The following is a 136,156-nucleotide window of genomic DNA, read 5'->3' on the forward strand; positions in this document are numbered from 1 at the left end:
GATTTTTAAAAAGGAATAAATGTTGGGTTCTTTTCATTTGCTGCCTGGAGTTTGAGCTTTTGTGATGTCACTTTCTCCTCTGCAAACATGGCGACTAATGATGTCCTTAAAAAACAAAGAGAATTGAGCATCTCCTGTAAGCACATGACTTCAGGAGCTGGGCCTTTAATACATACACCATATAGCACCCCTTCCCAATAAAGTGTTAGCAGCCGGCAATGCTGTGTTTCATGCTATGACTAAGGCTACGATTTAGTCACGGGTATTTTTGGTAAAAGTCATGGACAGGTCATGAGCAATACACAAAAATTCAGGGTCTGTTACCTGTCCATGACTTATACTATAAATACCCCTAACTAAATCTTGGGAGGGGCATTGCTGCAGGGGACAGCCCAGAGGCCACTGCTGCAGAGGGGGGAGAGGCGCCACTGGGAGAAGGGCACTGCTGAGGTAGATATGCTCCAGGGGGCTCGGCCCTGCAGCAGCTGCTCTGGCTGACCTGGGGACTGCTGCCAGGGGCTGCCAGAGGAATGGCTGGGTGCAGAGCTACTCCAGGAGCACCCGGTGTGGCTGTCCACAGAGCCAGCTGCTTGAGCAGCCCTGGGGTTAACCACGCTGGCTGCTGCAGAAGTCACGGAGGTCGCAGCAAGTAACGGATCCATGACTCTGTGACGGTCCCCTAGCTGTGACCCAATAATACACTATCCGATTTTAATCTAATTATAATGCAATGGGAGCAGTCCAACTATACTCTAAACAAGAGACCACCATTAATTGCAATTCACTCGCAGAACAGCCCCTTTATTTTGGGTGCTGGCCCTTTAACCAGGTGGGCTGCGGGAGGGCAGCAGCAGTACTTCCGTGTGGCCACACGATGTCGCCCTTATACAACCGCTCCCTCATCCCCGTTCCAGATCTTTCTCGAACTCATGTCGGTCGGAGCCGCCTCAGCCCGAGTCTGTCCGGAAAGTGCCGAAGGTCCACCGGGGTCTCGCGCAGTCCCCGCCAGAAGGCGCAGCGCGCTTGCGCAGAGCAGAGTAACTGCCGGTTGGTGGCTGGTGCTCCGCAGTGGGGAGCGCGACGGGTAGGGACTGAAAGCCGGTGCCGGTAGCCGAGACCGCTGCAGCGACAGGCCCGCGGGGAGCGGAAGGCACCGGGCGCAGTCATGTCTGTGGTCGGCATCGACTTGGGCTTCCTCAACTGCTACGTCGCGGTGGCGCGGAGCGGCGGTATCGAGACCATCGCCAATGAGTACAGCGACCGCTGCACCCCGTGAGTACCGGCCCCGTCCCCCGCCCGCTGCACGCCGTGCGTGCCGGGCCTCTCTGGCGGGTACCGGTGCGGCCCCCGTCCCCCACTCAGTGCACACACCCCCCGCCCCGAGGACCGAGCGCGTCAGCGTGTGGCTCCGGAGGGGGCCCCGACAGTCGTTTTGAGAAGCCGCGGCGCGCAGATCCCCGTTCGCTTCCCCTGCCGGACAGAGCCCCCCTCTTGCCCCGGGGCCTGGAACAGGTCCTTCTCAGCCCCCGGGGGAGCGGAGCCGAGGAGCGCGGGGAGGCGGGTAGTGGCAGCGGGTGCGTGTGTCCGTGCCTGGGATCTGCCGGAGCAGCGGGATATCAGTGGCAGGATTAGGTCCTGCTCATTCATCCTCTTCCCTTCATACTCCCAGTCGCCGCCTTCTCTGCGCTCTTTTCCCTGCCTCCCACCTTTGTGACAGGCTAGCTGATGATGATTTGTGGGGTGGGGGTTCTGTTCAAGTGATATTTCTTGGTTATCTTCTCCGGTGCCCGGGAGGTGATAGGAAACCATTTTATAACCTCCTTTATGCCGAAGGAGGCCTTTTCTGAGGCCCAGTGGAATTTCTCTGCCCTCTGATACTTCGGGATTTGGTCAGTGACAGTGAAGATCTCATTCAAACAGATGGGTTTATGCACAATTCACATTGCAGTGGTTTGCGGTGTTCAGAAGCTATTCCACTAAGAGCAGATGATGGGGTGAGTATGAGGGACTGGAGAAGATGGAAGAGGACGTTGTCTGAAGGAGGATAAAAGAGGATGGCATGAAGAGTCTTTCCCCCCATACCCTCCCAAAAAATCTTGTTCCTACTTGTTCTGCTGCTTCCTCTGCTGGCTGTGAAATATTGAGGTTTCTGGCAAGGGGGGATGGACTATGTGATGGGACATGCGAGAGGAGATGGAGATTTGCCTCCTCTGTTTCTATGGGATACAACCAGGACTTTAAGTGAGCTTCAGCTGTGGGTAATCTACTAGAAACCAGGAATTCATGTAAAAGGCTCGTAAACTGTACTTCTTGAATAGTGCATGCTCATTTGTAAAAAGATTCCAGACCCATAAATAGCAACTAAAGTAAACTTTGCTCCTCCCAGAGAAATCTGTACTGAGTATAGTATTTTACTATTTTATCTCTCGGGAATAAATGTGTTTTACTTTGCCCAATATTTATTTGTATATAAAAAGGATTTAGTCTATAAAAAAATAAAATACCAAATACTGAAACACACTGGTTAATGTGTCTAAGACGTTAACAATGAAGACACGTTGCTTTAAATGCCACAATGTATTGTCTGATATTTCCACTCTATTCTTTGTTTCCAAAATTTTCAGTAAGGAACTCGGTGGTGGTGTTTTTTTGTGAGCACCAAAATTTTGATACCTATTTTGAAACTTGTGCCAGAGACCATTCTTCATAGGCAGTCCTGTCTTGAGACTACTCCAAAAAATCCCCAAATATTAAGTATATTCTGATCCATCTATTTTAGACTACCACTTTTGCTTTACAGCTGTTTTCGGAGTACATTCTTTGCATATGCACTTCAGACATTTCAATGTATTTAGTTAGCCTTTTAGTATATCAGATGAAATAATATACAAAATTTAGCTGTTTTCAAACTGACCAAAGCAAGAGGAAACATAGCTTGTGCTTTGATACTTGCATGCAGCATGATGCTTTATAAAAATCATTAAACAGCTCCTCTTTTTGTCTAGGTATTGAAGGACTTGTGGTATTTATCTTGACTTTTCACATTTGAGACTAAGCCCTAATACAATCTAATGAGGCTTTAGGAAGAGAATTAATTTTGTCTTTTTTTTGAAGTAGCATGAGTTATTGTTCTGGACATAAATGTCAAACAAGCAATTTTTACTTTGCATAGGAGCACTAAGTCTTATCAAGCCAATATGGCCTTGTTTAGACTGGTATTTAGAAAGGTGTACCTAGATTAGTAAAGCCCGGGTAAGCTCCAAGAAACTCTGTAAATGTCTAGGTTTTGCCTAGATCAGGATTTAAAGACATGGAGTTAACAAGTTAGATAACACATGCAAACTAAATATGTTCTTTAGCTATGTCTGCACATTGCCAATTAACTTGAGGTAGTTAACAGCTTCATAAACTAGCTTGGACCTCCCCAAATATTTGTTCCAAGACACAGGTGTTTGTGGTCTACCCTAGGGATTAGCATGTGCTGACCCATGGTAAAGTCTTGTGCAAACAAGGCAGTGCAGACTTTAAAATGCATTTAGTTAGCACATGCTAGCTAGCAATGCATTTTTGAATCCTGGTGCAGGAAAAGCCACATTCTTCAACATGCTTAGGTCTAAGCTCTTCAGGCTGTGGTCATGGGAAAGATCCTTTTTTGCTTTAATTAGTAGCTTTTCTCAAATTTTTACTCCGTAATTTTGAGGAATCTTGATTGTTAGCATTCCTGCAGGGATCTTAATAAAGCTACTGCTCAATCCTTAAAGTTTCAATATGTGCACAACAGACAGTGTTTGAAAAATGCGCTTGCCAGTAGTGAGATGGTTGTCATGATTAAGGCTACGATTTAATCATGAGTATTTTTAGTAAAAGTCATGGACAGGTCATGGGGCCATGATTTTTTGGGTTTTTTGCCTGTGAGCTGTCCATGACTTTTACTAAAAATACTCATGATTGAATCTTGGGGGGCAGGGGACCCCTGCTTCATGGGAGGAACCCCTGGGGGCCTGCTGCCACTCTGGCCCCTGCCAAAAGGGGAGTCCCGGGGCAGAGGCGGGGGGGGGAGGGAACTCTGAGGAGCCCGCTGCTGCTCTGTTCATTCCTGGGGGGGGGGGGGTGGGAGAGGGTAGCCCTAGGGGGCCGCTTGAGCAGTCGGCCAGTGTGGCTGTCCCCCAGGCTGCCTGAGTAGCTGGCTCCGGGCCCAGCTGCTTGGGTGGCCCTGGGGTTAGCCACACTGGCTGCTGCAGAAGCGTGCCAGGAAGTGCTGCTGGGAACCGTCCAGCTCCCACCCACTCCCTCTGGCAGTGTCTTCTATTTGCAGGTTAGGCTCTGCCAGGTCGAGTGCCCCTGGTGGTGGCCAGCAGCTCTGCAGCCCATTTCTGCACAAATTTTGCATTGCCCTGCAGTACAGAATTCCCACAGGAGTACAGTAACTCCTCACTGAACTTTATAGTAATGTTCTTGAAAAATACAACTTTAAGCAAAATGATGTTAAGCGAATCCAATTTCCCCATAAGAATTAATGTAAGTAGGGGGGTTAGGTGCCAGGGAAATCGTTTTCGCCAGACAAAAAACTGTGTGTGTGTATGTGTATATATATATACACACACACTGTAAGTTTTAAACAATTTAATACTGTACACAGCAATGATGTTTGTGAACCTTGGTTGAGGTGGTGAAGCAAGAGGGTGGGATATTTCCCAGGGAATGCCTTACTGCTAAATGTTCTAGCATTTGGCTTAGCCATCAAGGGTTAACACGTTGTTAATGTATTCTCACACTCTACAAGGCAGCACAGGAGCCAGCTCTGTGGGTACTCCGGGGCTGGAGCACCATGGGGAAAAATTGGTGGGTGCTCTGCACCCATTGGCAGCTCCTCGCCCCGCCCCCTGCCCCAGCTCACCTTCGTTCTGCCTCTGCCCCTGGGCGTGCCGCTGCGTCCTGCTTTTCCCCCCTCCCTCTCAGTGCTTGCGCCATGAAACAGCTGTTTCATGTGGCAAGCCTGGAAGGAGGGGGGACACGGCGGGCTTGGGGCAGGGGGTGGGAATTCGGGGAGGGGTCCAATAGGGGCGGAGTTAGGGCGGGGACTTTGGGGCAGGGGTGGAGTAGGGGCAGGGGTCGGGTGACCGCGAGCACCCACTGGCACAGAAAAAAGTTGGGGCGTGTGCAAGGCAGCGCGAATGGAGGGAGGGGAGTCAGCATGGCAGACAGAGCACACCTGTGTGTGGGAGAGAGAGAGATGCACATTGCCCCTTTAAGTATGCTGTCCCCACTCTAAGTACACTGCCTTTTTAAATACAGTAATTCCTCACTTAACTTTGTTGTTACGATCCTGAAAAATGCAACTTTAAGTGAAACGATGTTAAACTAATCCAATTTTCCCATAAGATTTAATGTAAATGCGGGGGGTTAGGTTCCAAGGAAATTCTTTTTGGGGTAGACAAACGGCATTATATACAGTACAATACTGTGGTGGGGAGGTGCCCCAGGCTTACTCCACACAGGCACAGCCCGCTGCAGACAATGAGGCAGGCAAGTATGCTAGGAAGCACCTTGCGCAGCAGCAGCTTCCCCCCAGAAGAACAGGTGCTGACTTTGCCGGGGGATGCTCCAGGCCCGCTTCTTCCTGTCCCCGCTCCACTCCAGGCCCGCCTTTTCCCACCCCCACTCCACCTCCTCCCTGGAAGATGCCGCATCCCCATTCCTCCCCCTTTGTCCCAGCAACTCTCTGCTTCCAAACAGCTGTTTGGCAGCACTTAGGACTTTCTGGGAGGGAGGGGAAGGAGCGGAGATGCAGTGCTTCCCTGCTCCTCCCTCTCCAGTGGCAGATTTAGAGTGAGTGGGGCCGTGTGCATTCTCTTATCTCCTTCCTCTCCCCATCCCGTTTTTCATTCTTTTTTTTTCTCCATTCTCCTCCTGGGGCTCAGGGCTGGGGGTGCAGGGTCTGGGAAGGAGTTAGGGGGCTGGGAGGGTGTTCAGGGTGGGGGGGGGGCAGGGGCCAGGAGGGAGTTAGGGTGCGGGAGGAGGCTCAGGGCTGGGGGAGGCAGGAGGTGCAGAGCACTTACCTGGGGCAGTTCCTGTTTGGTGCAGGGGATGTAGAGGTGGCTCCGTGCAGCGCAGCACCGCCCCCATGGCTGTGATTCTGGGAGTCATGATTCTGAGAGCTACTCTCCCTTCCCCCCTCACCCCATCCCCTGACCAGGCAGGGCCACCCAGAACACAGGGGCTTTAGGGGCTGCAGCTCTAAAGCCCCTTTCGGAATGCAGCGCTGTGAGCATGGGCCGGAGGACTCAGGAGGAGCAGGGGAAGCTGCGCAGCCAGCCGGCCGGAGAGAAGCAGCGCTTTCCCCTTCAAAGCTTCTCTTATCTCTGACCAGCTGGCTGCGCAGCTGCCCCTGCTCCTCCTGAGTCTCCGGCCCATGCTCTTGGGGCCACGTTCCAAAAGGGGCTTTAGAGCTGCAGCCCCTAAAGTCCCTGCGTTCTGGGTGGCCCTGCCTGGCCGGGGGTGGGAGGGGCAGCTTCCCCGCTCCCTCCCTCCCAGAAAGTCCTAAACACTTGGAGGGAGGGGGAGGAGGCAGAGAAGAGGAACTTGTGTAATGCTCCCTTGTAAAGTCGCTGTTCTTCCCCAGAATCCTACAAGCAGTGGACAGAGCAGGCAGCCAAACGACGTTATAAGGAAGCGTTGCACAACTTTAAATGAGCATGTTCCATAATGGAGTAGCGGTGTAACTTGGAAACAATGTTAAGTGGGAGGACATTAAGTGAGGAGTTACTGTATATCAGGAAGTTGAGACGGCAGCTGCGGCTAGCAAGCTCTCTCCGTCCCTCTCATGTTCCCACCCTCCTCTATATGGAGAAGGGGTAAATGGGGGGCAGGAGCACAGTGGAGGGGGACACTCCGACATTAGCCCCCTTCTTCTCTCCTCCCCCTGCACAGCAAGCAGGAAGCTCCAGGGAGCAGCTCCAAGCGGAGGGCAGGAGCAGCACATGGCAGTGTGGGGAGGGACAGCTGAACTGCCAACAATTGGTAGCCTGCTGGGCGGCTGCCACACAAGGAATTTGGGGGAGCGGGGAGCTGATAAGAAGGCTGCCGGTCCACTCTAGTTCCAAGCCTCCACCAGCTAGTTGCAATGGGCTGCTCTTCCTGCAAGCAGTGGACAAAGCTGGCAGCTGCCAAACAACATTATAAGGGAAAATTGCTCAACTTTAAATGAGCATGTTCACTAATTGATCAGCAACATAATAATGAAACAGCATTAACCTGGACAGCTTCAAGTGAGGTGTTACTGTACCATTGTCATAGAATCACAGAATATCAGGGTTGGAAGGGACCTCAGGAGGTCATCTAGTCCAACCCCCTGCTCAAAGCAGGACCAATCACCAATTAAATTATCCCAGCTAGGGCTTTGTCAAGCCTGACCTTAAAAACTTCTAAGGAAGGAGATTCTACCACCTCCCTAGATAACACATTCCAGTGTTTCACCACCCTCCTAGTGAAAAAGTTTTTCCTAATATCCAACCTAAACCTCCCCCACTGCAACTTGAGACCATTACTCCTTGTCCTGTCCTCTTCTACCACTGAGAATAGTCTAGAACCATCCTCTCTGGAACCACCTCTCAGGTAGTTGAAAGCAGCTGTCAAATCCCCCCTCATTCTTCTCTTCTGCAGACTAAACTATCCCAGTTCCCTCAGCCTCTCCTCATAAGTCATGTGTTCCAGACCCCTAATCATTTTTGTTGCCCTTCACTGGATTCTCTCCAATTTATCCACATCCTTCTTGTAGTGCGGGGCCCAAAACTGAACACAGTACTCCAGATGAGGCCTCACCAATGTTGAATAGAGGGATATGATCACGTCCCTCGATCTGCTCGCTATGTCGCTACTTATACGTCCCAAAATGCCATTGGCCTTCTTGGCAACAAGGGCACACTGCTGACTCATATCCAGCTACTCGTCCACTGTCACCCCAGGTCCTTTTCCACAGAACTGCTGCCGAGCCATTCAGTCCCTAGTCTGTAGCGGTGCATTGGGTTCTTCCGTCCTAAGTGCAGGGTCCTGCACTTATCCTTATTGAACCTCATCAGATTTATTTTGGCCCAATCCTCCAATTTGTCTAGGTCCCTCTGTATCCTATCCCTGCCCTCCAGCGTATCTACCACTCCTTCTAGTTTAGTATCATCCGCAAATTTGCTGAGAGTGCAATCCACACCATCCTCCAGATCATTTATGAAGATATTGAACAAAACCGGCCCCAGGACCGACCCCTGGGGCACTCTACTTGACACCGGCTGCCAATTAGACATGGAGCCATTGATCACTACCCGTTGAGCCCGACAATCTAGCCAACTTTCTACCCACCTTATAGTGCATTCATCCAGCCCATACTTCTTTAACTTGCTGACAAGAATACTGTGGGAGACCGTGTCAAAAGCTTTGCTGAAGTCAAGATACAATACATCCACTGCTTTCCCTTCATCCACAGAGCCAGTAATCTCATCATAGAAGGCGATTAGATTAGTCAGGCATGACCTTCCCTTGGTGAATCCATGCTGACTGTTCCTGATCACTTTCCTCTCATGTAAGTGCTTCAGGATTGATTCTTTGAGGACCTGCTCCATGATTTTTCCGGGGACTGAGGTGAGGCTGACTGGCCTGTAGTTCCCAGGATCCTCCTTCTTCCCTTTTTTAAAGACTGGCACTACGTTAGCCTTTTTCCAGTCATCTGGGAGTTCCCCCGTTCGCCACGAGTTTTCAAAGATAATGGCCAATGGCTCTCCAATCACAGCCGCCAATTCCTTTAGCACTCTCGGATGCAACTCGTCCGGCCCCATGGACTTGTGCACGTCCAACTTTTCTAAATAGTCCCTAACCACCTCTTTGTCCACAGAGGGCTGGCCATCTGCTACCCATGCTGTAATGCCCAGCGCAGCAGTCTGGGAGCTGACCTTGTTAGTGAAGACAGAGGCAAAAAAAGCATTGAGTACATTAGCTTTTTCCACATCCTCTGTCACTAGGTTGCCTCCCTCATTCATTAAGGGGCCCACGCTTTCCTTGGCTTTCTTCTTGTTGCCAACATACCTGAAGAAACCCTTCTTGTTACTCTTGACATCTCTTGCTAGCTGCAGCTCCAGGTGCGATTTGGCCCTCCTGATTTCATTCCTACATGCCCGAGCAATATTTTTATACTCTTCCCTGGTCATATGTCCAACCTTCCACTTCTTGTAAGCTTCTTTTTTATGTTTAAGGTCCGCTAGGATTTCACCGTTAATCCAAGCTGGTCGCCTGCCATATTTACTATTCTTTTGACACATCGGGATGGTTTGTTCCTGTAACCACAACAGGGATTCCTTGAAATACAGCCAGCTCTCCTGGACTCCTTTCCCCTTCATGTTAGTCCCCCAGGGGATCCTACCCATCCATTCCCTGAAGGAGTCGAAGTCTGCTTTCCTGAAGTCCAGGGTCCGTATCCTGCTGCTTACCTTTCTTCCCTGTGTCAGGATCCTGAACTCAACCAACTCATGGTCACTGCCTCCCAAATTCCCATCCACTTTTGCTTCCCCCACTAATTCTTCCCTTTTTGTGAGCAGCAGGTCAAGAAAAGCTCCCCCCCCCCCCGCCCCAGTTGGCTCCCCTACACTTGCACCAGGAAATTGTCCCCTACGTTTCCAAAAACTTCCTGGATTGTCTATGCACCGCTGTATTGCTCTCCCAGCAGATATCAGGAAAATTAGTCACCCATGTCATGTCGTTGTCCCTCCCCCTTAATCTCCTCTTTTCCAAGCATTGCATTGCTGGCTCATATTGAGGTTGTGACCCACCACAACTCCTAGATTCTTCTCAGCAGTGCTGCTGTCAAGCCAGTTTTCCCCCATTCTGTATTTGTGCATTTGCGGTTTTCTTCCCTAAGTATAGCACCTTACATTTGTCTTTGTTGAATTTCATTTTGTTGTTTATAACCCAGTTCTCCAATTTATCAAAATCCCTCTGAATTTTAGCTGTATCCTCCAAAAGTATTGGCAATCCCCCTCTCCTCAGCTTTGTGTCATTTCCAAATTTGATCAGTATGTCCTCTGTACAGCGGGTTCCTGGTATACGTCAGGGTTGTGTTCTTGAAAAGGGTGACGGATACTGAAACGATGGATACCGGGGACCCGCTCGTAAAGCAGTGGCGTAGGCAGGAGGCGATATTTGGGTGGGCCCCAGGTGGATGGGCAATGATGGGGGAAGAAGGGGTAGGAGACATCTGGCTGCTTGTCCTCCCGTGTCGTCCCCCGTCATCCACCCCCCTGCCGGCCTTGGCCAGGGGCTTCCAGAAAAATGGGGGGCCCGGAAAAAATGTGCACACGCCAGTCGCTCTGCCCCCCCTCACTTGGGGCCTGCCCCACTCTGCCTGCCCGGTGCTCCTGCTGGGGTGCAGGGGCTTGGCCTGCTCCACCCGGCAGGGGAGCGGGACTGGGGCACAGGGGCTTGCTCCACTCCAGCCAGGTAACAGGGGTTGATGGCTTGGAAGCCCCTGCACCCTGACCTTGCTCCCCGGCAGGAGGGCTCGGCGAGCGGAGGGGGGCAAGCCCCTGACCCCGCTCTGTGGCTGGAGCACCAGTGCTGGGAAATCCTCCGTGCACCGGGCGGGCAGTGTGGGGCAAGCGCTGGGGTGGGAGCAGAGCCAGGACTGGGGGGGCCCTGGATGTTAAGTCGGTGGGCAACAGCCCACCTGTGGCTACGCATACCTATCGCATATCCCTTCATTTGCAACTTATCCGTTGTTTGCAGTACTGTACTATAGGCGGATCGGGACCGACATGAATCGGAACACGTTTCCCTTTTGATGAGCAGTGAATATGCGAAACAGATAAGGGGGAGATGTATACCAGAGACCCCGTGTATCTACATCCCAGTTATTAATAAAGATGTTAAACAACACTGGACCCAGAACAGATCCTCGTGGAACCCCACTTGCGACCTCCCTCCAATCCAACTTTGATTTTATTAAGTCTGTAGCTCTCTTAGTTGCAAAGATGTCCTAATAAATAATAACTAATGTGCTTACATTTTCCCAAGTTGATAGGGAGCTCCATTGTGTGCTGCTGGTCATGGCTTTCCTAACAAGCAAAGTGTGAAATTGATCAAATTAATAGCGCTAATTCTATTATTGCTGTTCAGAAGACATGGGATAGTGATGAAATTGACAACCATTTCACTTGGCTGTTTTGGGGAGGAAACTTTGAGCAGTATCTACTCCTGGGGGGATTATGTGCCAAAAAAATTAAAATTCTGCAAATTTTATTTGTCAAAATAATGCAGTATAATCACACCAGTTTCCATTGTTTTGGTAAGTTATTTAAACTACAATACAGAAAAAAGTCACAATAACCATTCATCATTTCCTAAACACATGAAAGTTAAGTTACAAATACTTGGTAACTAATATCCTACATTCCAATTATAATCCTGGATTTTAATTTAATTACATTACAGAACACCAAACGAGGGGAGGGGAACAGTAGAATGTCATTTTAAATTTCTCAGACTTTCATACATGACAGTCATACAATTTCGCTAATCATTGTCCTGGACCTAGCTGGGTACTTTGCAAAATGCTTTGTTCCGATTGTCCTGACATTTTATTGATTGCTTGGTAAATGTTTTATTTGCCCTCAAAAGTGTGTGTGTTTGTTTTTTTCAATGGCTAAGTAAAAATCTAACCCCATTGTGTCACTTTGGCACAGGAAAAAAGTGAGCACATAGATCTTCCCAGCTGATTCCTTTACTGTCATTTCTAAGGCTTTACATCACTCTGGCAATGTAGGGGGCCTTACATGAACAGCAATTGTTCAACATTAACAAAATGGTTTTTTTGGTTTTTTTTACAAAAACTATTTTCTTTAACTTAAAAACAAACAATTTTCAGTAACAGGATACTAATATTTAATTGTCTGTTCAGTTTTCAAGAAATTACATTTTATTAGGCAGGCAGGCTGCTACATTTCTGTCAGGGGGACAGAGCCTTCCTCCTGCATAACAAAAAGACCTACTCTTCTTCACGCCCCTTGAGCTGAATTATCAAGAGAGAGACAGAGTCTCTTTTCCTTGTTGGCCAGCCTCGCCCCCTCACGGTCTCCCCCGCGCCCGGCATGCACACCGAGCCACCCTCCCCGCACAATGATTTGCGTCTCTGAAGCTGCTCCAGGCACACTGAAACAGATGCGTTGCCAGGGAAGATTTCTTTTGGTTTTCTGCTCAGGGGGCATAAATATGCAGGCCATGTGAATTCTGCCCCCCCCCCCCACATAGGTGCAGAATTCTGTCAGGAATTTTCAGAAAGGAGTGCTGGGGTGGTTTATGGGGGAAGGGAACTGAAAGGACTGGTGGGGTTAGAATCATGGAGGCAACAATCGTTGGAAAGGCTGCAGAGACGTATGGAGCTCTAGTCCCCTCCCATGAGCCAGTGGCTGTTGGAACTTCAAATTTACCAGACACACATTAGCCAGGTATTGATACACAATACATAGTCCCTGGGTAGGCTTTGTGAACAGCACTCACCTAAGAAAACACGCAGGAGGTTGGTGGTACTTGGCCTTTTTGCCACTTCCATTCTCTGTTCCTCACTCTCAACCCACAGGGTCTGGATCCGTCAGATCCGCCTGTGGCTACTAAGTGTCTGAAGGTAAAAGTTCCCTCTTGTGCGGAGAACCAGTAGCCTTAATATTAAAAGCACTATTATAAACTCTTTAAAATAAGGATTTGCTATGAAAGTTCTCATATGATCTTCTAAAGCTGTAGTTCTGATGTGGTATCCTCGACCAAATGCTTATATCGCAAGGCTTGAAATCTGTGCTCAACAGCTAACCATTTGCAAATGAAAAATTCTGGTGAAGTACAGTTAAGATTCCCAGATCAATGCTTCTGCTATTGCTGTGGGAATTGCTGCTGTTGGAACTCCCTTTCTTGCTTTAAAATCCTGTTAATGAACAGCATGGAGGAGGAAGCATTTCCTCTTCAGCAGCCCCTCTTCATGGCAGGTCTGCTTCTTCTTCTCCTCTGGACAGCCTCTAATACACAGCCAAAGGGAACATGTTTTTTTTTTTTTTACTTTCTGACACCTTCCTCTCCCCATGGGGAGACCTGGCTTGCACATTGCCAGAGTAGCTTCTGACTTGACACTTCAAGTCCTATATAGCAGCCTGTTAATTAATGCTGCCTCTGTGGATAAAGGGAATTTTCTAAAATTTATGGCATGTCAGTACCATTAACCAGTCATAACTAACCTATGAAATGAAGTGCCTTGTAACTAGTCTACATGCATCTTAAGTCATCCTTGTATTAGATGGTCCTTTGTTGTATTTAATACATATTTTAGACTTAGTTCTTTATTATCATTAGGGTATATTGAACAGCATAAAATCAGCTTGCATGGAGGATGTATTGGGTGCTTTTTCAAAAGGATCAACTACTTCTGGTTTATAAACAATGAAAAGTAGTGCTGTACACAGAATGTACTTGTAGGATTTTGTCTGGGCTTAAATATTGCATACTGTGATACAGTCTCATATCAGAGAGTGCTGGGTATAGTCTCCAAGTGACAGTTCTCCACTTTGGGAGAGTCTAGAGGGGCCTGGAGGGAAACTATAGTATTGACACTCATGCACATTAAAGGATCAGATTGGGACTCTGAAACGTGGGTGTTCATAGATTTCAAAGGCTTCAAAGGACCATGTGATCATCTAGTCTGACCTCCTGTATAACACAGGCCATAGAACTTCCCCAAAAGAACTCTTAGAGCAGCAAGCATATCTTTTAGAAAAACATCCAATCTTGATTTAAAAATTGTCAGTGATAAAGGATCTATCACAACTCTTGGTAAATTGTTCCAATGGTTAATTACCCTCACTGTCAAAATGTACACCTTAATTCCAGGTTGAATTTTTGTAGCTTCAGCTTCTAGCCATTGGATCGTTCTCTGTTAGTGTCTCTGATGAGCCTGTTAATAAATATTTGTTCCCGATGTAGATACTTATAGACGGGGTTGGGCAAACTTTTTGGCCTGAGGCCCACATCTGGTTATGGAAATGGTATGGCAGGCCATGAATGCTCACGAAATTGGGGGTTGGGGTGCAGGAGGGGATGAGGGCTCCTGCTGGGGGTGCAGGCTTTGGGGTGGAGCCAGGAATGAGGGGTTTGGGGTGCAGGAGGGGGCTGGAGCAGAGGGGTTTGGATTATGGGAGGGGGCTCTGGGCTGAGGCAGGGAGTCTGGGAGGGGGTACAGGCTCTGGGCTGGGGGTGCAGGTTCCAGGGTGGGTCCAGAAATGAGGGGTTCAGGGTGCGGGAGGGGGCTCTGGGCTGGGGCAGGGGGTTGGAATGCAGGAGGGGACTCCAGGCTGGGGCAGGGGTTGGGGGGCTGAGGGCTTTGGGATGGGGGTGCAGGTTCTGGGTGGGGCCAGAAATTAGGGGTTTAGGGTGCGGGAGGGGGCTCTGGGCTGGAACCGAGGGGTTTGGAAGACAGAAGAGGGATCAGGGCTGGGGCAGGGGATTGGGGCGCAGGGGGAGGTCAGGGATGCAGGCTCCTGGCAGTGCTTACCTCAAGCAGCTCCTGGAAGCAGTGGCATATTCCTCCTCCACCCCCCACCCCACCCCACCCTACCCCCCGCTCCTATGTGGAAGCATGCCCAGGCGGCTCTGTGCACTGCCCTGTCTGCAGACTCCGCCCCTGCAGCTCCCATTGGCCGTGGTTCCCAGCCAGTGGGAGCTGCGGGGGGGGGGGGGGCGGCACTTAGGGCAGGGGAAACGTGTGGAGCCCCCTTACTGCCCCTATGTGTAGGAGCCAGAGGGGGGACATGCTGCTGCTTCCGGGAGCCTCGTGGAGCCATGGCACATGCAGAATGGAATAAGCCGCTGACCCGCTCCCTGGCGGGAGCTCGAAGACTAGATTAAAAGGTCTGATGGGCTGGACGTGGCCCGCAGGCTGTAGTTTGCCCCACTCCTGTTATAGATTGTAATCAAGTCATCCCTTAACCTTCTTTGTATTAAGATAAATAGATTGAGTTCCTTTAATCTGTCACTATCAGGCATGTTTTCTAATCCTTTAATCATTCTGGTGGCTCTTCTCTGAACCCTCTCCAATTATTCTGAATTGTGGGTACCAGAACTGGACTCAGCATTTCAGCAGCAGTTGCATCAGAGCCAAATACAGAGGGAAAATAACCTCTCTACTCCTACTTGAGATTCCCCTATTTATTCATCTCAGGATCACATTTGATTTCTTTGTGTGTTTGTATGTCTGTCTATATATCTGCCTTAGCTTCCCTTCTAAAGTAGGTTATTTATTTAACTACCATGGCCTTCTTCCTTAATGGGGATTGTGACTTTTTTTGAGCTTCTAGAAAGGATTATTGAATGATTTCCAATTATCATTCACATTTTTTTGATTAAATTCTGCCCCAGCTGATTTCTCATAATTCTTTTTGACTTTATGAAGTTGGCCCTATTAACACACCATATATATATTATTGGTATGGACTTCATTCTGCTTGCACAGTATGTATGTGATCAAGTCATGATCATTTGTACCTAAGCAACCATTAAAGTTAGTTCTCTGATCAGTTCCTCTTTGTCTGTTAGAACAAGGTCCAATAAAGAATTCCCTTGGGTTGGCTGCAACACTTTTTGAGTTAGAAAATTGTCATCTCTAGTGTCTCGAAATTCCAGTGATATTTTAGTACTGTTGCTGGCCTGCTGGGTTACCTGGAGCAAACTCCGTGCCTCAGTTTCCCTGCCTGCAAAATGGGGATGCTAATATTTACCTGCTTTGCAAAACACTTTGAGATCCTCTGATGAAAAGCACTATAAGAACTAGGTATTCTAATAAAATGCCACATAACATTTTCTATTACCCAAAATTATTTCCCTTCCTTCAGTTGTAAGTGTGCTGGTAGTTGATGCCCAACACCTAAAGGCTTCATGCTCCAGTAATAAAATATATTGTCTGTTTCAGCACATACTTTAAAGTGACTTTTAAAGAATTCCACAAAGTAATTTTAAGGAGCAGTTGATGGTCTTTTAAAAGTAGTTTTAGGGTTTTACTCTGGGGGGGGCGGAATTACACTTTTTTTCCTGACATTGTTTTCTGTCAAAGCTGAATATTTTTCTTTCTGTTATTATTTAGAGCTTGTATATCTCTAGGATCCAAAACCCGGGCCATAGGGAATGCAGCAAAAAGCCAGGTAAATGGATCTAAACATATTACTTTACAGGAATTTAGGCGATCTTTAAATTACTCATCTCCTGTTGAACTGTGAGGGAACTGGAAGTGTGAAGAAATCTGATATATTGTTTCATGTTTTAACTCAAAATATATGCTTAAAATGTCCTTTCTTTTGTTACCAATTATTACTAAATCAGAGGCTGTACTCCCTTCTGTTAAAACTAATTGAAATATTGCCTCTGGTTAATTCTTGATTATTTTTTTTTTCTTTTTAGAGGAAAGACAGGGAGAAATGTAGGACTTTGTCTACTCACCAATGAAGAATAAGAAACATCCCTTAGTTGGGGGAGGAGAATGGGTATAGGCTCAAGTCTTCAATTATCGAAGAATGTTAGCATTCATTAAGAAAAGTTTCTGTCCCTTATAGTTTGAAAATGAAAACAGAAGCAGTGCTGTCTTTCTGAATTTACGGACACAACACAAGTGTTTGTGCCGCTGCTAGTAGGTTTCCCAGACAATATAGTGAAATTCAGACGCGTCAATTTCACTACCTCTGTTCAGAACTCTGGACAGCAGTAAAACTTGTGATCTTTGTAACTTCACTTTCTGCTGCTTGGGAAAACTAAGAACAGGAGCAAAGGCTGGGACTGGAGATCATCACTAGGAGGAATACCTAAAAAATGAGGACTGAATAGCAAAGATCCCTTGCAGCAGACTCGAGGGAGTGGAAATAATAACAGAGGATATCCCTTACCCTTTATATGCACATGCACCCTAGTCAGGAAGTTGTGGAGTAATAGGGAGAGAACTCTTTCTGTCTCTTCCCAGAAGGTGGGTAGTTAAATTTCAGATACTCTTACGTGATTAGCCAAAGGAATGGAGCCTTCAGGCATGTTCCAGGGGCAGGTAGACCCTCATTTTCAGCAGCCATGCACAGCTCACCAGTGCACAGCTCACCAGTACACAGCTAATGGACATTGCTGGAGATGGGGGCCCTTGTGTTTCACATTGGCTTCCAATTGTTAAGCTTAATTCTCAGGCTAGTAAATACAAGGTACACTTTCAAAGCCTGGAGTACAGTTGTAATTGAGTTAAAAATTCTGTATTTATTATAAAATGAGCAAGTTCTTTTGATGTGTGATGGATCAAAAAAGTCAGGCTTTAAAATCTGTGTTTTAAATCACTAGCCCAAAATATTGAGACAGTAGCTAAGGGGAAGGCTCATATAGAATTGGGATCTGAATTAAGCATTTTTTGGGTACTTTAAGCCCTGAAAATTACTAGACATTTAATTACCATATTTTAATAATATTGTTAAGATGGTTGTATGTAGTTCAGTCATTGTACTGGTACGTAATTAATTCACTGTCCAAATTGGGTATAACAGGAAGTTTCTTTTAAGATTGGGAAGGGGAAAACTAGTGAAATGAATACTGACTTAGACATGGAAAGTGGGTTTGAGTGTATTAATTGATCTCATAAATAAAGTGACATGCTTAATAACAGTTGTATTCAGTGGGAAGTGAGGAAAAGGATACATTGCTCAAATGCTGGAAGTTTGTGTTCATAGCAGGCCTCTAGTTTCTATTTTAAACTTTAAGCGACACTGAGATAGATAAAGCCATAATTTCTGTGTTTTCTGATATGCCTCTCATAGCAACGCATTTATCTTCCACAGATTGTCACAAATGTAAAGAATACGTTACATGGCTTCAAAAAAATGCATGGAAGAGCATTTGATGATCCTTACATACAAGGTGAAAGGGTCAGACTTCCCTTTGAGCTTCAAAAGATGTCAAATGGGAGTGTAGGACTGAAGGTGAGTTTTGCAGTTTCCATGCATACCTGCAGCTGCCATAATCTGTGTCGTTATTTTGACAAGCAAACAAAGATTCTTCTTCGAGTGATTGCTCATCTGTATTCCACAGTAGGTATGTGCGCTCGCCATGTGCACCGCTGCCAGAAGTTTTTCCCCTAAGAGTACCCATAGGGGAAGCACCGCTGCGTCCCCTGGAGTGGCGCCTCCATGGTGTGGTATAAGGGGAGCTGCACCCTTCCCCCAACCTCAGTTCCTTCTTGACGCCAGTGAAGGTGCATCGGAACTACTCTGCTCCAGCTTAGCTGTAGCTCGTCCCCAGAACTCTTCCGTTCACTTAGTGCTAGTACCTGTTGTTAGTTCTTTCAGCTAGAGTACCCAGGCTGAGGCATGCCCCGGGCTTCAAGTCATGCGACCCTTGTAGACGTTCTATGCCAAGAAGTGACCGCACGTGGATTGCCTGCGCTGTTTGGGTGAGACTCACATCGGTGACAGCTGTAAGATTTGTAGATCTTTTAAACCCCGAACAAAAGACAGACTCTGGGCCACTCTCATGGAGTCAGCGCTGACCCCGGCTCGGGCGTGCTGCGCCGATTCGGCTCCAGGCACCACAACTTCGGTGCGCAGCGACCCTTTGGTGCCTTCCACTAGCCGGCACTGCTCCCCATCTACGGGACACAAGAAGCCAAGGAAAGGCCTGTCGTCAGAGTGGCAGAAAAAGTAAGGGCAGAGGCTAGACCCATGTCGAGCAGCCCTCATTCCCATGGCCTCCGATGCATGTTGAGTGGAGTAGCCCGGCTGCGTCAGGTCAGGCCTCTCCGGATGCCTTCGACGCCAGAGGCCTTGCAGGCGGCTCGAGACATCATGACTGTACTGGTACTGGGGGTGCCGCTGGTGTCGGGCCCCTGCTCCAGAGGCAAACCGCCGCTGGGCTCCCTGCCATCGCCCCCAGCTCAGCTCAGATCTTGGTCAGGAGACTGCTCCCGACCACGCTTTCCGCCCAGTGATCGTTCGGGACGCAGTCCTTGTGAATTGCTGTCGACGTCCACTAGACTGTCTGGTTGGGTGCCATCCGAACGGGGTCGGACCCCGAGTCGTCGGGGTTACCGCAGTCGGTCATGGCACAGGCACCGTCACCACTCCCAGTCAAATTCCTGCTCTCGCTCCCCACCGAGACACCGCCCCCGCAACTCGAGGTGTAGATCGCCGGCACTGCGCTGTTGAAGTCCGCGCGTCGGAGCAGATTGCGGAGCAGCGGCTATGAGTGGTACTGCTCCTCTGCGTCGGGGTTGCAGTCTCGTGGACGCCATAGCTCCAGGCACCGCCGTTCCTCCCACGATAGTCAGGTCACTTGTCAGCCTGACCTCTGCTCGCAGCCACCCCTCCTTGGGTTAGCCAAGTCAAACCGACCTGCCGGTGCTGCAGCAAGGGCAGTGGCACAGGGCCCCGTGGCAAGGACAGTGGTACCAGTGGGCATGGTGGCCTCCGACGCAAAGCCAGGTGGGGGCTCGCTTGGTAACCAGAGCTTCAGAGGCACTGTCGGCCTCGCTCTCTAGGCCCCCGGGAGCTAAATCTGTGGGACATGCGTCCTCGGCGCCGCACCCGGAGTCCGACCAAGGGGTGGACTCTCTGGTGCCGGCAGAGACTCAGAGCTCTGTGACGGTCACCTCCTTCCCCGCTCTGGATGACACAGTTGCGGCTCCTCCACCCCGCAGGAGGATTTCAGGGCACACCAGGAGTTCCTGAAAAGGGTAGCATCGAGCCTTAACCTCCAAGCAGAGGAGATGGAGGGGCCCTGGGACTCTTTTTAATGTCCTATCCTCCCTGGTGCCGGGCCGGGTGGCAAACATTTTGAACACCTTGTGGCAAACGCCGGCTTCCCTGGCCCCCGTTTCAAAGAAGACAGAGCGCAAATATTTTGTACTCACCAAAGGGCATGAATACCTTTTATACCCACCCGGCACCTAACTCCCTGGTGGTCAAATCTGTGAATCAGAGAGAGAGACAGGGCCAACCAGCTCCCACGCCCAAAAATAAAGATTCAAGGAGTCTGAATACAGCTTCCTACCGAAAGAGTCCATCTGCAAGCTTCCAGCTGCAGGTGGCTAACCACCAAGCTCTCCTGAGCAGTTACGAATTTAACTTGTGGGGATCACTGCCAAAATTTGAGGGCTCCCTCCTGGAGTGAGACAAGAAAGAGATCAAGGCACTGCTGGAGGAGGGTGTGGCGGACACGGCTTACAGGTGGTGTCGGATGCGGCGGACACGGCTGCTCGATCCATGGCCTCGACGGTATCCATGCGGAAGACGACATGGCTCCTGCTGTCCGGGCTATCCACAGAGTCCTAGTCAATTATGCATCCCGTTTGATGGCAAGGCCCTGTTCGTAGAACGAACGGATGCCAGGCTGCATGGCATGAAGGATTCCCGCGCTACCGTGCAGACCCTGGGCCTTTATGTACCACTGGCTAAAGCCAAATTCAAGCCGCAGCAGGCCTCTGCCCAGGCTTCTCAGCTTAGATATGAGTTCACCTATAAGAGGTCTAAGGACCGGAAGGGGTGCTCTCAACAGTGGTCGCGTCCTGCCCTGCAACTTGGGCCCTCTAAGGGCAAGCAGGTGGGGAAAAAGGCGTTTTTGATGGGGCAATGGGGGGTACCCGGGCAACTGCCGAGGGGACTCCCCCTTCAATAAAGCTTCCCTTCCGCAATCGCTTGTGTGATTTCCTCGGAATGGTCACAACTAACCTCGGACCAATGGGTCCTCAACACCATCTCTTGGGGCTACATGCTGCAGTTTGTCTTGCCCCACCCAACCACCCCCTTCTCTGGTCTGGGGGACCCATCACATGTGGACCTGTTAGAGCAGGAGGTGGGCCAGCTCCTCAGTCTAGGAGCTGTGGAAATGGTGCCTGGGGGAGTTCAAGGGCAAGAGGTTTTACTCCTGTTATTTCCTTATCCCCAAGGCGAAAGGGGGGTCTCAGGCCTGTCCTGGATCTGCGGGACCTGAACCAGTTCATGGTCAAGCTCAAGTTCCGCATGGTCTCCCTGGACCCCAGGGATTGGTACACGGCCCTGGACCTGTAGGACGCGTATTTCCATATTCATATATTCTAGGGGCACAGGCGTTTCCTCCAGTTCTTAGTGGGGCAAAACCACTATCAGTTCACGGTCCTCCCATTTGGCCTATCCATTGCCCCCAGGGTGTTCACGAAGTGTATGTCGGTGGTAGCAGTCTGCCTCAGGTGCCGGCAAGGTCTAGATCTTCCCCTACCTGGACGACTGGCTGGTCAAGGGCAGCTCCTGGTCACAGGTGCCTGGACCACATGACGCTCCTTTTGTCCACTTGTGCCAACCTGGGTCTGTTGGTAAACGAGGCCAAGTCAACATTAGTTCCAGTCCAGCGCATAGAATTCAGCAGGGCGCTCCTGGACGCCTCGACGGCCACGGCCTCCCTCCCACCGGGCAGGTTCAAGACCCTGAAAGGGCTAATCGCCTCGGTCTTGAAATTCCCTGTGACACCTCCAGGGCGTGCCTACAGCTCCAGGGCGTGCCACGCCAGACTCCAGATGAGGCCCCTCCAACTTTGGTTGGCCTCACAGTTCTCCCAGGCCCGAGACAGTATGGACAAAGTCCTCACCATGCCCGACCCGGTGATCGCCTCCCTACGGTGGTGGTCCTCCCCGAGCAACGTGCTCCAAGGGTTCCCCTTCAGGGACTCGGCCCTGTCACTGGAGCTAATGTCTGACGCGTCTGACCTGGGTTGGGGGGCCCATCTGAGGATAGTTCAGACTCAAGGGCTGTGGTCGACCACAGAGTTGTCCCTCCACACAAATGTCAGGGAGTTCAGGGCGGTAGGCCTGGCGTGTGTGGCCTTTCCGCTCACGCTTACAGGGCAAGATAATCCGGGTCCTCACGAACAACACGGCCTCGATGTTTTACATCAACAGGCAAGGTGGGACCCGGTCTTCAGTTCTCTGCCAAGAAGCCCTCAGGCGCTGGGATTGCTCCAGGCGGGGTTTGGGACGGGGTGCTATCTCGGATGCCTTCCTCCTGCCGTGGTCAAGCCAGCTTCTCTATGCCTTCCCTCCGTTCCCCCTCATCAGCAAGGTCCTAGAGAATGTGAAGTTAGACAAGGCATGGGTCATTTTAATTGCCCCGGCTTGGTCCTGGCAGCATTGGTACGGGACTCTCATGAGCCTAGTGGTCGCCCTGCCGTGGCCATTGCCTCTCTGCCCAGACTTGCTTTCCCAGAACCAAGGCCGTCTTCTTCACCCCAACTTAGAGGCTCTCCACCTCACTGTATGGCTGCTCAATGGCTAGGCAGGAAGGAGCGGGCATGTTTGGAAGGGGTCCAACACGTCCTCCTGGAAAGTCAGCAGCCATCCACACGCTGAGCCTACTTGGCAAAGTGGTCCAGTTTGTCCAGGTGGGCTGTCGAGCAGGGTGTTTCCCCAATGGCTGCCCCGATTCATCTTATCCTGGATTACCTCCTCCACCTTAGGAACCAGGGCCTGGCCCCCTTCTCGGCCAGGGTGCACCTGGCGGCCATATCGGCCTTCCATCTGCCGGTGCAGGGTCGTAAAGTGTTCTCCCATACTTTGACCGGACGGTTCCTCAAGGGATTGGACTCTCTTTTCCCATATGCTAGGCCCTCTGTCCCAGAGTGGAATCTGAACTTCGTGGTGTCCTGTCTCACAGGACCCCCCTTCGAACCCGTGGCCATGTGCTCCTGGTCTCATCTTTCATGGAAGGTGGCCTTCCTCGTTGTCATGTCGGCCAGGCGGGTATCGGAGCTCAGGGATCTGACCTCTGGACCCCCGTACACATTTTTTCACAAGGATAAGGTCCAGTTCTGCCTATACCCCACGTTCCTCCCTTAGGTGGTCTCCACCTTTCACATGGGCCAGGACATCTTCCTGCCTGTCCTCTGCCCCAAGCCTCACAAGTCCAATGAGGAACGCCTCCTTCACGTGCTCGATGTGCCTAGGACACTGGCTTTCTACCTGGAACGGACTAAGCCATTCAGGAAGTCTTCGCAACTGTTTGTTGCTTCGGCTGAGCGCATGAAGGGGCGGTCGTTCTCCACTCAGCGCCTCTCTCGCTGGATCACCTCATGCATCCGCACCTGTTACAATCTGGTAGGAGTTCCGCCGCCGCCGATGGTAAAGGCGCACTCGACATGGGCACAGGCCTCGTCAGCTGCCTTCGTGGCCCACGTCCCAATTCAAGACATCTGTAGGGCTGCTGCCTGGTCCTCTGTTCACACGTCCACCTCACACTATGCGATCGTCTCCCAAACCAGGGACGACGACGGGTTCGGTAGAGCTGTACTCCATCCCAGGAATCTGTGAACTCCTACCCACCTCCAAAAGATATAGCTTGGAATCACCTACTGTGGAATACACGTGAGCAATCACTTGAAGAAAAAAAGACAGTTACCTTTTTCCGTAACTGGTGTTCTTCAAGATGTGTTGTTCATGTCCATTCCACATCCCACTCTCCTTCCCCTCTGTCGGAGTTGTCCGGCAAGAAGGAACCGAGGTTTGGGGGAGTGCGCAACTCCCCTTATATCGCACCATGGAGGCGTCACTCCAGGGGGTGCAGCGGTGCTCCCCCTATGGGTACTGCTAGGGGGAAAACTTCTGGCACTGGTGCACATGGTGAGCATGTACACCTACTGTGAAATAGACATGAGCAACACATCTCAAAGAACACCAGTTACGGAAAAGGGTAACTGTCTTTTCTGCTTGACTGTACTTCACTTCTCAAATGAAATTACTTCACTGAGCTTTCTATTTTAATTTTCTTAAATTCTATAAAGAAGGCTCTGGTTATATGCATATCTATCCAACCTGCGGGAGGGAAGGAAAGGAAGAGTTTTGCTTCGAGTGCTTGTAAATGTCGATTTCAATCAGGGGTGTGTGTGTGCGTGCACGCGCTTTCACAGCAGCCATAAGATTTTTCCCTTAGCAGCATCTGTCGGGTTGACGTGGGCACCCCCTGGAGTTGCACTCAATATAGAGCCTTGCTGACCCCCATCCCTTCAGTTCCTTCTTACCACCTGTGACCGTTAGCTGAAAAGTCCCATATCTCTTGCCTTGGCAAGTGCCGTTAGCAGTGTCCATTGTACAAAGTTGTTTATCTCTTAGTATAGTTAGTATTAGTGTTAAGGTTTCTTCTTTGGGGGTCCCCCCCATTGGTTCCCCAGCACCGTGGCATGCTGCGGTCCCCCGGGTTTAATACTTGCGAGGTCTGCGGTAAACGCATTCCCAAAAGCAACCCGCACACTTTATGCTTGCGGTGTCTCGGAGAGAGTCACCAGAAAGACCAGTGCAGGATGTGTTGCGGGTTTCCCCCTAGAACTTTGAAAGACAGGGATTAGTGTCTCAAAGTTCTGCTGATGGAGGCCACACTCCGGCCCCAGTCAGACCCTGGATCGGGGCACCCCATGCCTAGCACGTCCTCCTTGGTGCGGAGCACCCTGACGCCATCGTCGCAGGGTCTGGAGGAGGAAGGACTCCTCACGAGACTCTGGGCACCATCACGGCTCCTCCTGCATGCAGCTGGCGGGCAGGCACGGGTCACAATCACCAGCCAAAACCAAGGAGCTGGCCATTGTGGGACCCCGGTTGGCCCACAGGACTTCAGCCACTTTGCCCACGAGGGTCGCATCGACTCCTGCCCCGGTGCAGTTCAGTCCGGACCCGCCGTGCTCGCCAGGCCCTCGGAATAAGCAGCTGCAGTTCCTGTTGATCCCAGAGGCATTTAAGGTGGCACAGGACTTGTTGCGCCTCCTGGCACGGTTTTCCCCTCCCAGGAGGGATGAACCGCTGACATCAGCCTGCCCCGGAGTCCAGTCAAGGGGGAAGACAACCGTGCTGCTGTGGCGCTCACCATCTCTACAGCACCCCTGCGGCGCCAAAAGCTCAGGAGCGGGAGCCTAATCGGTCCCCTAGCTCCTGACGGTTGGTGCCTTGCAGCACAGCTCCTCCATGGTCTTCATTTTTGGAGACCTCTGATAGGAGTAGGAGCAAGAGGTCGAGGTCGCGAAGGGATCGGCATGCCTACGCAGCACTATGGCCTCTGCAGTGGCCCTTCTGGATGCCATGGACCTTCCACCAAAGCCAGGGACGAAGCCAGAGATCACATTCAGCAGCAGAGTTGGTAGCATCAGTTACCTTTATACTGCCTTCTGCCTCTCTGGAAGCTCCAACTCCGGCGCTGTCCAAGGTACCGTAGCTGGCCACCACGGTACCGCCGTAGCTCACGTCAACACAGTCAGCTTCGGCACCTTCGCCAGTACCATCAGCACCAACTGCTCCGGCACTGGTTTATGCCGTCCTGGCACCATGGGGCACAGCACTGTTCATTTTGGCACCAGCTCGGGAGCCCCCAGGCATCACAGGACCCCATGGGTATGGAAGGAAGGGAAGGGAACAGTCTCCCCTTATGAGGGTCTCTTCCTCCCCGGACGAGGCATTGGCAGGCACTTCTGTTGCCCCATCCCTGGAGGACAACAGGGTTCTGCAGCAGTTGCTGTGGCGGGTTGGTGGGTTGCCCAGGGCCTGGGCATTCAGGCAGAGGAAGTAGTGAAGGACACGGATCCCATGGTGGATATTCTTGCCCCCGTGGACCTGAATTTATCGCTCTGCCTCCAGTAAAGACTGTTACAACAAAGACTTTGTGGCAGACCCCAGCCTCATTGCCCCGACACCTAAGCGCAATGAAAGATGCTACTTTGTGCCGTCTGGGGGCTATGAGCACCTTTATACACACTCCACCAGATTCCCTGGTCGTGGACACTGCCAACCAGCATGAGCCTCCCCAAAGAACAGGGAGGTGAAAAGACTCGACCTTTTTTGGGAGTAAGGTCTAGTCCATTGGCAGTTTGCAGCTCCATATTTCTAATCAGTAGGCCATTGTCAGCAGTTACTGCTACAATTACATGCGGGGCAATGGAAAAGTTCACAGAGCTCCTGCCACAGGACTCCCATGGCGAGTTCTCAGCTGTGGTTGAGGAGGACAAGCTCATTTCCTGAACTTCGCTGCAGGCTGCTGTGGACGGGGCTGATGTGGCTACTTGGGTGATGGCTACCAGGGTTGCCATGAGAAGGGGCTCCTGGCTCTAGGTCTATCATATGAGGTCCAGCAGACCATTCAGAATCTAACCTTTGGGGGTTTGACTCTTTTCCAAAAAGGCAGATAAAAGGCTACATAGCCTGAAAGACTCGAGAGCCACCCTCAAATTGCTGGGCCTCCACACCGCCACCACGCAGGCATTTTAGGCTGCAACCTCCTCTGCGGTTCTACCAACCGCTGAACCAGCAGGGCGGTTCACGGAGGAGAAACAGGAGCGGCAGGAAGAAGCCACACCCGTCCTCAGGCCAGGGCTCTGGTCCACCCAAACCTTCATCTGGCCAGAAGCAGACCTTTTGAAGGTGCAAACGAGGACGGCGCACCAGTCCTTGGACTGGATGCAACCCGCCTTACCTTCTTGTCCTGACTGTCCCCTTTCTACCATATGTGGGCCTGTGTCACATCCAACATCTGGGCGCTCCGAATGGTAGAGAGGGGCTACTCCCTCCAATTCTCTGCCCTTCCACCCCCTTTCTCCGTCCCTCTTTAGGGACCCTTCTCACAAGCAGCTCCTCTACAGGAGGTGCACTTTTTCCTATCGCTGGGAGCAGTGGAAGAGGTTCCTCAGCAGCTGAAGGGCAAGGGCTTATATTCCTGGTATTTTCTAATACTAAAAGCCAAAGGTGAGCTCAGGTCCATCCTAGACCTGCGAGAGCTCAACAAGTTCATGAAGAAACTCAAGGTCTTCATGGTCTCTTTGGCCTCTGTCATCCCTTTCTTGGATCCAGGGGACTGGTATGCAGCCCTCGACTTGAAGGACGCATACTTTAATATAGTGATTACACCGTCCCACAGAAGGTACCTCAGGTCTGTGGAGAGCAATAAATACTGCCAGTTCACAGTCCTCCCGCTCGGCCTGTCAAAGAGAAAGATGCCTCATGTATTTACCAAGTGCAGGCGGCAGGTACAGGTGTTCCCATACCCCGACGACTGGCTGGTCAAGGCTGCTCCAGGGTCAAGTGGAGGCACAAGTTGACTTCATAAGAACAACATTCGTCAAACTGGGCCTTCTGAATGTGGTGAAATCGACTCTGTCCCCTTTTCAGCCGATAGAGTTCATAGGAGTGGTCCTGGACTTGACTCAGGCCAGGGAATACCTCCTGGAAGCGAGGTTTTAGGCCCTGACGACAACAGTCGAGGTCTCAGGCAGTTCCCACCACCACAGCAAGGAATTGCCTGGTCATATGGCCATACTTCTAGGTCATATGGCCGTTTGTACCTATGTGGTGCAACATGCCAGGCTCAGACTCTGGCCTCTCACACTGAGGCTAGCCACAGTTGATCAGCCAGCTCGGGACAGGGTTGTGACTGCCTCGCCCGCCTTGACTCTCTGACTCTCCTTCACCAGTCCTCAGCTGTCCCTCTTGCTAGTGACAAATGCCTCAGCCTTGGTCTGGAAGACCTCAGGACACAAGGCATCTGGTTCCAGACAGAACTCGCTTTCAGTGTCAGAGAGCTGAGAGCGGGGCACCTGGCATGCCAGACTTTCCGAGCCCACTTGACAGGGAGATGTGTATCAGTTATGACAGACAACACCACGGCGATGTTCTATATCAACAAAAGGGGTGCACGTTCCTCTCCCCTGTGCCAGGAAGCCCTCATGCTATGAGACTTTTGTGTAGCTCATTCGATACACCTCCAAGAGTCGTACCTCCTGCAAGTACAGAATGAGTTGGTGGACCGTCTCAGCAGGTCATTTCATGGCCACAGGTGGTCCCTATGCCCAGACTTCGTGAACTCCATCTCCCAACTGTGGGGCTTTCCCCAGATGGACCTGTTTGCCACGCGATGCAATGGGAAGTGCCAGCAGTTTTGCTCCTTCCTAAATCACAGCCCAGGCTTCATCACAGATGCGTTCTTCCTCCCATGGGGAGGTAGTCTTCTATATGTGTTCCTGTCGTCTCATTCACAAGGTTCTTCTTCGAGTGATTGCTCATGTGTATTCCACAATAAGTGTGCGTGCTCGCCACGTGCACTGGTGCCAGCAGTTTTTCCCCTAGCAGTACCCATAGGGGGGAGCGCCCCCACGACCCCCGGAGCGGCACCTGCCTGGTGCGGTATAAGGGGGGCTGTGCTCCCCCCACCCTCAGTTCCTTCTTGCCACCAGTGAAGATGCATCAGAACTGCTCAGCTCCAGCTTTGCTGCAGCTCGTCCCCAGAACTCTTCGTTTGTTCAGTAGTACCTGTAGTCAGCTAATGCAGTTAGTTTTAATTAGTCATTGAGCCCAGGCTGTGGCATGCCTTGCGCCCCAGTCTTTAATCGTGCGGCTCTTGTAGGCTCTTTATGCCAAGGATTGTCTGCACTGCTTGGGAGAAACCCATTATCAGCGAAAGATGCAAGATCTGCAAGTCTTTCAAGCCCCGGACTAAAAAAGAAAGGGACATTAGGCTCAGCGCCATCCTGATAGAGTCGGCGCTGGCCCTGACCCAGCACACGGCTCCAAACCGGCACCGCAGCGTCGGTACGCGGAGACCTTCCAGTACCATCATCCAGTCGGCACTGCTCCCCATCTACGGGACATGCCAAGAGGACCAGAAAGACTCCCTCTTCGCAACGGCACCGAGGGAAGTCTGGGACAGAGGCTAGGCCCATGTTGAGTAGTCCTCGATCCCCATTGGGCCCCGGGCCTCCGACTCATGTTGAGCGGAGTAGCCCGACCCCTTTGGAGCAGGCCTGTCCAGATGCCATCTACACCCAAAGCCCTGTAGGCAGCCAGGGACGTCGTGTCCATGCTGGTGCCCGGAGCTCCGCTGATGTCGGCCCCACGCTCCAGAGGCAATCCGCCGCTGGGATCACCGCAGTCGCCATTGGCTCAGTACCGGTCTCGGTCAAAGGAACGTTCCCGACGCTGCTCACAACCCAGCGACCGTTCAGGGCTCAGTCCATGTGGATTGCCCTCGACGCCAGCCAGACTGTCCGGATGGGTGCGGTCCGGGAATATCGACAGGACTATGGCGGACGTCGCCAACGGTCCTCGACTCGCAGGAGATACCGCAGTCGGTCGCGTTATGATCGTTGACGCCGTTCCTGCTCGAACTCCTGTTCCAAAGCACAGTAGCCCCGGCCGTCTATCGCCAGCGTCTCACTGACACAGGTCCACCCGTCAAGGCTGTTCGCGGAGCAGCTACTACCGTTGGTACTGCTCCTCCATGTCAAGATCACGGTCCTGTGGCCAACATAGATCCCAGCACCGCCAATACTCCAGGTTCAGAGGCAGCAGCAGGTCATACACCAGCCTGGCCTTCCCTCACAGCCGCCCATCTGCAGGCCAAGCTAGCCAGCCCGAACAGCCAGCCCCGCCGGTGCCTCAGCAGGCGTTATGGCTGGCCCAGTGGTACTAGTGGGTACCTTGGCCTCCGGTGCAGCCCCCCGTGCGGGCTCTCTCGGTGGCCAGGGCCTCGGAAGCACTGTTGGTATCCATCTTTAGACCGCCAGAAAGAAGGTCGGTGGGACCTGTGTCCTTGGTACTGTGCCTGGAGTCCGACCAGGTGGTGGATCCTCTGGTGCCAGGCGACACCCAAAGCACCGCACCGGCCTCACCCGTCCAGAGGAGCTGATTGTGGCTCCGTCCCCCTTCTGTCCCGCAGGAGGACTACCTCGCCCACCAAGACCTCCTAAAAAGGGTGGCAGTGAGCCTCCATCTCCAGGCTGAGGAGATGGAAGAGCCCTCAGAATCCCTGTTCAATGTGCTGTCCCCTTCAGCACCGGGCAGGGTGGCTTTGCTGCTCCATGAAGGGGTGGCAAGAATTTCAAATGCCCTGTGGCAAACACCAGCCTCATTGGCTCCCATCTCTAAAAAGGCGGAGCACAAGTACTTTTTACCCATGAAGGGACACGAGTATCTGTATACTCACCCAGCACCCAACTCTTTGGTGGTCGAGTCGGTCAACCACAGGGAGCGGCAGGGGAAACCAGCCCTGACCCCCAAGAACAAAGACTCTCGGAGGCTGGATACTTTCGGGAGAAGAGTTTATTCGTCGTCAAGCTTTCAGCTACCAGTAGCAAACCATCAGGCTCTCCTGGGTCGCTACAAGTTTAATCTTTGGGAATCCCTCCCCAAGTTTGAGGACTCCCTCCGGGAACGCGATAAGGAGTTTAAGGTGCTTGTGGAGGAAGGGGTGGTGGCCGTAGGGGCATCCCTGCAGGCCTCTTCAGATGCAGCAGACACGGCTGCACGGTCCATGGCCTCAGCGGCGTCCATGAGACGGGCATCGTGGCTTCTGCTCTCCCTTTTGATGGGAAAGCTCTGTTTGCTGAGGAAACAGACACAAGGCTGCATGGCATGAAAGATTCCCGCACGACCCTCCAGACCTTGGGCCTCTATGTCTCTACTCCAGCAAAACACAATTTCAAGCCGCAGCAGGCTCCCGCCCAGGCCGCCCTCCCGAAGTATGAGGCTACTCACAAAAAGTAGCAGGACTATAGAAAGCGTCCACAATAGCAATCCCGGCCTGCCCCCCAGCTTGTGTCTTCTAGGATCAAGCAAGTGGGCAAAAGGCATTTTTGACAGGACGCTCGGGGGTACCCCGCCAGTCTCAGCGGGAATCTACCCCCAATAAAGCTCTCTTTCTCCAATCGGTTGTGTTCTTTCTTCCCGGAATGGTTGCGGCTCACCTCGGACCGATGGGTCCTCAACACCATCTCCCGAGGTTACACCCTTCAGTTTACCTCCTCCCCACCCAACTGTCCTCCACCCCTGTCCCTCCTGGGGGGCCCCTGTCACAAGGCTCTGCTCAAGCAGGAGGTGGGGTGGCTCCTGGACCTAGGATCTATAGAGGTGGTGCCTGAGGAGTTCCAGGGCAAGGGGTATTACTGCCGGTATTTCCTTATCCTGAAGGCCAAAGGGGGCGGGGGCTCAGGCCCATCATGGACCTGCGAGGCCTGAACCACAACATAGTGAAACTCCAATTCCGCATGGTTTCCCTGGCCTCCATCATCCCCTCCCTGGATCCCGGGGACTGGTACTCTGCCCTCGATCTACAGGATGCATACTTCCACATCCACATATTTGAGGGGCACAGACGCTTTCTCCGTTTCGTGGTGGGATAGAGTCACTACCAATTCACAGTCCTACCATTTGGTCTGTCCACTACCCCCAGGGTCTTTACAATGTGTATGGCGGTGGTAGCGGCCTACCTCAGACGCCAGGGGGTCCAAATATTGCCATATCTGGACGACTGGCTAGTCAAAGGCACCTCCTGGTCGCAGGTGAGGGATCATGTGGCGCTCCTCCTGTCCATATGTACTGCCCTGGGCCTGTTGATAAACAACGCCAAGTCCACGTTAGTCCCGATCCAACACAGAGTTTATCCAGGCGCTACTGGACGCAACGTCAGCCAGGGCCTCTCTCCCACCAGACAGGTTCGAGACCCTGAAAGGGCTCATCAGCTTGGTCACAAGGTTCCTGGTGACAACAGCCAGGGCTTGCCTGCAACTGCTGGGTCATATGTCTGTGTGCACATATGTGGTCCGTCATGCCAGACTCCAAATGAGGCCCCTTCAGCTCTGGCTGGCCTCGCAGGTCTCTCAGGCCACAGACAGAATGGAGAAAGTCTTCACCATGCAGAACTTGGTGATCACCTCCCTGCAGTGGTGGTCTGCCCCAAACAACATGCTCCAAGGGGTCCCGTTCAGGGACAAGGCCCCGTTGTTGGAGCTGGTGTCCGACGCGTCGGACCTGCGTTGGGGCCCCATGTGGGGATCTTTAAGACCCAAGGTCTGTGGTCTCTACAAGATCTACCCCTTCATATAAAGGTCAAGGAACTCAGAATCATGGCTGTCTCCAGCACCCGAACCTTGAGTCATTGCACCTCATGGCGTGGAAGCTCCATGGCTGAACCCTATGGAACTCTCCTGCTTGGACCCAGTTAGACAAGTCCTTCTTGGCAGTAGGAAACCCGCCACCAAGGCTACCTACCTTGCCAAGTGGAAGAGATTTTCAGTCATCCCTGATGCTCACCTCTCTATCTCTTATACTGGACTGCCTTGTCCATCTCAAGCAGCAGGGGCTGTCCATGTTGTCAGTAAAGGTTCACTTGTCCACCATCTCTGCCTTCTGTTGAAGCGGATCTTCTAATGGCCCACGGTTGGGCAGGTGTTTGACAACACCAATGAGAATTTGGAAACGAGTATGCTTAATGCACGGTCATTTGTTTGAAAGAGAATTATACAAGCAGTTAAGGTCACTTGGTATACATTCTTTTACCTAAGCCTCAGTTCCTCACGCATAAATTCTCAGTAATTAATACAGGTTCCTTGAGGATTTCTGCACACACATGTACCAGGCCAACTCAAATCCTTTGAGTGGAATAAGCAATGTGTAGCTATAGTATCAGTTGCTGGTGTTTTGAGTGCTTTCTGGGCTCATGGTATGGTGAAAACTTAGAAAAAGATATGTCACTGCCCAGAAAGGCTTGAAATCTAAACTAGACAAACTCTAAAAGAGAAATCCAAACATGATTTTATCATCTCTGGGAGGACATTGGTTTGTCTTCTGGTTTGACATATGACATGTTTGATTCCATCTTATTTATAATACGTGGGGTTTTTCTGATTCTGTTGGAAAGTTTTGAGAAAAGATTTAGAAAACTCTTGTCTAAAATAATTAGATGCACACCTACTGCCCACCTACAAAGTGGTTGCACTTATGACATAAAGATCAAAGAAGTATTGGAATGAAACAGCCCATAAAACAAAACATTTCTTTGTGAAAATATTGATGTCTGCTTTGTTATTGTTTAATCTTGTGTTTCAGGTGCGATACCTAGATGAAGAGAGACCATTTGCAATTGAACAGGTTACAGGAATGCTATTGGCCAAGCTTAAAGAGACTTCAGAAAGCGCACTAAAAAAACCAGTGGCAGACTGTGTGATTTCTGTAAGTTGTAATATATTTATCAGAGTTCTGCTTATGGGTAATTGTATATAAACAGTACATTATAATGGTGTGATGGTGTGTTAACTGGAAAAGAGCCATGTGAGGTGCTGCCAGAAACCACCCAGAAGAAAATAAAACTATAAATATATGCTGAAAAGCACAAAATATATTTTTAATATCTGATACCATTCACCAAAAAAACAGGCAAATCTTGTGTAGAGGTTTTATACTCAGTGGAGATAAGAGACAAAATTTGCGTGATGACTTTGTGGTGTTCCTCAGACAAGCTCTAGTACAGCAGCAGGCTTCCTAACACATGCTATAGCTACATTTTTGACCTACTGTACAAGAAGTGTAGACCAGAAGTGCCAAAACTTTGTTATTCTGAGGGCTCCACCTTCAGTTTTCCTTAAATATGAGAGCTATACCTAACTTGTGTATTTCTACAAAATCTCTCAGTTCTTTTTGCTTGTGGAACCACAATGTAAAAAAAGAGTTTTCATAGCACATTTTGGATGCCAATGTAATATGTGCCATACAAATAAGACTCGGAACCTACCACAAAGAGCTTCTAATTTTAAAAAAATAAAACAACTTTGGTTGGGCCTTTTTTTTGGGGAGGGGTCCTCTTATTTTTATCTTAGCTTCATTCTTCCTGCCTCCCTTCTGTTCTTCATTCTGATACTCTTCAACCACCCTGGAGTTAAGCTTGAGCTGTAGCTTCCTGTAATAAGGAGCCTCAGTCTTTGGAATTATTTTGTATTTTTGTTTCTTATATCCAGATGGCATAATGCTTTTGGGGTCAGACATGTCCTCGATTTGTTTAGAAAATGAGCCGAAATTTTACTGTGCTATATAAATGTTTAAATATTTTCTCTGTTAGTAAATAGTTAAACTAACTTTTTGTTAAAATCTAAACCTTGTTTCTTGAAATCTTATGCTATCTGGGATTTTTTTAGTGTTAAATATATTAAATGTAGTTTGTGTTTAGAAACACTTGTGCATCGTGCATCTGGACTGTCACTGATTCTGTAAATCTTGACAATGCAGGATATGTATTTGTCTTAATACCAGTTTGGATAATTGGAACTTGTAATGAAGTAACTTTTTAAAAGATTTAGCAATTTTAATCAGTCTGTATTAACTAAATATGATTGGTGTCTTAAATTTCCATGTTAGTCAAATTTATGGAATTGTTTTGTTTTATGGATATATTAACTTTTAAAGTGAGCGTATGATTTTGTGTGTAATGAGATTTGTATAATGGAGTACAAACTTTGTTTGAAAACAGGTCCCTAGTTTCTTCACTGATGCTGAGAGAAGGTCTGTAATTGCAGCTGCGCAGGTTGCAGGTTTAAACTGTCTGAGGCTGATGAATGAAACTACAGCAGGTAAATATACTTGCTAGAAGCAGACCAGGAATAAGTGTGTAACACTATTTTTAACAGTCTAATCTCTTGAACTTGGAAGATTGGATTCTGAATGATCATTACATAACCAATTGTGTAGTAAAAATATATAAAGTCACCTATAAAATATTGATAGTTTAGCTGTTATGCTTTTCTTTTCTGAAAGTCCAGTTAAAATATTACATCTGTAGTAGTGTTCTCCACTTAAGAAAAACAAAAAAACAAACAAACAAAAAACACTTTGGAAGGTGAGGGGTGTGGGTGGAGTGGTTTTTTATTAATTATTATTATTATTTATTATTTAATCATTAAAACCAGGACTGCTACGTTCCAAGAACCGTACCACAGGGTGCTTTATGTCTGTGGCTTGAGACCAGATAGCTCTTCGTAGTATTGTTTAGTTTCAGGGAGATGGATGTGCTGCAGAAAAGATACTATTATATATACACAATCCACAAATCAAGCCAAGAGTACTAGTCTACATGCAGGAGTGTGACTGTACCATGTTTCAAACTTTATCTAGTTTTGGTGAAGTCCTACTAATGTATGGCTTAAATATATATTACAGTAGGGAGTCACATTTTTAATTCATATTTGAAAAAAAGAATAATTGTGTTGAAATGCTGACTACAGTAGTCATGACTGCCGTGCCTTTATTAATAGACCATTAATTCTAAAATTTCATCATGAAAGATTACGATTCCTTATTTATCTGAAAAGAAGTTGTGGAAAACTAATTGTTACCAGTTTAGTCCCTCCAGTGATTTTTGGGAATGAAATAATATTCAGATCTGTTTCTTCTCTATCAACAATGATGTAGCATCTGTCTCTATACTCCAAAGCCAGAGTCACCACCAAATTTGTTCATGTACTTTTGAAGTACTTCCCTCCCTTGGCAACTGGATCCATTATCCCTTAATTAACAGGTGCAATAACATGTGCATCTCTTGGTTATGATATGGACATTTTGTCAGTCTGACATCTGACAAAATGCTTAATTCATAGTCATTATGAAGTCTCCGTCCAAATCAGATTTTTTTTTTCTCCCCCTCAGATTTAAGTACATATCTTTCTCAGTTTGTTATCCAGCCTGTCTCAGCCTAGAGTCCAATTACAGCATTTGGCACAAACACCATTTGTACGAGTGAGTAATTTGCTCATTCCAGTTGTTCATTGCTGTATTACAAATTCTTTGGCCAATCTGAGAGCCATTGGTTGATTACAGCAAAAGGTAGATCAAATTCTCATTTGCCAAAAGAAGGGTGGCTGTGATGAGATGCTTCCATTATAGGAGTGTCAAAGTAGAGTAAATTGTGTGGGATCCAGGTGGAGCAATTTAAATCAGTAACTTTTTTAGAGTAGGGAGCAGGGCTGGAGTGGAGCTGGGGACAGAGTGGGCCTGGGTGGCACTCCTTCCTCACCCTCTCGTGGGGGTGGCCCCATGCCTTGCCGCACCCTCCCGGATGTTCCTCCGCACCCTGGTAGGGGGGCACGCCCCACAGTTTGCGGACCACTGTCAATGGCATGTCCTTTTTTGAGTGATGTCCCTGTGGGTGCTCCACTTCAGGTGTCAGTGCGTCCCTGAGCCATCGATCAGAGAATTTTATCAGCAGTGCCTGTCTGGGTTGCGCATGCGCCATCCCTGTTTTGTGGTGCTGTTGGTGCCATATCCAGTGCAAACGACCTGACCCCCGCAGTTCCTTTTCAAAATGGATCTCATGGTGCATTCACCTCTGCTACCAACAAAACAATTTACAACCCCCAGTGGGGATCAGAACTCATTCAGCCAGATCTATAGCAACCTCAGTAACCTTTCTAAACAGTGTACCACTCATAGACATATGCAGAGCAGCTACCTGGGCCTCTGAACATATATTCATAAAGCATTATGCAATTGACCAGACGTTAGGCTCTGATACACTGCCAGGCCTAGCAGAACTATCTTCAATCACTCAGACAACTCCGAAACCCCTTCTGCCCACAGAGGGGGTACTGCTCTACAGTCATCTGAAGTGGAGCACCCGCAGGGACATTACCTGAGGAAGAAAAGGTTACTCACCTGATGCAGTAACTGAGGTTCTTCAAGATGTGTTCCCCCTATGCGTGCTCGACTACCCACCGTCCTCCCCTCTGCTTCAGAATTCACACTATGTACTCTACAGTAGAGAAAGGAACTGAGGGGGTCAGGTCATGTGTGCCAGACAAGGTGCCAGGGGTGCTGTGAGACGGAGATGGCGCATGTGTAACCCAGATGGGCGCTGCTGCTGAAATTCTCTGTCACAGTGTCAGTGTCACAGAGATGCACGACCACATGAAATGGAGCACAGGGGGAAACCTCTAGAAGAACCTCAGTTATTGCACCAGGTGAGTAACTTTCTCTTATCTTTGTCACTTTAGAACAAAATCATTCAATGTTAACAAAGTGAAAATTTGTGTAGACTTTCAATATATATTATCGCAAGTTACTGTGAATTTTTGTACACAGTCCTAATTTTTTTTAAGAGCTTTAAGTTAACTTTTTTTTAAAAAAGTCTAAATTATTGAAAATTGCTTGAGACATCTAATTTAATGTATTTATTTATTTTTACAGTTGCACTAGCTTATGGAATTTATAAGCAAGATCTACCAGCCTTGGAGGAGAAACCAAGAAATATAGTCTTTGTAGATATGGGGCATTCTGCATACCAAGTTTCGGTTTGTGCTTTTAACAAAGGAAAACTGAAAGTAAGTTTATTTTTACTACATTGTTGCACCAGAGGCTAAGCAACAGTAGTCTTTCTTAATTGGGACAATGCTCAGGAAACTGTTCAGTGAAGTGCATTTCTGAATAGGTAAAATGTCATGCCTGGTGTGGGCAAACCTGTTTGTAGTAAATATGTATGAAAGGGTAGTAACTAATAAAAGCTTTCCTGCATTCTAGTTATTAAATGACCATCCTTCATGGCATTTCTTCAGCAGTTCACTGTAGAAGGAGAATGCTTAGCCACACAACTAAGGAATCTCTTTGAGTAGAAGTTAGAATTGGAAAGTCGGTTCATAGCCTTAAAGTCCCATCTTTTATAGACCAGGAGTACAATTATCTGATCTCTAACTGGAGAAGTCACAGAAGCAACTTCTCTACCTCCTCTCCAGTGTAAATGAAGTTTTGTTTAACTTTCTTGAGAAATGAAGTGGGCTATAGCTGAATTGCAGTTTTCCCAGCCAGGCACTGAAAGGGAGTCGGGGAGGAGAGTTGACTCTTCAAACTCTAACTTAGGGATGTTTGCTAAGTACATTTAATTCAACAATTTTAATTTTGTATCTGTGAGACTTTCTCCTTTCAAGATTGGGGTGGTAATGGCTTAATTCTTTTTTATCCTAGACTACTTTTGTCTTCAGTAACAAAACACAGTAGCTACAAAAGTTGTGTGAAAAATTAAAGTGCTCTGTGGTCTCAGTTCTTTTTAGATAAATACTCTAGGCATGCTGTGCTCTGAACAAGGACATGCATACCCAATGGAAAACTTAAGCAAGAAAGAGTATTAGCAGATTTTACTTTTTCAATGGAATGGCGTATTTTTACATAGGGAGATTGCAGCATGACAAGATAAAGATCCCAGTTTTTCATTCTGTATGTCCAGAACTGCTCAGTTCTATATGCCCGTAAGCTTCACGGAGTGGAGGGGAAAATTTATGGAAAATGCTGATTTGGCAGGAGGTAGAGGATCACTATATACTTGACACATTTCACTTCTGTGCAGATCTTGGCTACTGCTTTTGACCCTTTTTTGGGAGGCAGAAACTTTGACGAGGCTTTAGTAGAGTACTTCTGTGGGGAATTCAGGACAAAATATAAACTGAATGTGAAAGAGAATGCTCGGGCACTGCTGCGCTTGTATCAGGAAAGTGAAAAGCTGAAGAAGCTTATGAGCGCAAATTCTTCTGACCTCCCACTCAACATTGAGTGCTTCATGGATGATCTTGATGTCTCTAGTAAGATGAACAGGTACAGTAATGCATATTACATTAACTCCAACCAGAATATGGTGGTTTTAGTTCTGCCTGTAACGCAATATTTCTTCTTCTACAGAGCTCAGTTTGAACAGTTATGTGCTCCTCTCCTAGCTAAAGTGGAACTTCCTCTAAGAACAGTAATGGATCAAGCTAGTAAGTAGAAATTAATTCAGGGTACAATGTTTTGTTATCTGGCTCAAAAAAAAAATTGCTAAACCTTTTTAAATACCAAAAATAGTTAAAAGATGCAAAGCTAAGCACTGAAAAGTTAACTGTCAGTTAAGGTCGTTGAGGCAAGCTTAATTTGTCTCTCTTGCCATGTAGGCATTATGATATGGTTATGTGATTGCGTAACTTTTTTCATGGGACTTTTGGTTCAAATATGGCACAATTTAGTATGTATCTCTGATTTATTGAGCACCATTCATCCTGAACAATGAATGAGGTGGGGTTCTGAGGAAAAAAATGGAATATAATCATGCAGTTAAGGAGTATCATTTTGCTTGCACTATGGATACAACTGACCGAGAAACCTTAATTCTTGTGTTTCCTAATTTTTAAGTGCTTGACTTTGCAACCTTTAAACTTTTTAGCATAGCCTTTTATATGTGACTTACTTCTATTTTTCCTTTAATAAAAAAAAAATTACATGCTACTGAAATAACCTGTGTGAGTGATCAGAAGTGTTTGAAGAGTTGCAGTAGCTGCTTCACAACAGTGCTTAGTGGGACAGGGGAGCATGGTCAGTGCAGATGGAATGATGAGAATTTAGGAGAAAAGCCTGCAGTGTAAGCCCTGCAGCACATATGAAAATTTTCTTTTTTGGGGGCTAAATAAATCTAGATGGATTTTCAGAGACAAAAAGGCCACTCTCTGATCTACCCCTAAAACATATTAAAAGTAAAGGGAAGGAAAAATTGTGAATATCTTTTGTGAGCTGACCTAATAAAATGTGGCTAAATAAATAATGCAAAAATGAGGAGAGAGAAGAGAGAGCCTGAAAGCTAAAAGTTGCCTGAGAGCATATTAGTCATGCCCATATGAAGCAAATCCAGAACTGCAAATTTGACCTGAAACCACAAATGCAGATTGCTCATCATGTTTCTCGTGAATGTGTGTTTTTTTTATTTCTGTATTGCAGCCAAAAAAAGAATCAATTTCACCCAAGAAACTCTATCATTAGATTAGTCTTCAAGTGATTGTCCACATGAATTCTACTTCTGGCACGCACGTACCATGCACACAAGATCAAATTCTCTTGGCCAGTTGCATCCATTAGCCCTTCACCTGCGCCTTGGATGCCCTCTCTCATGTACATTTCCCACCCCTCAAACCTGAAGGCATAAAGAACAGAGCAGGCACAACTGTTCCTTCTTACTGCCATCGCACTGAGACAGAACCCCTACAATGGCTTAATTTCTATGCGCTGCGTGACTTTGCTCAATGTATGTGTGGGTGTATTTAGTTTTCTTCTTTATACCTGTTGTCTTTAAAAACAAACAAAAAACCCACACAACTTTTTTTAATTTTGGGGATTTCTCCTGTTACTGAGATTTAACAGTTATGGCTGAAACAAAATCACCAGTGTTTAAAACTTGCCCCTTCCTGTCATGTGACTGTTCTGCTCAATGTCAGGCATTTGAAGTACGTTTTCTTGGGGGGGGGGGCCTTAAAGAGGGGTACATCCCTGATAGGTGTTTAATCTGTATCTCCTTCTCCAAGATGCCACAGAAGAGGAGAGAGGTCTATTTTTAAGTTCTCTCTTCAGGAGTGCACTCTATGAAAGCCGCTTCAGAACTAGAGGGGGAAAAAGGCCTACTAAGCCAGAACAGGCTTCCTCAGCTAGCACTCTTCTGGGTTAGATTGGAAGCCATGTTAGTCTGTATCCACAAAAACAACGAGGTGTCCGGTGGCATCTTAAAGACTAACAGATTTATTTGGGCATAAACTTTCGTGGGTAAAAATCCCCGCTTCTTCAGATGCATCGAAAGCTTGTGCCCAAATAAAGAAGTAGGGTTTTTTACCCACGAAAGCTTATTTCCCAAATAAATGCGTTAGTTTTTAAGGTGCTACTGGACTCCTTGTTACTCTTGTGAGTTGAAACTCAGGTTGGACCTCATTGAGTGCCAGCCTAGGTCACTTTCCCCAGGACTTAATAAAATGAGTCATAGATCTTGTCAGACTGCTGAGCCACAATAGTTTAGCCCAGACAGGTCCCTCAGATGCCTTGGCACTATTTGATTATAGAATAAACTCATTATCCACCTAAGACTTCTCTTGGTACCAACATCTGTGCCACTGATTCGGGCACTGACCTCTGTGTTGCAGATGCTCCTTGCAACAACAGAGCAGTAAGGCAGTCTTGGGCCTCAGGCAGGGTTAAGCACCAAACACAGGTCTCCTGACTTAATGTGGGCTGGCTGTCACCCCAGGGGTGAGCTGGAATGGGGTAGAGGGACTCGGGCCCACCCTACTCCACCGGGTTTCAGTCCAGGGCCCTAACAGTGGCAGAGTGGTCTGCCACTGGGTCAGCAGGAATCTGCCGGCAACACACTGACTTAGTATCTGGCCAAGGCCCAACCAGACTGTTGTCTAGTTTCCCTGGGCTACTTCCTCCCTCCCTGGGGTTGGTACCTCTGTGCTGTACGTGCCCTCCATCTCCCCGGGGTTGGTGGTCAGTGATAGCCTCAACCGCTCATTGGCACCTCGGCTGGCCTGCAGCCCCGGGAACTCTGGCCAATTCTCAGGTGGTAGCCCCAGCATCTTCTCGGTGTCTCGGTCAGGTGGCAGTCCTGGAAGCTTTGGCCAGTCCTCAGGTGGTAGCCTCAGGAGCTCCTCCTTGACGTCCTGCTCCGGCAGCGGGGGAGAAGCGTCTATCTCCCTGGGCTGCTCCAACCCAGCTGAGCTGTGGGACTGCCTGCATTTTGTACTTCTGCTTCCTGTCCCTTCCCATAGTTTCCAGCATGGTGTGCATGGCTTTCCTGGCTCTGCAGCCTCTTGATCTGTTGCCACCTCGCTACAGCCATGAATTTGGTAGGGTCCTACTTATCTTACAGTTAACTATATGGTTCTTTAAGATGGTGTCCTCATGGAATCTTTGACCCTCCTATTTCCCTGCTGCTATGGAATCCTATACCACCTGGCTTCTGTATTGGGGGAACAACTATGGGATGGTTAGGCTCCCTGTACCCTTTATGCCTTCTGGGGAGGGGAGGGAAGTGGGTTAGAGGGTAGCCACATAGAGGCACAGCCCCAATGGACACTGTTGGTCAAAAGAATCTGATTTTATGTGTGCATAGGCACATGCACAATAGAAGTGGAATCCATGTGGATAGCCATCTCAAAGAACCACAGTCACTAAGCCCTGGTCTACACCGAGCGGGGAAAGGGGGGGGGGTCAGCCTAAGATACGCATCTTCAGCTATGCGAATAGCGTAGCTGAAGTTGGCGTAGCTTAGGTCAACTTACCTGGCCGTGAGGATGGCGGCAAGTCGACCGCTGCCGCTCCCCTGTAGACTCCGCTTCCGCCTCTCCCGAGCTGGAGTTCCGGAGTCAACGGGGAGTGTGTTTGGGGATCGATTTATTGTGTCTAGACAAGACGTGATAGATCGATCAGCGGGTAGTGAAGACCTGCCCTAAGATAAGTAACTTTTTTAATCTTGATTTTTGCACTTACAGCCTGAAACTCCCATAGATTAAAGGAGGGGCAAGAATTTTTTTGACATTGCAACTTAATATAAAATTCTCATTGTACAGTGTTGGCCATTGACCTATCTTCACTGGTTCTTGTAGTGTCTAGATAATTCAGTTTCATTTTAAGACCCCCTTGAGCTTTTCAGTCAAGAGTGAGAATCCAAGCTATATGATCTCTAGCTACATGCCCCCCACCCCAAAGTCAGCTTTGGGTAATTTGAAGCTAACTTCTTTAACTTATGGCCTGAACTGTGTCTTTTCTAGAACTACAGCGTGAAGACATAAGCAGTATAGAAATTGTAGGCGGAGCCACTAGAATCCCAGCAGTGAAGGAACAAATATCTAGGTTCTTCTGTAAAGATATAAGCACTACGCTGAATGCAGATGAAGCTGTCGCAAGAGGTTGCGCATTACAGGTATGGCCGTTAAGATCCTAGTTTGTCGTTTTACAGCACACACTGCTGGAAATTGTTCACTAACCAAAAGTCAAAGAATGCTACAGCTTAAACAAAATGTCCCTCATCTCAGGATTTAAGGTTTTCATACTAAGCATTCGTTCTTTCTTGCACTATCGTATTCACTAATCATTTAAACATTTGTTGTAGTTGTCACATTTGGTAATAATTATGAGAGTAATGACGGGAAGGATGGTCTTGTGGTTAAAGTACAGGAGTGAAAGTCAGAATATCTGGGTTCTCTTCCTAGTTCTGCCACAGACTTTTTGCACTAATGTGGGTAAGTCACTTCCTTCATCTGTAAAATAGGAGTGTTTACCTCTCACAGTGTTTTTGAAGCTTAATTCAGTCTGTTTTAAAAACTCATTGAGGTCCCTGGCTGGTAGTCACTATAATCATGCTAAGTGTTACTATAATGAAACTTAAAATGACACTCTAGACGCTCTCTCCATCAGTTTAACTAAGAAGATAATCCTTAATGAAAGTGACTTAAAATTGCCCCAATGTTAGTATGTGTAGTTCATTTTAAAAATATTTTACATTCTGAGATAATCATGGCCAGCATGCTAGTTTTATAGAAGAGTAACAATGCTAAATTCAGGTAAATGTGTTTCTTCACTAAACTATATGCATAATCAAAATTTGGTCTCTCTTCCAGTGTGCAATTCTCTCCCCAGCATTTAAGGTGCGTGAATTTTCCATCACTGATGTTGTTCCTTATTCAATAACTCTAAGATGGAAGTCCTCTTATGAGGAAGGAACTGGGTAAGTTTACTTTGAAAATAAAAATACACAAAAAGACTTGATGGTGTGGGAAGATCAAACCTGCAAACACCAGAAAATAGCTCATCTAGTCTACCTCTTATACTGTATTGTCATTAATCATTTTGCCTCTGGAAGTTGGAGTCACATATCATTTTACTACCAGTTATTTTCAGTCACCCCATGTCACGTTGTTCTGATTTTGTTTACCATAAGTTGGTTAATTTTAACTTTGTATACATTAAAAAGCTTTCTACCTAGAGATACATGTAAAATGTAATATTGTCAAGTTGGTGGTTGAGTTTGTAGCTCTCATTCTGTCTTCAAACTTCAGTTAAATTAGAGAATGCAAAATAATTTTCCAGAGCCAAAGCAAATGCGTATTAAATGTTTCATTTGTTTGCATGGATGTTCACAGCTAACATAACAGGGTTTAATATAACTTGATTCATAGTCATTATATAAACTGTTACTTGTATTTACTTGAACACTTTTTATTTCTATAGGGAATGTGAAGTTTTCAGTAAGAACCATGCTGCTCCATTTTCAAAAGTTATTACTTTCCACAAGAAGGAACCTTTTGATCTGGAAGCATATTATACCCATCCAAATGAAATACCTTATCCTGAACCCAGAATAGGTGAGAACAGATCATAGAAAATATATTTTAAATCTTTTGTACACCTTTCTAAAAAAAAAATTCATTCCTTTAAAAAGTTTATATAAATTACTGAGCCAAATGTTTTGGCATAGAATCATAGAAATGAAGAGCTGGAAGGAACCTCAGTGTCAAGTCCAGTCCCTCTCGCTGTGGCAGGACCAAGTAAACCTAGTTCATCCTTAATAGGTATTTTGTCCAACCTGTACTTAAAAACTGTCAGTGGTGGGGATTCCACACCTCCCCTGGAAGCTTATTCCAGAAGTTAACTACCCTTATAGTTAGAAAGTTTTTCCTAATATCTAATTTAAATCTCCTTTGCTGCAAATTAAGTCCATTATTTCTTGTCCTGTCCTCGGTGGACATGGGGAACAATTGAGCCCCATCCTCTTTATAACAGCCCTTCATATATTTGAAGATTGTTGTCAGGTCCATTCTCAGTGTTCTTTCGTCAAGAGTAAACATGACCACTTTTTTAATTTTTCTTCATAGGTCAGGTTTTCTAAACCCTTTTTATCATTTTTGTTGCTCTCCTTTGGACTCTGTCCAATATGTCCACATCTTTCCTAAAGTGTGGCACCCAGAATTGGACTCTTGCTGAAGCCTCACCAGTGCTAAGTAGGAAGAGACAGTTTTCTCCCGTGTCTTAAATATGGCACTCCTGTTAGTACACTCCAGAATATTAGCCTTTTTTGCAACTGCATCACTTTGTTGATTCATATTCAATTTGAAGTGTGAGAACCCCTGTACTAGATGACTAAACTAGAAACTTTTTCCACTTGAATTCTTTAGCACTTGAAAGTCTACGATTCCTGGAAGTTATCAAAGTAAGTCAGAGTTCTAGTAAATAGGACCTCTCTAGATTGGTCAGACTTGTATGGGTTAAGCTGTCAGGAACAGTGAATGTGGGTCTAGCTGATAAATTCAGACATTCGGCTGAGTCAACAGGTCTGTAGTCATAGAAAAAGGTGGATACACCCCCTCTGGAGGCATGGAGATCTGGACACTATGGCTTTGACTGTGGATGCAAGTGGTGAGCCTGGGCAATTACCACAGAGATGCTGATGGCACAGAGAAGTCTAAACTGACATCCAAAAAACTGATGCACTCATTACTTTGGGGGCATATCTCTGTTTGGGATTTGCCTTATATTTGGTCTAGGTCAGGGGTTCTCAAATTTCATTGCACCACGACCCCCTTCTGACAACAGAAATTACTTCATGACCCCGGGAGGGGGGACCAAAGCCTGAGCCTGTCTGAGCCTCTCTGCCCCGGGTGGGGGCAAAGCCCAAGCCTCACCACTCTGGACAGAGAGGCCAAAGCTGAAGCTCAAGGGCTTCAGCCCCAAGCTAGGGGGCCTGAAACCTGAGCCCTCCCTCCCAGGGCTGAAGCTCTTGGGCTTTGGCTTTGGCCCTGGGAAATGGAGCTCGGGCGTCAGCCCTGGGCCCCAGCAAATCTAAGCCAATCCTGGTGACCCCATTCAAAGGGGGTCGCAACGCACTTTGGGGTTCCAACCCACAGTTTGAGAACTGCTGATCTAGTAGCAGTGCGCTCCCTACTTCAGCTCCAATTCAGTTCCTCCTTATCTGTTAAAATTCACTTAGCAGCCATATCTGATTATCGCAGTCTAATTGAGAAGACTGTATTTACTCATGACATACTAAAGAGATGTATGAAGTTGTCTAGAGGGGCCATCTGTTTACTAGTTAAAGATCCAACACCATTAAGGGTTCGTAACCAACTCAAACTGGGAAGACTCTGAGTGAAGTTTGTCTGTCAGTCAAAATAGCATTCGTTATACCTATAACGCTTGCTAGAAGAGTAAGCAAACTCATGGCTGATCTGCCTTCAGTTTTCCTCAAGGACAAAGTGATACTCCATACTCATCCTAATTTTTTGGCTAAGGTTATAACTGGTTGCGAAAGAAATCATTTAAGTAATCTGCCAGTGTCCTTTTCCCATATGTCAAAGTTTCACAAACGAGTTGCTAAAAATGCATTACCTTTCTATCTAAATTTCTTAGCCCTGTTTAGAAAGTCAGCAAATTGGTGCGGGGGTTGTTTTTCTTTTTGGGGATAATAAAAGCAGTGGGATGTAATTGCATGCCCTGTCTAAGTGGGTTAGGTAGTGTATAGAGGAGAGCTATAAAGTTTTCTCTACTCCTGTGCTAGTGGGAATTAGATTACATTCTACAAGGGCAAAGGCTGCTTCAGTGGAATGCCGTAGGTATGTTTCCATATTTTATATATTCCCACTTTTACGAAGCACTGTTTGTTAAAGTTAGCATTCTGATCAGCAGAAAGAACGGGGAGTACTTGTGGCACCTTAGAGACTAACAAATTTATTTGGGCATAAGCTTAGTAGCACCATACTTCAGTTGCTGTTTAATTAGGATTCTGGATCCTACGTTCCTTGGATGAGAGTACTGCTTTCTAAATTATCCCAGGAGTGGAAATGGGAGGATGCAACTTGAAGAAATGAAGGTTACTCACCTGTAACTGGAGTTCTTGAAGGTTGACTATACATTTACACTCCCTATCCACCTTCCCCATTTCTTTAGAGTCCTAATTATCATCTTGGTTCTGAAGAGGGGTAGAAGGATCTGAGATGGCCAGAGTACTCCACACCCCTTTCGTAGCCTTGCCCTCAGAATGTTCAGGAAGAGGGAGGAGAAGGACTTGGACAGGATGTCAGAACACCGCAATGAGCACTGATGTGAGAAGTTTGTGTAATTCTGACAGTGGAATCAGCACATCCCATGAATGGAAATGTGCCAGAGTCCATCAAAGAACTCTGATTATAGACAAGAAACCTTAAAGTTCTTTGTCATTCACTCATCTTACTTGTGCTCATATTTTCTATGCCTGGTGGTCTTAAATCAAATATAAACTTTTGTGAAAGACTGAGCAAAATTTATTCAGCTCATAGATAGGGTAGAGTGAGAATGGGGAACATATTCAGAAGACTTTTCTGTGCATGTATAACTAGAGCAGCTGAATTTGAAACTTCATGTCAGTCATTACCAGAGTAGCAGCCATTTGGTAAACTTTCTTGTTGCATGTGGGTATAGTTTGAAGATAAGGTAAGCAATTAATATCCACATACACGGTAATTATCAGTTTTTTGAGCCATGTTATTGCCTGTGGCATTAGAGTTGCTAAACACTGTAATGCACCTCAACCTGCACCTTGAAACTAGTCAGAAGCCAGTACAGGTGAACAAAAGGCAGTGTGTCCCTGAGAAACATGCCCATAATTGAACCAGATTCTGCACTAGCTGAAGCTTTTTCAGTTGTAGCCTTCTTTGTCATTTCCATAATGCAATATTGCAGTGTGCTCTAAGAGGCATGGAGGTGCATATCAAAGCAGAATGGTTGCAATTAGAGCTGAATGAATAATTTGCAGAAAGACTTGATGGAATTTAGCCCCCTCTTCCTGCAAGCAACGATATTTAAAAAAATAAAAAGTGAAGGAAGATCTAAGAAAATGGGGTTAAGTATATTCTTCCAATCTTCCAGAATAGTAATGTGTTTGTCAATAAGACCTCCAGCGACCTCAGAGCCCAATTGTATCAGTTTGGGGTACTTAGTAAAAGGTACTTATGTATCGTGTTTTACATGTTAATATCATTGTACAAACTATTGCAATGTCTCATGTAAAGAGATCCTCGTTTTACAGTTGGGGAGACTGAGGCAGATTTTTGAAGTGACTTTCCAAGGTGCCACAGTCAGTGGCAGAACCAAGATCAAAATTGAGGACTAACTGATTCCCAATCCTGTGTGCTCATTTTCTCCTTAGATCCATTGCTTCTCACAGAATATAGACTATGGAATTCTTCACAGGTATATATTAATTATATACAGGAGAGATTGTACGACTGAAGTTCCTGCATTTGTTAAAGGAATGTCTGGGGTAAATTAGACATTGTTCTAGTTACTGAGTTACCCTTCTAAACTTACAAATACTTGTGTTTTGGAGAAATCTTTCATGGCCTTTTAAAGTGCTTGGCAGTGAAAGCAGATCTGGGGAATATTTTTGAGGAATGATTGCCCCCCTAGACTTTCCAGAAAACCAGATTAATCCTCATATGCTGCTTGTTTGTTTTAGGGCTTTTCGCTATTCAGAATGTTGGTCCTCAGTATGACGGTGACAATTCCAAAGTGAAGGTTAAAGTACGTGTCAATGTACATGGAATCTTCAGTGTGGCTAATGCATCAGTAATAGAGAAGCAAAATGTGGAAGGAGATCACAGTGATGTACCTATGGACACAGAATCATCATGTAAGAATCAAGGCAAAGATGATGAGCTGGTACGTAAAACTTCTCCTTGTAATTGCAACAAAAGAACAGAGAATCAAAGATTAAATCGTAGTTAAGTCCAGTCTGCTACTTTTGAGTGATTTATTTTCCCTCTTTCATTACTATTTGTTACAAGAATGGACTGCATCATCAATTAAATCTCATATGTGTGCAGCTTTCTGTTTAAGTAAGCAGTAATGATATGTTCAGGGCTACACAAGACACATACCTTTCACTCCACATGGAGTTTACAGTATAAAAGACAAATGAAAATAAGATTCACACAGATACCCATAGAAAAGTGTTACATTTTCCTCAATTTTTTATCTTCTGCTAACGCTAACAGTTTTCAGCATTTTTTAATATTAGCACTGAATGGCAACAATGATGTTGCTTTTGAAGGAAAGATATTTAATTTCCAACAAACTTTATAAAACACTTCATAAAATAAATTAAGTACTTGTTCAGTGAAGCTTACTAATGAAAACAGTTTTAGGTTCTGTGCATCTTATGGAAAATCGCTATATTTCATCTTTAACTACAATCAGCTAAACTTTAATTTGTTTGCATTTTTTCATTTTATATACTTTAATCATGAAAACCTTTAAGTGCAAACTTGCTTGCATGACTGAAAGATGGGGAAATGTTACAGTATTTTTACAATTTTATGCCATACTTAATCACTGATACTGAGGAATTGGCATTTTAAACTTTGTGATCTACTAGTCAGTGACATAATCCCCATAAGACTTGGAAATCAGCTCAAGTCTTCATCTCAGTTCCATTACCTCAGCATGTCCTAACCTTAAAAGCATGCAACCCTTGGACTCCAGACTCTTCTTTAGGGAGAAGAGAATAAGAGAGTTGCATGACACTGGATCGTCTACAATGCACAACTGCAGACTTGCACTTGTTGGTAAAGCAATAGGCAAGCTTAATCTACCTTTCTTTCCTGCTCCTGCTGTGGTCTCTTCTAGAGATAGTCACATGAACAGCTTATACGTACAGGACTACAGTCTTAACTAAGTTAGTCCAAATTTTTGCCTTTGTTCTTGGGATCTATCACTTGGCTCTGAGAGCGCATGTCCTAACTACACGGGCGATTCCAATGGATGTCAAGAGCAGCATGCAGCCTTCTGGCAATAGGAAGAACTCTCCCACTTCTCCTTCACGCTATTGCTCATTTAATTTCTGACACCTCTAATCTTAACCTCTCATCTTTTCTTCCTTCTGATACTTGCTGCTTGCCAGCTCTCTAGCTTCTATCTTCAACTCCACCCACATTTTATTTTTTGACCCTCATCTTACGGGGCTCTTGCTTTGCATTGACTATTTTTATACTTGTACCTCAGCTGAAAATAATAACTCTACTTCCTGCTATTCAACTATACGTTTATTTACTCTACCCCTTCTATTTGTTCCTTCAATTCTGCCGAAGGTGCTTGCTAAACAATTCCTGTGTTCTGTGACTGTTATGCTTTCAACTCCTGGTGACTGTCTTCAAATTTCTGCAGACCATATTGACCCAGTCCATCAAGAACTTTCCTCCTTTTTCTCCATTCCTGTATTCCTTGTTTCTGAATGAGGTGCCCCTCCTATTATCCATCTGTGACCATTCCTCTTCAACTGTGCTCCTTTCTCTCTGCCTTAAAACATGCTCTTGTGTCCTGCTAATTGAAATTCATCATCCACTCATCTGTCTTACCCACTGACACTTCATACGAAAGATTCATGAGCATATTGTATTCTCACTGTCTTGACTTCCAATCCAGTTTCCGCGCTCTCTTCTCCAGAGAAACTGCTCGAGGTCACAAGTGAACATTTTGTAATAAAGTCAGACTTCTCTGTACTTGGCTTAATCTGTGCTCTGTTTTTGCTGCTGCTCATTTTGTACTTTATCCTTTGGCTTCTGCAATGGGGCTTGACATGTTCTGCTGTTGCTCTAGTATCTCTGGTTCCTTTCTTCCCTGGCATCCCTCAGATTTCTTTTCTTGGTATCCTCCTTTTTTGCTTCCGTTATCTGCATTTTTTCATTGATGCTTTGTGTGGCAGTCCCCACAAATGTAGCTCTCTATCTTCAGTCTCTTCCCCTCCCATTCAAGCTTGCCTCTAACTGTGGCATAGTTCCTGCAATTCCTGTCATCTTATTAAACTTCCTGTTCTCCTCCAAAACTGTCACTTCTCTTTATCACTATTTATAACTTTTTTCCCAGTTAGACTCAACTTCAGCGTTCCCTTCGTTTTCTTCTCCATCCAGGCTTTTGCTAAATCCTGGTGGTTTCCTTCTTTCACTTTTCTGAAATCTACCCTCTATTCCCTGTCCCTGCTGGTAAAATCTTGGTCTGTGCCTTGATCATAAATTCACCTGGGCTAATCCAGACCACTTCTTAGTCCCAACATCTCACCTTCTCAAATTGATCTGCCACCTCTCCCAGTGTATCCAGAATGTGCTGCTCCTATTAAAATAGCCTACTATTGTGTAAGTGAAGCACCTTGCCTGCCTACTCCTTTAAATCTCTTCTTGAAGCTAATTTTCTGTCTTCCAGAAGATTTGTGCTAATTTCATTTTATCTCATCCTCTTGCATTTTAACTTGTCTGAATTCAGTTGTGAGCTCCTCAGGATAGGGACTTGTTTAGAAGGAACCTTCTCTTCCAAACATCTATATTTCCTCCCATGGTAATATTTTTCTAGTTTTTCTTACTTAGTTCATTCAACCTTTGTTTTTATGAAGGTTAGAACAAGTGGTAGAGCAGTTAGCATTACATAAGCATAAGGGGTTTTTTTTGTGCTCTGATAACTTGAATGGGTTAATATTTTAAACTTACAGTATACTTCTCAAGGAATACAAAAGTGCCTTTGACACATTTTGAAGACACTTATTAATAAGTAAAATGTAGAAAGTAATGGAAAAAGACATGGCTGACATTTCCACGTAATGGACTATATGTGGAGAATATTCAGAATAATAATACACTGTGCTCAATACAAAAGTAACCACTTTTATCCCTAGGCTTTCTTCCATGACAATATTTCTATTCTTCCTAATTTGTCTTCTGTTTTTACTATGGTGCTTGTCAGCAATTCTCTTTCATAATTGAGGATGATACCCTTGACTCTGAGGATAAGGTTTGTGATGCATATATGCAGTATTCTTATAATTAGCTGTTTCTCTTAAATATGGAGAAGGTTCCCCCTTCCCCTCTTTCCAACTGTTGCCTTTGGTAGTCTGTGTGAACAGTAAGAACAATAAGTTGAAAACTGCATTTCTCTTCTGAAAGGACAAGTCTAAGAACTTGGCAGAAGTAGCCTGCTGCTGCTTTAAAGTATATTGTTAGACAATAGTTTAGCAAACTAAATTATTTCATACTCGCAATATATGCTGGTGCCTAAAGTTTCACAACAAATCTTATTAACATATAGGGAAATAATTGAGTTAGTCCATGTGCATTTGTGTTGCTGTCAGTTACTAAAAAGAAATTTAAAAGTAATTTACTTTGCATTTATGTGTATTCTGAGGCAAATCCAGGAATTTTATTTTTCTAGGAATTGCTTCTAATCTTCTTATAATGGCAAATGGTAACTTTCCTTTAAGTACAGTATGAAAATTTAGCAATCTACTGATACTAAACTCGCCACTTAAAATTTAAAGGATTCATTTTAAGCAAACTGAGTAAATGTGATTAGAAAGTAAATATGCATTGTAAATTCTAGAAACAGTATTAGTCATTTTTCCTATGTGTTAGTGTTGTATAGCTTTGCTTTTATGGCTATCACTTCCCTAATATTAAAAACTGAAAAATCTTCAATAAATGTACGTGCATTACAACCACAAACACAAGGTTTTAAAATCAGACAGACTTCTGTCTTGTGCAATTTTGTTTTGAAGTACTTGAGACTCCAAACTACATGTGAACTCTGAATGTTATTGCTGCTGTTTGTTTTAATTCTGGTGTTTAAATAGTTGAGTGCATGTGACTATTTAACAGACATTTTTACTGAGTTAATATACATTGTGTTCCCTATTTTATTATTAAAGGTGTCTACATGACAACACAATCTTTGTTACTAAACAGTTCAGCTGCTAGTTGAACTGACTTCATGTGTGGAATAATTGTTCACAGTAATTGTGATGTCCTCATTAAAACCTGAATCTAGGAATCAGGAACAGGTGAACTAATCATAGGGCTGTTACTTAGAGGAAAGATACAGGGCAACAAAATCGGGCGGGGGGAGAATCACATACTTGTTTTAAAAAAATGATGCCAGCAACTCCTAGTGTTGTCTAAAAATAGTTCTAATATGCTACATGAGCTGTATCTTGACATTTACAAAATTTAGAAAGAAATTATTCATGGAAGGTACATAAAACTAGTTTTCAAGTGCTAATATCATGGTCCTGCCCTGCTTGCTGCTTTTCATACACCCGGAAAGTGTCAAAGAGCCTCCATGGTACAGGAATTAGTGAGCATGATAGTATATAGTAGTTGTAAAGCAGGGGGGAGTTAAGACCCCAGTTGACATAACCTTTTTCAAAGGGGTTCAGCTTTAATTACCCTCCTTTGAGCCTTTCAGGAAGAAATTAGACCCAAACTGGGATGATGTACCCCACCTTCTCACAAAACTGGTTTTGAACAAGTGCTGATCTGGTATAGTGGGTGTCCACCCACCCAAGAACAACTAGTGTTAGAAGCTCTTGGCAGCTTCCCCTTCATTTGGAGCAAGAGAGGCTGTATACAGGACCCCAGTAGCATGCCCAATAAGTATTGCAGTAAGACTTTGACTCTAACACTGAAAACTAGTTTCATGGTCCTACTATGCCTATAGATGTAAGTAAAAATTAAGTCAATGAAAATGTTTTTTCACATTGGATTTTGAAGTGTAAACTTGTGATGATGCAATATATCTGATGAAGTTCTGACTGTTCCATAGAGAATCTTTTCCTCTCCTACCCATGTCGGTGTTGTGTTCTTAAAATATGTCTTTTCTATTCCTTGCCAACAACTTACTTTCAATTAAATGTGTGTAAGTACTGCGGGCTTATTGTAACTTTGTCACAAGGCACATTCAAAAGGACCATTTCAGAATATTTTTTAGCTTTAAAAGTTCATAATCTTTTTCTGAATTAAGTACACAGAATAAGACTGCTTCAAAACAGGTCACTTTAATTATGTTACATATGAGGATTTTGTCCTGTTTTTAAACTAACAGGCTGCACTGTGTCTTATAATAAAATGCTGATCTGTAGTAGTTGACTCCAGTCAGAAGAACATCTTTGAGCAAGGTTGGGTGTTCAGTTATGTTACTTTCTCTTCCTAGGATAAAATGCAGGTTGACCAAGAGGAAGGCAATCACAAAAGCCAGGCAGAACAGCCAAGCCAAGCAGATGAGGAAAGTGAACAACATGGAGGAACTGAAACAAAGGTTTGTATCAAGTATCAATAAAGGAAACTTTTGTGAATTTGTCCATATTGATTTTTTTTTTTCCTGTCTTCATGTGACCATTCTTTGCTTGGTATTCCCAATAAATATGTAAATCTATATACGCTTCCCAATGTATATCTCATCAATTGAAGTACAAGGGATTATTCTAGGAGTATCAAAACTATAATTAGTAGTACTGCCATGGTACAGTTAAACTCATATCAAAAAAGAAGTGTTGAAAAAAGTTGTCATTTTTAAGAGTTCAGAGAACATTTCCCTAAAGTTGACATTAAAGAAATAATGGGATTCACATTGATGAGATGACAAGTTTGGGGTTTTTTTTGAGACAACAGATTATGGAAATACAGGCACCAGAGATTTTGCTGCAACCAATTTAAAGAGCTCTTGGGCTGATTTTCTTTTCAAGCAGTGTTTAATGTAGTCTTACTGCCTGATTTCACATCTTTGTCAAATTCGATATAAGGCATTGCTAGTGTTCCAAAAATTAATAGTAATGTTAATTTCATCATTTCTCATTTTAAATTTACTATAGATATTTATTCTCAAACTCTGCCTTTTAGAAAGGCACATAAACTTAATACAAAGTTAAGATAGCAGTGTCCCTGGAGTAGTGCAGCAGCAGCAGTTTTTTTTTCAGTTCCTTCTTGGCTGTTCCATTTTCATGTTTGGCATTCTCCTTTTTTAGTCACGTACCTTGGACTACCATAGAAATGTTACACATAGTGTCAAATAGTTCTCAGAATGTAATTCTTTCCGTAGACCGCTTCAGGAGACAAGTCAGATCATCTAGCCCAGCCTGTTAAAGCTAAAGCAAAGATCAAAAGTATTGAACTACCTATCCAGGCTAGTCTGTATAAACAATTGGGGCAGGACCTTATCAATAGCTACATAGAAAATGAGGTAAGTGCATAGTTCCTTGAAGATTCACTCATATTCAAATCTCCATGCAAAGAATTCTTGTCCAAGAAATAGTTGGTAGCATACACTAGCTTGTTCCTGAGTTAAATAACTACCAAATTTACTTGAAACTTCTGTAATATCACTAGTCATACCAGTTTTTTCTTAATAAACTGAAAATTTCTAACTCCTAGTCTCCAAAGGTCTGTGCAGTTCAGGCTAAACCATCGCCACTAACTTTAGTGTAAGTCTCTTTGGTTGGGGATCGCAATGAATCTAAGAACTTCCAGAAAGAGGTAGTACATTAGAGACAGCTGGTTGACAAGAGCTAGTTCTTCTTGGGGCAAAGGTAGAATTGACAAGGATGCAACTTTTATCAGTCTTTAGTTTTTAACAGAGGTTTTATCTTCAGCTATCCTGTTTGTCTAGGAATTGCAGGGAAAAAGTCTAGAAGTGGAATAAATGGTGATCTCTACAAACAGAGTTGCTGTTCAGAAGATCATTTTTGAGCATGTTAGGAATTGTCATCCCTTGAAAGGCAAAATAATTCCTCATGACTTGCAAACCATTGTCCAGCCTCTCGTCTGCAGCACTCTCCAGCCCCATGCCAGTATTCTTCAGCTGAAGAAATGCTTCTTGATCCCATCAATCTGTAGTAATGCCACTCAGCTCCCAAATGAGAATGCCTTTTCTCTGATCTGCTAAGAGTGCAAACTTTTGCCCTCCAGTAAAGATACAAGTTCCTTTAGGATGTTAACTTGGATTAGAAAATAAAATTCAGAGGTTTGGAAGCTTCTTTTTGGAGGAAGAAAGGAAAAGGCAGAACTAAGCTGCTAGAGGTTGAAAAAATAGAAAATTATATCAATCTACCTGCTTCTCTGTGGTAGAAGGGGGTACAATCAGATTTCACACCTGTAACTTGGTCAGAAAAAAAAAGAGCAGGGACTATTTATGTGTAGGCAACTCTGCAGCATAATTCAATCTAAAATGCTCCAAAAATCCTCATTGCTTAAACTAGTGCTTCCTCAAATTGTCAAAGCCCCCATGTTTATAAGGGGATGTATTACTCAAGTTCAGATCATCCCCAGTTTGGATCTTTATTAACAAGAGTATCTGTTATCTCATTGTCAGTCTGATAATTGTTCTCTATTAGTGATCAAACAGCTAGGCAATGTAAAACCTGTTGCATTTCAGAATTTTTTTCTTGTGCTGCCACTAAACAAGCTCTGAATAGCGCCTATGTTGAAACAGAAGTCACATTAGCTCGAATCTGAAAAAGTCTGCACAGCTAGGAATAGCTTGCTACAGGATAACACTTAGATTTTTAATATGGCACTCTTGATGTTTCTGTACATCAGATTTAAACGGATTTTGAGCTTTTTTTTTCCTTCTATCCTCACAGGGGAAGATGATGATGCAAGACAAGCTAGAGAAAGAAAGAAATGATGCTAAGAATGCTGTTGAAGAGTATGTGTATGATTTCAGAGACAAGCTGTGTGGTATCTTTGAAAAATTCGTCACTGAGGAAGTAAGAAGCCAAATACAAATTTATAACCGTTCTAACATTGAACTTATTTAATACTGAGTATGGTACGGGTAGGAGCTATATGAATTAAGTAAGTATTGCTTTTCTTTTTGGGCTTCAGGTTAATTCCTGGGAGAAGTGCAATAGCCTTAAAACATAGGCATACTAACTATCCAACTCAATTCAGTTTTGTTCTACTTTAACAATCATGAGTCTACTGACCCCAGTTCTGTGTGAGAGAATTCTCTAGATGGTAAAGATTTGTCAGGTATGGAGGTATATCATCCTGGGGTCTAACTATATAGTCAGGCTCCAGTGTCACTTATCTCCATTAAAATCTAGGAAAACATGACAGATCTGTTAGTATTTGGTCCTGAATGGGGTGAGTAGGTTTGAGGAATAAAATGAGAAGTGGCACAAACAAAGCTTGCCACCCTTGATATCTTTAATCTCGCTTTCTCCTTAGCGTGGAAAGGTATTTCATATTGAAAAAGCTGTTGTTGGGTTGGTATGTCTTGCAAGCCCAAACCAAAAGTGCTAGACAGAACACCACTTTACCCCTTCTGTGTCTTACCATGTGTTTGGAGGCAGCATCCAATGTTCCTTGATTGTCTTATTGTGGTGTCCCTGTGTCCAGTAGCTGCCAAGATAGAAATCACCTACAACTCCCAGGCAGCCACTTTGGCTAACAGCGACACTAAACTTTAAGTGTTGATACCAAAGCCTGCTCCAGTGGTTATCTGGGAGCATAACTGGTGAATGCTTTACTAGACCACAAGTACACGTGGTGCAAAGACCTTTGAAGAGTAAACTAAGGGAGAATGAGGCCTCAGTTTTCTGCCAAAGTCCAAAAATCATCTTAAACTTTTTACTGTAATGGAAATACTGAACCGAATATTGTCAATATCTGCTTTTATGCATCAACAAGGGAGGCTGTAATTGGTAAAACCACACTACACAAGTCACACTTTAGCTGGCTACATAGCTTATATGTAATTTGTTGAAGTACTTCTGTTTAAACTCTTGCCAGTGCCCCATAACCACCTTGTGTACAAACTGCTACCAAGGAGGAGAATTTGACAGAATTAGAAGCTTAAGATACTTTGTGAAAGCCAAAATTTCGTTATACCAGTATTCAAAAGGGAATATGCAAAATCTCACTTACAGTAAATTACATGCCTGATTAGTAGAGATGCAATACCTCATTGTACCACTATGTATAGCCGAGGCTTGAAATCCTGGCCATCAGTCTTTAGTTTCCCCCACTTGATTTTCCAGCTAAAAATGAACTGGCATGTGAACCCCAAATTCCCTTTCATATTCAGTAGGTTTGAATGAATTAGGACATTTCTGTATTTGTCCTGCTACCTCCTAAATTCTATTACCTTAATAAAGGGAGAGAGCTCTTCTGAATGACTTTTTTCCCTATAAAAATCTTAACTTGCTTTTTAGGAGTCCAGTAAACTGACCTTAATGTTGGAAGATACAGAAAACTGGCTTTATGAAGATGGGGAGGACCAACCAAAACAAGTATATATGGATAAACTTCAGGAATTAAGAGTAAGATTTTTTAAATTTTATTTTTTTTCCTTTTACAGAACACAGTTTTTTTTAAAAAAAAACCCTCATCATTAAAGATGAAATACAGTGATCCCTGTGTCTGAGCATGTTTATCCATTAAAAAAGTCCTTTAAGCATGTTCATGAACATTGGTATCAGGGAGTGATTCAGGATTAATGAAATCTTAAACTAGACACCCACATTTGCATCTGAAAATGTTTTTTATGCTGTCGAGTGCAATGACTAGAGTAATTCAAATTTAGTGTACCACATTTGTCTAATATTGTGGTTGTATTTGAAGATTACTTCATACCTTGATTTGTCAATTTTTTTTGCTACCTTTTGAATGTCACTAGTAGGTGCCATCTGACCAAGTGGCACAAGGCTTTTCTGTGACTCGTCGCTACTTTTCCAGAAACTGCTGGGTAAAAAGTTAGATCCAAATTTTTAGAAGGTCTTGTTAAAAACACTTTCTATGTGATAGCACCTTAAGATGGGAGCCTTCATTTTCTTTATGCTCATAGCTGAAATCTGCTTTGCTGCTAACAGTTGCATTAGGTGCCTCAGCAATGATTCCTAACATCATGGGCATTCTCTACCTTTCATAATTAAAATCTTGGACTCTTAACTCTACCCTCAAATTGGAAAATGCTTTGTTCTCAAATAGCATAGTGCAGGGGTCGGCAACCTTTCAGAAGTGGTGTGCCGAGTCTTCATTTATTCACTCTAATTTAAGGTTTTGCGTGCCAGTAATACATTTTAATGTTTTAGAAGGTCTTTCTGTAAGTCTATAATATATAACTAAACTATTGTATGTAAAGTAAATAAGGTTTTTTAAATGTTTAAGAAGCTTCATTTAAAATTAAATTAAAATGCAGAGCCTTCCAAGCAGTGTGAGTGCCACTGAAAATCAGCTCGTGTGCTGCCTTTGGCACGTGTGCCATAGGTTGCCTACCCTGGTGTAGTGAAACTGTTGATTTAGTACTCTGCTGTTATCGGTTTAGTGGTCAAAAAAAAATTAAGCCAATATGAAGAAAAATGTTTACAAAATCTTATGAGCAGATGGTGAATTCTGAAAAATGGCTGCTGCACTGAGCTTTTGCTGATTGCAATAAGCCAACTGGGGAGCTAGAGAGATGGGATTCAGACTATAATTGTCCTGCAAGAGTGAGAAAGTAAGCACTTTTTTTGTGAACAGGAGAGGTATCGTAAAGAAGGAAACTGTAGATTCTGGCAGTTTTCTGTTTCCTGGAGTTACTTGGCTTGATGCCTACTGAATGATTACAATCAAGTTGTGACCTGTCACAAACCAAAAGTGTTTTACAAGGATATCAACTTGAAATCTAATACACTTCAAAAGTATGTTAAAAGTAACTCCATATATTACCCCAGCCAACTTTTGTGGCACTCAAATCCTGTTTCTTTATTTCATAGATGGCTTTCTTCCCCACTATATAAGGATCTCACAATATTAGTTTAATCTCTGGCAAAACATTTTACTACAGGATATTCACGCAGATAGGGACAAAGTATATTTACCCTACTGTCCCATTCAGTCACTGAGTTGGCTAAGCATAAATGTTTGCAGGGTAAAGAACAGCATAATTAATTGTGAAAGTACAGTTTTGGAATTCTTCAGAACTTAATTTAGTTCTTTTTTGGAGGTAATTATACAATGTGCCATGGTCTGTGTGTTTTATACTTACAGAAATTTGGTCAGCCTATTCAGGAAAGGTTCGTGGAACATGAAGAGAGACCAAAAGCTTTAAATGACCTGGGAAAGAAGGTCCAGCTTCTAATGAAAGCAGTAGAAGCATTCAAAAATAAGGTACAAATTAATACAGTTGGGGAATGGGGGTTATCTAGGTGAGTAAACAAACTTTAAAAAAAAAAAACACAACTAAGGGCTTGTCTACACTTTAGCTGCGCCACTGCAGCATTCACTGCTGTAGTGCTTCACTGAAGATGCCATCTATGCTGACAGGATGGCATCTCCACTTAGCCTAGGTAGTCCACCTCCCTGGGAGGCAGTAGTTGTTGACTGGAGAAGCCCTCCCATCAACATGGCGTTGTCTACAATGGGAGTTAGGTTGGTATAACTGTGACACTCAGGGTTGTGAATTTTCCACATGCCTGAGAAACAGTTACACTGACACAAGTTGTTAGCATAAACCAAGCCTAAGTCTAGGAAATGAAGTTTTCAAAGGCACTTAGGTGCTTTTACAAATACTATCCTAGAGCTTGAGGAAAAGGGTTTTTGTATCAGTCAAATGAAATAATTCAAAATTTCAGTCTTGTACTTTATTTTATTAAATTCATTTTATTCAATTCATATTAAAATAAGTGCATAATTCATATAGCAGTTAATTTTGTTAATCACCCTTTTTAGTTGGTGGGGATTGCCAGAGTGCATATGTTAAAATAAACTACTTATGGGAACTAATGTGATATACTGAACCATATTGGGCTCTGACTTAGCTAAACTACATCAAGGAACAGCTAATTGTAAATTTAGAGAAACACACACATTTGTATTTTGCATTTCTGTAGAGTGCTGTCTATAAGACTATCTTGAAGCACTTAAATGTGAACAAAGATGAAACCTCCCTGTAAGGATTTTTTTAGATCCAAAGCTTTTCTTCCCTCTAAACTTTAATTCATGCATGAATTAATCACAGAAATTGTAGTACTATCCTGTTAAATATTATAGGCTTCTTTTACCAGACTGAGCCCCATAAATTCATTGTGGTGTTTTAAAACAAAATAATTCTCTTCTTAGGATGAAAAATATGATCATCTAGATCCTGCTGAGATGGAGAAAGTTGAAAAGTATATCAGTGAAGCCATGAATTGGTTGAACACCAAAATGAATGCCCAGAATAAACTAAGTCTGACTCAGGATCCAGTTGTGAAGGTGGCAGAAATACTAGCAAAATCTAAGGTAAAGCAGCATAATTGTACCTATTACATTCTTAATATAAGGAAGTTGCATTAATCTCAGGCGAATGGAGAGCAAAATGGGGTAGAGGAGATTAGGGGTCTTCCTTAGTTCTGCTAATAGGCTCTCTCCTGGTCTTGACCTAGAATAGTAAGTCTCCAGGGTTTTTTCCACCAGAGACATGAATGGGAGGGGCAGTATCTATATTTAGCGTCTTAATCAATCCTACTCTTAGTGATATGGGATTAAATATTTCTCAGTGACTCTATTTGCTTTACAGCTTAAGTAGTTGGTATTATTTTACTGCATCAAGCTTTATATAAAATTGCCAGCTTTACCAACAAACAATTTCAAAGCTTTTCAGCTAACTAGAATTAGAGAGAGAACATCCATCCATGCAGGCTTTTCACACTTTAAATTCTAAAATAAAATGAGATTCCATGGAAAATCTGAACTAAAGACCCCTCTCAATTCTGTTGTGCTAGATAAATGGGAACTTCTTAAATGTATTCCTTAGTACAAGTTTTTAAATGCTTGTTGCACCACTAAATAAACATACTATTTTTTCAATTCTAATATAATTAGGAACTGGATAGTTTCTGTAACCCTGTTATTTACAAGCCTAAGCCAAGGATGGAGCCCCCAAGTGAAGCTCAGACAAAAGCCAATGGTGAACACAACGGACCAGTGAATGGACAGAGTGGTGCTGAAGCAAAACCAGATCCAGCAAAGGACAATTCTCAGCAGACCAAACCATCTGGAGAAATGGAAGTGGACTAAATTTTACTTATTTCTTTCCACTTAATTAAAATAGTGCAAGTAACTACAGGGTCCATTCTTCTTTTATGTCTGACATCACTACAGATGTTCAGTTATTCTTAGCTAACTTTCTGTTCTTTGCAGTAGTTTTGAGCGTGTTTTATATTGAGTGCCCTCCAGTGTTCATTTCCATTGATGCTGCTTATGTGGAGCTTTAGCCGAATATAGATTGTAAAAGTCAGTTTAAGCTTTCCCAATATATTTTATATCAAACATACAGAATTGATATATAAATAGCAACAATCTACCTTATTTAAAGCTTTTATTGTGGATAAACCTCAGTTCCTTTATTCAGAAAAGGACACTGTATTGCACTACTGATGAAGTGTAGATTTAATTGCATCTTTATTTTGGAAAAATATTGGAATTGAAGTGGTGTAAATATTGCCACTTGAAGCACTGACCTTTTTTCTAGTTATTGTACTGTTATTTAAATATTAAAATAGAGGTTAGCTAGTATACTAGTCCATCTTGTTGATGAGAACTGTACGGTCTTTATATTTTTTCATATAAAACATACAAGCTTAGAGAGAATTTTCTTAATTTGAGAATTAAGAACAAATAATTATAAAATAATACTAGTAAATTGGCTTTGTCATTTGTTCAAAATAATAATCTTGGTTGGCCTCTTCATACACTTGCACCAAATGTACCTGTGCTCATGGTAGACTGATACTAGAGTTACAGTAGAATGCAAAGTTAGTCCTTGTCAATTCTATTTTTTTGGTACTTGTTACTTCTGGTTTTATTGGCTAGATTTCCTATCAATTAAAGCCAATACATGTTTGTCCTCAAACAGCACATCTTATACACCCTTACAGGAGAAATAGTTTAAAAAAAAACAAACACCCCAAACCCTAACATTGCTTCCTAAACTGGCTTTTAGCATAATTTTGAGGTGTGGATTTAAATCCTTTACATTACTGAAAATTTGAAATGAAAGCAGAAGGGATTAACATCCCTCAAAGATCATTTGCCAATTATAGTGTAAATAGGCAACAAGTACATGAATTATGTGTAGGAGATGTATAAGTTCCAGACAAATCCAAGCAGATTTAGAGGTGTTGAGAAACCAAGGTTTATTTCAAATATATATTAGACTTAAACTGAGATCAACCTATGTGAATTTAACATAGTAAAAATCTACAGCCTTGTCCAATATAAGTTGGAGATCTTATAATTTAAAAAAATGGCACCACTATCAAAATACTCCATAATAATGAGGAAGACATGCAAAGGGCAGTCAAGAGTTGCTTTCAAATGTTGTCTTGTCGAGCTAATGGGCTAGTGGGAAAAACCTCTAATCTTACACTTTTTTACATTAACCTAGGAAACAGTTTCATTTGAAATGGGATAATAGTATGTTTTGAATCAATCTTTGGTGAATCCTTTCCCTAAATTTTCCTAAGGTAAATTCTGACATGATTAGATGGTCACTGTCATATGCAGTGTTGACACGCAGGAAAGTGCAAGTGTTGTAGCACTTCCTAGGAAGAAAAAAATCCCTACCAGAGACTGAGATGAGGCCATAAAAATGTTATCCGCCTGTGATCAAGTCTGGCTCCAAATAGTACATTTAAACTATTTGGCCATCTCGTCCCACTGTTTTTGATCACACATTCCAAAAGTAAGTTGTTCAGTGTCTTTATTCTGGGTTAAGCTTGTTACTGCTGTAGCTTGACTCTAAGCAAAGATGTAAATGAATGCCCTAAAAGAGAGTTGAAAGCCTGACAAGTACTTACACATTCCATTGGTATATTAAGGAGTAACACACACACACAAAAGGGGAAGACAGTACCCCAGACTGTGTATTTTGACTGCAGTTCTTTCAGGGGAACTGTCTGTCTTTTGTAGGATTTGATAGTTCATAGGGTCTTGACAAACTATCCAACAGAAGACAAATACTATCTTCACCTTCAAAACAAGTTTAACAAATTACATAAAGATGTACTGCTCTATAAGTCACAGCAATAAAAAAAATGTTGATTAATACAAAAGGCTGAAGCTAACTAGTTAACCTTTTGTTTTTAGAGACATGTAGGTTTTCTACATTAAAGATGTTAAATGACTTGCATGTAAAGTGAAACTTTACATATATTTTACTGAAGGGGAATAGATTTTACCATTTTTGTCTTTAAGACTTCAAAAATTCAGACCTTCACTGCAAAATCTTAATTCCCCCAAGATGAAAAAATTGACCTTATTTAAATTCTAACTGTCCTTCTGAAATAGGATTTAAAGTAGTTTTTCCACACTTCCTAATGTTCACACAATTGGTTGTCGCCCCCCCCCCAGCTACAGTACTTCCTAAGTTAACAAAATGTATAACAACATAGTTCAGCTTTGCATCTTACATCCCAGTTGTATCTGGCATGGCCTTACTTCAGCAGTACTGACTGGTATTCCAATAATATGTCAGTTTGCTAGAATGTCAATTTTTGAATATAATGAAATTAACTAGAGGTAAAAGTTCATTGAGGAAAAATACCTGTTAGAGGCCTTGAGACAAAGTAGCAAAAAAAAAAAGCCATAAAAATGTTTGTATGGTTTCCAGATGGATTATAAAAGTTTTTATAACATCAAAAGCATAAAAGAAAGAGGCGCTTTAAGTATAAATGTAAGGACAATAAATATTTGAAGGGTTGTACAAAATGATCTTAAATTGACAAGGTTCATATAACAATTATGTAGAGTATTCTAAACACTTTCTGCTACTTACGTGTGCTCTCCCTCAGTCTTTTCTAGGTTTATGATGGTAATGGTCTGCAGAAAAGAAGGATATTATCCAAAAGTCTGTCAACACTGGTACAACTTCTAGATTTATTCCATGAGTAGCAGTGGGTTACCAGGAGTTTAAATTCACCCTTCTGATAGTCTTGGGTTAAAACTTGTAGTCTCTAACTTTGAAAGCTTCAAGAGTGTATTGTGGATATTATTGATATTCTAGCAGGAAATCTTACCCTAGCACAAATTTTGAAAGGACTCCTTGAGATTCATAAAATAACTGCTAGTAATAAAAATGGCCACACTTTTTCAGAATCATTTATATTGGCACACTTGCCAACCCTAAGAACAAGCTATCATCGTAGGCAATGTGACATACCATTAGAATGATATGCTTGTTTGAGTACACAGTACTCTAGCAATAGTGTATTTAGACTGTCCTGGACCTGTGTTTGTGTTTATGCAATGAAAGAGGAGATGGCTAGAACTTAAATACTGGTATCTTAACCTTGATTTTTTTATAGCAGTTCACACATCTGATCTGTTTTAGAAGACCACTTAAGTTTTTTCCTGCAAGGGAAGAGGCAGATGCAGCAGTACCTTTAAAAATGGCATGGACTTTCTAGATCCAGTGGGAGTCTGTTTTATGGATGTATCAAAAAAGTGAGCAGAGAATGGCTTTCAAGAACGATCTTGATTAAAGATTAATTGGCTTAATTCCATACAATAGCTTAAAATACTGAAAAAGAAAAAAAACTTTACATAAACATACTGGTAAATAGAACTACAGAGCGAACATTGTGGAAGGCAGAATGTGTCGCTTTTCATTAGATGGATCAAAAAAATCAAGAGCTTTGGTTTACAGTTTATTATGGAGTCATAAAAACAGCTAATTGACTTTAGTTCAAAACTTTTTGTATTTTACTGGCTTTCTTAATCTAGATTTGCATCCGTTTTTGAAATGCACTAGCAAGAGGCTCTTCCTTTTAAGCTCTGCTTCACAATATGTCCATTGGTTCATTATACAGGAATCTTAGATTATAAACAAATAGACTGAAAAAACAATTTTAGAATTAGTTTCCCAACTTCTGATTAAACACAAACTGATTCTACTGCCCTCTTCCTTTGTCCGTTATTAACCCTTTGACTACCTTGGTCATTTTAGTCTGGCACCCACACAAGTTGCTGAGTAGGATTAAAGATGCTTTCCTTTCTTCCAATCTCTGAATTCTCTATTTGATAGTTAAAGCATTGTGCTTCTGTACATACCTGAAATTTACAGCAGGAAACTTAAGCATACTGCAGCTGCGGCAACACTTTACACCTCCTTTGAAGTACCAGTGACTAAGGGTAACTTAGGTCACTGTTACACAGCCTACAAAGGTGAAGCTGAGATGTATCATAACAGAGTTGGAACTCCACAGCACGAGTGCCTGTTACAACTTACATATGCAGTGTGGGGTGGTTTGATACTTCAGAGTGAAAGGAGGTTGTTAGTCTAGCCATCAACCTGTGGCTTTAGCTGTTACTTTTTCAAATGATGGTCCAATGGTTTCCGCTATTGTCAATTTATTTAACATAGGCTGAAAAAGTTGAACACTTCCCTGTATTTCTTTCACCTAATAGAGATCCTTTTCTCTGTTTTAGAGCTCTCATTATCTAAGTATTCAACTCTGAACAAGACTCAAATATTGCATACTTTTGATATCCTTCCCCCCCCCCCCACTGTTGAATGGAAATCACTGAGCAGGGTCGTTTTTTCCTGAGTTGGACTAACTGCATGGTCTTACCCAGGCCCCACTCCTGCTCTTCCCTCAAAAAGACCCTCCCCTTTTGATCACAAAATTCTTTCCTGGTCACCCTGGCTTTACAATCTGTACTCTGCTCCAGTTTCTTCACAGATCAAACCTTGAACTGTAAATGTCTAGGTTACAGTTGTGGGAGCAAGTTTGTTGATCTGCTTCAGAGAAGGCAGCAGATCTTATAGGACATTGTTCTAATTTCCTTCATAGCAGCCAGGATAGCTATGACCTCCATCCTTCAGCAGGGCTTCTAGCTCCAAAAAAAAATAAAAAAACCCACCACTGATCAATTTATTATTCAATTGAATTTCCATCTTGGAGGAAATTAAGCACAACTTTTCTCACTTATACCTGCTTTGCTTTATTATGTATAGGCTTTGCATTATGTGTTATGCATCTGACACCTTCCTATATGTACCTTTTTCCTTCAATTTTAAGGTATCCCACCTTTCCTGGGTTTAGGCTTTAACTTTCATTTCCTATGTCAGAGCCTTAGACCCCTATTCACAGGTATCTTTACTTTTTACCTCTTCCCCTCCCCATTTAACAGATGGACTCAGTCAGTGGACTCAGTCAGACAATAGTAAGAGAATTCCCTGCTTGAAAGGCTCTAGATTAACAGCCCTTTAAACTGAAGTCCCTGTTTAGTTACAGGTAGTGATAGTGCCTGGCAAGTTTTCTTACACTATTCTACTACTTAACCAAGAGAGAAATCTTGCTACTTGTATTTTTAGTATCTTAGTACAGTAAACTTTCTGAAAAGCTATGTATCAGAACAGTGGTTCTTAAAAAAAAAAAACCCTGAAAACAGAAAACTTGTTACAGAATATGGGAATAAAAAAATCCTGTTACAAGAGGGGTGAAACGTTGACTATTCAAGACTTCTCAGTTTTAGGTTATTTTTCATTATACTTTTTTCATTTGTGACTACAAAACAGCTGGAGTGCAAATATAAATCTTATATGCTTTAGAAGAATAGTAAAGTAAATAGTAAAGAATATTTAATGTTTGTTTTTCAGTGAATATTAAGAAAAATTCTGGTGATCTGGTCAGTGTCCAACAATCCAACAGTTACATAAATGAGTAAAATAACTAGCATAATTCCTTTATAGTTACATATGATCATCTGAAATATGCTGCCTCATGAATATTTTCTACTTGCTTGAGTTTTGTTGCTACTGTACTATCGACCTCACATAACCATTTCCCTCCGAAAAAAAAGCAGGGATTTTTTTTTGTCTGAAACATCTACCATTGCATTGCAGAAACCACTGCAACGTTATGATTTGAAGAATGCATTTTAAATTGAAAATGAAGTTTGAACTAAATACAACCAACCACCCATATTAAAAGTGCTGAAAAGTTATAGTTAACTGTGGTTCATGACAAGGTAATAGTGATTGGATGTTGCATATTTGTTTGTGTTCTAAACACATTTTCAGAAGGCGGGAGGAATGTGTGAAACTTAAATAGACTTACAGCAGTGTTAATGTATGTAAATTACATCTTTATATTAGTGATCATGTGCAAATTGACAAATACTTAAATTTATTTTTGAATGGCAACTCAGATTGTTGAGGTTGTGTATAATTTATAATAAATACATATAAACCTGCTACTTGAACTGTAATCAAGCCCCCCCTGAGACTTTTTTTTAAATAGTGAACCTTTCTGCAACCAACTCAGGCTGTACTCAAGTTTTTTTTTTCCTTTTTTTTTTTTCCCTTCTTCCCTTGCATAATGGGAATAGCTATTCCCAGGATTGATGCTGATTAGAACATTGAAGGATTCACTTTAACAGTGTTTATAATACACCCAAGAGTCTAAAAAGATGTAATGAAACAGATTTTGTGCAGCTGAAAATATAAAACAGTAGCACTTACATTGGCTACATCCTGATGGGAGTTTTCAAATGTACTGAAAAAAATGCAAACCATTTTGAGGAGCTAACCTGTACAGCAGAGTAATTAAAATACTATATTTAGACCAGAAGTGACTCAGTCCACCTATATTTTCTACTATATCTATATTCCACTCAAATCATCATACTAAATGTGACCTCATTGCTCTCAACAGGAGTGCTGCCAGTGAAATCAAGTGACTTTGCTGTAGAAAGTAGTGGCAGGTTAACTGGCACTTAAAGGAATATAGTCTTATTTAGAACTTAAGCATGAAATCAAATCCTTGTCATAGGTGACAGGACCACCATTGGGTCATATCTCTCCCCCCTCCCCTCCCCCCCGTGAGGAAGAGGGGGGTTGTCCTACTGAGTGCTTCATAAGCATTGCTGTGGCAAAGTGAGTTAGAATAACTAAAGTGTCACAAGTAGACTCTCAAAAGACCAAAATACAAGACTCTTTAGTACAAGCAACATGCAAACTTAGTATAACAAAGACTAGAGAGCTTTGTTTTTGTTTAGTGTACTGCACTTTAGTCATATGCTGTTGCAGCAACAGAGCAGTCTTCAAAGAAACATGTAATTCCTCACAAACATTAGCAGCAACTCTCATAAGAAACCTCATTTTAAACAACTAGATTCGAGTTGGTGTCCCTTAACTGGCTGTAATACTATGCTTAATGTGGCTATTGCATAGTATTTTTCAGTGGTAATTCTGAGCTTTACAGAGCATCATTATCCACAATTTAGATGGTAAAACTGAGGGCACAGGTGAAGTAACCACCTTGGATAAGTCTGACTGCAAATCCTTCCAGCTTTAACCAATAATCCACATTCATTAAAATGGCTTTAGGTGCTATATAACCATGCTGACACTATACATCTATTAGAGTACATTTTGCTCAGAGAGATCCAGCTAGCTGTTTTATAAAGGTGAGTAATATCCCATTATTCAGATATGGAAACAGTGTTTGAGTCAGGGCAAGGAGTGCACAGAACCCATGTCTTGACAGTGAGTAAACTCTAACCACCGAACAGGAGAAGTGCTACAACAAGCTTATGCTGTGTGTATTATCTTATTTCTAGAAGCCTAGATTGTGACAATAAGAAAATGTTTATTTGACTAGTCAGTGGCAAGCTTTGGGTGAGACATGTAGGCAAGCCCTATCTTTCAACTTGTCTTTTTTGTAGAAGAATGTATCCCTGATGATGATTTCAGTTGCCTCTCTATTTCTGTAGTCACAGAACTAGACCTACACATACAATTTCTTAAATTTATACTTGTGTAATGATCTGTTTTGTTTGCTGCCTTTCTTGTTATGCTGCAGTTAATGTGAATTGGACCGAACAAGCATACAGCAGCAACTGAATGAGCATAGGCTGCTTAGGAATCAAAGAATTAGCTACAGTATTTAATATGTCAAAATAAGCAAGGTTTGTGGATCTAAGTCTTCACAAATAATGAGTGGACAATTTAGTAGCTGAAGGAATTATTTTACCAATCATTCCCTTTAGCTGATCCATTGCCAGACACTACGACTGTTTATAATGAGACTGAACAATCTGGTGGTAAAATTGGATAGTCCCTAAGCAGACCTATAGTCATACTCAAGAACTTGTACTGAAGTCTTCACACCAGTATGCTTGTTCTGGGTTTTCTAGGACATCCACCCCTATTTCAGCAGGGGATTGGCTCCTCTCCTCCATGCTCTTTCACTTAGCTGTTGAGGGACATGCTTACCCATATATGCTTTTTCCATCTGTTACCATCAAATAGGTGTTCAAACAGAACTGAGTTCCAGGCTGTGAACTTCCTGCCACCCTTTTGCTGCTTCCTAGTCTGAAAAAGGGAGTGGGAGCCAGTAACTAAAAGTAGGTAGTTATCAGGGAGAGGGCCAAGATGCAGGCCTTGTTTAAATGGGGACACTCTGGAAAATTCATCCAGATTAATACAGTTTAACTAACCACAGCTGTGGAGTAAACACCTGTGGAGAGCTACTGATTCAGAATTAAAGTGACCTTAATTTGGTTCTCATTAAGGCCACGTTAATTCTGAATCAGTGGCTTTCCACAGGGGTTTAATAGTTTAACTAAGCCACCTTTAATTCACACTTTCAGCTAGTTCAGATTAATTTTCCAGCCTGTCCCTGGGTAGATATGCCCTCAATGTAGAACCACTAATGGTCTCACCAGCATTATAGAAGTTAGCAAATTCCAAAGTTACATCCTGGGAGCACTGGCTACTGCTGAGGATTGTCAATCAGCTCACGGACTAATTGCCACTGTTCTTTAGTTTTGAAATACTTAATGAAATTAAATGTTTTAATGAATGTTTAGCAAATGCAATAGTTATTGTGTTACTAGAGCTAGGCAACCATTTTCTGACATTTACTGTAAAATGTAGTTTCAAGTTGACAAAATATAGTTTTGGCCAAAACAAATTTCAAGCTAGAGTCAGAGGGTGATGTAACTGCTATTCTTAAAACCAGTGGAGGATGAAGTGGTGGTACAATATGCCCCAAATATCCTATAATCCTGTGGCTAGAGCCTGTACTTGGGATATGGGTGACCCTGGCTTAAGTCCCAAAACTGCCTCATGCAAGGATTTGAACTTAGGCCTCCAACATTGCTGGTGAGTGCTCCAATTGCTGGGCTAAAGGGTGCTTGTGTGGGGTCTCTCTCTCCCCATCACTCATGTTGACACTGTTCTAATTTTGTATAAATAATGATTCATTGGAGCAGAAACACACCCAAGTTCAAATTGCTGCGTCAATGCATGGGATGGGGGAGGGGAGTGGCGGCCTTCTGCTTTGTGAATGACATTGCTAAAATTCCCTTTGCTTTTAGTAACTTTCTTGTTCAGTCAGCACACTAGAACAATTGATAAGCACGACTCTGCTACAAAACAAGTCTTGCTTCATCATGCTTGATTTCTGCAAGCCTGTATGTTGAGTTTGTTCATTCTGAAGTTTAGCATGCCTGAAAACCAGACTACTAGGAGTGAATGTCTTTCTACCCTAGTATAGAGTAACAATTGTAATAATGCTTAGTCTTTCAGAGTGGTTTTCATTTTTAGAGTATTATGAATATGTATGGGGCTGTACATGTAGACTGCATGACTTTAAAGTTAGTACACAGATGGGATAATTGCTGTGTGCCACAGTGCAGGTTCGTACTTGCAGGGTGTACTATCATGTGCTCCAAGGACAGTATATTCTTTTGTTGTGTAGACTGCCTAAGTTAGCTGAATACAGTACATCACAACACCTAGGATCTTTGTTGCAAGTTTCATGACTAATTGTTAATATGTTTAGATTTAAGTGTGGACTAAACCAATACCAACATTGAGGTGACAAATTTAAAAAAAAAAAGTCTAAAGAATTTTGGAGAATTAACCAACGTTGTGCAAAAAGATCAAAACAAATCTCCATTAAAGAAATGGCAGACTATATTCTACTTTGGGCTTTATTCATCCCACATATTGTGCAAGTTTAGAGAAAGTGGCTTTTGCAATAGATACACCTCTACCCTGATACAATATGGTAAAGCATTTCCCCTCCTCCCCCCTCCCTCCCAGGCTTGCGCAAGCCTGGGAGGGAGGAGCAGCAGTGTGCTCAGGGGAGGAGGTGGTGACCTGGGGCAGGGGCACAGGGAGGGCTGCAGCAAGTAACAGGGCAGAGGGAGGTGGCGCAGAGGAACCGCTCCCTGTTCCAGCTCACCTCTGCTCCTCCTTCGCCTCCTCCCCTGAGCATGCCACCACTCCACTTCTCTCCCTTCCCTCTCAGGCTTGCAGCGCCAAACAGCTGATTCACCAGAAGCCTTGGAGGGAGAGAAGCAGAGCAGCGGTGTGCTCGGGGGGGAGAGAGCACGAGCAAGTGAAGGCGGAGTAGGGGGCCAGGGTAGGGAGCTGCCGGTGGGTGCTCTGCACCCACCAATTTTTCTCTGTGGGAGCTCAAGGCCCAGAGCACCCACAGAGTCAGCGCCTATGACAGCAGCATGTCTGGCTCAGACATGCTGCTCTAAGCGGTGTGTTAAGGGGGCTGGGCCAGGGGCAGAGGGTCAGTCAGGGGGCAGGAAGTAGGTGGGAGAAATGTGGGCAGGGCCAGGCTGTTTGGGGAGGCACTGCCTTCCCTACCCAGCCCTCCATAGCAAGTTAGATATAACACAGTTCTACCTATAACACAGTAAGATTTTTTTGGCTCCAGAGGACCGCGTTATATCGGGGTAGAAGTGTATTCCACAGTATGGGGACCTGCTGATGTTTGATTCTTTCTTCCCCTACAGAAAAGCATAGAATGGCCTAAAAGCCATGGTGCTTTTCAAACAAGTGGCATTTTGCCGAGGAAATAGTAGGAGATTACAGCATTTGTCATCTCTAAGCAGATGCCCATTGTGAGCAGGGCTCAAAGTGCCATGCACTGTCTTCAGTGAGAATCTGACAGACATGCTAAAACTTCACTTTTGAGTGTCCACATTCAGGGGATGTTTTAAAAAGCAGGATGAACCAGTGCACAGAAAACTGCTGCTGCTAACAAACTGGTAGGTGATAATTACACAAGTATCTACTTTTCTGAGAAACAAGTAGATTTTAAACACACACACTTAATTTAGCATGACCCTTGTCATCCTCTACAAGCCCTTTAAAATGCCCCTGAAACTCATGAAGGCGAGTACCTTTGCTCAGACTTTGCTTTCTGCCTTTCTTTCAGTTCTTCTGCAGTTTCATAGTCTTATCAGGCTCAAAGGAGAAGCCACTTGACTATGAGGCTAAATAACAAAAATTATTCACATGCGACAGTAACTGCAGGTGGACCAGTGCTAGTACAATTTCATGCATATATTTTTCATCCAGAAAGTTGCAGATATGCAGCAAAACTTTGGGTCAAAATCCATAGAAGGCTAATGGGGTTACAAAGGTGTTACTGGGAGGAGGACTTGGCCTTTTTGAACCTTTATATTATTGGTAATGAAAAAGGAAAGACCTAGAGTCCATGCTGCGTTTGTAGGTCTTGATGTTATAAAGGAAAAGTCACTGTCCCCACCCCGCCAAGAGAAGCAGGTTTGATATGGTGTCAGTGAGATACAAATATGTAGTACATACAACCATTTCAGTCTGTTCTATGAGCAGGAAGAAACCAGTATTTAAGGAGGGATCTCTTTTCTGCTGATCAGTGTTTAAGCACCTTTACTGACATACTCATCATTATCTCAACACTTTCCAATCCTAGAGCTGCACTTTTAGCACAATCATTCATAAACTTTGAATAAGCAGCCCCTGTTGCAGTATGCATTAGTCTTCAGAGAAATGGAATCTTTCCCCCGCAACAAACAGGGTAACAAAGTCAGTCAATATAGATAATGAAAAGCGTTCCCACCTCTGTGCTGTCTGCCACATCTTTCCTTCCTGTGGCACAGCTTGGTTTTATTGCTGACACTTGCCTAGCAGGTGCAGCTGGAGTAGTGTGGCTGTTTGGATTAGGCCCTCTCTTCCAGGACATTTTATCCTTGATGTTCCACGATCTTTTTGACCAGATGTATCTAATGGTAAAAATTCTCGGTGATTTTTACTCTATGTCCTCATCTCTTAACTCCCAGTCTACAGTACAGCTTCCATTGCTGCTATCATCCTAGGAATTTCATAGATTTTCAAGGGCTGGAGGAACAATTAGATCATCCAGTCTGATCTGTAGAATACAGACCAAATAACGTCATTTGTGTTCCCCTGTCACTTGTGTCTAACTAAAGCATATCTTCCAGAAAGGCATCCAGTTTTCATTTGCAGACTTCAAGCAATGGAGAATCCACCACCTTGCTTGGTAGTTTGTTCTAATGGTTAATCAACCTCAGTGTTAAAAATCTATGGCTTGTTTTAAGTTGCATCAGTGGCAGATTACATGTCTGACTCATGACTTCCCTACTGGCAAAAGTGGAGGGAGATTTCATAACCCTAAAGTGGATTAATATGTTGCTCAGTAACTGGTCCATGTAGATCCTGCTGATGCAGGCTCAAAGTTCCCTAGTGCACTTTAACATCATGCTGTTTCAAATAGTACTATGTTAAAGCACACTAGGGCACTTTTAGTTCACCAGCAGGGTCTACAAGGACCAATTAGCGGGCAACACATTAGTACACTTCAGAAATCACACCCCTGAAACGTGCATTGCTGCACCAGGTAGTCTAGCCCCCAAAAGAAAAAGTCCCCAGGAAGTTGGGAATCACTCCATCTGGGTTAACTAGAAACGGACACTAATAGAATAACATTTCAAGGGAGGCCACGTCTATCACTTCTCAAAGCTGACACGGTGGGAAGAATATATTGCAACAAAAGTAGTGGCATGAACTAATAAGAGCAACCCTGGAATATTATATGCCTGTTAATGTCTTTACTTACTCCTGTTTTCCTGTCCTCTCAAATTTGCTTTAAAAAAAATTCTTTATGGCATCCTTAAGTGTATGCGTTATGGTACTTTGCCACATTTTATTGTAGCAATACAGAGTGTAAAAGAAATTCTTCTTAAGCTAGATCTATGCTACAGCCACAGGTGTGACCGGCAGCTTGCACAGACATACACATTTTAGCTAAACTCTAGCCAGCTTGCTAAGAATGGCAGCAAATGCAGCAGTGCAGGCTTCAGAGTAGGCTGTACAAGTATGTACTCCAGGGGATGGGTGGACTTGTGCAGCCCTCATCAGAGCCTGCACACAACTGCATCCTCACTGCAACATTTAGTGAGTGTTTACATTTAACTATAGTACAGCTAGCACAAATATGTCTGCATGAGCTGCAAATCACACCCCCAGCTGCAGTGTAGATGAAGCCCCTTAAGCATCATCAGTTACCACTCTTACATTCTCTTTTAACCCTCTTCCTGAGCCAGCTTTCCTTTGTTCCACATGCAGACCTTAACAAGATCTACAGCTAAATCTGACTCCCAGATGTTCAATGAGTTTGAAACAACAGGTTCTCCCATCTGTTTGCAAAAATTATGAGCATCAGCAAACTAGCAGGCTAAACAAAACAGGCAATATAACAAATGTAAAAAACAATGCACTGAAACTGGCAAACTTGCAAATTTTGGTCTCTTAAATTTGCCATTCTGACCTGCTTTACTGGGACTGCAGGAGCTAACTAAAAGCAGAAAATAATTCCAGGTTAAATTAGGGCAAAATAAAAATAGTAAAAGCCTCAACTATATCTGTAAATGAGTCACCCCACCCCTGGATTCCCTCCCAGCCACAGTGTCTCGGAGCTGCTCTGCTCTTTATCCTCCCTCTTCCAGGCCCTTTTAACCAAACTCCACACACCTACTCATTCAATCACCACCCATATTGGATCTGGCTTTATTCAGATAAATGAACTCAAAAGGCAAAACTTTAAGTCCCAAAAGTCTGTCCCAGGGCATGGCTCTTACCTCAAAGCCTAGGTGAGTAGAGAGTTTCTTCATAGGATCCGTTTAACAGATCCCGAGGGGAGGCCTGCTTAAAACTGACTCCCTCACAGACTTCCCAGGGTCAGCTCTCTTATTAGAAACCAGCTGCTTAGTGTTCCCTCCCCACACCAGGTGTTTCTGATCGGCTCATTTAGCAAGCCTGCTCCAGGCAACTCCCCCACTCCCTCTCTTCTCTCATAGTATCCTACTTTGGAGCCTTCCACAGAGCATAGGGAGTGACCCTCATGGCAGGCAGTCCCTAAGAGAGTGACTCTCAATCAAAAGAAAGTCTTGTAATAGTGTATGGGAAAGATAGACAGTGGATGAATGAAGAGAAAGACAAGAACAGAAAAAAATTGTACAGAAAAGAGGTGGCTATCATTTGCACTTGGCTCTACTAGTACAGTCCCCAATATCAGCATGCTTACAAAGGGTTTTTCATGTCCGAAGATCTCAAAGCTGTCTGCAAACTAACACAAATCACTTCACCACTGAAATACAGCCATCTCTGGGGAATAACATGGTTACTACATAACTATGCCCAGCAGCTATCCCCATTGTAAGATACTGCATGAGGAATGTAGTTAGGCAGAATGGAATTGCTTAATTAGAAATTGGCCAGAACATGGGCTGACATCTCTAACCTGAAGAAGAGTGCATAAGATGTTTAATAACCTCAAATAGTCAGCAGCTTGGTTTTATTTTCCCTATGAACAACTATGATTTAAGGATACATTTATAGATGGAAGAACAAGTGGCATCTTTTTAAGAGGTAAAGAACAACTGTGAAGTTTATTTTACCTTGTAACACTACAGCTACGAGCTCGCCAACTTAGAAGCACTTGACAAAGGGCTGGGGAAAAAACCAAGAAGATACAAATCTGTTATGCAGCTATCGGCAACATGTGACAGAGTGAAGGGGCATTGTGATTAAAGGGGGAGGAGAAAGTGTTGCTCACAAGCAGATGTTTCCTCCTCAGGTCCTTGAAGGGCATATTTTGTGATGTTCCAAACATAGATGTAACCCATGTGGTCAGCTGCACACAGGAGGCAGTCATCATCACGGACAGCCATGTCACTGATTGTAGACCTGTCCTTGGACTAAATGAAAGAAGCAGTACGGAATACAATTACCACAGGTTCCTGGCAGCACAAACCAATTTTTGTTAGTGGTACAAGAAGCTCTTCATTCATAATTTAGCTACATAAATGCGATACTGGCAAGCTGCATAAGAGGAGGGCAGCAAACGCTCCCCAGGATATACAATGAAAACAGGTGGCAGGCTAACCAGCAATGAGACACAGAAAGGAGGGGCTTGAGTCAGACAGCTGTATTTACAGACAAAAGGAGGAGCTTGCGTATTTGTTTCTGTGTCTAAGGGTAGGTCTGCACTACAAGTGAAGATGTGACTGTAGCATGGGTAGGCCTGGGCAGTGCGTGAACTACTGGCTGGGAGAGGCTGAAGCAGGGCTCTGGGGGTGGAGTGTGGGTGGGGCCATGCCTGGCTGTTTGGGGAGGCTCAGCCTCCTCTACTCACCGCCCATGTGAGTAGGCATACCCATGCTAGCTTTAATCAAGCTAGCACAAGTAACCATAATAGCCTAGATGTCATGGCAGGGGCTTCAGCTGTAGTTGCTAGCCCACATACAAGCCTGCCAGTTAACCTGGGTACATACTCAAGTTGCTAACCATCCTGAAGTCCTGGCCATCACATCTTCACTACTATTTTTAATCTATGCTAGCTAGATTAAAGCTAGCACAGGTATGCTTATCTGTGTTACATTTACACCTTCACTTGCAGTATAGACATACACTAAGGGGGTCCTGGGAGCTTTTTACAAATGATGCACTAAGATACAGAATTAAGGGTAAGACCCAGCATCTTTGTTGCAGAGTGTTACCAAAGTTTAGTACTTGTAGAGCATTTTAGTCTTCAAAATGTTTTACACACTACTAACCCTCATATTACCCTGTCAGGTAGTATTATCCCCATTTCACAGCACTTACAGCTAAGATAGAGAGACTTGCCCAAGGCCAAGAGGAAGTTTGTGTCATAACAATTATTGTAATTTAGCAGTTATTGGTGCTCAGACCAAACCACAATTCTTGAGTGCCTTAGTCTAGTATGCATAGGTCCTATGTAAAACCTATGCTAGAGTCTACCAGGGCTGTTTCCGTTCTGGGTATTTCAAACGCCTGATCAAGAGCACAGTGGGACTACCATTGCAGTTAGCACCAGGTGATTATAATTACAAGTTTACCACAAACCTGGCCTTGTACACCTAGGTGGGCTGTGACATCTGTATTTAAGAGTAAGGGAAAACTCCCTAACAAACTAAATCCCTTGATATGCTTTAGATCAGGGGTAGTCAATAGGTGGACCGTGGGCCAAATCCGAACTGCCAGACACCTTTGAACAGACCCCAAAATCTTTTTATTTACTTATTATCGTCATCGGGTTTTTTAATTATTTTCTCCAGTCTGGACCTTGATTATACCTTGACCAAGAAATTTGGACCTTGACAAAAAATAAATTGACTACCCCTGATTTAGATTCTTCCAGAAAGCCCTTTTCTCCTCCAGGCACGTAATCATGTGCTGTAAAACTATTTAGCTGTACTACCATTTCAAACAGTATATAATATACAATATGACTTAACACTATTGTGGTTTTAAGTATATCAGCCATGTAAGCTGATTGTTTGCTTTAAATTTAAAAATAGAGCAGGACTTTCCTCTAGTTCTCGGAGGGTTTAAAAACAAAAAAGTATGAATATGACTTAGAATGAGTCCCTACTGCAGTTTGACAAATGGGCAGAATTCAGGTGAGAGAAGCATAAATCAGTTAAATACTTCGCAATTCTATAGTGTGTTTTCATCCAAGGATCTCACTGGTTTATAAACATTAATCTAATTTGCTTCATGACACGTACTGGGTAGATAGGTAAGGGGGACTTAAAGAGATCAATTCACCCACCAATGAAATATTCTAGCACTATAGTAGAATAACTGCTTAACAGCAAAAAATCAGGATGACAGGAAGTAGCCAGGGAAATCAAACTCACAAATGCATATTAAATACAATTCTGTATTTGCCCTTTGTGACAGAGCTTCTGAAATAAAGGAGCTTGAATGATGGTTACCATGACTAACCAGGATAATCTAAGTAAATATTTTCTCAGTTAAACTCCATCTTAAACTCCTATAGTCTACAAATACCAATTTGATTTATCCTTTAAAAATATGGGTTAAAAATTATTGATCCTTCTTTTGTCCAACATAAACGTTCCTTTCAATCAAAAACAATTATCAAAAGCATCCATTACTTATTACTGTATTTTCACAGGAATTAATCAACACTTACTCCAATGAAATAAGCAAATAGTTTCCCTCCCCCAAATATATTCCAAAATGTACTGTAACCTGGAAAATCAGAGGACCAAAAACATGTCAATCTGTTACATTTAAAAAAGAAAAGCACCTTGTGCAATTAAACAAAAAACAATGGATGACAAAAAGTTGTAAAAACACCAGTTTCTCTCACAAATTCATATCCCTAGGGCAAGGTGGGATTTCACCCCTGTCCTCAATGGATAAACTGTGACAGCAAACAAGCCACTTACCTAAAACAAAAAACTACTGATTTCCTTACAGCATAGAGCCCCATGTTAGAGATGGAAAGGGGTACCCTGGACACCCACATGTCCAGTGCATATATATATATATATATATACACACACACACAACTTAACTCCTCCCTTCCCCATCCCTGTACCTGTCCTTTACCTTATTCCAACACCCATCATAATGTTACAGGTTACTTGGAGCTCCTTGAATTAGCACGCTAATGGTTTAATCCCAAAGTTGACTGAAGTCAATGGAAAACTCCTACTGATTTCAAGGGGCTTTGGGTCAGGCCTTACGACTCTATATTCAGGTATATAACTTTCAGCTTTAATGGAAACTCCTGCGTTGCAATGATATGGACAAAGATGAACACCCAAAGTCATCTTTCTATGCACCATCATGGCACTTTCTCTTCCAAGATGTACCCCAGTATCCTTTGAGCCAGCTGCCACTGAATGTCTTATGAAACCCTGTAACAGCTGGGGAAAAGTCGTCTAGGGATGGTCTTTGAACTAAAGGCACTGTACTACAAACAACGGATCCAAAATTCAAAGACAGTTTGAGTAATCTGACACAAGTATAAGTATTTACATCTTGACTGAGCACCAGGTGGCTACTGACAGGATGTTGCCTCCCCTTCATTTCCTAACTTAATAATTATTTAAAGGTAGAACAAATTCCCTTCTAAATTACACACTATATTCAGAGTCTCATGATTTTCCCATGGAACAAGCTCAAACATTCCCAAATCCTTTCAATATCCATTTCCCCTCGTTCCTTGGAGGGAGGAGTTGAGTGAGGATAAACAACTAACTACAGAAACCACACCAGAATCTCTGAACCTATCAAAGACTTTAAACTTTTTCAAGCAGCAAAATACTAGAAATGGCAAGGGATTCAGGAACAATTTCTTCACTATGCTAGTGGTTCTCAAAATGTACTTCATGGACTGCCAGTGGCCTGCAGAGATGTCCCTGTGGTCCACAGAATGACACATTTTGGGAAAGGAGGAGCTGGGAATTGAGGGCTTGCAAGGAGAGGTGGTCCTCTAACAGGCTCTCTCTTCTATTAAACTGTCTGCAGAGTGAAGAAGTTGGTGATCCACTGCTCTTAGATTTATTAATCTAAATACTCTGAGTTGTGGAGTTTTCTGTACCTGCAGATGGTCTGACTATAACGTGTTCAGATAAGATCCCAGAGCCTGGCTGCTTTTAGTTTTTACCTCTCCTCTAGTCTCCCACCCCTGAATTCCATTCTGAGATGAGCCAGCAGCGTGCACGGGCATATCTAGAAAAGGTCACCCCTCTTCATGTACCACAGTGTCCTAAAGGGTGCGTGACTCTCCTATACCCAGTGCCCACCTTCTTCTGTGACAGGTTCTGTTGAAATCTGTGTTGCCAATCTGGACCGAACGCTGCCACTGGAGAATTCTGTGTTCAGTATCAGGTTGAGACTGGGTTTTGATTCCATTTCAGACGGTATTTCCCTAAAATACAGTATTTTATTCCATTCTCAGCTGCTTTTTTATTTCAACTTTACCTCTGGGTCCACTTGACACTAAAGAAGCTGCTGTTGTCTTCCTTTCTGACCTTGACTGGAGAAATGTGACTTTGTTGATGATTAAATCCTCTGGGGGAAAAGAATGGAAATAGCACCTGAAATAGACTGGAGTCTAGCAGAGAGGTACATAAGCAATCATGTGACACCTATAGTTGTTGTAGCAAATATTGTTACACTGTGATGTTGTGTCCTTAAACTGAACCTGGACACTGTGAAGTCAATTTAACGTCTGAACTGGCCTGAGTGGATCCTGATGGTGTGCACCACAAGTTCTCTAGTGTGGGCTAATGTAGTCCCGTTTCAAACCGTACTGCATTAACCCACCACTAGTGAACTTTTAGTGCATGTCAGCAGGATCTACACATGTCCGTTAATGCGCAACATGCCGGTGCGCACTGGAGTTTACACCACTCTGCTGCAGACTAATGCACTGTTTAGACAAGCCCTAAGTCTCTAAAAACTAAAAAAATATCTAAAATGAGTAACTGTCCCGTCAGTTGGGTGAGTAGCCGGATATATTTTGATATGAGAAACGTTTAACATAACACTTCACATCTTTGCAACATATGGAAATGCAACATTCTAATTTAGGGTCTGGTTCTAAAAGGGCTACAGGATTGGGCCCTCAGAGTGTAAACTCTTTAGGATAGGGCCTTTAACTTTTAGTTGTCTAAAGTACTATATAGAGTTTTAGTGCTATAGAAATAATCTCAAAATGCTTTTACAAACATTGCATGAATTAAGAAGAGGTAGGTATTATCAGTCCCTTTTTCAGATGGGAGGAAACTAAGGTAAAGTGACTTACCCAAGGTCACATGGTTAAATCAGTGGCATAGCCAAGAACAGAATCCAGAACTCCTAATTTGCAATCCAGGACCTCAGCTACCAGGCCATGCTCTCTCTCAGTAGACCACTTTTTAGGTAGGAAAAATCACCAATCAAATCGAACCAAACCAAACCACACCACACACACACCCCTCATGAAAAATACCCAGAATAGGACTTTGGTTCCTTTGGAGCAGAGGGGCAATGAACAATACCTAGAAGGCACTGTGGTAACGGCTACAGTCAAGCAAATAGTTTTGGTGAGACTATGAGGAGATGTGGCATTTGTTTTAAGGTATTGCTTTCTGAAACTGAAAGACTTTTCATTCTTTGATTTATTCTCTCCACATGTTATAAATTCTCCAGGATTTTGTTATCAAAGCAATTAAACTGCAATAAAATTTACTGCTACCAACCTGTCCCATCCTCCAGGACTGCCCTGCTTACAGCACTGAAACGACTACAAACATGTCCTGAGATGAGATTCCATATGAATCACCATCATAACTGGAAGAGGCCACGAGATTCGGAGGGCAGAAGGACATACATAATACATCATCTTTTTGACCATTTTCCTGGATCATTTGGGTGACAAAAACATTTTTTTTTACAGTTGCTAAAACTTCACCCCAAAATTAGATATATTACAAGTCTTCCTAAAGAAAAAATCAAAACAAAAACAAAACCCATGTGCCAAGAGAAAACCAACATTCTGAATGAAATATCAATGAGAATTCAAGTACACTCTGTTTTCTGGAAGTGATACGGAAGTCATTTCTTACCACACTGTCAATCCAATCCATTTGTGGGCATGGCCCTTCAGATGCTTCACTATGAAGATCCTAGGATTAAAAAAAACACACTTAAATAATGTATTTTTCTCTGGGGAGCCATCAAGTGTTGTTCAAGGAAGATTGAAGAAGAAGCTGTTGTCCTAAGGAAGCATATAAGGGTTCTGGAACTAGGGGTGCTGGGGGCGTGGCAGCACCCCTGGCTTGAAGTGGTTTCCATCATACACAGGGTTTACAGTCTTGTTCAATGGTTTTCAGCACCCCCACTATAAAAATTGTCCCAACACCACTAGAAGCACACCCTAATGTACAAGAACAAACTAACAATAACAAAGCCAAATGATAAGCACTTAGTGTATCTTCCTGCCTGTAGGAAGTATACAGCGATACAATAGGAATGAGAAGACAGTGTGGTCTAGTGGACAGGGCATTAGACAGAGTCAGGAGACCTGGGTTCTGTGCCTGGCTCAGCCACTGTGTGACACTGAGCAAGTCACCCTCTATTACTATTGTTTGTACACAGAGCTCAGTGGAGCCGCAACCTCAGTTCGGGCCTCGGGGTGCTACTGTAGTAGAAATAATAAACAGCTTATAACTTAAAGCAGAGCTATACTCTGAAAAGTGACTCAAAGTGGCATCATAGGGTTCTAAATTTCTCACATAATGATTCCAACTCAGATTAGTTCAATTTAAAAGATGAGCCACTCTTTACTTATAGGGAAAATACTGATCTTCCTGTCCCAACCAACAGATATGATGTACCTTTTCCAAAATAAAAACGTTATTTAGCACACGTTAAAGGAAGAAATAAAACAGTGTTTGACTTGAGGAAGCTCTGGATGGTTGCTAGTCCACAGGTTCTAAACCACTTTCTTTTTTTATAGCTTCTGAAACCTTTTTGCATTGTAACATTGGTTGTCAATGTTTTCCATACCATGATCCTATCATCTAGGCCAACCTTAAGCTTATTTAAAAATAAGTCTTCTTTTAAATGAAGTGGAGACTAGAACAAAGTGTAACACTAGTTTCCCTTTTTTATTTCAGATAGCCTTAGTCTACTGTTATGAATCTTGGTACAAAAAGCATTAGTTGTACTTACAAAAGGTTTCTGGGTCAAATTCAACTCATTACTTACATAAACGTCATGCAAGCAATAATGCTATTCTGGATGCTGACATGCATTAGGCACATTGTGAGGCACAAGGCTGAAGGGCACAGGCTCCAGCTGCTTGAGAAGTTCAGGCAGCTAGTAAAACTGCTTTTAGCATGCTGTAGTGTGTGATTTTAATTACACATTTGAAACAACTGCTTAATGAGAATGTGCAGAGTCAAATTTCAGCAGCCAGTGAGGATCCTTCTTGAAAAATGGCTATGGAAAACCCCCAACAGAACAAAACAACTTATTTCCATAAGGAGCATGAAATAATTGATTCTCCCAGCATCCCATCCCCTCTGTACCTGTTGCTGCAAATATCAGCATATGTGCAAGAGGTGACTTCATCATTTGAAATGCCTGCTGAAAAGGAGAGCAAATGAGAGTATGTTCTTTGTATTTTTCTACACAAAAGTTGGAACCAGTGGAGAGGCTGTTGGTTATTCCACTACCTTGCTTAAGGGTGTGGATATATCGAATGGCGCTACAATCTAGATTGCTTGAAGAAGAATACTAGTGAAGCCACAGCAGCACAGGCTGTCGAACCTCACCAGACACTGAGTACGCCCTCAAGCAGAAAGCCCATTACTCCCGAGGGAATTCTGCACCCCCCAAAAAAAAAAAAAAATTCTGTGCACAATATTTTAAAATTCTGCAAAATTCACTAGGACACAAATACAGCGGTGAGGCTGCACCCGAACTTGACACAGCGCAAGGCCCAGGCCTTCCCCAGAAACCAGGTTGGGCAGACAGGCTCAGCCCAGCAGGATCCAAGTGTGGAGGGGCTTAGTTTGGGGGGGGGGGATCCGCATGGGGAAATCTAGGTGCGGGCAGCTCAGTGGGGAGTCCAGGTGCAGGGGCAAGGGGACTCTGCAGGGGGGTCCAGGCGAAGGTGGTTGGGGCTCAGCGGGGTTAGAGCTGTCTGGGTATGGGGGGATGGAGCTTGGTGGGGGGGGGCTAGGCATGGGGGTCTGGGTACAAAGGGGGAGTGAGGCTCAGGAGTGTGTGTGTCTAGGTATGGGGGTGCAGATGCACAGGGGTTCAGCAGATGGGGGCGCAGATCCCAACACAGTGAATCCTCCCACCACGGCTGAGGAGCAATGGGGGCAGGAAGTGGGGGCGGGGATGTGGAGCTTCCTGCAGCCGGGGGAGTTTTCTGGGGTGGGTCTGACTGTCCCGGCCCTGGCCGCTTCTTGCGGGAAAAGTGCATGTCCTGTCCTCCCCAGCCCATCCAGGACTAGCAGCTGAACTCAGTGCAGGGTAGGAGCCACCAGCTGGGGTGTCTCCAGACCCAGCCCTCTCTGCCCCCAGTGGTGATTTACCTCTCCGCTGGCTGCTCCAGGCACCTGAAACAACGCACCCACGTTGCTGGGGAGGGGCGCATGACTGTTTTTGCATCTTCCCTTTTCTTTCCCATCGGAAAGTCATTTTTCTGTGGGGAAGCAAAGCAATCTGCAGGGGATATGAATTCTGCACGTTCGCAGTGGTGCAGAATTCCCCCAGGAGTAGCCCAGGCTGCTACTCAGGGATGTCTACATGTGCTGCAGTCATACCTCTGATTGCAGTGTACACATACCCTAAGCACGCTATGGGTATATCTACACTACAGCTGAGAGTGAGCCTCCCAGTGCAGGTGGACAGACAGACTAGCACTAGTATGGCTCAAGTTAGCATGTTAAAGATAGCAGTGTGGACATTGTGGTTTGTGCTGGAGGTTGGGCTCTCATGCCCACCTGACCTCATAGACTTGAGAGCTCCCAGCTGCAGACATAACCCTATCTCAGCAGTATAAATACCTCCATGACAGCACATTTGACAAAGAAAACAGCAAACATTATATAACCAAATACATTCCTCAAGCCATTTCCTCTCTGATATTTAGGGCCTATCAGATATCACTGCTGAAACAGACAAGATCACGATATATATTGCTCAAATTCATTTGACCTTTCTTGGCAAGCATTTAGAAAATCTGGAGTTTGTTCTTAGAGATCTTATCAACTCGGTTTCTGTCTGCGATCTGTTTGATCAACTGAATTACCCTTGATCTAAATCTTAAACTGAAGTCAGTAGGGTTTCAGATAAGGGACCTCTGCATCCCCATGTGTCACTTGGCAATGAATCCTGCCCTTAATTACCGGAAAACACGGTGTGTAAAGAAAGTCATTTCAAACTTACATCCAGACACAACAAAGAAAGAGCCAACCCATTTTGTGAGAGTGTCACTTATCCTTTCAGATGTCTGAAAAAAAATACTTCCAGAAAAAGGAAATAGGTTGGTAGGTACATTATTAAAATTACCCACATTAAATGGAAAAATAAAAGAGAGAGAAACATGCTCCAGAAGCCAGTCTGTAGTTCCTTAATGGAGAATGAGGAGAAGTTAAATTAGACAAAGAAAAGGGTACTGAAATTTAAACCATAGCAACTCCAACTTCCAAATGCATAACTTGCAACTAAGCTAAAGAAACAGCCCCAATTGCTCAAGATAACAGAATCTTCATTTGTTTTCACCCAGACTTTCATACATAACTATCAATCTGAATGATGCAACTCTGACACAGAGCAATGGAGTTACACCAATATGCAAGAGAACCAGCACAAGTATAAAGAGGGTTCCCCCTCCTCATCCCATGTTTAAGAGCAACTTTTGCAACTTATTCTCATTTACAAGTTTTGAAGCACTTCTGCTAAGTTTGTAACTAAAAGCTAAGTTTGTTGAACTGCCTGTTGAGATGAATGGAAGTTAAACACCACAGAATTACACTATGCTGTGCCGTGACTTTTAAATGGTGGCAAACAGAACAATTTGACTTACAGAAAAACAGAGGGCCAAAACTAGTGAAAGAGCATGTGCCCTGTGGACTGCCAAAGTATCAGTAGACTGTGAGACTAATTATTTGGGGCTAAATTCCTCTTTCAGTTCTGGGTCTGGAACGCCACTGAAGACAAATAGTAACTGAGGGCAAGCGTAATTTATGGCAAAGTTTGGTCCATTGCAGGTAGGAGAAGGAATAACTCTGGAATTTAGAAACAGGAAGACAGGAAAGACAACAAAGTCCATCATTTATGTTATGTTACGGTAGTAGCTTTATCAACAGAGTGCTTCCCAAAAGTGGACAGATTTCTATATACCTCTTGCCACTGGTGTCTAGGGCCATGCAGGTCACGGTAGCATGTCCATGAGCTTCATAGACTTCAGTAACCAGTTGTCCATTTTGAAGATACCACACTTTTATAGCCTGAAGGAAACAGAAATAAACAGCAATGGCTGATCTACCGCTGGAGACATCCTGGCATTTCTTATTGTACTCACTCTTTTAAAAAAAATATGTAAATACAGAATAGAAAAAAGTAGACTCAAAAGAGTTACAGTGACAAATTAGGATTGACATATCTGAACCATAAAGGGGCTAAGTGGTCTTTCATTCACTGGGGCAGCAGCAACTGGGGGTGCTGTGAAGGCAGCAAGCTCAAACCTTGCTTGGGGGAAGCCTAGCATTATACATAAAGCATTATTTCCCTTATGAACAGTCTCAGCAAAAAAGTTAAGCACTGAACAGACATAGATCCTCTCACACTCAGTGATGATCCCCCTATAACAGGATTAGGGCAAAGGGGTTGGGCAACATGGACAAGCATGAAATGTGAGTGTCCACCCTTCCTTCCTCTGTTCTCTAGGTGCTCAGCAAAACTTCCATTGCACACATTGACTTCTGAGTTTGGATCAGGTCATGGATACACAGAGAGAGCCAAATTAACAAAAATAAAATAAAATAAAATTCCAAATAAATGAATATCCCCATGTTTCTCAACAGGAGTTTAATGATAACCACATTAGTTATAAAAAGTACTCCATATTGACCGAGCCTTTGGCAGGAGGAAGTTTAATACCAACACATGTTCATTAAGATTCCACAGTACTTATTAAACTCAATGAATGTTTTGCCTACTTAAGGATTCCACAATTGCGTTTAAGTGACTAAATTATTAATAATTCTTTGCTTTTAGCTAAGTAAAAGTTAGCTACTGTTGACTGATATTACAATTCTCATACTATTCAAAGATGGAAAATATATGATTAAAAATACCGTTGTAAATGTGATGCTTTAGTAGAATTTCATTTTGAAAGCTAAATTCTCAAATTAAGCTCCAAAAGATTAACTGATTCTGCCTGCCGTGCTTTCATCCTAGCCTTCATGGTGCGTCAATGATACTTACAGATCCTTCCGAGCAACTAACCACCTGCCAGAATGACTTCTTATACTGGCAGCAGAGGACTGGTTCATTATGGGACACACAAGAATTATTTAGCTGGTCTTCCCTGAAAAAAGGAAATAAAATAGAGAAAGATGAATCAGAGTGTGCTGACATGCTTGCCAAGTGCTTACAAGGGATTTGCAAATGATGTGACAACACCTGCTAAATCTTACATCCCCAAATACAAAGTCAAGGGCTGTATACTTTATAAGTCAGTAAAAGGATTTGGCCCTCATGAGGCAAAGCACTGGTAGGCAGAGGAGAGCCTTACTATACCTATTTATGTGTCCTGGTGGCATAACTGATTTTGCCAGTTTGTAAGTGTTTAGATTAACTGATTTTAATGTCAGAAGGGATGATCATCTAGATTCTACCTCCTATGCAACAGAGCATAGAATTCACCCAGTAATTTCTGCATCAAGTAAATAATGGCTGTTTGGGCTACAACATATTCTTTACAAAGAGATCTAGTCTTTTTTTTTTTTTAAAAGATTTCAAGTAACAGAAAATCCACCATTCACTAGGTGAGTTCTTCCAATGGTTAATTGTCCTCACTGTTAAAAACATATTTCTATTCTGAATTTGTCTACTTTCATCTTATAGCCATTGGATCTTGTAAGGTCTTTGTCTGTTAGACTGAAGAACCTTCTACTATCTGAAATCTCTTCTTCATTCAGGTCTTTGATCGAGTCACCTCTTATCCTTCTCTTGGATAAAGAGATTGAGCTTCTTAAGTGTATTGCTCTAGACCTCTAATCTTTCTTGTAGCTCTTTGACAAAATGGAAAGGGTTCAGAAATGTCCTTTTGGACATGTTGACACTAGAGCAGGACACAGTATTCCAGTAATAGTTTCACAAAAGCATTGCACAGTTCACATTCAGTTGCTTATGGCCTATGATCCCGTAAGTCCTTTTCAGTGTCACTGTATTCCAGGTTTCAGAGTAACAGCCGTGTTAGTCTGTATTCGCAAAAAGAAAAGGAGTACTTGTGGCACCTTAGAGACTAACCAATTTATCTGAGCATAAGCTTTCGTGAGCTACAGCTCACTCACAAAAGCTTATGCTCAAATAAATTGGTCAGTCTCTAAGGTGCCACAAGTACTCCTTTTCTTTTTACTGTATTCCAGGATACTATTTCCCATCTTGCAAGAGTGACCTGCATTCTTTGTTCTAGGTTCTTAGTGACCTTGCATTTGGCTGCATTAAAATGTATATGGTTCAAATGAGTCCACCTTACCAAGCGATCTAGATAGGTTAGTTATACAGACCTATTCCCATCATTATTTCCATCTTAAAGACTACATGGAGCTCTCTCTTCAAAAAAAATTTACAGAGTGGCAAAATAGGGCTCAACCAAGACTTAAATGGCACATAGACCTTGTGCTTGTTCTCTGCGCAGGGGTGAATTACACCCTAAATGTCTGGGATTACCTCCTGCAGAGTCAGCTCCCCTACCTCCAGTTCAGCCCCCAGTCTCCTCAGTTCATTCCTGCAGCATGTTAGTGTCACAGGCTATTCTACAGCATACGGGCAGCTCTTCCTTGGCTTTGGACCAGTAAGTGTCAGAGAATATAGGAATTGCTATATTGGATCAGACCCCGCGGTCTATCTGGTCCAGGATCCTGTTTTTGACAGTGGCAAACACCAGTTGCTTCAGAGGAAGATACAAGACACAGCATAGTAAACCGATGTGGGCTATTCTGTCACCCATGAAGGTCTCATCCTAAATCCTGGTAGTAAAAGATTGACTTAAGCCCTACAGCATGAGGTTTTATATCCTTCCCAAAACCTTTTAGTATTAATTATAATAATTCTGGGTATTCTTGTTATCCAAATAAACATTAGTCCCTCTTTGAATTTTGCTAAGTTTTTGACAGTGAGTTCCACAGTCTAATTATGCCTTGTATGAAAAGGAGTATTTCCTTTTATCAATGTTGAATTTGCCACCTTTCAATTTCATTGAATTCCTGTGGCAAGAGAGTGGTAATCTACTTTTGTTGGAAGTGTAGGAGAACAAGGCAATCTGCAGCAAGGTAGAGAGCTCTCAGCTCATTTGAGAAGTAACAAACTGCCATCTCTCCTCTGATCTGACTGGCCTTGGGAATAACAGTGAGGAGGCAGGACTGATCTTCAATGTCCCATACCTTTCAAATACAGAAAGGGAGAGGTTAACGTTCCTAAGATAGCCATTTCTATGTCTGTATGAAAACCAAACTCATGTGCAATGATCAGTTAGACATCAACATAAATACTGTGAAAGGGTTTCAAGTTACACCAGTATGAATCTCATTAACTGCATCAGTCTAGTTATGGGATCACAAACCCTTATTGCAGACATGCAACTTTCACCAGTGCACCTTGATCTGGTAACATATTAATATAAAGCCTTGCTTTACACAGGTGCCATGTCTACATTAGGGGTCTGTGCCACTATAGCTGCACTGACAAAGCGTAGAATTTCCTCACTAGACAGGGACATTTTTAAGGTGATAGAGAAGTGAAGGTTCGGTATTCTGCATTGCAGGGGACTGGATGGCTCTGAGTACTAGTAATTAGCTATGAAATCTCTCACCTCTATGTTGCTGGTTCAAAACTAGCCCAGCTTGGAAGTGACACAGTTGTTACCATCTAGAGGCTGTTCAGCAGCCAAGGTGCAGAGAATTGGGAAATAATATTTTTCAGTCACTTACAAATATATGCCACAGACTAGCTGTCCCTTGCTTGTGACTAGCAGCTTGCCTCTAGCTGATGGCACTAATTATCTTTAAGTTGCCAAAACAGCCGTGAAAGAGTTGGGAGAAGACTGTACAAGCAGAGAGGTAAAGTTGGGGGAAACAGACTGCTGAGGAGGTAGGAGAATGCATTGGGTGGACAGTCAAGCTCCTGTTGGTAGGTGCCCTGAGACAGGGATCTCCCGGCTCCTTGTAAATGCTAGGGGAAGCTGACAAAATCCTTGGGGAAGGGAGGCAGCAAGGGAAAGCTTGCTAAGACAAGAAGCAACAAATGAAGAATTCTGCAGGAGCAGGTTAGGCTCCTGTAGGGGGCCTTGAGGTAGGGTAAGTAAAAGCATTTTAATAGAGCCTGAGAGGGGCAGAATACTTATTAGTTCAGCAGAGAAGCAAGAAGCCAGAGGCCTGAGAACCAAAGGAAGGCAGTGTAAGCACAGGCTGCAGGGAAGCAGCAAAAAGAGGGTGATAGGTAGGAAGCAGCAACATGTCTGAAGAAGCCGACCCAGCTGCTTAATACAGCTGTAAGGCAACCCAGAGTAGAGGATGGGGCTGAGTTCCCCTACCAGTCCCTAAGGAAGGGCGATGTAAACCCAACTTCAGGAGTAGATTAGCTCCCGTGGAGGAGGCCCTGAGTGGGGGCCAATAAGAACACTTCAGTGTAAGCCAAGAGGAGCCAAAGAATAATTTGGATGTTTAGCGTAGACTTTCAGTTGGACCTTTTGTTATCCCCAAAGGAGACTGAGTTTTGTGACTTGGCCAGAGGGCCAAGCCACTGAAGACTTGGTGAGAGGCAGACTGCCAGAAGATGCTAGAAATGAGGGCCCTGGGCAGCATCACACCCTGACAAAAGGGTGACGAGTACACTACCTTACAAAATAAAACTTCTCACATGTTCACAGTTTGTGGGGGCTGGAAGAGAGGGATAGGAATATATCAAGTGAAAACATCAGCCTTGAATAATGGGGCCAAATTCTTCTCTCAGTTGCACTTGCCCAATTCCAGAGAACTCAAGAACAGAATTGGCCATACCCTGTAACATCTATTGTCAAAGCCATGTGAGGCAGGCAGTTGCAATTCAACCATCAAACAAACTAAAGATATAGTTAGTATAAGGCTAAAGATGGAAGAGATTACTAAGATGGAAGAGACCCAGGTAGTGGGTAATCTAAAGTCATTACATGTCATACAAAAGGACATCATATTAGACATTTTTTCCCCACACACTGAACATCTTTCTATCCTAGGTATTTAGGGTTCAACCTTGAAAGGTGTTGAAGAGTCTTCAACCACCACTTAAGCCAGGGTGATAGATGAGCGGCAGACATAGCTGATTTGGTTGACTTAGTGTACCCTTGCTACACACACGCACATCATCTGAAAACTTATTATGTTTACATTACGATGAGGTGTGATATGGAGCTGTCAAGTGGTGCCGTTACCATAGAAATGGGGATAAACGACACCATCAACATGCTAAAATGACCAGTTTGAAATATTTGCATTTGTTAGTTAATGACTCTATTTCAGGACATGAAATTGGATTTTTCTGACCTCAAAGCATCACTACAAAAAATCTAAGAGTAAAACAAAATCTAATAATAAATTCTAGTCGTCGTCGTCGTCGTCGTCATCATCATCTTGTTCATCATTCTGATCTCTGAGAGAGCGTGGGTTACCACAGTCTTTATTGCCTTGGAAAATAACAGTTCTGTGCGGGGAATATTGTTCCAACTACAGACAAAGATGATTGTGCACCAATCCCTACTAATATAGGCACAAATGCGATCTTGTGGAAGGTCAGATGGCACTGAGCACTAGAAGAATACAGGAAGTAGTTTATCATCCACATTTTTCTATCCATTTTGTAAGAGTGATCCAGTATCCTTTTAATCTATGTGAGAAGACATCCAAATCTTTGCTTGACGAGATGCAATTTTGATATTCCTTTCATGTCATGCTGGAAGTTTGCCCAGTGACTTGTCCTTTTTGCAGGCTAGACTGAGGCCCAAGCAATTCAGGTCTGTCTGGATCTATTCTTTTTTGCTCTGGTCATACAGCACTGCTACCAACTTCCATGCTGAAGAAGTTGCAGCTTGTCTGTCACTCTCTCCCAATATGGCAAGAGCTCCAAAGTGGTAAATTCCCTTTGTTTTCACATCTTCCCCTCCCCCCTGCCACCCAATACCAAATAGGGATGATACAATCACACGGTACTAATGTGTGTACTGCAACACACTTCCTGCTGAAGTCAGGAGTGAGTGCATCACAAATTGCATACACCAGTATGAGGTGACACTCGTCAGTTGTACTCATAATAGTGCCTGTTTCAATCCACATGGTGTGTGTTCTATTTTTGGAAATTAGTGAACAGCAAGGATCAAAACATCTCTAAGAGTTTACCTAATTACATTGGTTCCTTTGACACCAAGAGATCCAAAAGCCATATTGGCACGTTCAGCATGCAGAAGTATCCTTGTGGCTGCTTCCTCTTGAATACTGTACAAATCTTGAGCTTCTTCAACACTTCTACTCGTGATGGACTTTGCTACTTCACCATTGGAAAAGACTCCAGTAAGGAGTAATGTTTTTATTGGGCAAGCTCCTACACTCTCACATAAAATTTTGAACCATATAGTCAGAGACATTTTACTAGTGATTGTTGGATGCCACATTTAGAATTTTTTCTGTATTTCTTGCATCCAACCATAGATCCTGTCCAGTGCTGTCTTTCTGCAGTTTTCACAGAGTTACTGTTCTCATATCTGTCAAATACTTCAATTACAGAACTAGCTTTGTCAAATCCTTTTAGGACTTGCCTCTGGTACTCAGCACCCAATTCACTGAATGTGTGGAATTTGTCTCCAGCCATCATTTGTATGACAACCAGGGCACCTCTCATGTACACTGTGGTTTCTTTGTTACATTCTCTTAGCTCAAATATTCTTTTAGTTTGAGATTCCAGCTGATGGCCTAATTCAGCTTCTGTCTGTTCTTCTCATTGTTCCATCAGCATGGAAGAGGGACATGCACACAGATTCTATTAGGTGACTAAGAACAGTTGCCAGTGAAGCAACTTGCTAAGGACAAGGCTCTGCAGAAAATTTCTGGATCGATGCTGCTGTGATTGTCCCTCCCTTGCCAGACTTAAATTTGGTCTTTTGGCATAGTTTATGGCTAGTAAGCAGAAAAAGACCCTAATCAGCAAATAAAGGAAGGTCCTGACAATAATTAATAGTACCACTTGTTTGTAGTGTAGGAAGGACGTATGATTCAAAAAGTAACTAATAAAATAAAAAGCTACAGTAACAAGACAAAGAAACTGTCTTAGAAGAAACAAACACAAACCTTCCCACTGTTCTGCTGATAGGCAAAGATGGGGAGGAGGAGATAGGAAAGTCACAAGGACAAACAGCTTTGAACTGGGTTTTCACTAAAGCCAGCACGTTAGCTGAAGGATATAAAGAAACCCATGAATCTGAAGGTTCTTTGTCAGACCCTATCTGATCATGCTGGAGCGTACCAGGAGGAGGAGATGTTTCAGAGTAGCAGCCGTGTTAGTCTGTATCTGCAAAAAGAACAGGAGTACTTGTGGCACCTTAGAGACTAACAAATTTATTAGAGCATAAGTTTTCATGATCTGATGAAGTGAGCTGTAGCTCACGAAAACTTATGCTCTAATAAATTTGTTAGTCTCTAAGGTGCCACAAGTACTCCTGTTCTTTTTTCAGGAGGAGATGGTTTTCCCTAGGTCTGACTTATTTGTAAATATACTGATCATATGCTTATGAATACTTTATCACTGTACTGGGTGTAGTGACTGCTTATTTTTAAGCTGCTAAGCATGTTTAGAGCAATGATATAAAATACCATTTGGCCATTGGCCTTAATAAAAGAATGTATGGTTTGTCTGGTGTCTCCCATATCGGTATTAATCAGTAATACAAACACCACCTCTCAAATCTCTCCATTTGTTTTTCACCAACATCTGCTATTTTCAGTAGAAATGCTAATACATTTGATGTTACATGCAGTCCAGTAGATATGTGGATAAACACCTCTGGATGTGATTCAGTGTCAAATGGGCTTGTCATTGTTGATGACATGGTTGGTAAAAGCTTTGCACTGACAGGGGATGAAGAGCATGTTAGAGGCAAGAACTTGTTTGTGGACTTTATCTTCGCTGCTTCTTGTTAGAACATTTCTTTCTCTCATAGCTTTTGCATATTCATAATAGGATGCTGTGTATTGTCATTTCTAACAGTACTATTGACGTATGCGTAAGTGTGATTGAACTAAAAAGCCAGCTTCTAGACTGTTTCAAAGACTAGTACTGCAATTGCAAATTAAAACCTTCTACCAGGCAGACTAGATGCTACATTGTATGTACAAAAGCTTACCAACGGAGAAGGAATACATTAGGAATCCATGTACATTTATATCTATCCACTATGCTGTACAAACCATGAGCATGCAGTCTTCTGTGACTGGTGCATAGCCTTCAGTGTGAGACTGACCTGGTCCGCAAATTTCATTTGAAAATATAGAAAATTCAGGATTACTTGAGATACTTTTAAGATACAACTGAGAACATGTGCTGTGAAAACATTTCATGTTTGTATTTTTCAAAATGTTGATATTTGCCATTTTTGCCACATGCTTAACCACGTCATTATTTCTGAAAAGAGATACTTGCTCATGCAAAATTAATACAAATATTTTAATACATTACTGGTCCAAGCTACCACATGACAAACACCATATTAAGATGCTGAAATTAATTTAAACAGTAAAAGCTGTTGTCAGTCATATTTCAGTGTTTCAGGAACTGTGCAAAAAGACTCATTTTGGGTACCATTATTTCACTTTGCATACGGGCCTATGGCATCATTTGATGGCTCCACATCATACCTCATCTAAATATACATAAAATAAGCTTTCAAATGATATGGGTGTGTGGGGGCTAAAAATATTAAACTCCAAAAATATGGCCCTTTTTGGAGCATTGCTGTACACCTCTGAGTGGAGGGTGATAAACACTATACACGAGGCTCTCAGCGCCTTGCAGGATTGGGCCTTTAGAGACTTATCACTGTAGTCTTCATACATCAAATTTAATCTTTTATGGCTAGGTTATGAACATCTTACACAGGTGAACTGTTCCTCAGCCAGGTATTTTCATGACTCATATGGCTAAGCACTGACCAAAGTGAGTAAGGGATAAACAATCTAGCCCATTGGTATTTGTGTGATCCAGTTATTTCTGAATGAATTTTAGCCACACTTACAGACATGATGCTGTTATCTCAGGTTAGTGTTTGTCAGGCTCAAGCAAACATTGAAATGGATGAAACAAGGTAAGATGAAATCCAATTTCTGTTTCCCTTTGAGTCCTGCACCTCCTGAATTGCTGCATGATATGCCTGATATCTGGGAACTCTACAAGTTTTTGAGAACACAACTACTCACCATAACAGTGCTGTCCATGGAGACTGAGAAGAGCTTTGTGTTGCCATCAGCTATACACAGGAAGCCAATTGGGGAAGTATGTCCATGCAGTAAGCCAATAGCCCATCTAGTGAAACAAAACACTTCTAAGTAGATTTAACTCTTGAAATGTGAAAATTTTCCTAAAATCTCATGGTGTTATGGTCCTCTTTTGCTTAAGATTTTTTTTAATACTTTAGTTCATGATGCATGAGCCCTTATTTCTGACCTTGAATTTAATATTATGGGGAAAATCCAATACTCCGCCAGGAAAATACTATTTATTTGTAGACATTAATCACCTAACACCTGAGTGGGCACAATCACTAATGATTTAACCTTCACCATACATAGGCCAGATTGGTAAACTTTATTAGCTCCATTTTACAGGTGAGGAAACTGAGGCACAGAAGTGTCTGAGACCACACAGGAGAAGGAGCAGAGGTCTCCTGAGTCCCACTCTTGTACCTTAACCGGGAGGCCATCCTTTTCCCTGGATGGTACACTCAGAGTACAATAGGTATCAAGACAGGAAGGGACAGCTATGGTCCTCTGTCCGACCTCCTGCATAGCACAGGCCACAGAACTTCCCCAGAATAATTCCCGGAGCATATTTTTAAGAAAAACATCCAATCTTGATTTCAAAATGGTCAGTGATGGAGAATCCACCACAACCCTCGATAAATTGTTCTAATGGTTAGTTACTCCTATCATTAATTTTTTTTTACTCATTTCCAGACTAAATTTTTATAGCTTCAACTTCCAGCCATTGGATCACATTATACCTTTCTCTGCTAAACTGAAGAGTCCATCATCATTAAAATTTTGTTCCCCATGTAGGTACTTATAAACGGATCAAGTCACCCCTTAACCTTCTCTTTGTTAAACAGATTGAGCTCCTTGAGTCTATTACTATTAGGCAGGTTTTTCTAATCCTTTAATCATTCTTGTGGCTCTTCACTGAACCCTCTTCAAGTTATCAACACCCTTCTTGACTTGTGAAAATAATTCCAGTATTCCAGCATCTGTCACACCAGTGCCAAATACAGAAGTAAAATAACCTCTCTGCTCCTACTCGAAACCCCCCTGTTTATACATCCCAGGATCACATTAGCTCTTTTGGCCACAGCATCACATTGGCAGCTCACCTTGACTGAATAGCCAGCCCTCCCCTCCAAAATCTCTTTCAGAGTCACTGCTTCTCAGGATAGACTTCCTCCATTCTGTAAGTATGGCCTCCTTCTTTGTTCCCAGATGTATATGTTTACATTTAGCAGTATTAAAATGCATAGTTTGCTTGTGCCCAGTTTACCAAGTGATCTAGATCAGTGGTTCTCAAAGCCAGTCCACCGCTCATTCAGGAAAAGCCCCTGGCAGGCCAGGCCGGTTTGTTTACCTGCCGCGTCCGCAGGTTTGGCCATTTGCGGCTCCCACTGGCTGCGGTTCGCCGCTCCAGGCCAGTGGGGGCTGCGGGAAGCTTCCCATGGGCTTTCCCTGAGCAAGCCGTGGACTGGCTTTGGGAACCACTGATCTAGATCACTCTGAATCAGTGATTCCACATGTATGATATTACGTCCCTATTTTCCTGTTCTGAAATTTTTACCTAAACAAAATGCACCTTTCATTAATTTAACATAAAACAGTGCCTTTTCCCTAAGTGAAGCAAAATACCAGGAAAATGATGCAACATAAATCTGGTTAGGGTGCAACAGATTCAGCGGCAAAAAGGGCAGATACTGACAAGTGTCACTTGACAGTAGAAAAGTAAGCTGGGCACTTAGCATATTATTCACAAGTAACAGAGTATTGTACACTCAGTCATTCACGCTTCCAAGCCCAACTGCCTACCCTCATTTCTACTTCCTTCATAGTGGAAAGTGGCTGAAGCAGACCTCAGTTTACCCTTGACTACTTAAAAGGTCTAATCCCACCAGTTAGTGAAGAAGGGTTTGTTACAGATTGTTAGGAGTTTATCTTGAAAGGACATGACATGCCTTGTAAAGGACAGCAGTTGAGGTCACGCAGCCCACCCAAGACTATGAAAGGATATATAAATACTTCACCTCAAGTCTTTTCCCTGACTGGGAAACTTAGATTAATCTGCTGCTCATCTTTAACAATATACTGTTAGCTATTAAGATGCTGCAGATATCAGCCCTAAAACAATCATTTTTCTAGAAGAACTGACAAATACTGGCAGACAAAGAACTAACTGTCTGGCCTATGTGAGATAATTGGCTGTTAGTGAAGAGGAACTATTGCTTTTGTTCTGCTCCAGAGGAAATAGCTTTTTAAATTTCTTTTGACTGTCCTTCACAAGTAACAGAAATTAGCACTCAGAATACTATTAACATTCCCTATTTGTGTTTCCTCCTCCGCTTGGTTCCAGGTTCCTTCAGCATCACACATTCGCTTTCTAGCATCATACCCCCTGGAACAAGCCTACTTCTGAACACACACATGCACACGTGCTGGGAAAGCAAGGTACATTTGTTTGGGTCTTAACGCTTGCAGAAGCTAGAAACAGAGAATAAAATCTGCGCTCGCACAAAGGCCTTATTGCCTCCTTTATATTTACATTTCTTTTATACAAACCTTCTAACACCATAACTACCCTTCAGCTTCTGTCTCCCCAGAGTTTTGATGATGTTGCTTCTGATTTTCCAACAGTTTCGACCTCCCTCCCCACTCCAGACGTGGAGAGACCTCTCTCCACAGCAAGATTCTTATACCAAAACAAAAAAAGCTGTTTCCAAAACTAATTAGGGTTATTAAATAACAACATATTTGCCTATCGCATAATTTACAAAACCCCAACACTTATGAGTAAGGAAATTAATAGCTAGGGACATCGCTGATCTTACACTGCTCCTCCAACAAGTAATGCATTACCACCAAGTACCAAAAATTGCATAGTTATCAGCAGTTACATCTGAATGTGTACAGGATGAAGATCTGTGGAATAAGGAAGTGCCATTTTTACTGTACATTTCAGGGTAGGGCCACACTTTAAGTGCTTGAATGTATTTTTTTAAAAGAGCTCTAAACCATGAATCATAGGATGTTTGAGGTATTCTTCACTGACAGCCAGTACTACAGATGCAACCTGAGAGAGAGAGAGAGAGAGAGAGAGAGAGTGTGTGTAAAATCCAGGGAGACTACTGAAATATCCATGGAAACATTGTGACAGAGGCTCCCTGACAAAGGAGTCCCCTGTTCTTTTGCCAACAACTCTCATCTCACACCTGACAAACTAACTACATCAAACATCTTGCAAGATATTTATCCATAAACAGTAGCATCTAAGGTATCTACATAAAGCTCATAACTTCACAAGATTCATAATCATTGTGAGATGTTTGTATGGGTAATATTTCTGGAATAATGGATTGTATATTGAAAGCATGTTTCACAGCTTAGTCACCAAGGGACAATGTCTCTGGTGCTCCATTCAAGTAGGAGGCACTTGTCACCCTGCTCTGGCTGGTTGGTGATATATTGCAAGGCTCAACTGTCTGTTCTTGCTCCATCCAAAAGATAATGGCAAATAATCTAAACATCTGGCAGGTAAAAAAGGAAAATTACAACAGAAGTTCATCCTATCTGTGAATAAAAACAAGAGACTGATTCTGCATAGGAGAGCTGGGAGAAAGAACCTCTGAATCTTTTCACTGCGGAGACATGGTGGGAGTAAAGATGTTCTCATGAAAAACTGGATCCTAGATCCTGTGAAGCTAGCCAGCTCTGCCCCAGATTGAATTTTGGGGATGGGAGGGAAAACCTACTTTTAGGTAGGAAAGAACTATTAAGTGTAGACGCAGGTCCACACTGACAACCTGCCACCCCAATATTCACCAGTCATATCATTAGGATATGTCTTATACAAAGTATGCCTTGTGAGGTGTCATTCTAAAAGTCTTGATCTGCTAGACCGTAATCTCTTGTTGGATTGTATGTGCTATCGTTGTATGTGAAGTTATAAAGTTTGGATATGTATGTGTTCCTGAAACATGTCCTGAGGTTGAAGACACCCACAAGCAGCCTTTTAGGTATGACAGTAAAAAGGCCAAATAATGTTAAGAGCTTATTGAGGAAATGCACACAAGCACAAGGATTGCCCCAGGAACTGTGTACAATGGAAACCTCTCATAGATAGCACTACACAAAGGGAACTGTTTGACCCAAGTCACAGCAAAAGAGCTTTCCAGCAAGCGGGGAGAAGATATAAAAGGGGGGAAATGACATCCTGGGGGGTACCTCACTCTCCCTACAACAACACACCTGGAAACACCTGAGGACCAAAGACTGAACTGTGGGAAGTAATGGTCCCAGGCTGGAAGGATTTTTAGCCTGTGTATGAAAACCTGGGAAAGCCAAGGCAACTTGTGCCTTAAGAATCTGCCAGCATGTTTACCGCTCAGGGTGTGAATTTGCTAATTCATATCCTACCGATCTAGTGTGTTAAGCTCAGTTTGCAGTTTTTGTTTATTTACTAAAGTAATCTGCTTTGATAGTAATCTGGTTGCTATCACTTAAAATCTATCTTTTGTAGTTCATAAACTTGTCTTGTTTTGTCTCTAAAACCACTGTGGAACTCATATTTGGGGCAGAACGCTCTTGCATCTCTCTCTCCACATTGAGGGAGAGGTTGAATTTTATGATCTTACACTGTATAAATTCTCTGTGGCGTGCAAGACAATACAATTTTGGGTTTACACTCCAGAGGGGATGTGCACTTGCATGTTGGGCAATTGCTTAGCTGAGCTCTCCCATGCAGCGCTGATCTCAGCATCTGTGTGAATATAGCTGCAGGTGGGTGTGTCTCTACCTGTGTGCGTGCTGGAAGGGGACTTGAGAGCCTGTCACAGCAGTACAGAATAAGGGGAATCTTGGCTGAGGTGGGACAAGCAGGCTCAGTGGTATCCCAGTTCCCAGTGGTACCCCAGGGGGAACCCATCACACACAGATTGTTCTGTTTTGTATTGTAACCATTTATTTCAACCACTTGTTTCTAGTTACCTCTCCATTCTTTTTTAAAGAAACCTACTTTTATTTTATTACGGGGGGGGAGGGGGGGAAGAGAGAGAGAGTGTGTTTAAACACAAGATCTTCCTAAACTGGGTACACTGCTCTTGGGGGCAGAGGTTCTGTCAGTAGCTCATGTCAGGGACTGGATATCACAGGGCAACACTTCAGAGGGACTCTGATACACCTATTATTAGCGTACAAGGTGAAGACAAGGCTGGCATAGCCAAGAGGACAATACTGAATGGATAAGAGGCTGGTGGTGTTCCCTAACACCCAGTTACCACACATGAGACTCCCTCATGTTGGAGGCCACAAGGTAATTCATTCCTAGGTACCCCAAGAACCACACAAAGAATTCAGAGGGAGCTCTTTGTAGTCCTAATTGTATGCTATTTTCTTCATGCATTAACTTCCATTTAGTAACTCAAATACATTGTAATTGCTTTTTATGCCCATTAACCCTGCCAAGTCACAACAGAGTGAGTTGGATTCTACTCCTTGTGAGTCACTAAGGGACTTAAATAAGTTCCAATTAGCTATACCTGGACACACCTTCTGAAAGGTTTCAGAGTAACAGCTGTGTTAGTCTGTATTTGCAAAAAGAAAAGGAGTACTTGTGGCACCTTAGAGACTAACCAATTTATTTGAGCATAAGCTTTCGTGAGCTACAGCTCACTTCATCGGATGCATACTGTGGAACGTGTAGAAGATTTTATTATATACACACAAAGCATGAAAAAATACCTCCTCCCACCCCACTCTCCTGCTGGTAATAGCTTATCTAATGTGTATGATAATCAAGTTGGGCCATTTCCAGCACAAATCCAGGTTTTCTCCCCCCCCCCCCCATCCCACACACACAAACTCACTCTCCTGCTGGTAATAGCTTCTGAAGGCACTACAGCACAGGTGTAACTGAGGGCCTAATTTGGCCTGTAGATACTATTAGTGGTGATGTGTAATAAAAGTCCAGGTTGACTCTCATATCTGGGTGAAAGTGAAAAGCTGCTGGTTAGAAAATACTTTTATACATCAAAATGTGCTCAGTTTAGAAGTAATCAGTGACACCCCAATTCTTCAAAGATTTGTGCAGGTGCTTAATTTTGTGTCTACTGAGTAGTCTTAATCATAGAATTTAAGGTCAGAAGAGATCACAGTGATCAACTGGTTTGACCTCCTATAAACACAGGTCAGAGGACTTGCTGTTTGAATAAAAGCATAGAAGCAATTGCTGTTTGAATTAAAGCATATTTTAGAAACATCCAATCTTTATTTAAAAATTGCCAATAATGGACAATCTACCACACCCCTTGGTAAATTGTTCCAGTGGTTAATAACTCTCACTGTTAAAAAAAAACAACTTTGTGCCTTATTTCCAGTCTGAATTTCCTCTAGCTTCAAATTCCAATTATTGGATTGTGTTATAGATTCTTCTGCTAAGCTGTAGAACTCAAAATATTGACCACCATGTAGTTGCTTCTCAGGGTACAGTCTTCCATCCTGTAACTATACTGTAACATAAGCACTCTTTGCTATGCCCCATCACCTTTTTAAGTAGGTTTTTGTCTAAATGTAAGCAAATAACAGACAAAACAGTTCCTTGGCTCACCTCGTCCTGGGGTCTCTGGTAAACCTTCTTGCAGCTTCCTAATCCCAGTTTGCTCCCTTCCCACAGCCAGTTCTCACAAGCCAGTTCTGCAGAACACTGGCCCCAGGACTATCTCCCTGAGCACCTGTCCCCATGTTCCAAGGACTTACCACTGGACTTAGCTCTACTCCTCTGTGGTTCTTCTAATGCACAACCTGCCGCAGTCACACCTCCCCTGCCTGCCCTTACATCCTTTTTCTAGCCACGGGTGTAGCCCTGCTCCCTTTAATTGGCTCAGTTGGGCACACCTGCTCTGACACATATGCTGGGCCTTGTCTACTCACAGAGACCAGCTATGCTGTGACATTGCCTACATTCTAAATGTATAACTTTATTGCCTAAATGTATAACTTTATAGTTGGTTGTCTTACAATATATATTGTTTTTACATCCAGCTTACCATGCCATTCATAGTTCTCTGGATTAGTGAGCTGTCTTCTTCATTATTTACTACTCCCCAAATCTTTGTATGATCTGCAATCTTTATCCATAAGTACTTCAAAACTTAATCTATAAAACTGGATCCAATAATTTATCAGGTTGCTGATAAAAATGATAGTGTAGGGCCAAGAACGGATCCCTATAGGTCCTCACTAGATAATGACAATTTTTCATTTACAATTATATTCTGAAACCTGTCAGTTACCCATTTAATGTGTCATGGTGATTTGTATTGTTCTAGTTTTTAAATCAAAAAGTTGTGTAGTATCAAGTAAATGATTAAGAGAAGTATATACTACAACACACACCATTACCTTCGTCAACCAAAACTAGTAATCTCAAATAAAAATATCAAGTTAATTTGACAGAATCTATTTTCCATAAACGCATGTTGACTGGCATTAATTACTTTCCTTTAAATTCTTTGTCAATAAAGTCCATCTCAGCCATTCCCTTATTTTGGCTGGAATTTCTGACAGGCCTATAATTATATGCCTTGTCTTGTTTACCTTTTTAAAATATGGTCACAACATTCACTATCTGCTAGTACTCAAAGTTCCCCAATGTTCCAAAGGTTATTGAAAATCAACATTAATGGTCAAGAAGTCAGTGGCATTACTCACAGTACATAGGATTAGGCATACGTATGAGAATCTACAAGATTGGGGCCTGAAAGACTACACCTGGAGAACCATAGCACCAATTTTGCTTAGTGTCACTTTCATAGCAGCACTGCACTTGCAGGCTTTGCATGATACCATAACCACAATTCATAGCTTTTAGTCTTAGCCCCTTGAAGCAGGGATCATCCTGTCTTGATGATCTTGAAAAATATATTGTTAGTGCTACCGTAAACACATAATATGTTAAAACTGACTAACACTGGTTAGTCCTTCAGCCACCTACCCAGGGACATAAGGATTCCATAGACAAATATTCTGGTCCAAACCGCCAGTCACAAGATTATTACTTTCTTCACAGAAGTCAAAGGCCTTGACCCCTCTGTGCACTTTGAATTGGGATTCATCGCAGTTAAAATGCCTCGGAGGAGAAACCCGAGCTGGCAGAGAGCACTTGGTTGGAATGCTGCTGGAGTCCATCAGAATCAAACGATGCTGCGCATCTTTAGTTCTGTTGACACAGCCTGTGCCAGAAAAATTGGAAAGGAGAAAAATAAACTCAAACATGCTTCCCCCCCTCCCCCCATTACATTAAAAGCAAATGGCAAGGCCCCAATCCTGCAAAGGCACAAGTGCTTAACTTTTCCCATTGACCTCAATGGGACTTCTGAGTATACTCATGTGTAGATAAAGTTAAGCATGGGTGGAAGTGTTAAAGCAAGTGCATACATAGAATGCAGATGTAACATTTAAAAGTCAAATGTTTGAAAAAATCACTCTCTCCTTTCACCTATATGCAAGGCTGCTAGGTTGTCACGATGGTAAAAATATTTCCAATACCATGATTTTTCTGTTTATCCATGACTTTTCTTTGTGTCCATGATTTTAATAATCTCACTGCACAGCAGCAGCTCCTGTCCTGTGGGGCTGGGTGTGGCTCCCTGTTCTGTTTGGCGTGCCATGGTGCAGAAGGTTGCAGTACCACTCACTGGCCCTGCTACCCCACTATCAGGACAAAGGGCCAAACCTGAGCAGCACTGTGACGGTGTGTACCAGATTGCAATATTGGAAGCAGGGAATGGCCCAGACATGTAGAACAGGAGCTACTGCTGTGGGGTGGGCTTGCTCTGTAGCCTTGCCCCACCCCACAGGGGCAAGACCTAACCTCCTCCCCTACTTTATATGGCACTTCCATGACTTTACACACCATTTTCCCCCTTACGCCCTTGACTTTTATTAAGTGTACTGTAACTGCTCTGTGATTTGATAATAAAATGCTGTGACAAATCTGCAGCCCTCCCTATATGCCAAGAGCTCACTGCAAAACTAAGTGAAAGTTTGTGGTTTCTCTTTGAGTTTGTTTGAAAGAGAAAGCAAAAATATAGAATGTTTATAGCCCTTTTCATGTTCAAAACACCTTACAACCATTTTTGGGTAGGTAATTTAAACCCCAGGAAGACCCCTATATCCAGGCAGGGCTGTGCATCTTGGAGGATCAGGGCCTAAGCTTTATTTAATTGGATTACCTCATTCCACTGAATGACCCAGCAAGAGCAGGCCTACAGGCAAGAAAAGTCTGAGGTGCCCTTCTCAATTTTTCTCCACCAGATTGTTTTTAGGGGATAGAGATATCTTTCCACCTCTTACAGGGAAAGCTGAGTTATATGCCATTTTGAATTTCAGTTCATCTGTGAAGAGAAAAGGAGTACTTGTGGCACCTTAGAGGTGAACAAATTTGACTATAAGCTTTTGTGCGCTACAGCTCACTTCATCGGATGCATTCAGTGGAAAATACAGTAGGGGGATTTATATACACAGAACATGAAACCATGGTACTGTATTTTCCACTGAATGCATCCGATGAAGTGAGCTGTAGCTCACAAAAGCTTATAGTCAAATTTGTTCATCTCTAAGGTACCACAAGTACTCCTTTTCTTTTTGCAAATACAGACTAACACGGGGCTACTCTGAAAAAAGTTCGTCTGTAGAATGTTACAGTCACTATGTTTTCTTGCAATCTCCCTCTGTCTTTGAGACTCAATATTTGGTCATTCTTTTCAATTGTTTATTCTGGTTTCAGATTAAGGCAATCTTAACTGAAAATTACCTGCCTTGCTCTTTATTTGTGGGGAAATGTAACAAAGAAGCTCTAATTTTTCTAAATTAACATACAAATAGACATTCAAGCCAATCTCACTGATCTCTGATAAGAGCGAAATTGATTTTGCAGATAACTCATTGCTGCAATTTCTCCCTCATATAACAAACCATTTTATAGGTTCTTCATCTCTCCTTCCTCCATCATCATTTAGGAAGCAAACACCATAGTGATTTGCTCTACCCATAAAGGGCATTGATGGGGGTGGGGGGGAAGAGGAATGGTAACTTATGTCCTTCTGCTCAAATGGCTTTTTGTTCTCAGGGATGACAGTAATGCAAATTTTGTCAGCTAAAGAGGCAGATACATGCTCTCATGTCACAGAGATGTCCTATACAGTATGAACTGAAAACAGGAACTGGGGTTTCAGCCACGCATAGTATAAAGTAACTGATAATTTGTTCAGAAAGATTTCAAATCTCAGTGTGGCATGTTGGTGCTCTTCTAATCACCTGAATGACTGCAGCAATATTAGATCTCTCCACATTGCACTGTCTAAGGGATCCAGATCATTTGCAAATTCAAGTGCCTGTAAAACATTGAAACAACCCAATAGTTTTAAGTCCTCATACACAATGATTTACAGCTTACTCCTTTTTTCAATAAGCAGCTTGGAAGGGAATGGAGCAGCGTTTTAGCGCCACAGTTTAAGAAATACTGAATAGAGTTTAAAATGACATAGGCCATTAGATCCAGGTAACCAAACGGCAGCACTGCTGTGCAGAGAAATCTGTCTTTTAGGAATGGCCTTAGGACTCTTCCCCCTACAAGCCAGAAGGCCAGCTGCAAGATTACATTCTGCACAGTGGTGAACCTTTGACATCCTTATGGAATTTGAAAGTGAAACTGACCAGGACAGGGTCAACCTTTTAAAAAAAACTGCTGGGATTCAAGGGCAAACCTTCCTTCCTACAGGAGTTATTTATGACAAGTTTCCTCTGCTCATGAGTTTTCCTATCTTACCTATCACAAGGGCAGTATAATCATAATTTGAACTGGATATAATGGATTGTATAGAATGAATGTACTTGATCTGCAACAGATAACAGAAAAAATGCAGAAATTTTCATTAAATGCCTGACATGCTTTTCATGTTTAACTGTTTTTTTTGTTTTTTTCTTTTTTTTTTTTTAAAAACAAACAACTTGTTTACTCTTATATCTAGACACATTTAGGGCCAAATTCAAAAAAGGTACTGGGGCGTTGTTCCACTCAGTGTTGCAACAGCTGACCCCTAGGTGCCCTGCCACCCTGTGGAATTCTCAGCCCTGACCTAGATGCCTAGGCTCCCCATACAATGGATGTGGAGAAATAGGTACATAAGAAAGGGATCCTCAGAAGCCAGCAAGCTGAGTTAAGATATCCAGAAGTGAAATGTGAGGAAAGGGCTTTGGCCCAGATCCTCACAGGTATTTAGGCGCTTAACGGGCCAGAAGTAGGTTCCTCCCTCCACTCGTGATTCTCAGCCATGAACCCTCTCCTGGAATTACATGTCTAAACCAGATCAGCCCTTTCTTGTGGGGGAAGAGGACCTCAACCCTGAATAGTCAAAGGCTTAACCGTCATCTTCTTAGCATATGTGCAACGTGCTTCAGGTGGCACGTGACCAGGATTCATCACCTTATTTGGTCTGCTGGCTGGATCATTAGTTTCTCCTGCTTGGGCTGGGTACTGATGGGGAGTGAGACATGAACACTGATCCATGCCCTCCAGCTTAATAATTTGGGCACATAAATATGATGTGGGAGAGCTCAGTTCAAGTCCTTGCTCCAAATTGGGTAGACAGGGGACTTGAACACAGCGCTCCCACTTTCCAGGTGAGTGTCCTAAACACCCTGTGTGGGAGAGAGAGAAATTCTCTCTTCTGTCTTTTATATCAGGTCTTGCGCATGCTCAAAAGCAGGCCTAAGGAATAGTCCCTGCTGGTGACAGAGAGGTGTCCTCTGCATAGTTTGAGAATCCTACTTTGGGGATTCTGGGGCTTTGGCTTGAGGTAGGGCTTTGAGCAGCTTGCTGGCTGTGGGGCAGAGTCACTGTTAAGGTGGCTTTGTGAATGCTCACAAGTGGAAGCTTAGGCACCTATGGGTGAGGTAGCAGTTGAACAGCCATTTTGATGTCAGTAGTGCCTAAATGCTGGACTTAGGCACCCAAATACTTTTGTGAATCTGGGCCATAAGGAATAAGGCATGGTGCTGTTATTAGCACACAGTTTTCACTCGTTAGTCTCTCAAACGCTGCCTGGAAAGTCCAGCATGAAAGGTCCACTCACAAAACACATGAAGCAGCTAACATTATGCTGACATGAGAGAGCCCCCCTACGTCAATAATGTTACATATGGTATTATCAAATTAAAATATCATCAGCCACAGAGGCCAGACCAATAGATCTCCTACACAACAAACCAAAGTCCTCCTCTTATCAAGCTGGATTCTTAGTCTGGTGTTTCTGGATTCTTAGTCTGGTGTCATTTTGTAGGTCACCAAAGGCTGGGAATGCCACAGAAGCAGCATACACCACTCAAGGGGGAGAATGGGCTTTTTTAGCTCCACGGTGACCCTGGTCAAACAAGGAACAGTATCGTTGGGCTCCAAAAGGAATTACCCCTTTCTCCTACTCCTGTGGCAGAATGGTGGGCAGGATATGAACTGGGAAGAAATCTGGGTTGAATTCCAAGCTCTGCCATAACATTTCCTGTTTAGCCTTCGGCAAATCACTTAATCTAGCGGTGCCTCAGTTCCCCCAACTTTACATAATGTGGGAACACTATAATACTTCCTTTCCATCCTTTCTTATGCTTTTTCTGTCTTGTCTATTTAGATTGTAAGCTATTTGGAGCAAGGATTGTCTCTAACTATGTGTAGGTTCACTACCTAGCACAATGGGAACTTGAACTCCCATCTGGAGCTTTGGGTGCTACTGTACAAAAAGTTAATAAAGGGGCAATAGTACTCAGACATGTGGAATACTCCACTAAAAAGGGGAGGGTGGCTGGACTAGTGAGGGAAGGAGGAACTCAGCTACCCTAACCATTTCCAAAGTAATACATGGTTTTAGCTATTTAGCAATGATGTATATGGTAACAAATATAATTTCATAGTCAATGCATTAATTATACTATTGAAATGTACAAATGAAGAGTGCTCTACAGGAGGCTTGCAAATAAAAAACAATAAAATGTACTGAGAAGTTAGGAAGTAGAATTAAATTTAGGCTCCCAAATACAGAACACTCCTAACACTGCAAGTCAAGTTCTCTTACCTTGGTCACCCAATCATTATGAACCTTCCAGCGAATGAGGTGATATTTCTACTGTCATTAGTGTTCTCCATGGAAACACTGGGGATTTCCTCCACAGCTGGACACTTTGTCCAGTTCCTATAGTCATAGAAAACTGTTGGTAACTGAGGGAATTGAGTTTGTTTTATAAACTGATATTTTTTGAATAAAAGGGATTTGGTTTCCCAGTGCCTCGGACCTTGTGTATTCATTTATAACTGTGCGAACCATTCTCTTGAATCAGACATTCACTTTGCACAGGTGTTAAATGAATAACACTGCAAGATGCAAGGCAGTTGAACATCAAGCCCAAAGCCTTTGCTAATGAGACTGGAATGATGAGGGTGTCTGAAAATCAACTCTTATAATTGAATACTCTGCGCTATTACTCTCGAAATAGTATCAAGAGGGTAGGAGTCCATTGTGGTGGGTACTGTACAAACAAAAATGGGACCATCCCAAAGAGCTAGATTTCTGAGTATAAATTATAGTATTATAAAGTATAATTCTGCTCTCACTTAGCCAGGTGAATATAAGGAGCAACTCCACTGAAATCAATGGAGTTCACTGTCAAAGTGAGACAGGAATCACAAAACCAATTTGTTCTTAATTAAATGGATACTGCCAGGTAGCTTAGGCCAAAATTGTAGATTTTTGTTAAAAATATAAAAATGACTAAATCTGATATTAAATGCAATTGTAATGGATTTTTTTATTTCAGTAACAGAATCCCTTGCTGTGTTTATAGTCAAATCATTCCAGCATTGTGTCAATTAGCACATCAGAATCAGGACATGGGACTGTTTGAAAACTTCTGAGAGCAATAGACATCCCTTCTCCTTCCCCTACATGTCAACATCCAGCCATGCAGTCCCAACAACTAGGCTGTACGTTACACCATGAACCCGAGAACAAGGCAGAATTCATTTCAGCAGCTTCTCTCTGGTGCTTCTCAATGGACCAAAGGGCCCATTGTTCAGCTACAACACCCCTCCTCCCACCATTGGCTCTTTCTCCTCTCTCTGCTCTGGTCTATAAGCTTTTATAAACATAGTTTTAACTTTAATTATCCATCTCTACAGCATTTGGAGAATGTAAAACACTGTTTTAAAGTGATCAGTATTTATTATCATAGTCATCAACTGAAGTATTCGTAGGTGCTCAGGTGTTGGTAGCTAGCCAGACACTATGGATCTAATGAGTTAATGAAATCCACCATCTGGATTCCCTAGAACTGCATCTCGTGCATTAGTACATCTGAGACTCAAAGAAGGATCCTTATGGCCCTTGGCAGCACTTCTAGCAACTGAGCTGAAAGGTAGCTTCTCCTCGGCCAAGCCACTAGGGCTGTGCTAAGCTTGCCTGAGCTGGGTATGATTCTTCACATCATCTTCTGCTGAGATCTAAAGAACTAATTACTTACCTCAGTGTTTCTCCCATAGAAGAGATCAAGATGATGTTAACACAGCTCTATGAAACAAAATGCTAACAAGTTAGCACCCATAATGAAGGGACTGAGTAAGAGTCTGCATTTCAGCTATAACATAATAAATATTTAAAGCACATTTTCAGTTTTAAACTCTTGGTTTAAAAAGACATTTGTTTCTAGCATTGAATTCCCAGTCAAGACATTCCTGCTTGCTTTAAACATCTTATTGGATTGTTCCTGACTATGCTTCCCATTATTCAGCATATTCACATATTAATCAATTTCATAAACAAAGATAATTAAAACAAAAGAAAAAACCCTATTCTCAGGGAGTATGTTTAGGCAATGGGTGGCCATGCGGCTCTTCAGAAGTTAATATGCGGCTCCTTATATAGGCACAGATGCTGGGGCTGGAGCTATAAGCGCCAACTTTCCAGCATGCCAGGGGGTGCTCACTGCTCAACCCCTGGCTCTGACACAGGCCCTGCCCCCACTCCACCCCTTTCCGCCTCCTCCCCTGAGCCTGCCATGCACTTGCTTCTCCCCCTCTCCCAGAGGGCCTCCTGCATGCCACAAAACAGTTGATCGGGAGGGAGGGAAAGGCGCTGATTGGTGGGGCTGCTCGTGGGCAGGATGCTCTTGGAGGGGAGCTGATGGGGGGCTGCAGATGTATTACTGTGGAACTTTGGCAATATACGTTGGTAAATTTTGGCTCCTTCTCAGGCTCAGGTTGGCCACCCCTGGTTTAGGCTGTACAGATTAACTTGTTATACTAAACTAACACTTCTTCTACTATATTTTAACTAAATTGAACATACTGTACAAGTATAATTAACATACCTGTTCATCACCATATAATATTATGCATTCATCTTCCTCTCGATACTTCACATATTAGTCATTCTTCTGCTGACACATACTTCATAAAAGGATAAACAGATTTTTACAAGGCATTCAATAAAGCAGCCATTCCCAGTATAGCCAAAGATTAATTTATGTAATAAAAATCATAAGATTAATTACAAATATTACAATATTGCTTATTTTGTGGAATAAATGAGATAATACAACTAATAGCTACACTAACAAGGTCAGCTCCCAGACTGCTGCGCTGGGCATCACAAAATGGGGAAGAGATGGCCAGCCCTCTGTGGAGATAGAGGTGGTTGGGGAGTATTTAGAAAAGCTGGACATGCACAAGTCCATGGGGCCGGACGAGTTGCATCCGAGAGTGCTGAAGGAATTGGCGGCTGTGATTGCAGAGCCATTGGCCATTATCTTTGAAAACTCGTGGCGAACCGGGGAAGTCCCAGATGACTGGAAAAAGGCTAATGTAGTGCCAATCTTTAAAAAAGGGAAGAAGGAGGATCCTGGGAACTACAGGCCAGTCAGCCTCACCTCAGTCCCTGGAAAAATCATGGAGCAGGTCCTCAAAGAATCAATCCTGAAGCACTTGCATGAGAGGAAAGTGATCAGGAACAGCCAGCATGGATTCACCAAGGGAAGGTCATGCCTGACTAATCTAATCGCCTTCTATGATGAGATTACTGGTTCTGTGGATGAAGGGAAAGCAGTGGATGTATTGTTTCTTGACTTTAGCAAAGCTTTTGACACGGTCTCCCACAGTATTCTTGTCAGCAAGTTACAGAAGTATGGGCTGGATGAATGCACTATAAGGTGGGTAGAAAGCTGGCTAGATTGTCGGGCTCAACGGGTAGTGATCAATGGCTCCATGTCTAGTTGGCAGCCAGTATCAAGTGGAGTGCCCCAAGGGTCGGTCCTGGGGCCAGTTTTGTTCAATATCTTCATAAATGATCTGGAGGATGGTGTGGATTGCACTCTCAGCAAATTTGCGGATGATACTAAACTGGGAGGAGTGGTAGATACGCTGGAGGGCAGGGATAGGATACAGAAGGACCTAGACAAATTGGAGGATTGGGCCAAAAGAAATCTGATGAGGTTCAATAAGGATAAGTGCAGGGTCCTGCACTTAGGACGGAAGAACCCAATGCACAGCTACAGACTAGGGACCAAATGGCTCGGCAGCAGTTCTGCGGAAAAGGACCTAGGGGTGACAGTGGACGAGAAGCTGGATATGAGTCAGCAGTGTGCCCTTGTTGCCAAGAAGGCCAATGGCATTTTGGGATGTATAAGTAGGGGCATAGCGAGCAGATCGAGGGACGTGATCGTTCCCCTCTATTCGACATTGGTGAGGCCTCATCTGGAGTACTGTGTCCAGTTTTAGGCCCCACACTACAAGAAGGATGTGGATAAATTGGAGAGAGTCCAGCGAAGGGCAACAAAAATGATTATGGGTCTGGAACACATGACTTATGAGGAGAGGCTGAGGGAGCTGGGATTGTTTAGCCTGCAGAAGAGAAGAATGAGGGGGGGGATTTGATAGCTGCTTTCAACTACCTGAAAGGGGGTTCCAAAGAGGATGGCTCTAGACTGTTCTCAATGGTAGCAGATGACAGAATGAGGAGTAATGGTCTCAAGTTGCAGTGGGGGAGGTTTAGATTGGATATTAGGAAAAACTTTTTCACTAAGAGGGTGGTGAAACAATGGAATGCGTTACCTACGGAGGTGGTAGAATCTCCTTCCTTAGAGGTTTTTAAGGTCAGGCTTGACAAAGCCCTGGCTGGGATGATTTAACTGGGAATTGGTCCCGCTTCAAGCAGGGGGTTGGACTAGATGACCTTCTGGGGTCCCTTCCAACCCTGATATTCTATGATTCTTCTCTATAACTGCAGACACAGGGTACAATCCTGGCTCCATTGAAGTCAGTGATTAAACTCTCCTTGACTTCAGCAGAGCCAGGTTTTCAGCCACAGTCTATACCACAAACAGCTTAAAACTTGATGGCATTGCTGAAACACACAAAAGCTACAGGAAAACATTCACTGTTGGCATAGCAGGCTCAAGTCCAATATGTTTAATGAAGCTGCATGGGCACATGCCAGGAGTAAACGTGGCCCCAAATGTTCATTGGGAACAGAATATCCTGTCATCTTTGATTATAATTTATATGAATAGCAGATCATACCTGTAATCTAGGTGTAGAGGCATTATTTCAAAGCCAATGATTTGACAGTATGGCTCAAAGTTGGAAGGTTCATATAGATGTATCTCTGTCACTGAAACATTCATGAAACACCATGGATTTTACTTAGTACACTAGAATACATGTATTAAATATTTTAATAAAATATTTTAACAATAATAATTTGCACTACTAGCATACCTTTCATTAATATTAACAACCTTATCTCTACGGAAGAAATATGTCCATTTTACAGATGGACCAAAGCCCAGAGATGTTAAGTCTGATATGCTTCTCAGATTGATGTAAGCCAGGAGTAACTTGACTGAAATCAGTTTATTTTCACTGGTGTAGAGAAGAGAATCAGGCTAGAGAGTCAGAGGCAGAACCAGGAATAATGCTGAACAGTCCTAACTGTTCCTTGTTCTGGTTACTACAGGACTCTCTCATGGAGATTTCATGATTAGTCAGACAGATGAGCCCAGTTTCCCTTCGTCCATGTTATTGGTGAGGATCATGTAATAACAGAGACCAAGGACATGTCTACACTTAAAAGGCTACAGTGGTGCAGCTGCAATGCTTCACTGAAGACACTACCTATGTAGAAGGGAGGACTTTGCCCACCTTTGATTTACGCCGATGGGAGAACTACGGCCCACATCTGGCCTGCGAGACCATCCTGCCCGGCCCCCGAGCTCCTGGCCCAGGTGGCTAGTCCCTGGCCCCTCCCCTGTTGTTTCCTCTCCCCCGCAGCCTCAGCTCACTGCTCTGCTGGTGCAATGCTCTGGGCAGCGGAGCAGCACAGCCCGACTGACCCTGTGCTGCGCAGCATGGCTGCCTGTCCTGGTGCAGCCGCGCTGCCAGCCACTGGTGCTCCAGGAAGTGTGGTAAGGAGGCAGGGAGGGTGGTCAGGGGCAGGGGTGTGGATAGGGGTCGGGGCAGTCAGAGGGCAGGTAACTGGATGGTTGAATGGGAGCAGGGGTCCCGGAGGAGTAGTCAGGAAGGAGAGGAGGGATTGGATGGGGTGGCGGGGGGCAGTCAGGGGCCTCGGGGGGCCATCAGGGAACAGGGTTGGATGGGGCAGGGGTCCTGGGGTGGCTGTGCCTCCCCTAACCAGCCCTCCATACAAATTCAGAAACCTGATGCAGCCCTCAGACCAAAAAAAGTTTGCCCTCCCCGGTGTAAATACTCCACACTTCCTTGAGAGGCAATAGCTATGCTGAGGGGAAAAGCCTTCCTATCAATACAGCGCTGTCTACACTGGGAGTTAGGTCAGTATGAGTCAGGAGTGTGGAAAATCTACCCCCCAAATGATGCAGTTATACCAACATAAGTTGCTAGTGTAGACCAGCCTAAGATTATATGGGTCTCCTCTAAATGCACTCATATCTCTAAAAACCTCTCATTAATCCTAATATCCAATCCCATATAACTCAGATACAAGAGTAATGTGGGCACATTAACAGATGAATATATCATTCTGTCGAGAAGCCACCTGAGCAATTGGAAGTAGTAAAGTACAATTATTTTAAAAAGAAAAACGTTGGCTATCGAGAGGAAGAGAAAGAGAGAACAGAAATTCTGCTCATTACATCAGTGTTATGCTGCAATAAGATGTTACAAAGAGCCTGGCAGAATGTTATGAAAAGCTCTAAAGGAAAAAAGTATGTGATCAATGTCTGAACACAGCAAAAGAGAATATTAGGGAGGAACACTAACAAAAACATAGCGTTTTGTTTAAGAACTGATATTTCAAAGTGCTATAAAATCTCCACATTGTTTCAAGGACACCTTGACTAAAGGACTCCAGATTTGTAACACTAACCCTTCCCTGGGTCTTTCTGATTAAAAGTAAGGACCCATCAGTAGCTGAGTTGTATTTAACACTTTTGAACCTCTGAATTCCAGGTGACTACTGTCTTTTCTATTCATTTTGGATAAAGTACTTTGATGCTTTGCTTTGAATAAAATGGAAGAAATACAATTTTTTCTTTGACAGAATTTTGGTCCTGAATATGGGGAGACAAATTCAGCCCTGGTGCAAGGAGGTACAACTTCTGACTTCAGTGGAGCTGTACCTGCATACACCAAAGCTAAATTTGGCCCAAAGGTATTTTTATTCTTGACAGAATAGTCTTATTTGCTTCAAAAGAGTCACATAGTTCAAGAAACTGCAAAACTTACCTCAAAGTTTTGCACTGAGAGGGAAACTACACATTTAAGTGGTGGCCTATCATCCTGCTAGAATTTAAAATTTTACTTCCTGCCTCAAAACCTCTATGCTGGTAGTGAAGAGCCAGGCTTTTAAAGATGAGGTGAACTTCAGCAGTTACACAGGCACTCTCATCCTAGGAGCATAGGATTTGCCAAATCAGATCCATACATTTAATCCATAGACCTGGTATGCTTCACCTGGCAGTGGTTAATACTTAATGCTTCAGAGGAAGCCATTAAACCCTTAGAGGGACAACAGATGTTTATGGGGAAAAAATACTAATCTTAAATTCTGCAATTTACCCATTGGGACTGCACATATTCAATATGTCTATCAATTGTCTAGGGACTGGACTGAGGCTGCTCACTGGTCTTGAGATAGAAAAATTAGAATAAATACAAGGTTCACATTTCCAACAAAGGCATGTTCACCTTTTCTGACCCATTCCCCCTTTAAAAGAAAACATCATTCATCTGTGTTTAAGAGGCTGTATTTTGTTAAAGTCCAAAGTACTGTTCAAATGTGAGTGTTTCATTCACATTTAGAAGTCCAGCAAAGGGTTACTTACCAGGTTCCAATCATCTTATTGTACTGAAGCATTAAAGTTGAATCCGAAATCCATTTCAGTTTTCTGTTTAATACTTTGTTTTCATCCTGCAGTCCAAAAGGAAGTTGCCAAAAACTTCATGTGAGATGAAAATACATTAAAAAAAAATCAAAGTGCATAGGTTCAATGTATGGATAAATACAAATATTTGAGTTCTGAAAAATACATAAAGAAAAAGGCTAATTAGAACAAGAATTCAGATACAGCATGAGATATTAGGAATGGGTGGGTGAGGTTCTGTGGCCTAAAATGTGCTGGAGGTCAACCTATGATCACAATGGTCCCTTCTGATCTTGAAGTCAATGAGTATTAGTTAATGGGATGATTGCTGTAAGATTATGTAGAGCTCAGCTGGCCTATTAAGGAAGGAATTCTGCCTCAGGGAACCCTGTGCAATCCTATGTTAGCATTTAACCATTGTGAACACTGGTGCACTTGACAGTTCGATACATAATGTTAGTGTAACAAAGACTAGAGAAGGCCTGCCAGTTTACCCAGGCTTTGCCCTATAATGTGAAGGTTAAAAAATTCTGGCTGTGGTGGACTAAGGATGAACCATGGAGCTGTGAATTCTCAGCCTCAGTCTTAGTGCAAACACCCTGCTGACAGTTTGTTAAGTCTGGGACTGGCGACTCAAGTGTCCCTGTTCAGTCATCTGCTAGGAAAAGAACTGAGAGAGAGGTGGTGTCATAAATACACAGGCCCCAAAGTATAAAAGGTTTTAGGGCTCATAACCAGCATTTGGAATTGCCCTCAGATCTGAACTGGAAGCTAGTTCAGTCTCTGGAGCATGGGTATAATACCCTCCAGGTGAAAAACATTGCTATCTAAATGGGTGCTGTGCAAGCCACTACCCAGTAGAATACATTGTAGTACTTAATGTTGTCAAGCTCATCTGTTTCTTCAGGCATTTTGGCAGACTAATTTACAGAGGAGTAGTGTATCAGTTTACTATTTGATTGTGCCTGGGAAGTAAAAGTTGAAGCTGAGATCTGTATAATTCAGATGTGCATTTAACTAGTGGGCGAGCACTCAGAGCTTTTTAGGCGATTTTTATTTTATAAATCCACTTAAATATGGAGGCAGCAAAGGCATGAACAACTATCAGAAGAAAAGGCCACAGCTTCCTAACCAAGCAAAATTGGGAGTCTGTGGAGCTTTATTTGGATTTGGCCTAAACTAACACTTGTTGGCATCTGTGTTTCACCACTTCTGTTCTTGCAAATAGCAGCATAATACCTTTACAGATAACACATCTAACTAACAAGATCTTTTATTTATCTTCATCTGAAAGATTCATTTATTGTGATTTATAATGTTAATATATCATGTAATATATGGGTTGCAGAGTTAACATACCACTGAATTGCAAAAATCCACCAAGTATGTTCTAGAGTTTGACATCAAATCAGCTAATCTACCAGAACTAATCATCAGTTAATGAGACTTTACTGACCGTAAAAACTAATCTTCCCACCACTTTTAAAATTATGTGAAACGGCTGCTTCCAAATAACAAAAATGAGTTTCTCCTCTGACACCAGATATTAGTTCTGAAATTTAAATGTGATAGTCTATGTGGAAACACTTAATTTCTAGGATCAGAGGGCAAAAGATTCTGAGGCATCACAAACTATATAGATTTTGTTAAATGGAATTTTTAAAAAAAATTCACAAGTATAAGCAGAATTTTCTTCAATTTTAAGTTTCTGGTCCAGATGGAAACCAATCCATCCTGCCCAACACCTATGATGTTATTATCCAGTGTATACACAATTGCATGTATACACAAATATTCCGCAGCTGCTAGATAGTTACCAATCCTGAATGTAGCTTGAGTTCATGGCTTGGGTTCGTAGCTTGTGGCAGCTAACTGGCCAGGAAAGCTGGGCACAAGGAAGAACTGGGTCTGTTGGGCATGCACCAATGCCCTTCCATGTTGGCAGCAGAATGTTACCCTCCAAAGTCTTCCGTCTCACCTATCGTTTTTGTAGGCTTTAATTTGAATCCAGAATCTGTCGGTCTTGCTGTGTCACGCTGTCTCTGGGTCCGGTGTGACTGATCACCCGTCAATTGCAGACATGACCTTCAGCCTGGGACCTGGCTTTGGTGTTTCTTCAATTGTACTTTTCTTCTTTTCTTTTGGGGGTGGACTCTTCTTCCTCTGTCAGGGCTGTTGTCTGCATCTTCAGCCCTTGGTGTTTATACTTTATTTCATCAGGACAGGCTGGGGCTGGAGGTTCATTCCATCATCCATACAAACCTCATTCACACATCTAAACTCAACTAATAAGATTACAGCAGGGTTTAGCAAAAATTAAGTGAGCATTTTAAAATGGAGTTTGGTTACAAGATGGACATGTATAATGAATGACAAACACTGAGCAGAAGTTAGCATGTTGAAGCAGTGGAAGTTTCAGTGACTTAAGCAGCCATTGGATTGAAAGTGAAACTCAATTAGCCAGTTATTGGGGTACCTGGTTTTATGAATGAAACTACATTCATTCATAAAAATTTATGAAGTTATATTCATAAAGTGAACAATTAAAAACAATTTCATTGATCCGTTTTACACTAGGGACACCTCTTTCCAACAGATTTTGCAATTTAAAGCAGATTCACCCAATCCCTTAACTGTCATCATAAAGGCACACGTTGTACACGTGCTGGATATGGACATTAGAGAAGCAATCTGCTACAAATGAATGGAACAACGTTTACATTTCTACCTTTGTCTGACTCTCCAGGCCAAATGTTTAACAGACCTCCTTAAAGGCTCTCTCAATGAAAAATCCTTTTTTTATTTATTTTTTTGAATAATGCTGTTAGCCACCTATCTAAAGTACTACGGTGATGGTTGTTTTACTCATAGAATATCAGGGTTGGAAGGGACCTCAGGAGGTCATCTAGTCCAACCCCCTGCTCAAAGCAGGACCAATCCCCAACTAAATCATCCCAGCCAGGGCTTTGTCAAGCCTGACCTTAAAAACTTCTAAGGAAGGAGATTCCACCACCTCCCTAGGTAACGCATTCCAGTGTTTCACCACCCTCCTAGTGAAAAAGTTTTTCCTAATATCCAACCTAAACCTCCCCCACTGCAACTTGAGACCATTATTCCTTGTTCTGTCATCAGCTACCACTGAGAACAGTCTAGAGCCATCCTCTTTGGAACCCCCTTTCAGGTAGTTGAAAGCAGCTATCGAATCCCCCCTTATTCTTCTCTTCCGCAGACTAAACAATCCAGTTCCCTCAGCCTCTCCTCAGAAGTCATGTGTTCCAGACCCGTAATCATTTTTGTTGCCCTTCGCCGGACTCTCTCCAATTTTTCCACATCCTTCTTGTAATGTGGGGCCCAAAACTGGGCACAGTACTCCAGATGAGGCCTCACCAATGCCGAATAGAGGGGAACAATCATGTCCCTCGATCTGCAGGCAATGCCCCTACATATACATCCCAAAATGCCATTGGCCTTCTTGGCAACAAGGGCATGCTGTTGACTCATATCCAGCTTCTCGTCCACTGTAACCCCTAGGTCCTTTTCTGCAGAACTGCTGCCGAGCCATTCGGTCCCTAGTCTGTAGCTGTGCATGGGATTCTTCCATCCTAAGTGCAGGACTCTGCACTTGTCCTTGTTGAACCTCATCAGATTTCTTTTGGCCCAATCCTCTAATTTGTCTAGGGCCCTCTGTATCCTATCCCTACCCTCCAGTGTATCTACCTCTCCTCCCACTTTAGTGTCATCTGCAAACTTGCTGAGGGTGCAATCCACACTATCCTCCAGATCATTTATGAAGATATTGAACAAAACTGGCCTGAGGACCAACCCTTGGGGCACTCCACATGGCTAGGGTAGATACATACTCTGCAGCAGTGGGGCACGGCACCAGCTGCACAATTACCTAGTGTGTCTATTTTGTGACTTAGACTGGCGGGGCAGAAATGTGATCCTTTATTTAGGTTTATTTTCTCCTTTGGGGAATCACGGCTTGCTATGCCAGTGAGCAAATGAGCCAGGTGATCTCAGGTTCCTGGGAGCGTATGGAATAGGCACATGCATGTAGACATATGAACTGATGTCTGCATGAATGTGTTCTGCTTCACCCCACCCCCCTACTTCTTTTTGCCGTCCAGCATCTTGAGAGTGACAAATACACAAGCAATCCTGAACCCTGCAGGTCATGACCTCAGACAGGTAGTGAGCTGGTGAAAAAGGAGTATTTAAGAAAGCAGATCATTTACAGGAAAATTTAAATTACACAATTTTGGGAGGGAGTAACTAAATGGGGACTAATGAAATGGAGTCATTTAGACAGGGTTGGATGGTCTCTAAACTATGCTGTTTAAGACCCTTTCTCAAGACTTTCCAGGGCTTGGCCTTTATACCTGGGCAGAGGAAGAGTTCTGATCTTAGGTTGAAATAATCCTGGGAAATGTAGTTCAGCAAGGGACTATAATCATTTTAATTCGCTGAACTGCAGCATCAAGTCTGTTCTATTATCCTGAGCTACAACGTCTCAGAAGTACTCGACCATAAAAGATCCCACATTCCTTCTGCCTTTGAAGAACATAATTACGGCACTGACAAACATTTAGCATCAGATTTTCAAAAGGCTAGAATGGTGGGAGCTTGCAGGCATGGAGTACTTTGGAAAGTCTGGCCACTTCACTAAAGCGCCCAAATGGGAACTGAGCTCTTGAAAATGTGGCAACAAGGGATCGATTCTGCTACAGCACACACTTTTAGTGTCTTAGTAGTAAAGTTTCCCACTGAAATCAGGAGAGAGGAATGTGCCTTTTCTAGTTTGGAGGTTTTTTTTATTGTTCCAAGGCAGCCCAATCTATGAAGAATAAAAACCAACCAACCCACATCCAAATTTCGGCTAGGCCAGGAGCTAAGTAAATTCAAATCTTAGCAGCCAATTATTTATATGACTTACAAACAATACTTATCCCATCCAAAAAAGAAGTTTCAAATAGGCAATCTTTGCTTTCATTTGCTATGAAATTTCTTCCAAAGGACTTATGGAATATGGAAGTAAAGAGTTCAAAAGCAAGTGCAACCTGGAGTGATTCCCCCACCCCCCCTTAACCTTGTATCCAATATGGACAAAAAGAAATCACTTCGTGTTAATTTGCTGCTGAAAGAATCCCTTCTACAGATAGGGGTCTGGCAGCACACGTACTCACACAATATAAAAGTGGCCAAGGACAATCCATCATTTACTGTTTGCCAAAGGTGCTATCATCAGCTGGACAGTGCTTGCCATGAGGTGTAGGAAAAGAGAAAGTGGACAAGCAAAAACTACAGAAATGTAGTCATTTCAGACATGCTGCAGTTAAAGTAAGGCAAGAAAAAGCGTTATAACAGTTTATTCACCACTCTGCACTTCCTCATGGCCAGGCATGGCATGACAGTGTGCTTGTCAGGTAGCAGCCCTTGTCAACAGTCACTCTGGGGCTGTGGTGGTTTCTTTCAGAGAACTCATATCCCTCCAGCCAGGGCACAGTCTTTAGCCCGTTCCTTCCAGAGTCAGCTACCCAAACTAAAGTTCACAACTCTCTTAACAGAAATCAAAAGCTTCCACCCTCTCCACAGCTCTTCTGCAGCATGGTCACATTCAGCCTGCAGCCCCCTCGCTGGGCTCAGCTACACCACTTCCTTGAGGCTGATAGGGGAATCCAGTCCCAACCTCAATTCTGGGTTACAGCCCAGGGCCCTGTACTGCACAGCTAAGTCAAATCCTCTACCCAGAGTGCAGTTTTCCCTACACCATTTCCTTCCTTACCTCTTTACTTCCCTTCTAGGTCTCCCAAGCTGCTCCCTGGATGCTCACTCAAGACCCTGCAGACACCTTTTGACTCCCTGCATTCTCTTTCCTCCAGCCTTTCCTCAGATGGGCCCACGCAGTAGTTAAACCTGGAATCACCTAATTTCTCTCAGGTGGGGCCCATTCTGTAATCAGGGCTGGCTTAGTCAGGGGCTCTCTATTATTATCTCAGAGCTCTGGATGATCTCTGAGTGTTGATCTCTCTCTCTCTCTCTCTTTATATATATATATTAATGAATTTTATTGTCAGGCTCTGGCTCTGACCCTCTTACACCAATCCTGTAACTGACTTCTACTCTGGGTTATCTGTTTTCTTCTAATGAGATTGGGCCAGCTAATGGTGCCATGCTGCATTCCATGAGCTGAGGCTCTGGCCCATTGTTCTCATGTTGGGGCAGATTCTGCCACCCTTATGTTGACTAGTACAGTACCCCACAAACAAGCCCCATTGGAATCCATGTTAGTAGAGTGAGGTTTTACTCCGTGTGAGTAGGGGTGGCAGAATCTTGCCTGTGATGTCTACTTATTCTTTCGACACGTAGCAATGTAAATTAAAGGCTGTTTTCTAAATACTACACTTTTAAAAGTAGATTTTCTCCCTGCCTAATGTAGCTGCCATCTTGTCCTTAAGATGCAGCATGTTGCAGTCACTGTGTTTTTTCTGTCATGGAAAATTTCTCTTTGTTCAGTCTTTGGGCCCAATTCTGAGAAGTGCTGAGCACCCACTAGTTCAGTGGGAGTTCAGGGTGCTCAGTACCTTGCAGGAAGCGCTTAGTGCCCCTTAGGGTCTCTTTGACGTTTTTCCTTGACCTGAAATGAAAACAAATCTAGCCTGAAGAGTATGTTTTACTCTGTGAGTATAAGCATGAAAAACATGGTTCCTGTGACTTGGAATCACCTTTGCCATAGCCTGTGGAGGTTCTTTACCTTGTGTAAGATTTTGTGTTTAGGTAACAACTGTAGCACCTCTGTCTTGTCTATTTATGTCAGTCTGTGTTGTGATCCTGTGTGTCATATCAGTGCACTTCCATTTTCTCATACATTATACAAAGAAGTATCTGACAGATGTTCAAGGAGCAGATTTATACCACACAGATTTATACATGGGGAGAATTGATGCATTCTGACTTGGATAGTTAGTATATATTTTTGAAAGTCATAACTTTTCAACAGAGAAGATAGTTTAACATTTTATTATTTTGCAAATGTCAGTTGCATCCATGCTGCAATTATCTGTGCATTTGACCATCACCAGCATGAATACACAGTCAGGTAATTGAAAACAATCACTCCACTAGATATGAAATTGTTCTTTTGTGAAAGGAGTTGTGCTGAAGCGTTGCCACGTTGTCAGAAGTTCAGATGAATATAGGCCAAGATGAGCTCGTCTTTTAGCCAAAAAGCTCTGCAAGGTTGGAACGCCCCTCAAGGGAAATTAGGATTAAAGGGGTTTAGCTGATGGCCCTTACTGGTTATCTAGCACTGTTTTGGTCTCACGGGGAGATGAAGCTGTCCATAAAAGGAAAAGTACAGGCAAGCTTGACGCACACCAAGAGAGAGGAAAAGCAGGGGAAATGATGTGGGAAATCAGCCATGAATTTTGTTGCGGTGCCATAGTTGTTAGTTGAACAGTAGGAGTAAGGGAAATATAGAAGATAATTATTTAGACCTCGTTGGAAGATCTGTTATTTTCTAAAAGGTATTTATGGACTGGACAGCCCCACAGCGTTTGGCATTTTATAAAACCTCCAGCTTTGTGAATCAGTTTTTATGATGGTGGCAGGACAACAAACATAACAGTGTCTAGTAGAATGGAGAAAACATCCTCCCCAAAACAAAAATGGTGGAATAGCAAACTGGGTGCCTTGTATAAATAGACAGGGATGAACATGGAGAAAAAAGACCCTAACAATGGGGAAAAGAAACCACCACAGGAAAAATATGTATCTTGCTTTCTGTGTTTTTTGACAGGTGGGATATGAATTTGCTCCACGGTTAAGAATCAAAAAGAGATCCAAAAATCAGTCAGTGTGCTTCTTCCAGGTCCAGTTATAAAGTAGCTATATCTCCTGAGCGGGTCTAGAAATGGGATTTTTTTTCTCTTCATGAAAAGAGTCGGCACCGGCCCTGGCCTTGCTGACTTTCTTGGTTTCCTATAGATGCCAACAGACCTGGCAACAACAGTCTATTTGGAGGATCTACGTCTGCTTTTTCTATCCTATGCTTTTCCCAGGTTAGTCATTACTGATGGGGAGTTTACAGAAAGCCTCTGAAGACAGTATGTAAAAGTGAAGAGTTAAAATGGCTTGCTTGAAGAGAGATTACATCAAGTTGCTTCTATCCTTTGGCTGGGCCAATATTTTTCTTGCCCATTCTGTCAAAGTAAAGTGTCTACACTTTCTATGCTAATCTCTAGTGTTTTCATTAGAGCAATTTTCCTCCTCAGCAGGTCATCCAAGTGTGGGAAATGTAGAAAAACCATGATGCTACTTGTTTGTATTCTAGTGTAACATACCACCAATTCTGTAATATAACACCAGTTCTGTGTGGCATGTTATTGAATGCAATCAAGTACATCTTCAGTTCATCTACTGCTGCTTATCTACCACATATCACCACTGCTAATGATCTTAGAAACAACTTGCTATGGAAGTTAGGAGGTCACAGAAAGGGGAAGATTATGGTATGCAAATATCCTTAGCAAGAAAATGAGGCAAGAAACACAGAATACATGGGGCCAAATGGTGCCACCTCTCAACAAAGCTCAAAAATATGGCTTTGAGTGGACTGTTTTGCCCCTTAGCCTGCTGGGTTGGCGTGGAATAGCTGCACTGGTGCTCCAGCGGTAGAGACAAATTCCTATACACCTCATACACTGGTTGTCACCTACTGCAGCACAGACCTGTCTAGTGCCTCCACCCGCAGCCCTCCATTCTGTTGCAAAGAAAGGCACGACAGAGTCCGAGGGGCACAGAGACTTCCCAGCACACACACTGCTCTCGGCACCATACAGCTATTCTGCTTGTATTCTGGTTTTGTATATAAACTGAGGGTAAGGCAGCACATGTGACTTAATATAGTGGCTGATTAGTTTCTAAAATGTTTGGGAGGTTTCCTGCCCTAGGAGGTGCCAGCTTTCATTCTTTTACACAGCAAAAGTGAGCAAAATTGAAGGACATGTCATCTGATCTTATGAGGTCTTGCCCAAGAAAAGCAAGGATGTCTTAGACCACTTCACCTATTTACATTGTAGAGACAGTCTCCCTTTGTACAGCTTACAGCCGGTCTAGAGTGTCTTCTAGCCTGAGATGCAGGACTGAAGGAGATAGGCCTAGGAAATACTTCTCTAACCACAACACATTTTCAGTGTGTATATTTTCCTCACATAATGTGCCTGAACTGTTTTAAGCATTTTGCTCAATTTTACATAAGGTGGTCACACCTTGACAAAAGGAAATAGGATCTTATGTACAATGTCCGTGTACAACGTAGCCTGTGCAATATAAAGCAATGTTTCCTGGCCAATGCAATGGTATAACAAATATATACATGTGGTACTTAGTTACGGCTCTAAGAGTGGGAGAGGGAGCTGCACTGCCTGAGTGGCGGAGGTACAGAACGTCCCACCATGAAAATGTTACATTTCTTCAGGGAGGTTTAGATCCTCAAGAGCGGAACACATCTTCAGGAAACTTGCGGCCAGAGGTGGCGCCGGCCCTGGCCTTGCGGCCAAGCAAATCAGTATGTACAGCTTTCCTCTGGGTGTCTTCTTAGGGAAAGGACTGAGAATATCCAGAGCAACATGGAACCTCAATTATGGGGAGTGGCTGGAGAGGGGCCTTGACTGGGTCATATTGCACCTGGGAGCCATACAAACTCTTCCTCAAAGTCTAACTTCTTCATTACCCCTAGAGTGCAGAGGAGAACCTCCTGACAATCAGTCCATCCCTTGTCTTTAAGCTGTGCTCCGTGGAAGAATCTTTTAATCTACTTAAGAGCCATTTGATCTTATCCATCATCTATGACTTTAAGTCTTCCTGTGGGAAAGCCAACCACAGGTGGATAAAAAAGGAGGAAAACACCACTAATACATCCCCATTTAAGCTCACTATTATCGTCTCACTAGCAGGCAGAAGGAAATAGTTTGCCCCGCTTTCATCATAGAAATAGATGACCTGATGGCTTCTGCACAGAACACAAAATCTTTCCACACAAAGTGCCTGAGTGTCTGCATCACTTCTAGGGCTTTGTCAGACCTGCCATCTGGTCCCTATCAGCGTTGTTCCATTACAGCCACCCTGCCAGGCCTGCCCCAGGCTGGAAGAATGGGTGCTGGGGGTGTGAAGCTTCAAGTAGTTAGAGCGACCAAAAGCATGCTCTCATTCACATACTGCGTTTGCAGTTTTGTTTAGTTGCGTTCAGTACCCCGCAACATATTCCCCTGGGATTTCACCCTGGTGTGGAATAACGATGCCCAACACCCCTGGAAAGTCACGGGAGAATGGGGAGCATAGCCCATGACAATCTGGGGGCTCTGGGAAGCCTGCTTCCTCTGCTTTGCGGAGTGTCTTTCAAAAATTTAAAATCTCAAATTTCTTATAAAAGTACAGAAGGACTTGATTCAGAGTAGTAGCCGTGTTAGTCTATATTCGCAAAAAGAAAAGGAGTACTTGTGGCACCTTAGAGACTAACCAATTTATTTGAGCATAAGCTTTCGTGAACTACAGCTCACTTCATCGGATGCATAAAAGTGGAAGGACTTGAGAGACTCTTACCAAATTCATATGCACAAGAATGTTTTCATAGTTTCTTCAAGTGATTTTTCTTTTTTAATTTCAGTGAAAATAGTTTTCTTGTTGAATTAAAACACATTTCCCTGCCATGATGGAAACTCCAGCACAACAGTCTGTGCTAGGGCTTGAGAACCAGAAAATGAAACACGACCATAGGAAGTACAGAGAATTAAACAAACCAGAAGAATTTCCCTGCCCAAGCTGAGGGGAAGGCACATGTTAAAAGAGAAGGAACCAGCAAAGCTGGTGAAGACTGAATTTCATTTTTTTAAAAAATAGTTGAATTCTTTCATCCCAGGGACACATTTGGTAAAAAAAATACATAATGTGACTTCTCTGCATAACCTCCTTCGGACCACATTGTAAATCATAGTCATCCATGTGGCTACCTCTCTAGCATGTGTTACTATACTAATTGCTCATCCTGTTTTATGAATTATTCTCAATTTTTCACTACTGTCAGCTACTTGGAGTGATCAATAGGACATGATATTCACACCCTTCAACTGCATCTATTACTCAGCTCCAGTATGTATATTAAGACCTGGAAATAACTTTGAGTTAAGGTTTCCTTTTCTCAGAGCACTTTCTCTCCTTTGGTTTCACAGAAGGAAGATACCGATGGTTTGTGCTGTCTACATTTTAAATGTGCCTTCTACATTGGAGGAAATGCTTACAGTTGAGATTTGCCAATATTTTTGGGAGGCCTAACCCTTTCCTCCCACATTTACTTCCTCCATGCCTAGCAAACTTTAAATATTCCTCAACTATTTCTGTCTCGCAAATGAAGGAGGTTATGAATGGGAAGTGACGAACCAGAGGTCTTTTCTGTACCACTTTGGAATTGCGGATGACCTTCTGAAATTATAGAAATTAATGTATGATAAAATGCCTGTGTCTGTGTGGATCCAACATGAGTTAACAGGGTTGTGTATTGTCATGGGTGGTCACTTCCTCCCCCCCCGCCCAAAAAAAAAAAGAAGAAGAAGAAGAAGAAGAAGGAAACGTGGTAAAAGAACTAGAAAACAGCAAGAAAAACAGAAAGAAAAACTCTAAAACTTCCAAGAAGGAAAATCTTGTAAATCAAAAATGATCAAAGAAACAGTCTCCAACCAAATACTTAAATTCAGAGACATAAAGGAAAGACACAGCAGACGACGTAGGACCCTCAAGAAACTCCAGTCTCAAGGTTCCACACAAAGAAAAGGACTGTTTTGACATCTTCGTGACCACCAGGTGTGTGCCGCGTGTTTGCCTCGTACTGCTCTTCTTCACTGAAATCTCATCTCAGCTCTGTACCATGCTTCACTTCCAGCAGAATAAAATGAACAAAGAGAGCTTGGAGCATCTGAAGAAAATGAGTGGAAAATTCCCCTCACAAGGCATAAATGAAAGGGCAGCTTCCAAGCCCACCCAGCATGTTGCCCAACTTCCAATGTCCTAGAAGGAGAAGGCTATCTTCAGCATCTTTAGCAAAAACCTCACCCAAAGTACCTGGGATGGGACTTCCATAGTCAGGTTCCAAAGTGGGACACTCAGCTTGAAGGATCCTGACATCTCCAGTGCCGTGCCTGTCCTGGGAGCGTGAGTATGCGAGTGTGAGTGGAACCACACCCCCCCCTCCCTGCCCCCTTCTTTTGAGCTTAGCTATCAGAAGAATAAACATGCTACTTTCTGCCAAACTCTGGTGGCTCATTAGTCTTCCGTAAGCTTCCTAGTTGGCCCAATTTGGGGTAACATTCATGGTGGAGAACGCAGATAGCTTAGTGGAGGATTTGATACAAGAGTAGAGGTGCCCTGATGCCCCCTGGTAGTCTCTTGAGTGGGTCCGGCTCGAGCCTGCGTGACATAGTGGTAGGCTAGCAACCCACTGCAGGGAGAAAAGGACAGCACTGTTCAGTGTGCCACTGTGGGGTAAGGGGAAGAAAAAGGCAAAACAGCCCAAGCGAGAATACACCCCCCATGGGGGAGCAGCGCCGCCGCCGGGGTGTTATTAGAATGGCTCCAAAAGAAAGGGGCAGACCCCTGGATGCCAGGGGCGGTTCCACCTGGGGGTACAATTCCTGAACTAGAGCTCATGTTGGATAGATATGTACTTATATACGGTCCCAATAAGGTGGGACTGGATCGTGCAGCCACCTGGCTGCTGTGGCAAGCAGGCTGGCAATGGCAAGCAGCAAAGAGTCAGATTGCCACGGAAATCGATTCACTCAAGGACTGATGTAATGAGCTGGAGAAGAAAGGGGACATGTGGAAGGCGCAGGCTCTGACTGCTAGCGCCCAGGCGTCTTCCCTCTGTGTAGCTGTAATGCAGGTGGCGGCAGCAGAGCGGGAGCGGGTGGAAGTAGAGAATGCCACTCTGAGCCAGGCAGTAACCTGCCTGAAGGATCTGGTCCTGGAGGGGTCCGCCCGGGAAAACAGGGCCCGGGTCGGCTTATTCAGCCCGGGTTGCCGCCCTTCGGGTGAAAGCCCAGAGGGGTGTGGGACCATATGATGATTGGGATGGGGATCTCTGGTGTGATCCGGATCCCCCAGATGCAGACCCCAGACGGCCAGACCCCAGACACCGTCTTGCGGCCGTCCAGAGGCTGGTCCAAAACTATGGGCCTGCACAGACACACTGTGGCATAGACCGAGTTGACTCCCGCACAAACAATAGAGTTAGCAAAAACCCTGGATGGTCCCTCGTGCTCTGGGTTCAGCGGGTTAGCCCGGGATATGATGAGCCTGTGTTTGGATCAGGGACTGAACCTCGCTGAGACCCGACGGGTGTTAAAAGCCACATCCGGGTTGGGAGGAGATTTAGCAGGGGCAGCTCGGCAGCAAGCCGGTCATGCTGCACACAATAGCATCTTTGATATGTTGGCGGGGACGGCGCCTGCCGTGGGGCCACGCGCGTTGTTGGTAGAGTTTGTCTCGGCGGCTGCTGCTCCTTGGGAAGACCCCATCCGATTTGTAGAGAGAATGGTTCTCCTGGCATGTTTGTGTGGCTGGGGTGTGGCTGCCACAGCTGGAGGGCACGTGCCCCTGACCATACCTCAAATAGCTCTACCTCCGGAGGAATTGAGGCTGATTGCTCAGGGTCTCCCAGTTCACGTGCAGCAGGCCATCAGGAGATGGAGGCCCGGGGAACCCATGGAGATGGAAAGTTTATTTTTTGTTCAGTTCTCTAATAATCATTTTGTTGTTAAGTTTTGCGCTTGATACATTGGTATGGTGAGTTACATTTTCTTGTATTGTTAATTCCACTTTACTGTGGTACTCCTACAAATCGTATTTGTTGCGTGTACTTAAGGGTTAGGGTTGACTTTTATTGTTTGATAGCTATTGCAGCATCAAACTTGGGCCTCATTTTGTTTGTCAATGTACCCAATTATTGTAATGGTGATGGTTTTATTGTAGTCCCAATTATTATAATTGTGATGAGTTGCATTTGTGTTTATATTATATCTAGTGTTTAGTCAATTATAATGGTTTGAGTTATATTCACCTGGTTATGATTGTTTGGTTTGTTTGCAACAGATCACCTGTGCCCTACAATGACAACAACTACTGTAATAATCATAGATCCGGGGTAAAGTGTTGTAGGAGCAGCAGTGATCTCTATGCTCTGTATGACTTTGCTATGTATAACCTGTACGCTCCAAAGGTCTTTTACACTTCCGCCCCCCCTTTTGTCTCCTCTCCCTCTTTGAAGACCTGTGAAATGGCTTTCCCCCTCCCCCTCCCTCCTGGAATGCTTGTGGGATGAATGGGCTGGTTGAACAGCTGGAAGATCAGAAGAGCTCCCAGGTAGACAAGGTGTCTGGGACTCTAATTAGGCAGCAATCACACACTCAGTGCATGGACCCAGGCCGACCAACCAGATGCGGCCAAGTCATCTCTAGTCGCAGGCATGAGGAGCAGGTCTTTAAAAGGGGAAGGGGCGACGTGCTCAGGAGTGCACTCACAAGCTTGTACCTCCTGTGAAGGCCCTTTGCCCAGAGCGCCTGGCCAGCGGTTTGCTGCATTGCATTCTATCGTGCCTTGGGAAGACTGACCTCCATCGCCGCGCCGTGGGACACTTACCTGGAAGGATCCTGACATCTCCAGTGATGTGCCTGTCCTGGGAGTGTGAGTATGCCAGTGTGAGTGTGACCCAACCTCCCTTCTTTTCAGCTTAGCTATCAGTCTATTAAATGCGCTGCTTTCTGCCAGACTCTGGTGGGTCATTAGTCCTCCCTAAGCTTACTAGCTGGCCCAATTTCAGATAACAGACTTAACCAGCAAATTCAGTGGCTGGAGGCATGTTTGAGAGCACAGATGGAGAAGGACCTAAACAACCCAGAAAGGGAGGACCTCCAGCTCACCAGCTGGAGAGTGAAACAATACTTTCAGGGGATAGATGCTTTCTCAAAAGAAAAGCAATACAGCCTGTGTGCCTGGGAGGTCTTTTGCATGGAAATACCCAGATGTTTTGTTCTGACTGACAAACTCAACTAGAAGGCTCAGTAACTAAGGTACAGTACAAATCTTTTGCTTGGAGTAAAGGAATTAATATTCGGGTCAATTATACAACTGAACAGAGATAGCGGATATTTTATAACACTGCCTATATAGGGCCTGATCCTTCTTCTACAGGGGCAATGGCCAAATAGAAATTTATTTCCATGGCAGCAGCTTCAGGCTCTTCCCGTCCTTTGCTGGAAATGGATGTGCAATTACATGGATTTATTTTTCTGTGTTTCTACTGTTATTGAGGTTTGCGATTCTTCATAATCTCCCGCATATCAGGTGCTGTTATGCTCTACATCACTGCAGTCCATGCAACAAAGTACATATATTTGGAATCCTTAGGCACCTCAACAGCACTTTGGTCATCCAATAATGATCCTTCCCCTCCACCCCTAAAGTACTCTGACTTCTACATATGTAGTGTGTTTCTATTATGATCATGGTTGTTATTTATTAATCCGTCCTCATGAGGACTATGTCTCGTATTCCAAAGGTTGAGAAGCTTCCTAGAGACTTTAAAAAAAAAAATATGAACATACTAAATGACTTGCGAGCTTCTGTGTGGAAAAGATATTTTCATTTAATTTATTGAGATCAATTCAATGAAAATTATATTTTTTCCCTTTGTGTTTCAACTATTTCCTATTTCATTTCAGCTCTGGATGCTGCAACTACTGAGGTTAAAACAGAGGATGCAGTGGAATCCCTCCTCTCTGCTGATTCTTCCCACAGTCACTTCTACCATGCCATAACGCTTGACGTATAATGCAATACATTCACTCTGTCCTCATCCTATACCACAGCTTGAGAAGTTTCCTTGTGACATTTATAAAATATGTGAACTGAGCATAAGATCTGTAAGATTATGAGGTGTAGAAAGATATTTTCATGTAATGTATTGACATGAATACAATGGAAACATTTATTTTTCCCTTTGTGTTTCAACCAAATTTCATTTCATTCCAGCTGAGGTGCAGTGACTACAGTGGTTAAAACAGTTGGATGAAATTGTAATGTGCAATGGATTCCCTCCTCTCTACTCATCCTTTCCACAGTGACTTCTAAGACTCCATAATGCTTGACCTTGTATTATGCAATACATTCACTCCATAATGAAATTCCAACTGCCCAGCTAACAATTTGTGATAATACCCTGTTGATTTACTCAAAGTTTAAACTGCAAAATGAAGGCTATTGATGCAAAAAAGTTACAAGAAAATAAAGAAAGGGTTAGACCTGAAACACTGTTGACATTACGTGTTTGCTCTATATTTCTGTGGTTCAACTCTTCTCAGATCAAATCTCATCTCTGAACTGTAACAGGCAGCTTAACCCCAGTATAACAGCATAACAAATATGAACTGGAAAAACTTTCAAAGAAAAAAAGATGTGCATAATTTTCCCCTAATGTCAGAACAAAGAGAGATTTCAGGTGGCCCCAAGGGGCTTTCAAGCCTCGAGTGTCTCTGAAGGGGAATGCCAAGGTGGCAATCCAGGAAATCTGCCAACATATTTCCTGCCACTTTTGCAAAAATCTCCCCGAAACGACTGGAGGTGAGAGTTCCATTCAGAGATCCCAATGCAGACTCATCGGCAAGCTGGGCATCCAGAGACATGTTTGGTTGAAGTGATGGAAAGTGGGACTCTCTGACCAGGAGGTAAGGACCTACAGTTTCCCAGGATGAGAGTGAAAAGATACCAATTATTTCATAAAAGACAAGCAGTTCAGCCTCAGTGCTAGCAGGAGAATCCATGTGGAATGAGGGGGTTTTCAAATTTTGGAAAAAGAAAAGGAGTACTTGTGGCACCTTAGAGACTAACCAATTTATTTGAGCATAAGCTTTCGTGAGCTACAGCTCACTTCATCGGATGCATACTATGGAAAGTGTAGAAGATCTTTTTTTATATATACACAAAGCATGAAAAAATACCTCCTCCCACCCCACTCTCCTGCTGGTAATAGCTTATCTAAAGTGATCACTCTCCTTACAATGTGTATGATAATCAAGGTGGGCCATTTCCAGCACAAATCCAGGGTTTAACAAGAATGTCTGAAGGGGGTGGTAGGAAAAAACAAGGGGAAATAGGTTACCTTGCATAATGACTTAGCCACTCCCAGTCTCTATTCAAGCCTAAGTCAATTGTATCAAATTTGCAAATGAATTCCAATTCAACAGTTTCTTGCTGGAGTCTGGATTTGAAGATTTTTTGTTGTAATATCACAACTTTCATGTCTGTGATCGCGTGACCAGAGAGATTGAAGTGTTCTCCGAGTGGTTTATGAACGTTACAATTCTTGACATCTGATTTGTGTCCATTTATTCTTTTACGTAGAGACTGTCCAGTTTGACCAATGTACATGGCAGAGGAGCATTGCTGGCACATGATGGCATATATCACATTGGTGGATGTGCAGGTGAACGAGCCTCTGATAGTGTGGCTGATGTTATTAGCCTGTGATGGTGCCCCCTGAATAGATATGTGGGCACAGTTGGCAACAGGCTTTGTTGCAAGGATAGGTTCCAGGGTTAGTGGTTCTGTTGTGTGGTATGTGGTTGCTGGTGAGTATTTGCTTCAGGTTGGGGGGCTGTCTGTAGGCAAGGACTGGCCTATCTCCCAGGATTTGTGAGAGTGTTGGGTCATCCTTCAGGATAGGTTGTAGATCCTTAATAATGCGTTGGAGGGGTTTTAGTTGGGGGCTGAAGGTGACGGCTAGTGGTGTTCTGTTATTTTCTTTGTTAGGCCTGTCCTATAGTAGGTGACTGCTGGGAACTTTTCTGGCTCTATCAATCTGTTTCTTCACTTCTGCAGGTGGGAACTGTAGTTGTAAGAATGCTTGATAGAGATCTTGTAGGTGTTTGTCTCTGTCTGAGGGGTTGGAGCAAATGCGGTTGTATCGCAGAGCTTGGCTGTAGACGATGGATCGTGTGGTGTGGTCAGGGTGAAAGCTGGAGGCATGTAGGCAGGAATAGCGGTCAGTAGGTTTCCGGTATAGGGTGGTGTTTATGAGACCATCGTTTATTAGCACTGTAGTGTCCAGGAAGTAGATCTCTTATCATAGAAGCATAGAATCATAGAATATCAGGGTTGGAAGGGACCCCAGGAGGTCATCTAGTCCAACCCCCTGCTCAAAGCAGGACCAATCCCCAATTAAATCATCCCAGCCAGGGCTTTGTCAAGCCTGACCTTAAAAACTTCTAAGGAAGGAGATTCTACCACTTTCCTAGGTAACGCATTCCAATGTTTCACCACCCTCCTAGTGAAAAAGGTTTTCCTAATATCCACCCTAAACCTCCCCCACTGCAACTTGAGACCATTACTCCTTGTCCTGTCCTCTTCTACCACTGAGAATAGTCTAGAACTATCCTCTCTGGAACCACCTCTCAGGTAGTTGAAAGCAGCTATCAAATCGCCCCTCATTCTTCTCTTCTGCAGACTAAACAATCCCAGTTCCCTCAGCCTCTCCTCATAAGTCATGTGTTCTAGACCCCTAATCATTTTTGTTGCCCTTCGCTGGACTCTCTCCAATTTATCCACATCCTTCTTGTAGTGTGGGGCCCAAAACTGGACACAGTGCTCCAGATGAGGCCTCACCAATGTCGAATAGAGGGGAACGATCACGTCCCTCGATCTGCTCGCTATGCCCCTACTTATACATCCCAAAATGCCATTGGCCTTCTTGGCAACAAGGGCACACTGCTGACTCATATCCAGCTTCTCGTCCACTGTCACCCCTAGGTCCTTTTCCGCAGAACTGCTGCCTAGCCATTCGGTCCCTAGTCTGTAGCTGTGCATTGGGTTCTTCCGTCCTAAGTGCAGGACCCTGCACTTATCCTTATTGAACCTCATCAGATTTCTTTTGGCCCAATCCTCCAATTTGTCTAGGTCCTTCTGTATCCTATCCCTGCCCTCCAGCGTATCTACCACTCCTCCTAGTTTAGTATCATCTGCAAATTTGCTGAGAGTGCAATCCACACCATCCTCCAGATCATTTATGAAGATATTGAACAAAACCGGCCCCAGGACCGACCCCTGGGGCACTCCACTTGACACCGGCTGCCAACTAGACATGGAGCCATTGATCACTACCCATTCAGCCCGACAATCTAGCCAACTTTCTACCCACCTTATAGTGCATTCATCCAGCCCATACTTCTTTAACTTGCTGACAAGAATACTGTGGGAGACTGTGTCAAAAGCTTTGCTGAGGTCAAGAAACAATACATCCACTGCTTTCCCTTCATCCACAGAACTAGTAATCTCATCATAGAAGGCGATTAGATTAGTCAGGCATGACTTTCCCTTGGTGAATCCATGCTGACTGTTCCTGATCACTTTCCTCTCATGTAAGTGCTTCAGGATTGATTCTTTGAGGACCTGCTCCATGATTTTTCCAGGGACTGAGGTGAGGCTGACTGGCCTGTAGTTCCCAGGATCCTCCTTCTTCCCTTTTTTAAAGACTGGCACTACATTAGCCTTTTTCCAGTCATCTGGGACTTCCCCCGTTCGCCACGAGTTTTCAAAGATAATGGCCAATGGCTCTGCAATCACAGCCGCCAATTCCTTTAGCACTCTCGGATGCAACTCGTCCGGCCCCATGGACTTGTGCACGTCCAGCTTTTCTATATAGTCCCTAACCACACAGTCCATCTTGTGTGGACTGGACCAGGCTGAGGTTGATGGTGGGATGGAAATTGTTGAAATCATGGTGGAATTCCTCAAGGGCTTCTTTTGCATGGGTCCAGATGATGAAGACGTCATCAATATAGCGCAAGTAGAGTAGGGGCGTTAGGGGACGAGAGCTGAGGAAGCGTTGTTC

General features: G+C 43.5%; 1 protein-coding gene and 1 pseudogene across 1 annotated transcript; both read left to right on the forward strand.

The window, feature by feature from the left end:
• The first annotated feature begins 1,022 nt into the window (after positions 1-1,022).
• Positions 1,023-62,319, forward strand: HSPA4L (heat shock protein family A (Hsp70) member 4 like). The gene is made up of 19 exons (XM_077815204.1): positions 1,023-1,272; positions 16,154-16,211; positions 17,871-18,011; positions 32,900-33,022; positions 34,314-34,413; positions 37,022-37,155; positions 38,172-38,416; positions 38,501-38,577; positions 42,382-42,533; positions 43,231-43,337; positions 43,841-43,974; positions 48,099-48,301; positions 53,609-53,713; positions 54,494-54,634; positions 56,034-56,159; positions 57,609-57,716; positions 59,425-59,544; positions 60,496-60,657; positions 61,240-62,319. Exons 1-19 carry the CDS (start codon positions 1,166-1,168, stop codon positions 61,432-61,434), a joined length of 2,538 nt encoding a protein of 845 aa, XP_077671330.1. The 5' UTR covers positions 1,023-1,165; the 3' UTR covers positions 61,435-62,319.
• A 64,615-nt stretch (positions 62,320-126,934) lies between these two features.
• LOC144263798 (interferon epsilon-like) lies at positions 126,935-131,325 on the forward strand (annotated as a pseudogene).
• The last annotated feature ends 4,831 nt before the right edge of the window (positions 131,326-136,156 follow it).

Source organism: Eretmochelys imbricata, chromosome 4 (assembly GCF_965152235.1).
Source record: "Eretmochelys imbricata isolate rEreImb1 chromosome 4, rEreImb1.hap1, whole genome shotgun sequence".
Lineage (NCBI taxonomy): Eukaryota > Metazoa > Chordata > Testudines > Cheloniidae > Eretmochelys > Eretmochelys imbricata.

Coding starts and splice junctions, on each gene's coding strand:
- HSPA4L (XM_077815204.1), top strand. CDS start 1,166: ATGTCTGTGGTCGGCATCGACTTGGGCTTCCTCAACTGCTACGTCGCG. Junction 38,417..38,500: donor GTCTCTAGTAAGATGAACAG/GTACAGTAATGC, acceptor CTTCTTCTACAG/AGCTCAGTTTGAACAGTTAT. Junction 54,635..56,033: donor ATAGCTACATAGAAAATGAG/GTAAGTGCATAG, acceptor CTATCCTCACAG/GGGAAGATGATGATGCAAGA.